Raw genomic sequence first — 129181 nt, forward strand, 5'->3', positions numbered from 1 at the left:
TCAATTTACATTCCCACCAACAGTGCAAGAGGGTCGGCTTTTCTCCACACCCTCTCCAGCATTTGTTGTTTGTAGATTTTCTGATGATGCCCATTCTAACTGGTATGAGGCGATACCTCAGTGTAGTTTAGATTTACCTTTCTCTAATAGTTAGTGATGTTGAGCAGCTTTCCATGTGCTCCTTGGCCATCTGTATGTCTTCTTGGGAGAAATGTCTATTTAGGTCTTCTGCCCATTTTTGGATTGGGTTGTATTGAGCTGTATGAGCTGTTTTTATATTTTGGAAATTAATCCTTTGTCTGTTGATTGGTTTGCAAATGTTTTTTCCCATTCTGAGGGTTGTCTTTTCATCTTGTTTGTAGTTTCCTTTGCTTTGCAAAAGCTTTTAAGTTTCATTAGGTCCCATTTGCTTATTTTTGTTTTTATTTCCATTACTCTAGAAGGTGGATCAAAAAAGATCTTGCTGTGATTTATGTCAAAGAGTGTTCTTCCTATGTTTTCCTCTAAGAGTTTTATAGTGTCCAGTCTTACATTTAGGTCTCGAATCCATTTTGAGTTTATTTTTGTGTATAGTGTTAGGGAGTGTTCTAAGTTCATTCTTTTACATGTAGGTGTCCAGTTTTCCCAGCATCACTTGTTGAAGAGACTGTCTTTTCTCCATTGTATATCCTTGCCTCCTTTGTCATAGATTAGTTGACCATAGGTGCGTGGGTTTATCTCTGGACTTTCTACCTTGTTCCACTGATCTATATTTCTGTTTTTGTGCCAGTACCATATTGTCTTGATTACTGTAGCTTTGTAGTATAGTCTGAAGTCAGGGAGTCTGATTCCTCCAGCTCCACTTTTTTCCCTCAAGACTGCTTTGGCTATTCGGGGTTTTTTTTGTCTCCATTACAAATTTTAAGATTATTTGTTCTAGTTCTGTAAAAAATGCCATTGGTAATTTGATAGGGATTGCACTGAACCTGTAGATTGCTTTGGGTAGTATAGTCATTTTCACAATATTGATTCTTCCAATCCAAGAACATGGTATATCTCTCCATCTGTTGATATCATCTTTAATTTCTTTCATCAGTGTCTTACAGTTTTCTGCATACAGGTCTTTTGTCTCCCTAGGTAGGTTTATTCCTAGGTATTTTATTGTTTTTGTTGCAATGGTAAATGGGAATGTTTCCTTAATTTCTCTTTCAGATTCTTCATCATTAGTGTATAGGAATGCAAGAGATTTCTGTGCATTAATTTTGTATCTTGCAACTTTACCAAATTCATTGATTAGCTCTAGTAGTTTTCTGGTGGCTTCTTTAGGATTTTCTGTGTATAGTATCATGTCATCTGCAAACAGTGAGAGTTTTACTTCTTCTTTTCCAGTTTGTATTCCTTTTATTTCTTTTTCTTCTCTGATTGCCATGGCTAGGACTTCCAAAACTATGTTGAATAATAGTGGTGAGAGTGGACATCCTTGTCTTGTCCCTGATTTTAGAGGAAATGCTTTCAGTTTTTCACCGCTGAGAATGATGTTCGCTGTGGGTTTGTCGTATATGACCTTTATTATGTTGAGGTAGGTTCCTTCTATGCCCACTTTCTGGAGAGTTTTTATCATGAATGGGTGTTGAATTTTGTCAAAAGCTTTTTCTGCATCTATTGAGATGATCATATGGTTTTTATTCTTCAATTTGATAATATGGTGTATCACATTGATTGATTTGCATATATTGAAGAAACCTTGCATCCCCGGGATAAATCCCACTTGATGATGGTGTACGATTGGATGTGTTGTTGGATTCTGATTGCTAGTAGTTTGTTGAGGATTTTTGCGTCTATATTCATCAGTGATATTGGTCTGTAATTTTCTTTTTTGTAGTATTTTTATCTGGTTTTGGAATCAGGGTGATGGTGGCCTCATAGAATGAGTTTGGGAGTGTTCCTTCCTCTGCAATGTTTTGGAAGAGTTTGAGAGGGATGAGTGTTAGCTCTTCTCTAAATGTTTCATAGAATTCACTGTGAAGCCATCTGGTCCTGGACTTCTGTTTGTTGGAAGAATTTTAATCACAGTTAATTTCATTACTTGTCATTTGTCTGTTCATATTTTCTATTCCTTCCTGGTTCAGTCTTGGAAGTTTATACCTTTCTAAGAATTTGTCCATTTCTTCCAGGTTGTCCATTTTATTGGCATAGAGTTGTTTGTAGTAGTCTCTTAGGATGCTTTGTATTTGTACAGTGTCTGTTGTAACTTCTCCTTTTTCATTTCTAATTTTATTGATTTGAGTCCTCTCCCTCTTTTTCTTGATGAGTCTGGCTAATGGCTTATCAATTTTGTTTATCTTCTCAAAGAACCAGCTTTTAGTTTTAGTGATCTTTGCCATTGTTTTCTTTGTTTCTATTTCATTAATTTCTGCTCTGATCTTTATGATTTCTTTCCTTCTGCTAACTTTGGGTTTTGTTTGTTCTTCTTTCTCTAGTTCTTTTAGGTGTAAGGTTAGATTGTTTATTTGAGATTTTTCTTGTTTCTTGAGGTAGGCTTGTATTACTCTAAACTTCCCTCTTAGAACTGCTTTTGCTGCATCCATAGGTTTTGGATCATCGTGTTTTATTTGTCATTTGTCTCTAGGTATTTTTTGATTTCCTCTTTGATTTCTTCAGTGATCTCTTGTTTATTTAGTAACATATTTTTTAACCTCCATGTGTTTTGTGCATTTTACGTTTTTTCCCCGTAATTCATTTCTAATCTCATAGTGTTGTGGTCAGAAAAGATGCTTGATATGATTTCAATTTTCTTAAATTTACTGAGGCTTGGTTTGTGACCCAAGATGTGATCTATCCTGGAGAAAGTTCTGTGCGCACTTGAGAAGCAAGTGTAATCTGCTGTTTTTGGATGGAATGTCCTATAAATATCAATTAAATCTCTCCGGTCTATCGTGTCATTGAAAGCTTCTGTTTCCTTATTAATTTTCTGTTTGAATGATCTGTCCATTCATGTAAGTGATGTGTTAAAGTCCCCCACTATTATTGTGTTCCTGTCGATTTCCTCTTTTATAGCTGTTAGCAGTCGCCTTATGTATTGAAGTGCTCGTATGTTGGGTGCATATATATTTATAATTGTTATATCTTCTTCTTGGATTGATCCCTTGATCATTATGTAGTGTCCCTCCTTGTCTCTTGTCACATTCTTTATTTTAAAGTCTATTTTATCTGATATGAGTATTGCTACTCCAGCTTTCTTTTGATTTCCATTTGCATGGAATATCTTTTTCCATCCCCTCACTTTCAGTCTGTATGTGTCCCTAAGGTTGAAGTGGATCTCTTGTAGACAGCATATATATGGGTCTTGTTTTTGTATCCATTCAGCGAGCCTGTGTCTTTTGGTTGGAGCATTTAATCCATTCATATTTAAGTTATTATCGATATGTATGTTCCTCTGATCATTTTCTTAATTGTTTTGGGTTTGTTTTTGTAGGTCTTTTTCTTCTCTTATGTTTCCCACTTAGAGAAGTTTGTTTAGCGTTTGTTGTAGAGCTGATTTGGTGGTGCTGAATCCTCTTAGCTTTTGCCTGTCTGTAAAGCTTTTGATTTCTCCACCGAATCTGAGTGAGATCCTTACTGGTTAGAGTAATCTTGGTTGTAGGTTCTTCCCTTTCATCACTTTAAATATGTCATGCCACTCCCTTCTGGTTTGTAGAGTTTCTGCTGAGAAAACAACTGTTAACCTTATGGGAGTTCCCTTGGGTGTTATTTGTCATTTTTCCCTTGCTGCTTTCAATAATTTTTCTTTGTCTTTATAATTTTTTCCAATTTGATTTCTATGTTTCTCGGTGTGTTTCTCCTTGGGTTTATCCTTTATGTGACTCTCTGTGCTTCCTGCACTTGGGTGACTATTTCCATTTCCATGTTAGGGAAGTTTTCCACTATAATCTCTTCAAATATTTTCTCGGGTCCTTTCTCTCTCTCTTCTCCTTCTGGGACCCCTATAATGCAAATGTTGTTGCGATTAATGTTGCCCCAGAGGTCTCTTATGTTCTCTTCATTTCTTTTCATTCTTTTTTCTTTATTCTGTTCCGCCACAGTGAATTCCACCATTCTTTCTTCCAGGTCACTTATCCGTTCTTCTGCCTCAGTTATTCTGCTATTGATTCCTTCTAGTGTAGTTTTCATTTCAGTTATTGTATTGTTCATCTCTGTTTGTTTGTTCTTTAATTCTTCTAGGTCTTTGTTAAACATTTCTTGCATCTTCTCGATCTTTGCCTTCATTCTTTTTCCGAGGTCCTGGATCATCTTCACTATCATTATTCTGAATTCTTTCTCTGGAAGTTTGCCTACCTCCACTTCATTTAGTTGTTTTTCTGGGGTGTTTTCTTTTTCCTTCAACTGGTACATAGCCCTCTGCCTTTTCATCTTGTCTATCATTCTGTGAATGTGGTTTTTGTTCCACAGGCTGCAGGATTGTAATTCTTCTTGCTTCTGCTGTCTGCCCTCTGGTGGATGAGGCTATCTAAGAGGCTTGTGCAAGTTTCCTGATGGGAGGGACTGGTGGTGGGTAGACCTGGCTGTTGCTCTGGTGGGCCGAGCTCAGTAAAACTTTAATCCGCTTTTCTGCTGATGGGTGGGGCTGGGTTCCCTCCCTGTTGGTTGTTTGGCCTGAGGCGACCCAACACTGAAGACTACCTGGCTCTTTGGTGGGGCTAATGGTAGACTCTGGGAGGGCTCATGCCAAGGTGTACTTCCCAGAACTTCTGCTGCCAGTGTCCTTGTCCTCACGGTGAGACACAGCCACCCCTACCCGCCTCTGCAGGAGACCCTCCAACACTAGCAGGTAGGTCTGGTTCAGTCTCCTATGGGGTCACTGCGCCTTCCCCTGGGTCCCGATGTGCACACTACTTTGTGTGTGCCCTCCAAGAGTGGAGTATCTGTTTCCCCCAGTCCTGTCGAAGTCCTGCAACCAAATCCCGCTAGGCTTCAAAGTCTGATTCTCTAGGAATTCTTCCTCCTGTTGCCGGACCCCCAGGTTGGGAAGCCTGACATGGTGCTCAGAACCTTCACTCCAGTGGGTGGACTTCTGTGGTAAAAGTGTTCTCCAGTTTGTGAGTCATCCACCCAGCAGTTACGGAATTTGATTTTATTGTAATTGTGCCCCTCCTACCGTCTCATTGTGGCTTCTCCTTTGTCTTTGGATGTGGGGTGTCTTTTTTGGTGAGTTCCAGTGTCTTCCTGTCGATGATTGTTCAGCAGTTAGTTGTGATTCCGGGGCTCTTGCAAGAGGGAGTGAGCACATCCTTCTACTCCACCATCTTTATCCAATCTCTAAAAGCATGCATTTTTATTACAAAAGCCACATGAAATTCAGGATGTTGAAAGGAATTTAGAACTCAAAGCTCTTTCGGTTTTTTGTTTTCCTGTAAATTTAACTTCCTAATTTTAAAACTAGAAAGTATTATCAATGCACTTTTCAGATGTTAAAATATCATTGGTTCCTGGAACATCACTTTGAAGCTACTCTGCTGATAGGAGATTGTTTTCCATAAGATTATTCTGTCATTAGCTACCTTATGGTCCATTGGGTCTTAACCTTCTGCGTGGAGGAGTCATGGATTGCTTTGACAAGTGTTGTCAGTGACAGAATCTGATGATAATGGTGCAGGCTACAGCATCCAGCACCTGGTTCTGGTAGCATGCTGCACACACTGCAGATTTATTTAGTGGCATGATTTAGAGACATTGTTCTTGCCTACATAGCCCTGGATCTTGCCCTGGTAATTCTGTGAGCTACCCCATAGCATTTTTTTTTTTTTTTTGCCGTATTTTGCTTGTTTCTATTGGCAAATTTTGCTGAATATTTATGTAATTGATGTGAAGGCGCTATGCTAAAGAGAATAAAACACAATTTAGAAAGAAGTGAATTGGTCATTTACTGGTTATTTTGGATTCAGTGCTTTTTAAAAAAAACTGCGCTGGAGTAAAATACATATAACATCATGGCATTAGGTACATGCATATTGTTAGGCAACCACCACGGCCATCCAATTCCCAAATTGTTTTCATCTTGCAAAACTGAAACTCTATACCCATTAAACAGGAACTTTCCCTTCACCTTCATAGTCTTTTTCCTCTTGTGGTAAAAAGCATAATATTTACCATCTTAATCATTCTTTAAGTGTATTGTTCAGATGCGTTAAGTATATTCACATGGTTCTGAAACAGATCTCCAGAACTTGTTCATCTTGTAAATCTGAAACTCTATACTCATCAAACAATTCACCTCCCCTTTCTCCCAGCCCCTGGTAACCACCATTCCATTTTCAGTTTTTATGAATTTGACTAGGTACCTCACATAATATTTTCCTGTGGTTACCATTGCAATTACATAAAACATCTTAGGGTGATAGCATTCTATTTTAAACTGATAATGACAGTTATCAATTTAAATAACTGAAGGACTCTTTAATAATTCTTGTAGAGCAGGTCTAGTGGTTAAACTTCCTCAGCTTTAGTTTATCTGGGAAAGTCTTAATTTCTCCTTAATTTTTGAGGGGCAGTTTTAATGAGTATGATATTCTTGGTTGCCAGATTTTTTTTTTCTTTCAGTACTTTGAGTATATGATGCCACTCTGTTCTGGCCTGCAAAGTGTCCACTGTGAAATCCACTAGTAATCTTAAGGAAGCGCTCTTGTATGTTATAAATCATCTTCTGTTGCTGCTTTCAAGATTCTGTCTTTATCTTTGACTTCAATTTGCTTGTAATGTATCTCAGTGTGGTTTTTTGGGATTTATCCTAGCTGAATTCTTTCAGCTCCTTGAATCTGTATGTCCATTTATGTCCTCAGATTTGGGAAGTTTTGCCATTATTTATTCAAGTAAGATTTCAGGCCATTTCTCTCTCTTATTCTGTGAATCCCTAGTATGTATATTAGTCCTCTAGATAGTGTCCAATAAGTACCTTACGTTCTCTTTGCTTTTCTTCATTCTTTTTCTTTTCTTTTTGTGCCTCTGACTCAGTGATTTCAAATGACTTATCTTCAAGCTCCCTGATTCTTTCTTTTTCCTTATCAAGTCTAATGTTGAACTTCTCTGATGAATTTTTCCATACGTTAGTTTTTTTGAGCTCCAGAATTTCTGTTTGGTTCTTTTTTATAGTTTCTATCTCTTTCTTGATATTCTCACATTGCTTATGCATCATTTTCCTGATTTCATTTAGTTTTCTATTTGTGTTCTCTTTTATCTCATTGAGCATATTTATGACAGTTAAATTCCTCACCACACAGCTCATAGTTCTGTGTTTCTTTAGAGTCAGTTTCTGGAGTTTTATTTTGGTCCCTTAATTGGCCCATGTTTCCAATGTTCTTTGTGTGCCTTATAATATTTAGCTAGGATTGGGGATTTGAAAAAATAATCACCTCTCCCAGTCTTTGTGGGCTCACCAATCAGCTCAACTGCAAGTTCTAGGACATCTCAAACTTTTTCTGATCTATTGCTCCCCCTGGTGTCTACCTGTGGTCTGCAGCTCTAACATGCTTCTTGCCTCCGTTTTCAGAGTTTCCAAACTCTGGTACAAGTCGGGCAAGATAGAAATCTTTCCCTCAGGCACCCCCCCAGACAAGCTAGAATGCTGGACACATGGTCCACTCTTTTGTTTCCATATTAAGAGGGAGCTCTGGTCTGAGAGATTTCCTCCCAGTTGCTCAGCACTATGCTGCACAGAGGAAGGGCAGGCATGGGTTTGCGAAATGCTGCAAATTTACCTACCCCTGTTTTTGGAAGGTCTTCTTGGTTTTACAATGACCTGGCTGCTGTGGCTTCTTGACTGGTCTCTAAAGTTCTCACAGAGGTAGTCTAGTCCATGTATTGTTAACTTGGTGTCTCCGTGGGGAAGGAGGGCCTGAAGATTCTTAGTCCACCATCATGCTGACATCACTCTCTCCCCCCATAGCCTTTTTTTTTTTTTGCGGTACGCGGCGTCTCACTGTTGTGGCCTCTCCCGTTGCGGAGCACAGGCTCCGGACGTGCAGGCTCAGCGGCCACGGCTCATGGGCCCAGCCGCTCCGCGGCATGTGGGATCTTACCGGACCGGGGCACGAACCCGTGTCCCCTGCATCGGCAGGCGGACTCTCAACCACTGCACCACCAGGGAAGCCCCCCCCCCCCATAGCCTTTTAATCAATATTTTTTCTACTCAAATCACTCAAATTTGAGTACCTGACTGGTACAATATTGTTGCCCTGGTTTTGTGATGTTGGAACTGGGAAACTATCAAGGTCTGATGAATGAATGGAACATTTCAAGCCAAGGAAGAGAGCTTTTCCTGAGCAGGTAACTGTTCTTATGCAACTCAAATCACACTATTTACCATCACAAATGTTTGGATTTTATGGGACTGTCTGTTGCCTTGTGACCACCACCTGTGAAGTGTGGGCTCGTAAGGAGCTGTTGAAGATGACCAAATTTTCTTTCCCTTCTCTTATACTCAAGATCTCTTCAGATCTGCAGAATTGCATCTAAACTCTTGCAGATTCTGCTGCTGTGGCAACAATCTGTCACCAGCCAAGCTTATCATTATTTATTTCCTTTCCTTACACTGTGCCTCAGCCCTCCCACTCACAGACTGCAAAGGCTTTGTCAGTAAATTCAGAGCTGAGGTGTAGGCCTGCGAGGGAGGTATTTGGTTGTAAAGGTTGGTAGGGCAGAGGAAAAGAATTAGGATGAACAATGAAGCTTCATTTATACTTCTGTTTCTTACATGTACCAGGTAATCTTATACTGGGGTTGTAAAATATCTGACCTATTAAGACCAGAAATCCAGGGCTCTCTGAACTTTCTCGATAAATCAAAGTTCAGGCTCACTGGTGGGATTTAAGGAGGCTGCTTATGGCTAATATTAAGAGAGAAACATGTGAAAGCATATATTACACCACATAGAGAAAGTTTATTAACAATTCCCCTTTTTTTCTTTACCTCTTTCCTTTTCCTCTCCTTCCAATTTTTCTTTACTTCTATTTTCCAGCAACCAAGTTGTACTGTAGCTGATAGATTTATTCTATATTCACCAAGTACTCTTTTGTGCTGAAAAGGTAAGGTACTATTGTTTTGAGTTGGCTATGTGGGAGAAGAGGCGAGGTCTAGTGAAGAATTAAGAATCAGAATGGATAGACCCGAATGTGGGGCTGGAAGAGCAGTACAAAGGTATTATGAGGGCTATCATGATATGAGTTGAGGACTATCGGACGGCTAGGGAGCAAGTTCAAAATAGCAAGCCAAGGGTTCATTTCCAAGTCTTGCACATTAGCTTGAAGACTTTGGGTAGCACAATGCTCAGGATTTTTTTGAAAAAAATCTTATAAAAGTATAGCTGCCTATGGTACCAATCCTCTTTCAGTTAAAAGAAAAAGCCAGAGAAAGATGAAGTGTTGTTTTATCTGGGCTCTGGAGTTCCTCCTGAGCCCTGAGAAGGTAGTCCTGCCAGCCTCGTGTTTCTGGAGCCAAAAGAAGAGCCAAGTAGAATATTTGCTTTGTGAAGCAGAGACTCCTGCTGGCAAAGGTGACTTCTGCTGTCTGGGGAGGCACTTGGCTCTCCCAAGCTGTGGAGTGGGAAGCCAAGAATCAGCCCTTTCCCTGTACCTTCAGGACTGAAAATTAAACCTCTTGGCCTCAGCTTGGTCTTGGGCCAACCTGTGACAGGCTCTACCTGCTTCTTCTTCCTTAGCTACTTATAGTGTTTAAGCTAGACAAAAACTTGTTAAACAAGATAAACTCAACACAACCATTCAAAACCCATAATTTTAATGATGTAACTTATGTGAAATAAAATGTGATAAGGCTCCATGGTACAGGAACAAATCACTGAATCATTGAATAGGTGGCAGCGGGGGTTAGGTAGTGGGAGAGGGACCTCAGAGGCTACCCTGACCGAACTGTAGTGATTACAGTGAGGACTCTGAAGCCAGCTTTTGTGTTCAAATCCTGGCTTTGTCGTTGATCACTTGGGTGCATTCAGCAAGTGACAACTTCTCTAGGCTTCAGAGTCCCCATCTTAAGATTGGAGACAATAGTACTTTATAAAACTGCTGAGAGGATTAAATGCCAAAATTCATGTCAAGTGTTTCATTGAGTTTCTAGGGCATAATAAATGCTTGATACATGTTAGTTATTTTTGTGGTAGTTATTGTCACCATCAAGACTGAGATAATAGATAGAAAATGGTAGCCAGCATAGCTAAAGAATGTGGGCTCCATGACCTTGGGAAACCTCTCTAAACCCCAGTATTCTCTCTATGGTCATTGTGGGGTTTACATGAAAAAAAACGTTGTCTGTAATTAGCTCAATATCTGAGCAACTGAGATATGAACTGAAATATAGAGAAGTTTGGTGCCAAACTAGAAAACCATCTCAGTGCTTTCTAAAAATGGGGGGATGTAGAGGAGTTTGGAGTTGAAACAAGCTCACTAAAGTTTGAATTCAAAGGTCTAATATGTTTTTTAAACAATAGAGGCCAACCTAACTTACATTCAGGCAAGGGATATCATCATTCTAGTTTAGGCTGGGCTCTTCCCTAGGAGAACACCTAAGTTTTTGCAATGATGAATTTGGATTAGAAGAGGGAGTTATGAGACTGACAGCTATAAAGGGTGTTTAGGCATTACCCTGTTCCAAACACTTAAAAAATCAATTGTTGTTTGTGTTGTTTCTAGAAAACCATGTGACTTCATTACCACCCTCTTTGAGTCACCTGTCTCAGATGTAGCCCAGGTAACTGCCTGGAATGAAAATGATCTAGAATAGTTTAACAGATAGGATCTGCTTCTTAACAAATACCAGGGTTTTTTTGTTTTTTGTTTTTCATGCTGGATCTTAGTTCCCTGACCAGGGATCAAACCTGCGCCCCCTGCAGTGGAAACACAGAGTCTTAACCACTGGATCACCAGGGAAGTCCCAAACACAAGGTTTTGAGAGGTCTTTATTCAACAAGTAAGGGCAGGAAGCCAGAATAGAATATTAAATCAACTCATGCTCATGATGGGACAATAAAAGTATCCATCATACCTGTTTCCTTTAATATTTTTGACACAGCCCCAGCATTCCACTATATACTCAATGGCTGCCAGAGCTCCTACGTTTACATATGGGATTTATGGATTTTACTTGGTTTTATCTGCCCAGTAGACATAGTCACTTGGATAATTCAGTGGCACGTGAAATACAATGAAAACAAAACCCACCTATTCTACTCCTTTCTCCAAACTGCTTTCCCTCCTTTCCTATTTCAGTAAATCATTCACCCAACTGCCAAGCTAGCTATCTTGAATTTTGCCTTGCCTCACCCTGGGTTCTTCATCAATTCCTATCAATTCCACCTCTTACACATCTATCATTTTAGTTCATTTCTTACTGTTACTTCTTTAGTGGAGGTCATCTTCTTTTCAGGCTTAGATTATAGTAACCAATTTCTAAGTTCAAGTCTGACCTTGTCACTCGGTTCCTTAGAACCTTTCTTTAGTATCCTACTGCTCTCAATTCCTCGATGTAGTTTACAGTGATCTTGCCCCTGAGTTCTGCTCTAGGTTTGTCTCTCCCAATCTTCATATATTCTATGCTCCAGTCATTCTGAACATTCACTTTCTTGTTCTCTCTTGCCTCTTGGCTTTGCTTCATGCTCTTCCTTCTGCCTTGTAATTTTTCTTTCTTTCATTTTCTTTTTCTGGCCGCACTGCGTGGCTTGTGGGATCTTAGCTCCCTGACCAGGGATTGATCCCCAGGCGCTCGGCAGTGAAAGCACAGAGTCCTAACCACTGGACTGCCAGGGAATTCCCTGCCTTGCATTTTCTTACCTCTCCTGTTCAGTTGGTGAACTCCTATTCTTCTTTCATGTGTCTGCTTAGACATGCCTTCTTCCAGGAAGTCTTCCCTATCTCCCTCCTGTGGTTTTTTTTTTTTTTGCGGTACACGGGCCTCTCACTGTTGTGGTCTCTACCGTTGCGGAGCACAGGCTCCGGATGCGCAGGCTCAGCGGCCATGGCTCACGGGCCCAGCCGCTCCACGGCATGTGGGATCTTCCCGGACCGGGGCACGAACCCGTGTCCCCTGCATTGGCAGACGGACTCTCAACCACTGCGCCACCAAGGAAGCCCCCTCCTGTGTTTTGTATCCTCTTTTTATGCTCTCAGATTGCTCTGCTTCCTCCATCATAGCTCCAATTATAATGTAGTTTAATTCTCAGATTTTTTTTGTCCATATCTCTCACTAGACTGAAATATTGAGACCATGTCTATCTTATTCACTGTTATTTCTCTGTCATCTAGCACAGTGGCTGGCACAGGAGTTTACATTCTGTTTTTTGAATGACTTTTGAATAATAACACAAAAATATTCTTTTTTTTAATTATTGCAGCTCTCTTAAGGTAAAATCAGCCATACTTAGAGATATCAACATGTAATCAGAAATTGAAAGATCCTGAAGTTCTCTCTTGATCCGCATCTCCTACAAGTCCATCACTGGGACTTGCCATCCCATCACATGCTCAGTCCAGTGCAGGTAGCCTGTAGAAAGAAAGAGTGAGCCAATTGCTTGATGCAGTACTGCTGAAATGCTGACTATGGTAATAGCTTGAGATGTCAAAAGTTTCCATCCCTTACAGATTCAAGAACCTATAAACTCATTGGCTTCTTATTGAAATATTTAGAAATGACATATGACACACTATGTTTGCATTGAACAACCAACAGATATTCATTGAGCATCTACTATGTGCTGGATCCTATTCTAAACATCAGACAAAAATCCTTTGAGAAGCTTTCATTCTTGTGGTTTACTTAATCCTCTGACAAACCAAACCTGCTAAACCCCTCATTACTAATCATAATGTAACATCTGTGAGAAAGACTTTGTTAGACGTGTGTGTGTGTGTGTGTGTGTGTGTGTGTGTGTGTGTATATAAATTTTTTTTTTGCTGTGTTGGGTCTTCGTTGCTGCATGCAGGCTTTCTCCAGTTGTGGCGAGCGGGGGCTACTCTTTGCTGCGGTGCACCAGCTTCTCATTGCGGTGGCTTCTCTTGTTGCAGAGCACAGGATCTAGGCACATGGGCTTCAGCAGTTGCAGCACGTGGGCTCAGTAGTTGTGGCTTGTGGGCTCTAGAGTGCAGGCTCAGTAGTTGTGGTGCATGGGCTTAGTTGCTCCGTGGCATGTGGGATCTTCCTGGACCAGGGCATGAACCCGTGTCCCCTGCACTGGCAGGCAGATTCTTAACCACTGTGCCACCATGGAAGTCCCCATTCTTTTTTTTTTTTAACTGAAGTATAGTTGCTGTACAATATTATATGTTACAGGTATATGATATAATGATTCACAATTTTTAAAGGTTATACTCCATTTATAGTTATTATGAAATATTGGCTATATTCCCCATGTTGTACAATATATCCTTATATCTTATTTTATACCGAATAATTTGTACCTCTTACTCTCCTACCCTTATATTGCCCCTTCCCCCTTCCCTCTCCCCACTGGTAACCACTAGTTTGTTCTCTATATCTGTGAGTCTGCTACTTTTTTGTTAGATTCACAGGTTGGTTGTATTTTTTGGATTCCACATGTAAGTGATGTCATACAGTATTTATCTTTCTGTCTGGCTTATTTCACTTAGCATAATGCCCTCCAACTCCATCCATGTTGCTGCAGCATTCTTAAATATATATGAAAAAACTGAACATATTTGTACAGTTTTTTATATTATCATGTGGCAATACGTCTTAAAGAAATAGCATATCATACCTGATACATTGCATGCCAGATAACACAACACACAGATGCATGGTATTAAAATGTACATTATTGGCAACATTTACTAAATATTCTTATGTTGATGGACATGGCTTCTGTGATAATGGCTGGTTCATCTATTTTGTCATAATATCCATATACATTTGTGATATTAGCTAATGTTAGTTGCATATTCATTACAACACTCTACAGATTCATCCCCTATGGTTCTGTCACTGAAGGGATGAATTCATCTGGGAGGTCACTTTCTGCAGTCAACTTTAGTTACAGCAACCACGAAGTCTCAACGAGCTTCTGTTGGTGCTCTTTAATACACCAGGTCAGACCCTTGTGAAATGCTGAGTGGGATGAACGCTATGACGCACCACCCAGACACCCCTTCAGGAGTAAAGAGCTTATGCTCAGCTGTTGGGACAACTCTGAAGTGCTATCCCAGTGCTAGAGCTTCTCTTGAGGCTGGCTAAACCCATTGTCAGGCTTGCATCAGAGCTCAACCTTTCCCTCGGCTGACTCCTGTTTCCCTCCCCTCTTTTCCACGGAAGTTGATTCCCAAGCCATGCTTGCTAAACACCTCAGAGTCTGTCTCCCTGAGAGCTTACTCTGTGACACTGAGTTAGACAGTTAAGTGCTCAAGGACCCTCTGGCCGTCTCAAGCAACCTAGTTTTTAGGGGATGGTTTCTGATCCCTATAAGGTGTGCTTCCCCCAAACGCTTTTCTCAGCCCCACTGCTCTCAGAGACCAGGTTCTGGGCAGCAAACCTAATTCCAGACTCTACCTATTGGTAGAGATGAGACCCAGAAGACATTGACTGGCTTGGGTAGGATTAACCCAGGAACTGTTCAGGCTAAGTGAGGATGCACTGTCATCACGGATGTTTGAACTGGGAATACAGAGATTTAAAATGAAATTCATTTTGTTGGTCCAAGGCAGCGTTTCTCAATTTTTTTTTTCCATTATTGAATCCTTAAGGAGCCTCTTTAGAGGCTTTCCTCTAATTGCCATCCTTCCCCATGACTTTTTAAGGAGGGAAGGTGTTTTTTTTAAAACAGTTTTATTGAGATAAGTTCACATACCATAAAATTCACAATTTAAAGTGTACAAATCAATGACTTTTAGTATATTCACAGAGCTCTACAGTCATCACCACAATAATTTAAGAACATTTTAATCAACCCCCAAATAAACCCTGTACCCATTAATTATCACCCCAGGCACCTACCTTCATTCCCCCCAGCCCCAGACAATCACTAATCCACTTTCTATTTCCATAGATCTGCCTTTCTGAACATTTCATATGAAAGGCATTATATAATATGTGGTCATAGGACAGATACACTATACATGTATTTATGTACTGCATATATATCTGTGCTTTATATATAAAGAGAGTGAAATTTTTTTACACACCCCCAAGAACCAGTTTTCATTGCCCCATTGAGAACGCATGACCCCATGCGACACTTAGTTTCTACACAGAATTTTCCTAACCAGTTGCAGATATCAAAACTGAGTCATTTGTTGATAATACATGATTATCAAAATGAGGTCTTTGTGTAATTGGTTTTAATTACTACCACCACCTTCAGAACTTGGCTACAAGTGAACTCTTCATGAGCTTAAATAGGAGTGGGTACACTTTTTCTGACTCAACCCAAATATGCCTTTATAAATGGAAGAACCTGATCCTTAGAAGTAGCAATCTGTCCTCCATCTTTTACCTGCATCTGCCTTTGAATGGATACCTGGAGATGTCACTAGGGTGAGCATATAAGTCAAAATTACTCAACAGGGTAGGTACTTCATATATTTTTTTACTCATTGGTGGATGAACCATGCATTAGAAACCCTGGATTGTACTTCCAATCCTGCTACTAACTAGTTGTGCAAGTCAATTCTCCTTCCTGTGCCCTAACTTACTTATTTGCAAAGTGAGGAAAATGGGCCTCATGACATCTAAGACTTTTTCTCATTCCAACGTTCTATGGTTAATACTAATTGCTTCTGTTTTAAAGCTACAAATAGCCCTTGAAACTTTTGTAGGATTTTTTATATCAGATAAATAAAATGGAATAATAGTGCCATTATTCTCCTTTGGCCAGTTAATTTTCACTGAACAATTCAAGAAAAAAAAATATTTATCAACTAATTACTAGGTGCTGGACATTGAACAAAACTAATATCATTTCTTCCCTCCTGGAACTTAGAATCTGTTGGAGAGAACACGGGGTGGGGGGAGGGGAGTGAACAAACAAACGAAGATATTTACAAGCAGTGATAGATGCCATAAAATAAAACAGACAAACCCAGTGAGAGCTCATATGAATTAAAGGGAGAGGGAGGCTGCCCTTACATGGGGCAAGCATGGAGGATACAGTCAAGCAGAGACCTGATAGGAAGTTTTAATTCACTCAACACTCAACAAATAACTATTGAGCTCTTCCTGTGGGCCAGGCACTACTCTTGGTGTTAGAAATAGAGCAGTGGAAAAAATCCAAAGTCCTGGCCTCAAGGAGCTTGCATTCTGGAAGTGAAAAGGGGGCAGAGGTGGTCTACAGTCTGTGAGTGTGTGGGAGTGGTGGGTGGGATGGAGTTACATCTCAGGCCAAGGAACTAGCTGGTGGGAAGATCCTGCAGAGGTCAGCTGGGTATTCCAGGAACCAAAATCAGGCCAATGTGGCGGGAGCATAGCAAGTGTAGTGAAACTTGGTTGGAGAGGTGAACTGGAGCTAGATCATAAGCAGTTTCATAGGCCATGAAAATGAGATAAAAAGGTTAAATGAATATGGCTTACAGAAAGAACCTAGCATGATTTTGAACTGAAGCCACCAACTCTAGGTTTAAAATTACTTTGCTGTGTAGTAATTTAGCTAATGATTGAGCCCCACATCCATACCACAATGAGCCATATTCTTAAATCTGGAAATGCAAGAACTTCTGCAGTGTATGTGTATTGTTTACCCACAGGGCTGCTATGATACCAGTTACTTGGCGGGGTCATGGCAGTGGTGAATATGTGCGCATCCCTGGGATGGGGAGATGGGGCTATAGCTTGTCTGGATCCTTAAAGGTCAGTGATCCACAACCCATAAAAGAAGAGGTCTAATCAAAGGATTTGGGCCAATAGATATCTACAGCAGCACCAAGAAACATATTTGGTCATTTATTCATTTACTAATGCCACGCTGGACACACTGAAAGCTTATGACCACAGGAGTTGCCCCAAAGAAGACAGAGACAATTTGACTATTACAATATAAATGTGATAAGTATTGTGACAGAGAAGTGCTGTGGAAGCTATGGGAACATTTAAGAGAGCTACCTAACTCACAGTGGTGATGGGGAGGGTCTGGGAAGAATTCCAACACAACTAACTCGAGTTGCCTCAACTAAGTTTTGAAGGACTTCTAGGAGTTGGCTGGGTAAAGAAAGGGAAGGTTATTCTAGGTAGAGAGAACTCCATGAGTAGAAGGATCAAGATGAGAGAGATTAGAGTGCATGGCTAGGGGCAAAAGGAGAGAGATGAGGTTGGAGAGGAGAACAGAGGTCAGGTCACAAAGGGCATTGTAATCCATGTCAAGGAGTTTGGACTTCATCCTGAGGACAATGGAAAACCAGTTTATAATTTTAAGCAGGGGAGGGACCTACTATAACTTCAATAATGAATAATAATAGTTAACACTCATTGGTTTCTTACAGTGTGCCAGGCGCTCTTTTGAGGATTGTCACGTAGGACTCACTCTCTTTTCTAGAATCCTTTGAATTAAGAACTGTTATTAGCACCATTTTGTAAACGAGGAAGCTGAGGCACAGTTAATGTAGGAACTTTTCCCAGGGTGGTTCAACTAGTAAGTGGCTGAACTAGAATCCCAAACCAGACTGTTGGCTCCACAGAGAAGCACTTAACTACTGTGCTACCTATGTAATTCCTTGTCACCCGAAGTGTGGTTCCTGGGCCTGCAGCAGAAGCGTTATCTGGAAGCAAATCTCAGACCTCACCCCAGACCTACCAAGTCAGAGACTGAATTTTAACAAGTTTCCCCAGGTGATTCGCAGGCGCATTAATGATTGAAAAGCACTGGCCTAACGCCCATGAGAGAACTGGGTCAGAGGTGATGAACTGGAAGATAAATATCCCATCGAAGGAGGAATACTGTTTTAGTTCCAGTTGATTGTCGAATGTCAAAATGCAAAGAGCACCGCCACCCCTTCTGCAAGTTCATTTTTCATGTTTGGATGGCAAGGAAAGGATGAAGATTTTTTAAAAAATATTGTGTGGGGCCTCACTGTGTTGGCTAACAAAAGATGCTTGTAAGTGGCGTGTGCTGTAGCAGCTGCCGGTGTAAAATCTCTGGCCCACATTTTAGTGATTTAGAGAGCAGGGAGAACCTTCTGTTCCCTTGGGTCATTTATTTAGTCGCTTTTTATTGTCACTAGGATGACAAATATTTGAGGGTAATGATCAGGGAATAGGTCTAGGGGCAAGGGGCCAAGGAATGCCCTCCACCTGTGTTTCACCTGGAGTTTTGAGAATTGCCTGTTCTAGGTGGCTCTTATGTTGTCCATTCAAGTTCTCCAGGATAATGCATTGGGGTTTGGAGCCAAAGTCGTAGGTTGGTAATGAAAAGCAATTATTTTCGTGGTATGTGTGAGATCTTATGGTTAAAGTTGAAGACAACTTGTGAAGAATATGGGGGCTCAGGATCTGGGCCATCTGACCTTGTCTTTTCGGAGGGTAATTAATATACATATGTTTGGGAACCACTTCTGCGAGATATGCTGGGGGATAACTGTAAAGTGTTAGAGCCTTACAACGTATGATGTAAAAATAAGTGTCTTTAGTAAGGCTGCTCTATTCTCTCACTGCCAAGAAAGCCAAAGTAAGAAGTATAGATTTTTCTTTTGCAGACTTGTAGGGAGCCATGAGAAGTTTTAAATGGTGGAATATATATAATTGTATTTTAGAAATATCACTCTGATGGGAATACGAAGAATGAACTGCCAAGGGTAGAGACTGAAGATCAATAAGAATATTTTAGTGGTCCAAAAGAGAGATGATGAGGTCATGAACAAAGTCATCGGCAGGGCTACAGAGGAAAGATGAATTCTCTTTGCTTCAGACATTGCCCAGGCACATAAGACTCTAGTCCACAGCTTTCCCTTGACCTCTAGCTCTTATTCCAATTGCCTTCTGGATCGCACAGTTTTATATGTTCTATAGTCATCTCAAGCTTAATATGTTCAAAACTCCCCTTCTCCTCTTTTATTCCCTGTCTCAGTGAATGATATCAAACCATTCACCCAAGCCAAATAACTAGGAATCACCCTGGACTTTTCTCACTCCCACATCTATTCAGTTACTAAGTTCTTTAAATTCTACTTTCTTGATGCCCATCGCATCCATTCCTTCCTCTTCATTCCATTGCTATTTTCCCTACTCACGCCCATATTCTTTTTCACTTACACCATAGGCAATAGTCTCTCCAGTCACTTATACCCTTCAAACTGTCTCATACAATTGCCAGATTGCGGTTTCTAAAATGAAAATCTTACCTTATTATTACCCTAAGTAAAAAAATTCTCCAATGGTGCCCGAATTGCCTACAGAATAAAGCCCGAATTACTTATCATGGACTACGAGCCCTCCAATTACTGGGCTTCACTTTGCCTCTTACTGTTTCTTATACTCACTCATCTCACTCATTATCCACCTTATCCAGACATAGGGAAATGTTTGCAATACTTTGAATATTCCAGGATGCTTCATGTCTAAATATTTCTGTTTCACTTCCTTTTTCCTCCGTACTCCTCTCTTTCCTCCCCTCCCTACCTCATCTGGAAAAAACCCTTCATCTTTCATGTCAGCTCAAATGTCATATAAAACCTTTGCTGAAAACTCCACCCCACTGCTCCCCTTATTTCCTGGGTAGAATTTCTTAATCCTTAGAATGTAGCAATGGTATAATAATAAATATTCATAATAATTATTTATTGAATAAGTGAAAGATGGGTGTGTGCTCTTTCCCTAGTTCGTTAATAGAAGAGTTTGGTTATTTGTTTTTAATATTACATCACTGTCTAGGAGAGCTTATTCATTCCCGTGGGCTTCAGTTACCAACTCTACATAACTGACTTCCGAAGAAGCTCTGGTTCTATGTCTTTTAAGGCTTATCAGATAGTCCAGTGGGAAAAATAAACCAGAGGCAGAGACAGTAATCCAAAATCTGTTATAATAACCTAAGTGAGAGGCAGTGAGAATGGAAATTAGGGGAAAAATTTAAGAGCCGTCGGAGAAATGAGTTTCCTCCAGGTCAGATGAGGAGATTCCTGCCACTGCTCTGAAATTACACAGCATGCGCTGATGTCTACTTCCCAAATGGTGAAGGCTGACACAATGAGTGTTCACTGGCCTGAGAAGGTCAAGTATTTTCAGAGCACCACTCCTTCTCTCTTCCCTTCTCTTCTCAAACTCCAATGTACAGATTGCTGAGAAATCAGCAAAGTTGGGAAGCAAGAGGGAAAATCCCAGTTTCTCCTTTCCCTACCCAAGCCCCGGGCCTAACCTTTGTACTTGGGCTTCTCAGATATAACATATAAAATCAAGACTGCCAACTACCCTTAGCAGTTGCATAACATTAGACCAAAAATTTTCCTTTATTCTCTCTATTCACAGTTTATGGCTTTTAGCAGATTGGCATATGCTGGACACGTGAACCCATTTCAACTTATTAACAGATCTGGATTCACATTGAGTAGCGTGGCTCCAGGACAAAATCCTCTGTGTGGTCAGGTTTGACCACAGGGAATTACAGGACTTTGGTAATTGCCTGGCAGGCCTCATGGGGGAAGCTGCTCTCCCCACATCGTACTTGTGCATTGTAGTTTTCTGGAGGGAGCTGCAGTCAGTGACTCAGGCCTTCTTGGGCAAGCCATGCTCATATGCATATCTTCATTTCCAGCCCGGGCACCTCCATTTGGAAGTCTTTTTACCCGGGGCTTTGGCTGAGACATTTTCCAAGCCCCTCCACCAGGACCTCATTATCAGGGAGGTGATGAGGCCGTTTTTCTCACTTTGACTCAGTACTTTTCACACCTAGCCCTTTCCCCTCTTCCTTCCTGTAGACACACAGGTCTGTAAAAGAGCAGGAGCTTTTTGTTCAGGGCTCCTTGCCAGGGAGATGATATCTCCCATCTGTGCTTCCATTGATCCTTGCCTGGGGCCATTCCATGGAGGAAAATGCAACACTAGGGAGCCAATGCCTTTCGCTTCTGCCTCTTGCTTGCACTGTCGCAGTAAATGAATAAAGAGGTTTGATTGTTGCTTTCATTTTGGCTTGTTATCCTAATTGAACACCTCAACATCTGGCAGCTTGGCACAGACCTGCCTGGTTTCTCTGTCCTTTAAATAGGTATAAGAATATCCTATCCTAACCCCATTCTGTTAAGGGTGCTGGGCTCTTGAAACAAGAGTTTTTTCTTATACATTCCATATATTCTATTTTTACTTTTCACTCTAGCAAGATTCAAATATTTCGAGAAAAGGAGAATGGATAATTCAGATGCACGTGAGACTACACTGGATAGGATACTGAAACCTCTTTAAAAAAAACAAATATTCTCGCTTGGCCTACAGAATAATGTAACCAATTTTGGCCAGATGGAGCATGATTATGAATTAGCTACATGTAGATGAGATTGGAGACATAAACAATGACCCGCTGCATAGCTTTAAATTATACAGACGAGGCTCTTTGCCCATGGTGGTTTAATTATACTTCTTCATTCAGGAAGCCTAATGAATTTTATAATTACCTTTTCCTCTGAAGTCTGCAAGTGATAATTCCCCATCTGGACTGGTAAAGAAGAACCCACATCAGGAAATATTATTGATGTGTGGAAAAACTCAGGACTGCACTTTTTTGCTGACCATTCCCATTTTTACGCATACTCAACAGCTGATTGAAGTGCTTGCATCTGGGAGGAGGAGAGCAAATTTCTTTTACCTCTCCAAGGTCTATATCTCCACTACTTTGGGAGTTCCTGCCTTAGATTGGTCCATCATCAGTTCTTGTCTGGGTTGTTAGGAGCTATTCCTTAGTAATCATCGAATTCAGCCTCCACACTGACATCTGAGTTTCCATGATCAAATAACAATCTCCATTGACTAGCCGATGCCTTTAGGATCAAGTCAAAACTCTTAGGCAAATAAGATCTGAAACAAATGGGGCACAAGGGTCTTATCTTTCAACATCATCTTCCAGCATCATCACATTGTTTGCTCAATGCACAATATACCTGCTCTCTTTTGAACAAAATCCCTTCCACATCTGAATTTGCATTAGCTATTCCCCCAGCCAAAGTGCCCATTGCCTTTTGTCTTCTAGGAAAAAAAAATCATACTCATCTTTTCATACAAGTTCAAATTTCGGTTTTTGTGTTCAATATGTAAAAAGCAGAACAGAAAAATGGGAAAGAGTAAGGGGACTGGAGACTTGGGCTCCACCACTGATCACTGTAACCTCAAGTGACTTGTTTAACTTCCCTCAGCTTCTGTTTCCTCATATGTAAGGTAGCAACTTTTCCCTTCCACCTTTACTGAAGTATGATTGACAAATAAAAATTGTATATATTTAGGTTGTACAATGTGGTGATACATATACACTGTGAAATGAATACCACAGTCAAGTTAAGTAACACATCCATCACCTCACATAGTTACCATTTTTGGGGGGGGGGTGTATGGTGAGAACACGAGATCTACTCTATTACCAAATTTCAAGTATACAGTACAGTATTAGTAACTATAATCACCATGAGAGTCCCAGAAGTTATTCATTTTTAACTGAAAGTTTATACCCTTTGACCAACATCTCCCCAGTTTTCCTCAGCTCCTGGCAACCACGATTCTACTGTCTGGTTCTATGAGTTGTAGATTTAATAGTAAGTAATACATGAGGTTGTTGGGATGATTAAGTGCAGCAATCTTTTAAAAGTGCTTAGCACTGTACCCGCCATATTGTAAGTACTTAATATGTAAATATTAACTATTATTCCTATGTTTGCTGACATTTTCTCCAACTTGATTGTATTTTAACTTTGTTATGTTTCAGCTTAACCAGCCTTTTATGCCTAGAATAATATTAATTTGGGTGAATTGAATGAGAAAGGTAATAGTCATTACCAACTCTAGTTCCTTTATTCCTTAGCATTTATCACAGCTGTATCTCATGGAATATGGTTGAACAAGTGATATTGAACTGCCATGTAACAGTGATACTTTTAAGTGTGATTCCACCAAGAACTTTTAAGCTAGGATCAAACTTTTCTATTTTGGGCATTCTTAGAGTCCAGTCAGGTATTTTTAATGCTTTGCATTCATAATAAACAACATTAACATAACCAAATAATTTCAACACTCTACCTTTGTAAAACTCTTTCTACCTATGTTTGCTATGTCTGAATGGAGAAAAATATTTTTACCGAATTTATACACACAAGTGTGATTTTTAAATACCACTTTGAACTGACTCTAATTTAAAATTTGACTTATTTCAATGTTAACTATGCATCAAAATTAAATTTATTTTCATTCTATATCAAAATGCCACAGATACATTGTGATTTTTAATCTAGCTTTTGAGATCCGACAAACTCTTTTATGTAAATATAAGTTTCTGGTAAGAAGGGTAATAAAATTTGCAGCACAAATTAATTATGAATTACTTATCTCATCTTTGAGTGTATACATGTGTACAACTATGTCTTATCATCTAAAAATACAAACTTAGGGGACTTCCCTGGTGGTCCAAGCGGCTAAGAAACCACGCTCCCAATGCAGGGGCCCCAGGTTAGATCCCTGGTCAGGGAACTGGATCCCACATGTCACAACTAAGAGCTCGCATGACACAACAAAAGATCCCGCATGTGTCAACTAAGACCTGGCACAGCCAAATAAATAAATAAATAAATATTTTTTAAAAATACAGACTTAAATGTCTTAAGCATAAAAGGATTTCCCCATTATTCCACAGCTCCCCATGAGCTCCCCATGAAATTTACAGTTGATTTGTCTTCTGTAAGCCTGTAATAGTAACATCTATTACATCACTTTTCAATTTGTATTACAATATTGGGTCACGGGGCCATTTTGTACTCACCCACCGCTGACAGCTCAATAGATAAATACAAATGATTAGATGAATGATCACTGAGAAGACAGATTGTTTCTCTGCGTGATTTGTCCACAAATCAGACAGATATTTCCATGTTTGTATATAGCATGTTAAAAAACAAAGCCCTGAATGCTAGCACATGTATAATTTGGTTTTACATTTTACATGGGTATATGGCATATCCAAATAGGATATGCATTGATACTTTTCTTGCATATAACTTGGGAATAACTTTTGGCATGGACTGGAGACACAAGAAAAGACACTAATTACAAAGTCTATCATCTCATACATTTTTTCTGTTTTTAAGTTTTATTTGGCTGTTAGTGAATTTTTTATCTTGTTTTAATCCAGTTCTGTGAAATGACATTGAATGTTACAGTTGAGCACTCACAGGAAGGTAAAGAATTGGCTCACATTATATGTCAGGTTCTCATAAAGCCATACTCACAAGGACAGATAGTCTGTGAAGCAAAGGGTCACTTTATCTGGCAGGAAATGGAACATGAACCCAGAAATTTTCCTTCTACCAATAAACATTTGGTAAATGTTCTATATAAATACACTTTATACATGACCCTAAGAAAATAAAATTATTTTCTTAGGTCCACATATATGAAATTTAGAAATAAACTGTAAGAAAACTCAGCAGGAGATAATTATTGGAGAATACGAAGAGCATAATTACTAGGAAAGCAAGCTTGGTATCAGAGTTACCAGGCAACCAATCCCAAGGGAAAGTAACGTGAAAGTGGATTAGGAGATGGAGTTATCTAAATACCTGGGCAATTAGGTGTCTGAGAAGGAGTGAAAATGGACGTGTTATCATTTCGTGGAATCTAAAGAAAATGTCCTAAGTCAGCAGAGAGAGGATAAAGAGAAGGGAACTATCTGCAAACACAGATTTTATTAACCATTTCCTGACTTTTCCCTGTACCTACTCCCCTCTAACGAAATCACATTCATCACTCATTGGCAGCATCTGCAAAATAATAAACTTAAAAAAAACCAGAATATAAACCTTTCCCCTCATTCTAATCTTGCTTACACATAGGCAGATTTTTCCAGGTAAATGTGTGTGTTCGTGTGTGTGTGCACGTGTACCCATGCACATTTGCTCTCCTGTATACTGAGCTGAGAGCGTGAGTGAAGGAAGGGAGAGAATAGCATTCGAAGTTTCCAGGTAGAACCACTTCCAAGGGTTCAAAGACATAAACACCCTCCGCAGTTCTGGAATCTTCGATAAGCTCAGTATTGTAGGAGGGATTCAGAGTGTGAGTGGTGGTTTGTGGTTTGGAGATAAAGCTGAAAAGCAAGTTGAGGCCCGCTTACATTTCATTCTGTCGGCAGAAAATAGGGAGTCAGTAGAGATTTTAGAACAAGAAAACACTTTTCAAAGAAAAGTTTCCCTAGCAACAGTGCTCAGGCAAGACAGAACGAGGGCTGAGATGAAAAGCGCAGCAATGGTGACGCAGAGGAGGAGCCTGATACAAGGGAGGTGCCTGAGGAGAATGGACGAGATTTGGTGAAGTCACGAAGAGGGGAGGCAAGGTTTCTCAGCTAAGATCAAGAATACAGGCAGGGGCTTCCCTGGTGGCGCAGTGGTTGAGAGTCCGCCTGCCGATGCAGGGGACACGGGTTCGTGCCCCGGTCCGGGAGGATCCCACATACCACAGAGCGGCTGGGCCCGTGAGCCATGGCCGCTGAGCCTGCGCGTCCAGAGCCTGTGCTCCGCAACGGGAGAGGCCACAGCAGTGAGAGGCCCGCGTACCGCCAAAAAAAAAAAAAAAAAAAAAAAAGAATACAGGCAGGAGTGAAAATCTTTCAGTGTGGGATGCAAAACAGCAAGTTGGAGCTGTCCAGAAGGCAGTTGCAAATATGTTCCTAGAACTTAGGAGAGAGATCTAGATTAGGCTACTTTGTAAACCGTGATAACATAGATGGAAATTGAAGCCACAGTGTGAACTGGATCATCTAGAGAGGAAAGTGAAAAGCAGGAAGATAGAAACAATGAGACATGGAACTAAGGATTAGAGAATTTGAGGGTAAAATAGAGGAAGAGAAGCCAATGTAAGAAGTAGAAAAGGAATGGTCTGAGAGGCAGCAGAAATGTTAGGAAGGTAATGCTATGGAGACCAGAAAAAGATAGTTTTGAGATGTTGGGGGTGTCTAATGCTTCCAGATTCTGTAACCAACACTCAAAGGATGCATTTCCTTCTTAAGCATACATGATCATATAAGGCATAAAGCAAACCTAAACAAATATCAAAGAATATTATTATAGAGAACATTATTATAGAGAACATTATTATAGAGAACATGTTCTCTGAAAACAATGCAATTAAGTTAGATGCTAGCAACAAAAAGATAAATTTTAAAATGCCATAGATTTGGAAGTTAAAAAAATACATATAAGTAACTCATGTGTCAAAGAATAAACTGAATTAAAACTTAAAGAACACTGAACAAATGATAATGAAAACACTATACTTCAAATCTTGAGGTATACAGTGAAAAGGTTTCTTCAAGGAAAATTTATAGCCTTACATGCTTATTGAAGAAATAAGTAGAGGCTGAAAAGTAATGAACTAAATGTTCATCCCAAGAAATTAGGAAATGAACAACAGAATAAAGCCAAAGAAAGTAGAAGGAAGGAAAGAAAAAAAAATAAAAGCAGAAATAAGTGAAATAGAAAAAGATACCGAGAGAGAGAGAGAGAGAGAGAGAGAGAGAGAGAGAGAAGGAAAAGATACCACAGAGTGAGTTAATAAAGCTAAATGTTGTTCTTTAAAAAATACAATCCAGGGCTTCCCTGGTGCCGCAGTGGTTAAGAATCCGCCTGCCAATGCAGGGGACACGGGTTCGAGCCCTGGTCTGGGAAGATCCCACATGCCGTGGAGCAACTAAGCCCATGTGCCATGACTACTGAGCCTGTGTTCTAGAGCCCGCGAGCCACAACTACTGAAGCCTGCATGCATAGAGCCTGTGTTCTGCAACAAGAGAAGCAGTGAGAAGTCCGTGCACCACAACGAAGAGTAGCCCTGCTCGCCACAACTAGAGAAAGCCTGAGCGCAGCAACGAAGACCCAATACAGCCAAAAGTAAATAAGTAAAAAAAAAAAAAAGAAATTTATAAAAAAAATACAATCCAATTGGGTAAATCATTAGTGACATTAATCAAAAAAAAGAAGAAAAGATATGATTAAAAATGGGGACATATGTACAGCTATAGCCTAGATTAAGAAGACAATATGAGAATACTATGAACAATTTTATCACTAATAAGGCCTAGGAATTACTTCTTTCTTTCCTGTAATCTTATTGAGGAAACTACCAAATCCTTTACTTGTAGGTCCCTAAGAGTAAAGCAAAATCTACCAGCAGAGTTGCAAGCTATTGCCTCAGCCACTCCTTTCCCAAGGTTTGCTGGCATAGTCACTTGAGATATAGCAATTTGACTTTCAGCATCACTTTCTGGGGCCCTAGTTGCTGTGGTTAGCTAACGATCTTCTTTGGGATACTCTCTTTGCTTCACTCCAGAATTAACAAAACAGCTCAGCAGCCTGCTCCGCCCAACAGGATGAGACTTATTAGCCATCTTTGAATGTCATAGTGAAGTCTAATCAATTTAGTCAGCTTTTGCAATTTTTTTAAAATAACATTTTTGGTATTTATTTTTATTTGGTTGCACCGGGTCTTAGTTGTGGCAGGCAAGCTCCTTAGTTGCGGCTCCCGGGCTCCTTAGTTGTGCATGCGAACTCTTAGTTGCGGCATGCATGTGGGATCTAGTTCCCTGACCAGGGATCGAACCTGGGCCCCCTGCATTGGGAGCTTGGAGTCTTAACCACTGGACCACCAGGGAAGTCCCAGTCAGCCTTTGCTATTTCTTTGTGATGCTGCATGGAGTCTTATTGGAGGTTTAGTACTGCCCAGTCTCATGGATACTTGACCACTGTCCTGCAATGGGAACAAAATCCAAGGAGAGGTTCTTGGAGGGAAGAAGATTCTGTTTCTTCTGGACTAAGCCTATCTGTACTCTATGTTTGGGATTCTAGGGTTGAACTCTTAGTGATCGGGTTTTTTGGTCTACAATTATAGCTAATTCCTAAGGTGAACAGCTGCCTTCAGAGGTACTGCCCAGGGTCAGGTTTTGGTATTTGCCATGCAGGGGTAGTGTAGATTTTCTCACAACCCTTAAAATACGAAATATTTGGTAACATATCTCTCCATGGACCATCAAGTCCATTCCCAGAGGTTCCAGGGTAACTTTTCAGAGATACCTCCTAAGTAATTCTGAGGTGATTTTCTGTCCTGTTCTGTATTTTGAAGTAGCTGGCTTTTTGCTCATTAAATAAGAAAGAAAAAACTCACACAACTTTAATATTTCCTAGAACATTTTTCTGGTAGGATATCACACAAAATACAATCTTGTGTTTTTCTTTTTATTCTGTGGATTTCCAGAACATTAGCATAAATGAAGTTGTTGTTGTTTGTTCTACATTGTTCTAAGATCAAGAGAGATTTTAAGCTTTCTTATAACTTCCCATAAATCCATTTCCATTTAACAATCCCATTACATTTATCCATTATTGAAATGCAGAAGTTTGTTATTGATCTGAGGGCCATTGTATCATCCATTCATTTATACATGATTTGTTAATTCAACAAATATTTGTCGAGCACCTAGTACATGGAAGACACCATGCCAGGGACTAGATCAATTATATCAGGCAAACACATACCTGACCGTGTCCTTGTGGAGTTTACAGTCTAGAGAACTTCTTTTTAGGAAAGAGTCTTAATTCAGGCCCTGGAATTATAGAGGTATCCCTATAAAGAAGGGCACACAGGTAAAGAAGTGGGAGGATATGATGTGTGTGAATTTAGACTATTGGAGAGAATGTTAAAGAAGGTAAAACATGGTAAAGAGGAGCAGTGTGTCAAGTATTTAAAAGGCACCTATGTGAGGAATCTAGATCGTAGCCATATGGAGGAAGGTGCGAGCAGGTAATTGTTTCTAATGTGCTATGAATTTCTTTTAACCAATCAGAAAATCATTCCTACCCTCTTACTGAAGAGCTTTTTGTTTTTCTCTTTCATTTGCACTCTAACACTTGCATGTCAAATGATGTAAGTCCCCAAACCACAAAGCCTCAAAGGGCCATATTGTATATAGGGGAGGCAGGTACAAATTTTTAGCATATCCTACAGAAGAGGGAGTAGATTACATCACCATTATTGACTTTATAGAAGAGAGAGTACAAAGCAAATTGTGTGTGTCTGTTGGGGGGTGGTTTAACACAATAAAACCTTATTTCTTATTTTTATCAAGGTCCGATGTAGGTCAGCAGGGAGGTTCAGCACCATGGTCAGCCATTCAGAGATCCTGGCTCTCCCCATGTTCAATCCATGACTTGAAGGTCTCTGTGATATCTACCAAGTGGAAGCAGAGAGAGAGAGTGGAAAAGGCACCCATGCTTTTGAGCAGCTTGGCCTGGGGATGACACTAATCACTTCCATCCATATTCCATTGATGAGAACTACCTAGGTAGCTACATCTAGATACAAGGGGAGTGGAAAACGTAGATCAACGATGTACTCACATAGATAATAATTTGTGAGCAGCTAATTCATCTGCCTCATTCAGTCTCCTCATCTGCAAAATGGGAGTAATAATAGCATCTGCCTCATAAAATTGTTAGGGGAAAACTAGGTAATTCATCAAAGGGCTTGGCACAGTGCCTGATCCATAGTAAGTGGCTCAATAAACAGCAACTATTTTTGACATCCAGTGCAAATTTCCAGTTAGAACTAATACCTTTGTGGCATTCTACCCCTTAAAGTCTTTAATAGCTTCTCATTTCCTTTGAATAAAAAAATAACTTATTGGGCTTCCCTGGTGGCGCAGTGGTTGAGAGCCCGCCTGCCGATGCAGGGGACACGGGTTCGTGCCCCAGTCCGGGAAGATCCCACATGCCGCGGAGCGGCTGGGCTCGTGAGCCATGGCCGCTGAGCCTGCGCATCCGGAGCCTGTGCTCCGCACAGGAGAGGCCACAACAGTGAGAGGCCCGCGTACTGCAAAAAAACAAAAAACAAAAAACTTATTTACAAGGCCATCTATCATCTGACTCCTACCTTCTTTCCTCGTCTCTTCCCACTATTCCTCCTTCACTTATGTGATTCAGTTTAAACTGGCCTTTTCCTGGTTCCCAGACCAAGCCACTTTCCACTGCAGGGTCTGTATGCTCTTCTCTCTGCTTGAAAAGCTTGAGCCCCAGCTCTTCATGTGGCTGATTCATTCTCATCCTCCAGGTATCAGCTCAGATATATCACCTCCTCAGAGAGGTCTGTCCTGACCATCGTATCCAAAGTGGCTTCCTCCAGTTAATCGCTGTCTCATCTCCCCCCATTTTTGTTATCACAGTCTGTAATGCTCTTCTTTATTTATGTACTTGTTTATCGTCTGTCTTTTCCATCAGACTTGTTGACTCCTTGAAGTCAGAGGCTTTGTTTACTGCTTTATCCTCTGCAACTAGAGCTGAGCAAAACACAGAGTAGGTATTAAATGATTGGTGGCTGACTGAATGAATGAATGAATTTGCTGAAGAGTAATTGAAGATCTTCTCTGGGTCTTTTACCTTAGCCTATCCACATATTCACATTTCAGTATTATTATGTCCATACAGCTTCCAGGTAGCACTCTAGGCTTCCCTCTCAGCCTTGAAAATACAGACTATACCCAATGCCACTTCCCTTCACTCCTGAACATACTCTCCTCTGACCCTCATCATTCCACAAAAACTATTCTTGTTAGGGGCTTCCTATTTACCGAATCCAATGCCTGCTTCGTAGCCCTTATCTCACATATCTGCTTCACACTGTGAGTACTCCTCTCTTCCTGAAACTTTTCTGCTTTGACTTCATACTACTATAGATACCTTTGTAAGCAGTGGTTATGAACTGGGGGCAGTTTTGCCCTCCAGGGATATTTGGTAATGTCTGGAGACATTTTTGGTCATCATAACTGGGACGGGGTTGCTGTTACTGGCATCTGGTGGGTAGAAGCCAGGATTGCTGTTAAACATTCTACAATGTACAGGACAGCTCCCCATACTTACAGCCAAGAATTATCTGGCCCCAAACGTCAATAATGCAAAGGCTAAGGAACTCTAGTATACAGAATGTCCTGCAGACACTTCATGTATAAGATGGACATGTTCAAAGATAAATCATGGGGCTTCCCTGGTGGCGCAGTGGTTGAGAGTCCGCCTGCCGATGCAGGGGGCGTGGGTTTGTGCCCTGGTCCCGGGAAGATCCCACATGCTGCGGAGCGGCTGGGCCCATGAGCCATGGCCGCTGAGCCTGCGTGTCTGGAGCCTGTGCTCCGCAACGGGAGAGGCCACAACAGTGAGAGGCCCACGTACCGCAAAAAAAAAAAAAAAAAAAAATCATTACTCCCCTTTTCACCTACTTACTTGTTACTTGTTATTCCTAATTTGATTAACAACACTTAGTCTTATAAAGCAGTATCCTGGGAATAATTTTTTGTTTCCTGCCTTTCCTTCCTCAAGCTCATCTACTAGTCACTAATTCCCTTTTGATTTTATCTCCTAAATATCTGTCATCCTTTTTCTTCCCTCAGCTACTGCTGCCTTTGTATGAGTGTAGACATCATTTAGTTTGCAAGAGTCTCCTAAACGGACTCCCTGTTTTTAGTCTTATAAATGCCTCAACTCATGCTCCTTGGACAATCTTTCTAAAATGGAAGCCCAATTACATTTCTCCCACTGTCTACAAGATAAAGGCTGAGCTCCCAGGTCTGGCCTACCATGCTTACCATATGTTTTATTACCTACAGATCTGTGTTCTGTTGTACCTCTTCCTAATCCTCTTCTAATAAAAACACAAGAAAACAGAACCAACAAAACAAAACAAAAAGCTTGATGTTTCACACTTTTGTTTATTGGACATGATAACCCCTGTTTTGGAATGCCTTCTCCACCAGGACCCTACCAGGCCTTTCTCCTTTGAAAACTCTGCTCTGTGCATGTGCATGCTTTTATTGGGACACATACTGTATACATACCATCTCAAGTATAAAATCCCAGTTCAAAAAGTGGAGTATAACAAAGCAATATATTTGTATGCCACTTAGAGTTAAAATTTTTGAATTCCCAGTCTATGAGGTAGAAAATTCCAATAAATTCATGGTCCCCCACCCCCTTACCTCTGTTTTGTGGTTAAATTCTGGGGGAACCTTCATAGTACCTAAGTTTTGGAACAGATACAGGCACTAACACTTCATCACCATGAAAAGGGCTTCTTCAGATTTGCAGGTTCTCTTCTTGGCATCTGGGTCTTGCTTGCAGATATCCTCATCATTTTGCTTTTATGGAGCCTGAAAATCTTTCTAAGGCTTCCTATGGCTTCTGCATTTCACAGAATTATTCCCTCTCTGGCATCTTGCTATCTAGCCCAGATTAGCCGGAATGCAGACATTAGGTCTTTACTTAGGGACCCAGGGGTATTCCCTTTCTTTTAATCTTTTTAATATTTTGCTTCAGAAGCATTTCCTGTCTTGTGAAAATTTTGTCTCTGAGGCATGTAATATTTTCTTCAATGGCTTTAGACTTTTAATGGGCTTAGTCACATAAAAGCTAATGACTGTCAAATTTTTCCTGCTTAGTCCTGCCCATCCCCACACTTGAGGTAGGGTGAAAAACAACGGCCAGTAGCTCCTAAACTGAACAGTTCATTGGATACACCTGAAAGAGCTTTTAAAATGAAAGATGTTACCACCCCCAACTCTGCACAATCAGAATTTGTTCTTATAAACGATCACAGGAGATCAAGGTCGAATTTTCTTTCTTTTTTTTTTTGCGGTACGCGAGTCTTTCACTGTTGTGGCCTCTCCCGTTGCGGAGCACAGGCTCCGGATGCGCAGGCTTAGCGGCCATGGCTCACGGGCCCAGCCGCTCCGCGGCATGTGGGATCTTCCCGGACCGGGGCACGAACCCGCGTCCCCTGCCTCGGCAGGCGGACTCTCAACCACTGCGCCACCAGGGAAGCCCAAGGTCGAATTTTCGAATCCCTCAGTGGTGGACGTTGGGCAGGGCTCTGCTCACTCTGTTTTTCCTCAAAGTCTCCAAATTTTTACCCCGGTAGTATGCCCTGCCTCTACCTCTCCCTCCTTTGGCGCTGCTCTCTCCTTCCTGCTAGCAGCTCCTAGCCTCTCCCTCCCCTTCTTACCCCTTCCCTACCCACCGCGCTCCACCTCCCAGCCCCGCCCCGCCCTTCTCTACCTCGTTCCACCCCTCTCCCCCCAACCCAACTCTACTTCCCGGCTCCATCCCTCCCCGCTCCTCCTTGCCCCGCTCCACCTCCTAGCCCCGCCCCACCCCTTCTCTCCGCTCCTCCCTTCTTCCCCGCCCCACCCTCTCTCAGCCCCGCCCCTCAGCCCCGCCCCGCTCCACCTCCTATTCTTTCCGCTTCTTCCTTTTCCCTGCCCTGTCTTCCTGGCCTTGCAGTCTCCTCCCCTCTTTTGGTTCCTCCTTAACATTCCTCTGCTCTGCAGCGAGCTCTTTCGTCTCAGACTTGTTACGTTTACTCTGCGCCGGAAGAAGAACCTGAGGACGCTTTTGGGACTATGGCGGCGGTGGATATCCGAGGTAACCTGTGCTGTCCCCTTTGTTTCCTGATTGTTTGGGAGCTGGTTTAGGGATTTATAGCTCTTGGGGGCAAGATTCCGGTTCCCTTGTGATGTCTCCCAAGCTCTTTGGAATGTTTTCTGTGAACGACCCAAAGCGCCAATCTGTCGAAAAATTGCCTAGATTTTCGCAGTTTTTCAGGAGTCTCTTAGAAGAGTCAAAACGAAGGGATTGGAATAAGCTCTGGGCTTTGAGCCCTGTGGTGTTGTCCTACGTACGTATCTCTACAGCAGTATTGGGGCTGTTCTGTCCAGGTGAAGGAACGACAGAGAAGGGGGTGGGGTCATGAGCCGACAGTGTTTGGTTCATTCTTGGCACTTGGCCTGGGGCCTACCTTATTGCTGACGTTTGAGGTTCCTTTTTCTATATTAACCAAATTGGAGTCTAGCACACATATTCCAAATATATTGTCATTTATATATTGTCAAAATGTCCAGTGATCTTCAGCAGTTCTGGATAATGTTTACTATATGTTTGTCTTTCGTTATAAGTGAGAATATCAAGTACCTAATTTCATTACTTGCTGACTGTTAGAGAGCTGTCTTAGAGCCATGTCAGTATGCTCTCCCTTGCTACTGAATACAAAAGAGGACCATTTAGTCCACGAGGCTGTTTAGCTTTCATAACTTTTTACTTTTTATTTAGACTTGTTAGGTCCATTGCAAAGGCTCTAAGGTGGGAACATGTCAGAAGAACAGCAAGGGGGCCAGTATGGCTGAAGCACAGTGAGCGAGGAGGCGGGAAGTAGATGAGGTCAGAGAGAGAATTGGTGTGGTGGCTTGTTCATACAGGAATAGTAGGCCGTGGTAAGGCCTTTGGCTTGTCCTCTGAGTAAAATAGAGAACCACTGGAGGGTTTTGACCAGAAGGGATGAACGTAACCTGACTTACTTTTTTTTAGGATCACCTTGACTGCTGAGAACACTGTAGGAGGGGAGACCGGTTAGGAAGGCATTTTTGTAATGCATGGGGAGTTGGGGGTGGCTCAGACTAGGGTGGTAACAGTGGAGATGGTAAGAAGTAGTTGGAGTCTGCTTGTTTTGGTAGTGTAGTCTATTGGGCTGTGGTCACAGGTAGCTTCTATGTAGGAGAACTAATATATCCTATTTCACAGCCACACACCACCCTCTTAACCCCAGTTAACTAGTTTGTAACTGAACATACTTGGATACTGGAGTGTGTGTAAATTTATGTCCTTAGCCCTTAATCATGAATTAATAAACATTTTCTAATTCTTACCAAACAGGTCCTGTGCTAGTTCTGATGAGTAACCCACAGCCCCAGTTCCTTAAAAAACTCAGCATTTAATGGGAAAACATTTGTACTTGTGGGTTATTAATAATCAATTATAAAACTATATAAAAACCGCTATGAGGACGTAGAGAAAGAAACCATTATTTCTGCCTTGCAAAGTAGAGAAAGGCTTTGCAGAGATTAGTGACATTTAAAATGAGTTTAATCTAGCTTGACCATTTGAATATCTAGTAAACCTATACCTTTTTAGAATGAAAGACGTTTCTATATTTTTTAGAAGTGCATAAACTAGAAAAAAAAAGAGGCACAAACTAGGACAGCCTTTGGTTAAGCCAGAAATAAGTTTGTTCATATTAATCTTAAAAGAAATTGACTACCAGCACTACCACCATCATCATAATGAACATTTATTGGGTTATTACAATGTACTAAGCATTTTACATATATAATCTAGCATGCAGATACTATTATAATCCCTATTTTATAGATGAGAAAACTAAGGCATGGGGAGGTTGAACTTTTCCATTCTTCCTTCTTCAACCAGTAATTATATAGGCAATTTGATGTTTCATGACTTACAGCTAGTGGGATTTAGTACTGTCAGTGGTATGAAACATTGCAGCCAGTACCCAATAAAAGCTCATTAATTAAAGCTATCTAGCCCTACTTATCATGTCTTTGTTTTCTTTTTCCATTTTGAAAAATTTAAAGTTTAATTCTTTAAAATGTGAAATTGTATGGCTGTAATTAAGGGCATTCTACTTTTCATTTGCCCCTTTTACATAATTATTATCTCATCTATAATAATAGATTCCTAACTTATTTCTGTCTCTTTAATTGGAAGATCTCCCATTAGTGGCGATGGATGTGTTTTCTTTGGCATACATATTGTTTGAAAATTTTTGAATTAGTTGCCAACATTATAAAAACTCAGGATTTCCGATATTTTGAAAGACCTCTCTAGATTTCAAATCCTATAACTTCTTCACCTAATTGAGTTATTCTTTAAACATATAATGTACTTTTATTTATTTATTGAATCTTTGAATTTTATTTATTTTTTATACAGCAGGCTCATTAGTTATCTATTTTATACATATTAGTGTATATATGTCAATCAGAATCTCCCAATTAAACATATAATATTCTTTATATTTCCCTACCTTTGTATATGCATTACCTCTGCTTGGAATTACTTTGCCTCTCTTTTCTCCATGGTGAGCCTCTATTTATTCTTTAACATATAGTGCTAAAACCCACCTCCTCCTCATCCCATGAAAAACCATTCCTGTTCCCTCAGGTAAGGTATTCTGCTTGCTCCACTGTGCTCTCATAACACATTTATTCATACCTTTATTATGGATCTTGTGTTGTCATTGCTTTCTTGCATACTTAGCTCTTCTGCGGGACTGTGAGGGTATGTAGGTTAGGATCCACGTCATCCTTATATTCATAGTGCCTCCTACATTATATGCATAATAAATGTTTGTTGGATTGGATTTTTTTCTCTTTTCTCATCCTTTATCATTTTGTTTCTTTTCTATAGATAATCTGCTGGGAATCTCTTGGGTTGACAGTTCCTGGATCCCTATTTTGAACAGTGGAAGTGTCCTGGATTACTTTTCAGAAAGAAGTAATCCTTTTTATGACAGAACATGTAATAATGAAGTGGTCAAAATGCAGAGGCTAACATTAGAACACTTAAAGTAAGTTATTATAAGAAGGTAGCATTTTTGCCAACTGCAGATTTTGTAATGAATAGTTCTTTCAAGCTGTGAATCATGAAGTACAGAGTAGAAGTGTTGGAAGAACCGGAGTTTTGTTTGGGTTTGTGCAGATTTGACATGCAAAGGAATTATTAGTAGTCACTTGTAACCTGGGAAGTCTTTTCTTTATAACTGCACATATTACTGTCTAGTTAAAATGTAACTATGAGGTTTAGATGTAAATCTCATTGATTTCCGCAATGCAACTGTTACCTTAACCAGGTAACTATATATGTTGTCTCCTCTACATGTAATTTGATGTCTTAAACCATAGTCGAGTTTATAGTAGATTTTTCTTTGTTTGACAAATAAAATTTTAGCCAAATTTAGCAAGATTCTTCAGACTTGGGATGCTAAATAATTCATTACTATTATAAAAGTTTCTGAAACAACTGTGTAATGAAGTTTTTCATCTGTCAGCTAAACATGGAGAGCAGGGGTTCTAAGAAATTAAATTTCTGGTATTTTAAATAGCTTTTGTTTTGAGGTAAATATTTACATTTACTGAGATACCTTGGTGTTGCTTTTAAACATAGTATGTCAGGAAAAAATATGTTGGGGGTGAGGATAAGGTTTTTGATGTTTTCTGGTTGGGTACAATATATAGTAGTGATCTATATTAAGACAGGTGTAGTGTTCATGTATATTTTAATATTTTATATATATTTATAGATCTCCTTGGTCAGGAAGCATCCTGGTATTTTGGTTGCCTGTTTTGAAATGTAGGTTCATTGTACTCTCATGACTGAAAATACTCCGATTTAAGTTCATCATGAATTTTTGTAGAGAAATTTTGTTGTTGTTTAAAAACGAAATCTTACTTTATTTGAGCCCCACCTACCTGGGAAAAATAGCCAGTTTTATTGAACAGCCAATTTTTCATATCAAACATAGGCAGTTTTATCCTGTTTACAATGTTGCTATACTTTTATGTGATAATTTGAATGTTCTAGAGAATTGTTTGTAGGGCATTCATAGATCTCTGAGTGTCTGTGTCCTGTTTTCAGTCAGATGGTTGGAGTGGAATACATCCTTTTACATGCCCAAGAGCCCATTCTTTTTATCATTCGAAAGCAACAGCGGCAGTCCCCTACTCAAGGTAAAATATGTAAACTTTAGGCATTATTTTCTTCTTAAAATACCATGATTTATTTACTCCTGAGCTATATATGTTCTTATTTTTGTGGATTGGGTTCTGTTTTAGGGATTTGTAGGAATCCATGTGTAGGCTTCCTATGCTTTCCCTTCTGTGAGGGGCCACACCAAGTGCACCTTCCCTCTAGTAGTGAAATGCAGTGTGTACTATGTCTGCTCAGAGCTCAGGGAAGACCGTTTGAGACTCTGAGTCCAGAATTTTTATTGAGGGCTGATCATGTAGACGTCCTCTGCCTGTCAAATTCTAGTCTCTCAGAAGGAAATCAGGTTTAATTCTTGGCAGATGCAGTTGCACCAAATTCATAAAAGATCAATGGAAAATCCTCATTGATACATTCAATCAAAATTACCAGACAAAAACTTGCTTTAGAAATCATACCGAAAAGTATAGAATTCAGACTTGATTTTCAATCAAAGAGCTAGTCACCTATTCCAGAGATGACCAGCTACATCTCTTAAATTAGATACTCTCATCAAGACCTTTGAGAATAACCTTCACCCTAGTATTGATTCCAGAGAATGACTTGCTACTGAAGTTGTGGTTCCAGAGTCAAGAATCCAAATTTACTTTCAAAGTCAAAGATCTAGGACTTCCCTGGTGGCGCAGTGGTTAAGAATCCGCCTGCCAGTGCAGGGGACATGGGTTCGAGCCCTGGTCCGGGAAGATCCCACATGCCGCAGAGCAACTAAGCCTGTGTGGCACAACTACAGAGCCTGCGCCCTAGAGCCCGTGAGGCACGACTACCGAAGCCCGAGCACCTAGAGCCCACGCTCCGCAACAAGAGAAGCCACCACAATGAGAAGCCCGCACACTGCAACAAAGACCAAACACAGCCAAAAATAAATAAATAAAGATAAATTAATTAAAAAAAAAAAAGTCAAAGATCTAGAGTCCCTGCCCAGAGAAACTTAGAACAAAGACAAGGCTGGGGACAAGAGTTCCATGATGGAAGGGTTCCAGGTACAGAAGCGACAGAAGATGGCACCAGCCTCACTAGCCGCTGTTTTATTCCGTAGGACCTCGGACTGGGGCACAGAGGCAAGTTCAGTGTGTCTGGTATCTTCATCCTGGGCCCTAAATCTCTCTTGCTCTAAGGTCTTATTCCCCAAAGTGTGGTTGACTGACAGCAGCATCGGATCACTTAGGAACTTGTTAGAAATGCATCGTCCCTACTGAGTAAGAATCTGATTTTAACAAGATACTCAGGTGATTCAAAAGCACGTTAAAGTTTAAGAAGCACTGCTCCTAGGGCAAACGTTTTTTTTAGCAAACTTTTTCTGTGAAGGTCCAGAGACTAAATATTTTAGGCTTTGGAGCCTCATGGTCTCTGAGACAACTATTCAACTAGTGCCATAGCGGCCTTAGATAATAACGCAAATGAATGAGTGTGGTTATTTTCCTATGTAACTTTATTTACAAAAACAGGAATTGCCAAACCCTACCTTAAGCTTTAGTGTGGGAAAATGTTAAACTTTAGTTGTTCTTTTTATGGAAATATATTTAGCAGTTTGTGTGCATAGCTATATTGATAAACATTTTTTTTCCTCGCTGCTTTAGTTATCCCACTGGCTGATTACTATATTATTGCCGGAGTGATCTATCAGGCACCAGACTTGGGATCAGTTATAAACTCTAGAGTGGTGAGTGTCTTTACATACTTTAAACATTAAAGAAAACTTCTAACCGAACTACCTTGCTACCGAGAATTAAACAGGAACTCCTCTCCCTTGTGTACGTTGGTATAAAGTGTTGACTATTAGAATATCTTAAGCATTGGTTCCTGTGGGCCAACTCCATGTTCAAAGTATATACCACCCCTAGATACATAGTGATTCAGGTTCTGAAAAGCAGAAGATTTACTGTCTTTGCATATGTAATATTTTGTGTTCACTTTGTAAATTTTGGATGATTGATGAGAAATTCAGAATTTGTTTTCTTTTTCTAAGCTTACTGTGGTACATGGCATTCAGTCAGCTTTTGATGAAGCTATGTCATACTGTCGATATCATCCTTCCAAAGGGTATTGGTGGCACTTCAAAGATCACGAAGAGCAAGGTAGGTGGGACACCGGGACCCTCCTAAAACACTTTTTGTTACTCAGAGAATGAAGCTGCTTTCTTTCGGAAGATGGCTATTGATGATTTCTAGCTGTGTTTTACTTCTCTGTGGGAAGGTTTCATAGGATGATGACATTGTCAGAGCTATGATTCATGTAACTAGATGTGGTAATAATAGCATTCCCATAGGAACAGGTACAAATTTTAATCTCTTTGGTACATGATAATCTTTGATAAGTTGATACAAGGTTTTAAAATATTTAGGACATGTAGGGGAAATCAGTGATGAGGAATGAGTAATGATGATATTTCCTGCTTACCAAACTGTTGAGTCATCTTGAAATCTGGAACCCAAGTCTTCCAAGTTTTTGAAATAGGGGAGATGCTCTTAAAGCCCTATCTCCAGATGAACAGTCTGTTTTCTGATCTTTCTATGTTACCGCCTGTCGTGATGCCAGGTCCTCTAGTTGCCATAGCTGCTAATCTGCTACTTGTTCTGTACCATATTTTACTAATAAAAGTACTTCTAGAAATGTATCTATAGCAGTATACCTATATTCTGCATTTCTTTCTAGAGAAATAGACACTTAGAATGAATTACTATGGAAAAGGTAGCCTTTAAATAAAATTCAGACCCGTGGAATGAATGGTCTTTGAGATACAGTTATATTTATTCGTAATAGTAGGTCCCGGCGACAACATTTGACTTAGGAAAGTTTGCATCAGTTGAATAAACTTCTCCCAAGAGCTCTTTGCCCCTACCCTAATGAAATGTTTGGAGTAAAACTTAACTGGAACCCTATCTTTATAGACAGTCCACCAGCACACTCCCCTCCCAGGGAAAATCCCACACGTGATTAGCTTCATAATTTTTCTTGCAAGTTCTTTTCTCTCTTGTCTTTATGATCTTCTGTTGTTTGGTTTGTCCTGTTTTTTTCAGTGGATTATAGTCTTCATAATTGAGTATGGTTACTTGAGTTTATGAAAGTTGCATTTTCCATTTGTACCTATTAGGTTTTGCGGGAAAAGTCTGTTTAATACACTTAAAATATACACAAGATAATTTCAAACCAATAATCTGAATGTGACTTAGGTAATTATGGAAAATTTAGCCTTAAAGTTTTCCATAATTAAGTAATTATGGAAACATAAGAACGATGTTTATCCATGTTTACATGCTAAAACCGAAATGTCTTTGAAAGATAGATCAGCTTTTTAAATGTTAGAATTTTAACCTCATTTCAGAGGGAGAGTTTGAATGCTTCTCTGTATATGTTATGTTTAACGTATTTGGGGGGATTATCTTTGGAATAGCAGCCATTAAAAATAATAAAATTTGAATATATTCATGGCAGACAAAGATTTGTGAAATAATAAGGCACCAAAGTAGTTTAGACAATGTTTTGATTTGGACCTTATATTTTAATAGATAAAGTCAAACCTAAAGTCAAAAGGAAAGAAGAACCGAGCTCTATTTTCCAGAGACAGCGTGTGGATGCTTTACTCCTAGACCTTAGACAAAAATTTCCACCCAGATTTGTGCAGGTAATGAGAATGCGTGTGGTTAATTTTGATTCAACACTTTTTCCTGGCATATTTATTTTTAATTGAGGACTGTTTCAGATGTGACCTAAAAATACTGATTTTCCTTGTTAGTTAAAAAAATGATCTCTGAATCAAAGAAAGGTTTCTCAAGGACTTAATGGAGGAGGTGGTAAAGGGAATGGAATTAGTACTGTTCCGTGCGCTTAAGTTTAATTCCTTATTGAATCTTCGTAAACTGTGAGGACTGAATATAATAATATTCTCATTCAGAAGGTTGCTGAAAGTGTCATAGATGGTAACAAAACTAGAATTTGAAACTCATGCTGTTTTTACTGTACGTGCTGCCTTCCACCCTGATGTAGAGGGTATTTAAGTCCTTAAATGATAGAATAATAAAAACTTTGTAATAAAAAGAATAGTACATTTGATGTGGAGGGTTTGGCATGATAAATGGAGGAGGCAGGAGTAATAATAAATAGACTTATAACATACATTGGAGCTATATGAATTCCATTATGTTGTCTTGGGCATTCCAACAGCAATAGCAGGTCCACGTACTGTGGTACTAAATGAGCTTTTGCAGAGAAGTAAGTGTGAGATGGAATATGTGAACATGTTATTCTTATGGTTTGCCTCAGCTCTTACTTATCTTTACAGGGCTGTGTACACACAAGGTCATGTTTTTCCTGTGGAGGGCCTATTTAAGAGATTTTCAAGGGTTGTTTTAGACTGAGATTTTTCACACCCTGAGATGACTTTAGAATAGGCCTTTCCTTCCCCCTTCCCTGACTCTACTGGATGAGGTGTACTGTTGGAATGGTGACGTGGTGGTGAAGGGAGCAGGGGCCACAGTTGGAACTCAGGACCAAAAAGCCAGTTTAGAGAAATCTCATGAATTGCGCGTGAAGATGAAACAATGTCTGTTGAATAAATAAATAAATGAATTATAGCTCTGTGTAAGATGATGAGTAGTGACTACAGAGTGTAAGAGGTTAGGTGTGGTTGGCCATTCGTGGCAGAACACCTAGAACTGCACAGTACAGTAGCCCCTAGGCACATGTGACTATTGTGCATTTGAAACACAGCTAGTCCAAACTGAGTTGTGTTATGTGTGAAATACATACTGGGTTCAAGCACTTAGTACAAAAAATTTATAAAATATTTCATTAATAGTTAAAAATATTGATTATATGTCAGTGATACTCTTTTAGATACATTTGGTTAAAAATAATAAAATTCATCTGTTTCTTTCTGAAAATGTGACTACTAGAAAAATTTAAATTACATATATAGCTTGTATTTGTGGCTCACATTATATTTTGGGCAGTGCTGATCTAGAAAATGGGAACAGAAAATGCAAAACCAAAAACATGAAAGATGATCAATGAACACATACTCAGAAACCAAGAAAATCCCTCAGTGTGTTCTTTGTCTAGTTTCTTGAGGTGTAAAGTTAGGTTGTTTGCGATCTTTCCTTTTTAATGTAGGATTTATTGCTATAAACTTCCCTCTTAGTACTTCTTTTTCTGCATCCCATAAGTTTTGGTATGATGTAGTTTCATTTTAATTTCTCTCCAGATAATTTCTGATTTCCCTTTTGATTCCTTCTTTGGCCTACTGGTTGTTCAGGAGTGTTTTGTTTAATTTCCACTTATAAGTTAGCAGAAGAAAAGAAATTACAAAGATTAAAAATTATGAAATAGAGACTAGAAAAACAATAGAAAAGAATCAGTGATACACCAGAAACTAACACAACATTTTAAATCAACTATACTTCAATAAAAACAACAACAAAAAAGCAAGGAAACTAAGGGTTGGTGTTTTGAAAAGATAAACGAAATTGACCAACTTTTAGCTAGACTAACAAAGAGAGGAGACTCAAATAAATAAAATTAGAAGTTGAAGAGACGTTACTACTGATGCCACAGAAGTAAAATGATCGTAAGAGACTACTATAAACAGTTTATATGCCAAGAAATTGGGTAACCTATAAGAAATTCCTAGAACATATGACCTACCAAGACTGAGTCATGAAGAAATAGAAAATCTGAACAGACCAATAATGAATAAGGAGACTGAATCAGTAATCACAAACCTCCCAAAGAAATGTCTAGGAACAGATGACTTCATGGATGAATTCTACCAAACATTTAAAGAGAATTAACACCAATCCTTCTCAAACTCTTCCAAAAAATTAAAGAGGAGGGAACACTTCCAAATTCATTTTATGAGGCCAGCATTACTCTGATACCAACGACCAAAAGACACTACAAGACAAGAAAACTACAGTCCAATAAAAATAGATGCAAAAATTCTCAATGAAATACTAGCAAATCAAATGCAGTAGCCCATTAAGAGGATCATATATCATGATCAAGTGGGATTTATCCCTGGGGTGCAGAGATGGTTCGACATACTAAAATCAATCAGTATGATACACTACATTATCAGGATGAAGGATAAAAATCACATGATCATCTCAATAGATGCAGAAAAAGCATTTGGGAAAATTCAACATCTTTTTATGGTAAAAACAACAAACTAGGTATAAAAGGAGTGTACCTCAACATCATAAAAGCCACGTATAACAAACCCTTTTTATGGTAAAAACAACAAACTAGGTATAAAAGGAATGTACCTCAACATCATAAAAGCCATGTATAACAAACAAACGGCTATCATATTCAGTGGTGAAGAACAAAGCTTTTTCTCTAAGATCAGGAACAAGACAAGGATATCCACCCTCCACACTTCTATTCAGCATAGTGCTGGGAGACCTAGCCAGAGAAATTAGGCAGTAAAAGGGATCCAAATGGGAAAAGAAGTAAAATTGTCTTGTTTGCAGATGATATGATCTTATACATAGAAAACCCTAAAGACTCCATTAAAAAACTGTTATAACTAATACATGAATTCAGTGAAATTGCAGGATACAAAATCAACACACAAAAATCAGTTGCACTTCTGTATACTAACAACTATCAGTAAAGGATATCAAGAAAATCCCACTTATAATAGCATCAAAAACATACTTAGGGATAAACTTTTTGTTATCAGCTTTATTGAGATATAATTGGTGTAATAACATTGTGTAAGTTTAAGGTGTACAACCTGTTGATTTGATACACTTATATACTGCAAAATGATTACCGCCATAGCATTAGCGAACATCTCTGTCATGTCACATAATTACTGTTCTTTTTTATGGTGAGTTCATTTAAGTTTTACTCTCTTAGCAACTTTCAAATATATAATACAGTGTTACTAACTATAATCACCATGTTGTGTATTAGATTTCCAGAACTTATTTCATCTTATACCTTTCACCAACATCTCCCCATTTCCCCCACCCCCTCAGCCGCTGGCAGGCACCGCTGTACCCTCTGTAGGAGTTTGAACATTTTAGATTCCATATATAAGTGATGTGATATATCATATTTGCCTGTCTGACTCCACTTAGTATAATGCTCTCCAGGTTCATGCTCTCACAAATGGCAGGATATCCTTCTTTCTCATGGCTAAACAATATTCCTGTATATGTGTGCGCACGTGCGCGCGCGCGTGTGTGTGTGTATCACATATGTCTCTCTCTCACACAAACATATATATATCTCACATCTTCTTTACCCATTCTGTTGACAGACATGTAGGTTGTTTCCATACCTTGGCTATTGTGGATAATGCCACAGTGAATGTGGGAATGCAGGTGTCCATTCGAGATCTTGTATTCATTCCCTTCAAATATATACCCAAAAGTGGGATTGCTGGATCATATGGTATTTCTGTTTTTAATTTTTGGGGGAACCTCTGTACTGTTTTCCATATTGGCTGCACCAATTTGTATTGCCACCAACAGTACACAAGTGTTCCCTTTTTTTTACACCCTCACCAACACGTGTTACTTCTTGTCTTTTCAATGGTAACCATTATAACAACTGTGAAGTGATATCTCATTGTGGTTTTGATATGCATTTCCCTGATGATTAGTGATGTTGAGCACCTTTTCATGTACCTGTTGGTCATCTGTATGTCTTCTTTGGAAAAATATCTATTCAGGTCCTCTGCCCATTTTTTAATTGAATTGTTTGTTTTTTCACTGTTGAGATATATGAGTTCTTTATATATTTTGGATATTAACTTCTTATCAGATATGCGATTTGCAAATATTTCCTTCCATTTTGTAGGTTGCCTTTTCATTTTGTTGATGATTTACTTTGCTGTGCAGAAGCTTTTTGGTTTGCTGTAGTCTCACTTGTTTATTTTTGCTTTTGGTGCATTTGCTTTTCATGTCAAACCCAAAAACTCATCACCAAGACTGATGTCAAGGAGCTTACTGCCTATGTTTTCTTCTGGGAGTTTTATGGTTTCAGATCTTACATTCCAGTCTTAAATCCATTTTTAGTTAATTTTTTTGTGTGGTATAAATTAATTGACCATATATGCATGGGTTTATTTCTGGACTCTCTATTTTGTTCCATTGATTTATGTCTGTTTCTATCCCAACACCATACTGTTTTGATTACTGTAGCTTTGTAATATAGTTTGAAACCTGAGCTATCTGTATTCCCACATTTATTAGTTTTGTGAATATTTAGCATTATCCACAATAGCCAAGGTATGGAAATAGCCCTAATGTCCATCAACAGATGAATGGATAAAGAAACTATGGGATATACATATAGTTTAATATTATTCAGCCTTAAAAAAGAAGGAAATTTTACCATTTGTGGTGTCATGGAAGAATCTGGAAGATATTGTGCTAATTGAGATAAGTCAGTCACAGAAGGATGAATATTATATGATTTCACTTACATGAGGTATCTAAAATAGTCAGATACAGAAAATATTATAGTGGTTGCCAGAGGATGGAAGAAGGGGAAAATAGGGAGTTCTAAAAAGGCTGTAAAATTACAGTTATATAAGATGAATAAGTTGTAGAGATCTGCTGTACAACATACTGCTTACAGTTAACAATATGGTGTTGTGCACTTAAAAACTTGGTAAGAGGGTTCATCTCATATGGAGTGTTCTTAACACACACACACACACACACACAAACCCCAAACTAAAGGAGCAGAAGAAATCTTTTGGAGGTGATGGATATGTTTATTACCTTGATTGTGGTGATGGTATCACAGGTGTATGTATATGTCCAAACTCATCAAATTGTGTATATCAGATATGTGCGGTATTTTTCATGTATCAGTTATACCTCAGTGTACCTGTAAAAAAAAAAAGAAAGGAACCAGAAAATACTCTGAAGTTTTATTACTCTTATGTGTTTGTGAAGGGAGGAGTACTGAAATATGAGACTTAAAGTTTCTATTAAGGTCATACTGAGAAGAATCGTATATGCTCGACAAAGGAGTTTTGGTTAGTTCTGTGGTCCAGTGTGTTTATTCACTATTTTAAACCCATAACCTGGTACCACTCCTGTAAACATACGTTTCCAGGTACATTAAATGTTATTTGAAATATTAAAACAATAACTATCATCACTAAAGACAAATGAAAGCAGTGGTAATTTTTGTACATTCTTTTTCAAATACACCCTCTCTTGAAGTAAACTTAGATATCCTCTACCTCATCTTCTTGACCCTCAGCACTGACTAGCTGTGAATTATTGATGATGGTAGTAGGGACCCATTAAGTGTTTAAAAACAGTTGCAACGAAATAATGTGGTTATTTGTTTGTTTTAGGAAGATAACCATTCATGGTATAGAAGATGCATAGGAAAATGTGTCATGTACCACAATATTCATTGCAGTTCTATTTACAATAGCCAGGACTTGGAAACAACCTAAGTGTCCATTGACAGATGAACAGATAAAGAATATGTGGCACATATATACAGTGGAATATTACTCAGCCATAAAAAGAAATGAAACTGAGTTATTTGTAGTGAGGTGGATGGACCTAGAGTCTGTCATACAGAATGAAGTAAGTCAGAAAGAGAAAAACAAATACCGTATGCTAACACATATATATGGAATCTAAAAAACAAAACAAAAAAATGGTCATGAAGAACCTAGGGTCAAGTCGGGAATAAAGACGCAGACCTACTAGAGAATGGACTTGAGGATACGGGGAGAGGGAAGGTGTAAGCTGGCACAAAGTGAGAGTGGCATGGACATATATACACTACCAAATGTAAAATAGATAGCTAGTGGGAAGCAGCTGCATGGCACAGGGAGATCAGCTCGGTGCTTTGTGACCACCTAGAGGGGCGGGATAGGGAGGGTGGGAGGGAGGGAGGGAGAGGCAAGAGGGAAGAGATATGGGCATATATGTATGTGTATAACTGATTCACTTTGTTATAAAGCAGAAACTAACACACCATTGTAAAGCAATTATACTCCAATAAAGATGTTTAAAAAAATGTGATGTTTGGAGTCAAGGAAGTTAGATTATGGAAAGCCTGAATTAATTCTGTGGCCATAGATAGAGAGGAAACAGATTCAAGGTATATTTCAGATTTAGCATTGCCTAACTTTGGTGGTTGGATATGGAGAGATTGGCATTATGGATGATTCTGAGGTTTCAGGCCTAGGATTAGAATCAACTTGGTGTTGAACCCAAATTCAGAATATAGGAAAAGAAACAGATTTGGGGTAAATATAGTTGTTAGGGGTTCTATTTTCATTAGCCAACCTCCAGAACATTCAGTAGCTTACTACTGTGTTTGGGTTCTGTGGTACTCCAGCTGACTGACAGTTCCTTTTTCTCTGGCTAGGGGTCCTGACTTGAATTCCATGTACTGTTCTATCCTGGTGAGCTAGGCTGGACACTGTAGAAAGCTCAAAGACTCTCTTGAATCTTAAAACAAAAAAACTTCACTTTGTAGAAAGTTATGGAAATTTAGAAACGCATATAAAAATAGAGGGAATAATAAAAAATGAAGCCCCCATGTACCTATTGATATTATCCTGCTTCAACAGTTATCAGGCGTGGCCAATCTTGTTTTCTCTCTTCTTCCCCTATTTCCTCCCAATTATTTTAAGCAGGTTGCAGACTACCTGCTTCCATGAGTTTTTACATTTTTCTTGTAAAGGTTTAGCCATAGTCACCCTTAAGTTGTCATTTTCCAGAACCTCACCTTCTTTTAACCATCCAGGGGCCAAAAGCCAACTCACAAAGAGAAAGAGTATGTCAACTCTATGTAGCAGACCTAGGAGAACTTTTAATAATCAAAGTTCTCTAGGACTTTTAATAATCCCTTTGTTTCTCCAACCCACAGCATTTCTCCTCAGATCTGGAGAAGAAAATAGATTCTTGGTCTCCTTGAAGCCTTCTGTGAGCCCCTATTTACCCATTTTGTCTCCCAGAACCATTTGTAGCTTAGGACTTCTGGATCCGAGGGATGTCGCCCCTTTATGGGGGTGCTCAAGAGAATATTGGAGAAGTCCTGCATTTTTCCTTGAAGCTCCTTTTTCCATATTTTAACTTTTGTTACTACTGAAAGTTACACCAAAACTGATGTGATAGGAGTTCAGGCCTTCAGTGCCTTTTATTATCAATGTCTTTTCAGTGCTGTTTTCAGAAGCTGCTAGGACACCATAGGATATTGCTTCAGTTAGGTTTATTCCAAAGTTACCTGATAAATTTTGTCAGAAAGGCCGCCTCTGTTCTATTTTCCCATCTTAAACCACATCCTACTAGTTTGTGTGACAGTGTTCACTAGAAAAGATTAGACAGTGTGCACTAATTAGGTAATGACATTATTTCAATGTCTGGATATGGTCCAGTGTCCAGTATAGTTCAAGTGGTTCAGTGCTAGCAGTATAAGAATATCCCCTCTCGATTTCTCATTCCTCAATGTTACACCATCTATATCCTCTCCTGTTTTAAAGTAAGGAAAAATTATTTGTTCCCTCAAATTACTTTAGACATGTTTAAGTCCTAATATGTTCATAAAACAGGTAATAATGTTGTTGTGTTGGGGATTCCCATGACCACCCCCATGTTTGGAGATTTGCTTGAAGCACTCACAGGATTTATTACAGTGACATAGTAGGGCTATACAGCCAGATATAAGGAAAAAAGGCATTAGTGGAGTCTGGAGGAATCCATCTGCAGGCTTCCTTACACTCTCTTCTTCCCATGAAGAGTCATACAGAGTACACTCTTGCCTCAACAGTGAAAATGCAGCAACATGTAAGTGATATTTCTGCCTAAGGAAGTCCATTAGAGACTTGGTGCCCACGTTTTTGGGGGAGGTTTTTCAGGTAGGTACTTTCAATCTAGCACATACCAAAATTCCACATTCTTTGAAGGAAGGCAGGTATTCAGCAAAAACAACTTTTTTTTATACAAACAGTCTAGGCATAATGAATTGCCATTATCAGTTACAAAATGGTGGGAACCCTCCTGAAATCCAAATTCCCAGATACCAGCCAAAGGCCAACCTCGCAGCCTGGCCCTTCTAAGGATAGTAGCTCAGACCTTCTATATTAACCTTTTGTGTACAATGGGTAATAATGGGAAGCTCAGTTTTGGTCTTATTAAATGTAATGGTTCCCAGAACTTGTAGTTGGAGTGGGCTAGTAGGCAGTTTGTAGCATGAATCTGGATCATGTGACATCAGAAAATTGTGTAGTCGCTAGTCATAGGAATAGATAAGAAGCTTAAAGGAGGGCATGTAAATTCAGAAAGAAATTCAGAAAACAAATGGAGGCATTAAACTTCATAAAAATAAAGAGAACACTTTTATTCTGAGATGACAGGGAAGTATAGAGAGGTATTTTTTATGTATATATGTCTGTATATAAAGGTGTAATAAGTTTGGAGGTAGATGGATGGGAGAGAACATTGACACCCTTATTGGCTGAGGGTGAGGGGTAGGTTGTGAGCCTTGAGGAGGAAGAAGGAGGGAGAGGAGGAGGAAAGTGTTTTAAAGCATTTAACTTGGGTAGCGAGAACAGGGAGATGACAGGGCCCACTGAAGTAAAAGAATTGCTGTGCAGAATGAAGGATCTGACCTTGTTCCTGACTCCTAGTGCCCCCATCATTTTTTCCTGCAGTTTGATTTCTAATAGTACACTCAACAGAAGCCTTATATTCATAGAAAAATACCTCTTTTTCTTTACGTTCCATACCTGCCAACTTTAAAAGTCAGACATCCAAATTTCATTCTACTTACTTATAGCTCATATCGCCTGTGCAAATAAGCCTCTGGAGTCTTGAAAGGCTCCATTATTCCCTCTCATTGGATTCTCCTTAGCAACTTTTTATAAAGCATTGTAGCCTCGGTGCAGAGGCAAAGGGCTTTGTTGATGTTCAAGGGTTTTTTTATGTTTGACTCTTTTGTTCTAGTTTTAGATTTGTGTCTTTTCTGGAACAGGAATAAGAAGTAGAAAATGATAAATTTACTTTTTTATGGTACATGGATAGTAGTTTCTCTTGATGAAGTCATTTATAATATAATTCGCATGCAGGTGTAATTTTAATGAAAATTATGACGTCAAGAAGCAAAAAGCTTTGCTAACCTGCCCTGTTTTCTTCTTCCTCTTCCTTCACCCCTCTTACCCACTTTTTTTTTTTTTTTTTTTTTTAATTACAGCAAAAGTCTGGAGAAAAGCCTGTCCCAGGTATGGTTCATCTGATAATTCTTATCAAACTTGAAATAAGACCAAACAGCCTGTTTAACTCAGTAACAATCATAACATGTGAGGTGAATTATGATCATTTTGTCCTTTTAGACTCTCTAATGCCAGTTTGTTACTCCTAACCTTTGATCTGCTGATTGCCAAAAGGTGGTGCTTTTGTGGTAGTGATATTAGTATTTGAAAGATGCATTAGAGTGGGATGAACAGGTATTGAGGGTGTGTGGAGAAGCTGAGGTGATTCTAGGTTGTCAAAAGTTTGAAAAAAGGCCTTCTGTTTCATCATTGAGAATAGGTATTGGACTGTCCATTGACCTGGCATAGAATAATTATGTATCTTTTTTATGCATAATGTCTTATTTAAATGTCATGTGTTTTTGTCTAGTATCATAATTTGCTTGTATTATCAGGTTTTTTGTTTGTAAATTGGTTCTTATACATCTGCCTGATGAAACAGCTAAATTTAGAACTTGAGATAAGTAGTTCTAAATTAATTTGAGAGTCTGAACCATTCACATTAACTGTTGTCTAAACTGGTCTTATCCCTCCACCCTCCTCCCCCTCCAAAAAATATCTGCTTTTGATGTCTAGTGGATCAGACAAAGAAAGAGGCAGAACCTATACCAGAAACTGTAAAATCTGAGGAGAAGGAGACCACAAAGAACGTTCAACAGACTGTGGGTACTAAAGGCCCCCCTGAAAAACGAATGAGACTTCAGTGAGTATTGGACGAGAGAGACGCTTGGCAAGACTCCTCTTGTCCACATTTTACCTCATTACTGTGACAGGCTCTTGAACTTTAAAATTCTTTGTCACAATCATTTGTATAGAATGTGCTTGTTCTTTGAGAAAGGATGTAAGGATGCTCATGCTTTCAGTCTGAATATTTTTAATGTATCTTTTGTAACCTTTTCCCTACTGGACTTGAGCAGCTTCCTCCCTCACATATTTACTGTGATACATGTTTAAAGATAAGATAAAGGTATTTGTATAAATTAGTTTATCATGACGTTTTCCCCCTTATTTTCCCTCTGAAATATTTCCAGATGCATTTTGTAAACACAAAGGATTAATGTTAAAATAGTAGCTAAGCTTATTCTCTATTATTAGTTGCATATTCCTCAGTATTAAAATAGTAAGGTTACTAACAGTTTGAAAGGTAAAGAAAAGGAAAACAACCTCATTAAGCAATATCACCACCCTACAGATACTATAACAATGTTGTGGCATGGAAGCATGGAGTCTTAACCACTGGACCACCAGGGAAGTCCCTGTGTGTAGATATTTTTAAAACCATAGTTTGTAATTATTCTGTTCATACAATTTTACTTTATCATATTATGTCTGTTGTATGTGCTATTCCATGTTTACTTAGTTTTTATAGACTATACTTTGTTAACTGAATAATTCCTATGAGTGATTATATCTGTTTTCTTAAACTCTCCCTGTGTTGTACTTAAGTTTTTACCAATTTACAATTTGCATTAAGGCTGTAGTGATTACATTATTTAAATAAGGCTGTAGTGTATCATGAGTTTTCAGTACTTAGTATTTATCTCCTTAGTATGGAGTCCCAGCCATAGAATCATTAGAATCTGTACGTTTTTTTTTTTTTTTTGGCCTGTTATTACTCTAACAGCAAAATATGAAAGTACCAAGTTCTGTAGAATCTCGCTGAAACTGAGTATTGTCACCTACATTTTTAGTGCCAATTACGTAGCAAAAAAGTGGTGTTTCATTATTTTAAGTGGTTGAATAATTTCTCATCTTTGATTCTTACTTTTATGAAGTATCTGATTTTCTGTATTGTGTAAGATTTTTTAGTTTTTTTATTTTGACATAATTTCAGGCTTACAGAAGAGTTGTCAGAGTAGTACAGAGAATTTCTCTATATACACCTTTTGCCCTAATTCCCCATATATTAATGTTTTCCATATTTGTCTTATTCTTTAGTCTCTGTCTCTCTTTCCCTGTCTCTAACTCGTGTTGTCATTTGCTGTTTCTCTCTCCTTCTCTCTATGTATGTGTGTGTGTGTGTGTGTGTGTGTGTGTGTGTGTGTGTACATACACATATAATACACACATATATACACCTTTTATTTTGGATTGAGAGTCGGTTGCAATCGTGATGCCCATTTTCCCTAAGAACTTTAGTGTGCATTTCCTAAAATCAAGGACATTCTTTTACATAGCCTTGGTAAAATTATCAGAATTAAACCAGTATGATACCATTATCTAATCTGTAGGTCTTATTCAGATCTTGCTAGTGATGCCAAGAATGTCATTTACAGCAAAAGAATATCCTGAATTGTGCATTAGATTTAGTTGTCGTAGCTCTTTAGTCTCCTTTAATCTGAAACAGTTCTTTAATCTTCCATGTTTTTCATGACTTGATATTTAAAGAGTTTAGGCCAGTTATTTTGTTGAATGTCTCTTAATTTGGGTTTGTTTGATATATTTTCATAATTAAATTCACCTCATGCACTTAAAAACATTTTTTTTCACATTCCAAGCATTGTTTATTCCAGGATTACGAGAATGATTCAACAATTGGATCTATTTCTCTGAATTAACATATTAATTGCAAAAATACACTTTTGTTAGGAATACCATGGAAAAGATGCTCGTGGAGGCGCGTGCTGTCAACTTGTCCCATTCCTGGTGATGTTAACTTTGATCACTTGGTTAAGGTAGTGTTTGTCAGGTTACTCCACTGTAAAGTTAGAATTTTTCTTTTTCTAATTTATAGGTATTTTGGCGGGGGGGAAGTAGTTCGAGGTCTGTAAATACCCTGTTATTGCTCAGAACTTTTACCCTCCAGTAGCATTCACTGATAATTCTTGCCTAAATCATTTATTACTATTATGGTTGCCGAATGGTGATTTTCGTTCTAATTCCTTCATTCCTTCTGTGTTTATTAGTTGGCTTTCTGCTATAAAGAAGAGCTTTCCTTCCCCCCCCTGCTTATTTATTTATATCATTGTAGACTCTTGGATTCTTATTTATTCAACGAGTTATATTTCTTTACTCTCATTAATTTATATTGATGCTCAAATTGTCCCAGATTGGGCCAATGGGAACAGTTTCAAGCTGATTCTTAGGTCCTTTTGACATGACCTTGTCATTCATTGAGGATTTTCTTTATGTTTTGGCACAATAAGATATCCCAGGCTCATTCCAACCCTGGAGTCAGCCATTTCTCTAAGGACCCCTAGTTCCTTTTGGTGGAGAATATATTTGGAAATCAAGATCTTTGTGCAAGGTGTGTTCATTTGTTACTGGGGTGTCATGGCTTCTGGGCTTTGTCAGCTGATAGAGTTAAGAAATAGATATATACTGGGACTTCTCTGGTGGCCCAGTGGTTAAGACTCTGTGCTTCCACTGCAGGGGGCATGGATTCTGTCCCTGGTTGGGGAACTAAGATCTTGCATGCTGCGTGGCCAAAAAAAAAAAAAGAAAAAGAAATAGATATGTACATATGTGTGTGACATGAGTGAATACACATATGTCCACACACACACACACATATCTGTCTTCTCTCTCTCTCTCTCTCTCTCTCTCTCTCTATATATATATATATATATATATATATTTTTTTTTTTTTTTTTTTTTTGCGGTAAGCGGGCCTCTCACTGTTGTGGCTTCTCCCGTCGCGGAGCACAGGCTCCGGATGCGCAGGCTCAGCGGCCATGGCTCACGGGCCCAGCCGCTCTGCGGCATGTGGGATCTTCCCGGGGCACAAACCCGTGTCCCCTGCATCGGCAGGCGGACTCTCAACCACTGCGCCACCAGGGAAGCCCTATTCTATATATGTTAAAAGGAACCAATTCACACTGATAACACCAATTCCAGTTTATTCATCACAGGGTTTACGCTGTTCTCTTTCACATTTGTAACTTTCTTCCACATTGATTAGAACTGTTTCTTGTTATACACAATGTTTGTACTTATTTGCTTAATCCTAGAATAACAGAAAGTTGTTTTAGAATTGCTAACCTATACCTCTGCAAAAAAAGAAACCTCTTAATTAGAATTCAGTATTTGCTTAGACTTCTTTTTGTCTTTAGTTTGTAGATATATAGTTCAGATACTGTGTTTAAAAATCACTTGGGTTAATTTTTTTTTTCCCCCAATGTGGTTACACTACTCATTTATCAGATGTTCCAGTTCATTTGGTTCTGCTTTGAATTCCATTTTAGTTTTTCCCCTCATTGTTATTGATTATTTTGTTTTGTTGTTGTACTGTGGGATGTGTGAGTTATTAGCATAGTTCTTAAAGTCAGACCTGTCCAAAAGAGATTCTAAGTATCATACCCCTTCCTCATTTCTTCTATCTTTTCCACCTTATTCCTACCTGCCCCTCTCACAGAAATGAACCTAATTAGTCTCTAGTTTACCTTTACTGTATTTCTGCTGCACAAATGAATAGATGTTTTCTTATTTCCCCGTCTAACACAAAAGGCAACATATTATATGAACTTTTGCACTTTGCTTACTTTCCACTTATTTAAGCATGAACTTTGATTTGACATAAAGATATTAACTCTAGTATTTTTTCAACTTTTTATTTCCAGCAAAGCTCCTTTTTCTTTCACTTACATTATTTTAAAATATCAGTTAACAGAAAGGACACAAAATAATAGTACAGTTCATTGTACCTGTGTAACTTACCATGCAGGTAAAGAAATTGAACATTGCCAATGCCCCAGAAGCTCCTTTATGTCCCCTCCTAATCACAATGTTTGTCCCGATTAGAGGTCACACTTATCCTGTTTTATGGTAATCACTTATTTTCTTTACATTTTTACCACATCACCTTGCATCCCTAAATAAATTTTTAGTTTTTATTGCCTACTTTTTATTTTTAGTATGAATAGATTTAGTATGTGTATTTCATGTATGACTTACTTTGTTCAATACTATGTGACATTTATCATAGTTGTTTCATGTTATTGTAGTTCTTTTTTTTTCATTTCTGTACAGTATTCCTTTATATACATGTATTACAATTTTAAAAAATCCATTCTAATGGTGATGGACATTTGGATTGTTTGTAGTTTGGGGCTATTGTGAAAAATTGCTTTTATGAATATTCTTTTTGGTGTATATTATAGGCTGAATTGTGTCATCTCACCCCCAAAATGTTGAAGTCCTAACTCCCAGTACCTCAGAATGTGACGTTATTTGGAAATAGGGTCATTTCAGATGTTATTAGTTAAGATGAGGTCTTGCTAGAGTAGGCTGAGACCCTAGTCTGATGTGACTGGTGACCTTATAAAAAGAATGCCACATGAAGAGACAAAGGGAGACACCATGTGAAGATAGAAGATTGGAGTGTTGCATCTACAAGCTTAAAAACACCAAAGATTGACACCAAATTACCAAAAGCAAGGAGGAGGCAAGGAAGGATTCCCCTGTAGGTTTCAGGGGGAACATGGCCCTGCACATACCTTGATTTTGGACTTCTAGCCTTCAGAACTTTGAGATAATAAATTTCTGTTGTTTTATTTTCCAGTTTATACTCCCACCAGCAGTGTGTGAGAGTTCCTATTGTCCACACCTTTGTTGACCCTTGATACTGTCAACTAAAGAAAATTTTAGTCATTCTGATGGGTATACAGTGGTATCTTGTTGAGGCTGAAATTTGTATTTCCTGGTGATCTGATGATGTTAAGCTTTTTTTCCTGTGATTGTTGGCTACTTGAATATCCGTTTTTGTGAAGTGTGTCTTTTGCACATTTTTCTACTGTTTTGTCTGTGTTTGTCTTATAGAGTAAGAAGAGTCCTTTGTATGTTTGGATAAGAATCCTTTGTTGGTTACATGTATTGTGTTTAAATGTATCTTCTCGCCACTCTGGCTTGCCTTTTTACCCTTTAATGGTGACCTAAAAATGATCAGAAGTTCTTAATTTTAATGTAGCTCAGTTTGTCAATCTTCTCCTTTATCGTTAATGCTTTTTTGTGTCTTGTCTGAGGTTTTTCCCTACATTGAGGTTATGAAGATATACTTCTCTGTGATTATCTACAAGCTTTATTATTTTACACTTCACATTCAGGAGTATAGTCCATTTGGTTGGGATTGATCTATAAATCAATTTGGGGAGAATTGACAATTTAGCAGTTTAGCAATATCGAGTATTCAGAACCACCGACTTGTTATATTCCTCCTTTTATTTAGGTTTTCTTTAATTTCTCAGAGTAAAGTTATGAGCTTTCAGAGTACAGGTCTTATACATGTTTTGTTAAAGTTACTCCTAAGCATAACGTATTTTTTTGATGCTGTTGTAAAAGATGTTTAAAAAATTTTAATTTCCATTTGTTTGTCTCTAGTATATAGACCTTGTATCCTGTTACTTTACTAACTTCAATAATTAGTTCTGGTAGCTTTTTTGTGCATTGCTTAGGAATTTCTACATCCATGATCAGTGTCATCTGGGAATAAAAAAGAGTTTTATCTTCAATCTGTATACCTTTCAAAAAATTGTGGTAAAATATAAAAAACATAAAATTTACCATTTTAAGCACTTTAAGTATACAATTCAGTGACATTAACTACATTCACATTGTTGCACAGCTATCATCACCATCCATCTCCAGAACTTCTTCATCGTTCCAAACTGAAACTCTGTTCATTAAACACTCCCTTTTTTCCCCTTCCTCCAGCCCCTGGCAACCACCATTCTACTGATGTCCTGATGAATTTGACTGCTGTAGGTATCTCATATAACTGGAATCATACAGTATTTGGTTTTTTGGCTTATTTCGCTTAGCATAAGGTCTTCAAGGTTCATCCATATTCTAGCATGTGTCAGAATTTCCTTTTTGAGGTTAAATAATATTTTGTTGTATGTATATATGTATGCACACACACATTCTGTTTATTCATTCCTCAGTCCATGGACATTTGAGTTGCTTCCACCTTTTCACTATTGTAAATAATGCTACTACAGGGACTTCCCTGGTGGTCCAATGGTTAAGACTATGCGCTCCCAACGCAGGGGGCCCGTGTTCGATCCCTGGTCAGGGAACTAGGTCCCGCATGCCACAACTAAAGGAGCCTGCATGCCGCAACTAAAGAACCCTTGTGCTGCAACTAAAGATCTCACACGCAGCAATGAAGATCCCACCTCCCACAACTAAGACGCAGCACAGCCAAACGAATAAATAAATATTTTTTAAAAAATAATGCTGCTACATACAGTGATGTACAAATATCTGGCAATACATGTGGGAAGGGGTGCAGAGCCTCCGTGCCCTTTCTGGGTGCACCACTCTCCGAATCTCCACATGTTCACCGACCGGAAAGCTTTCAGAACCTTGTCCTTTTAAGGTTTTTATGGAGGCTTCATTACATGGATATGATTGATTAAATTATTGGCTATTGGTGATCAAACCCAACTTCAACCCCCTTTCCATCCCCAGAGGTGGGGGTGGGGTGGGATCGAAACCCTCTAATCACAAGGTTGGTTCCTCTGGTGACCAGCTCCCATTTTTAGGTGACATAGGGGCTTTCCAAAAGTCACCTCATTAACATCACAAAAGACACCTTTATGGTTCTCCCCTCAGGAAATTCCAAGGGTTTTAGGAGTTCTGTGCCAGGAAGAAGACCAAATATATATTTCTTATTATAAATCACAAAATCACACCTAATAATTAGTGAGGTTGACCATCTTTTTATGTGCTTATTGGTCATTTGTGTATTTGTTTTTACATAAAATATTTTAATAAAATTAATTATAAAATTAAAGCAGAATATTTGCATATCTTTGGAGAAATGTCTATTCAAGGCTTTGGCACATTTAAAAATATTTTTTAATTAAGGTATAGTTGATTTACAATATTATGTAAGTTTCAGATGTACAACATAGTGGTTCACAATTTTTAAAGATTATACTCCACTTATAGTTATTATAAAATATTGGCTATATTTCCTGTGCTATACAATATATCCTTGTAGCTTATTGTTTTTATACATAGTAGCTTGTACCTCTTAATACCCTTCTATCTTGCCCCTCCCCACTTTCTCCCCACTAACCCCTTATTGGTCATATCATTTGCAAATATTTTCTCCCATTCAGTAGGATGTCTTTTTGTTTTGTCAATGGTTTCCTTTGCTGTGCAGAAGCTTATAAGTTTGATTAGGTCCCATTTGTTTATTTTTGCTTTTATTTGTTTTTCTTAGAAGACAGATCCAAAGATCTATGATTTATGTCAAAGAGTGTTCTGCCTATGTTTTTTTCTAAGAATTTTATGGTTTCTGGTCTTACATTTAGATCTTTAATGCATTTTAAGTTTATTTTTGTATATGGTTTGAGAAAATGTTTTAATTTCATTCTTTCACGTGTAACTGTTCAGTTTTCCCAGCACCACTTATTGAAGAGACTGTCTTTTCTTCATTGTATATTCTTGCCTCCTTTGTTGTAAATTAATTGACCATAAGTGCATGGGTTTATTTCTAGACTTTCTCTGTATTCTGTTCCCTTGATCTGTGTGTCTCTTTCTGTGCTAGTACCATACTGTTTTGGTTACTGTATCTTTGTGATGTGGTCTAAAGTCAGGGAGTGTGATACCTCCACCTCATTTCTTTCTCAAGATTGTTTTGGCTTTTCAGGGTCATTTGTGTTTCCATGCAAAATTTAAAATTATATGTTTTAGTTCTGTGAAAAAATGCCATTGGTATTTCAGTAGGTACATTGAATCTGTAGATAACCTTGGGTAGTATGGTCATTTTACCAATATAAATTTTTCTGGCCTATGAACACAGTATGTCTTTCCATCTGTGTCATCTTCAGTTTCTTTCATCAGTGTCAGTGTTCCGAGTTCAGATCTTTTACCTCCTTAGGTAAGTATATTCCTAGGTATTTTATTCTTTTTGATGTGGTTGAAAATGGAGTTGTTTCCTTATTTTCTCTTTCTGATAGTTTGTTGTTAGTATATAGAAATGCAACAGATTTCTGTATATTACTTTTGTATCCCTCAACTTTACTGAACTCATTGATGAACTCCAGTAGTTTTTGGTAGCTTCTTTTGGATTTTCTAAGTATAGTATCATGCCATCTGCAAACAGTGACAGTTTTACTTCTTCATTTCCAATTTGGATTCCTTTTATTTCTTTGTCTTGTCTGATTGCTGTGGCTAGGACTTCCAATACTATGTTGAATAAAAAGTGGCAAGTGTGTGTGCATCCTTTTCTTGTTCCTGATTTAGATGAAATGCTTTCAGCTTTTGACCATTGAGTATGGTGTTAGCTGTGGGCTTATCATATATGGCCTTTATGATGTTGAGGTTTGTTCCCTCTATACCACCCACTTTCTGGAGAGTTTTTATCATAAATGGATGTTGAATTTTGTCAAAGTCTTTTACTGCATCTATTGAAATGATTATATGATTTTTATTTTTCAATTTGTTAATATGTATCACATTTATAGATTTATGGGTATTGAGCCATCCTTGCATTCCTGGGATAAATCCCACTTGATCATGGTGTATGATCTTTGTAATGTACTGTTGAGTTTGGTTTACTAATGTTTTGTCAAAGATTTTTACATCTGTGTTCATCAGTGATATTGGCCTCTGATTTTATTTTTTTCTGATAATCTTTGTCTTGTTTGGATATCAAGGTGATGTTGGTTTCGAACAATGAGTTTGGAAGTGTTCCTTCCTCTGCAGTTTTTTGGAATAGTTTGAGAAGGATAGGTGTTAACTCTTCTCTAAATGTTTGGTAGCATTCACCTGTGTAGCTGTCTGGTTCTTTGTTTTTCGGGAGTTTTAAAAAATTGCTGATCACTTTTTTCACCAGTAATCACTTTCATTACTGGTAATTTGTCTGTTCATATTTTCTATTTCTTCCTGGTTTAGTCTTGGGAGATTGTACATTTCTAAGAATTTGTTCATTTCATGTAGGTTCTTCATTATTGGCATATAGTTGTTCACAGTAATCTTTTATGATCCTTTGTATTTCTGTGGTTATAACTTCTTTTCCATTTCTGATTTGTTCTTGATGAGTCTGGCTAAAAGTTTATCATTTTTGTTTCTCTTTACAAAGAACCAGCTCTTAGTTTCATTGATCTTTTCTTTCTTTTTTTAGTCTCTATTTCATGCATTTCTGCTCTGATCTTTATGATTTCTTTCCTTCTAACTTTGAGTTTTGTTTGTTCTTCTTTTTCTAGTTCCTTTAGGTGTAAGTTGGGTTGTTTGAGATTTTTTCTTATTTCCTGAGGTAAGGTTGTATTGCTATAAACTTCTCTTTAGTGCAGCAATTCATTGGTTATTTAGTAACATATTTTTAGCCTCCATGAGTTTGTGTCTTTTGCAGTTTTTTTCTTGTAGTTGATTTCTAGTCTCATAGTGTTGTGGTCAGAAAAGATGCTTGATATGATTTCAACTTTCTTAAATTTACCGAGACTTGTTTTGTGGCCTAGCATGTGATCTATCCTGGAGAACGTTCCATGTGCACTTCAAAAGAATATGTGTTCTACTGGTCTAAGTGTGCCCTTGTTTCCCTACTGATTTTCAGTCTGGATGATCTGTCCATTGATGTAAGTGGAGTGTTAAAGTTCCCTACTATTATTGTGTTACTCTCAATTTCTCCCTTTTAGTCTGTTAATATTTTTTTTCTATATTTAGGTGGTCCTACATTGGGTGTGTATATTTTACAATTGCTATATTTTATTGGATTGATCCTTTGATCATTATGTAATGTACTTCTTTGTCTCTTGTAACAGTCTTTGTTTTAAAGTGTATTTTCGCTGATATAAGTATTGCTACTTTGGCTTTCTTTTGATTTCCATTTGTATGAAATATCTTTTTCCATCCCTTCACTTTTAGTTTATGTGTGTCTTTAGATCTGAAGTGAGTCTTTTTTAGGCAGCATATTTATGAGTCTTGTTTTTGTATACATTCAGCCACTCTATGTCTGTTTTTTTTTTTTTTTTTTTTGTGGTACGTGGGCCTCTCACTGTTGCAGCCTCTCCCGTTGCGGAGCACAGGCTCCGGACGCGCAGGCCCAGCGGCCATGGCTCACGGGCCCAGCCGCTCCGCGGCACGTGGGATCCTCCCGGACCAGGGCACGAACCCGTGTCCCCTGCATCAGCAGGTGGACTCTCAACCACTGCGCCACCAGGGAAGCCCCACTCTATGTCTTTTGATTGGAGCATTTAGACTATTTACATTTAAAGTAATTATTGGTATGTATGCTCTTATTGCCATTTTTATTGTTTTTGCAGTTCTTTTTTGTTTCTTCTTCTTTTGTTCTTTTGTGGTCTGGTGAAGTGTTATGTTTGGATTCCTTTCTCTGTGTGTATGTATCCCTTACAGATTTTTGGTTTGAGTTTACCATGAGCTTTATATGTAGCTATCTGTCTATCTATCTATGCTGTTTTAAGTTGCTAATCTCTTGATTTCAAACATTTTAATAGCCCTGCATTTGTACTTTCCTCCTGTCATGATTACTGTTTTTGACATATTTTGTATCTAGTTGTTTTGATATCCCTTAACTGTTTACTGTAGATATAGATGATTTTACTGCTTTTGTCTTTTAACCTTCCTACACACTTTGCATGTGGTTGATTTTGTTACCTTTACTGTACTTTTGCCTTTGCCGATGACCTTTTTCCTTTTGCAATTTTCGTGTTTCTAGTTGTGGCCTTTTTTTTTCTTGCTTAGAGAAGTCCCTTTTACTTTTCTTGTAAAGCTGGTTTGGTGGTGCTGAGCTCTTTCAGCTTTTGCTTGTCTGTAAAACTTATGATCTCTCCATCAAATCTGAGTTAGAGCCTTGCTGGGTACAGCATTCTTGGTTGTAGGTTTTTCCTTTTTCATCACTGTAACTATATTGTGCCTCTCCCTGTCTGCAAAGTTTTCTGCTGTAAAGTCAGCTTTATGGCCTTATGGGAATTCCCTTGTATGTAACTTGTTGCTTTTCCCTTGTTGCTTTTAATATTCTCTCTTTACCTTTAATTTTTGCCATTTTACTTATAATGTGTCTTGGTGTGTTTCTCTTTGGGTTGATCCTGTTTGGGACTCTGTGCTTCCTGTACTTGTATTACTTGTATGTCTGTTTCCTTTCCCATCTTAGGGAAGTTTTTAGCTGTTATGTTTTCAAGTATGTTCTCTGCCACTTTCTCTCTTCTCCTTCTGGAATCCCTAGATTGTGAATGTTAGTATGTTTGATGTTGTCCCAGAGACTCTTAAACTGTTCTCATTTCTTTTCATTCTTTTTTCTTTTCTCTGCTCAGCTTCAGTGATTTCCACTATTCTGTCTTCCAGCTTGCTGACCTGTCCCTCTGTATCATTTACTATACTGTTGATTCCTTTTAGTGTATTTTTCATTTCAGTTATTGTGTTCTTCATCTCTGTTTGGTTGCTCTTTATATTTTCCTAGTCTTTGTTAAAGACTTCTGACTTCTTGCTCTGCATCCATTCTTCTTCCGAGTTCTTTGATCATCTTTATAATCATTACCCTGAACTCTTTCTTAGGTAGAGTGCCTGTCTCCACTTCACTTATTTCTTCTTCTGGGGTTTTACCTTGTTCCTTCATTTGGAATATGTTCCTCTGTTGCCTCATTTTTGCCTAGCTTGCTTTTTCATTTCTGTTACTGGTAGATTGGTTATGTTTCCCAACCTTAGAGAAGGGACCTTTTGTAGGAGACATCCTGTGTGTCCCAGCAGTGCAGTCCCCTCTCGTCATCAGAGCTGTATGCTCTAGGGGTCCCCCCTATGTGGGCTGAGTGGGTCGTTCTGTTGTGGTGGGCTGACTACTGTGGGTGGTCTGGTAGGCTTGGTTGGCCTCCAGTATCTTTGGTTGCCAGGCCCTGCCTGTGCAGAGGCTGCTGGCTGCTGGTGGGTGGGGCCAGTTCCTGACACAGCTGGCTGCAGTGTCTGAGGTGTCTTAAAGCTTGTGTTGGCCTGCTTGTGGGTGGGCTGGGTCTGCAGGCTGCAATTGTCCTGCAGCTGGTGCCTGCCCACTGGTGGGAAGAGCTTGGCCCCAGTTCCTCTGGCCACAGGACCTTGGAGGTATCAGGTCTAGTGCCTGTGCATTGGTGTGTGGGGCTGGGTCCTGGGCTCTGTGTTGGGCAGGGCCGTGTCCAGAGGCAGCTGTGGGCTCAGGGGTTCTTAAGGCAACCCGCCTGCTGGTGGGTGGGGCTGTGTCCCTGCCTAGTTAGTTGCTTGACCTGTGGCATCCCAGTACTGGTGCCTACAGGCTGTTGGGTGGGGGCAAGGCTGGGTCCTGAGGCTGATAAGCTAGAGGGAGGATTCCAAAATGACGCTTGCCAGCACCAGTGTCCATGTGGTAGACAACCTCCCTAAAATGGCTGCCACCAGTGTCTGTGTCCCCAGGGTGAGCTCCAGTTGCCTCCTGCCTCTCCAGAGACTCTCCAAGATCATCAGATAGGTCTGACCCAGGCTCCTTTCAAATAACTGCTTCTGTTCTGCATCCAGGAGTATGTGAGATTTTGTGTGCTCCCTTTACTTTGTCTCCATTTCTCCTTCCTTCCATCCACTCAGGTCAAGGAAGTAACAAGGATTAAAAAGATCCTGAGGTGGGGTCATGCTTTGGTGTGTTAGTGGATCAGCAAGGAGAACAGCTGAAAAGGAGTGAACAAAGTACAGAATAGGTAGGAGATGAATCAGAGCGATAAGGTGGAAGGGATGGGTAGTGGTGTCAGGAGTTGTATTGGGTAGGACTTTATAGAATATTCTGTAGACCGTTATTGTGAATGAGATGGGAAATCTTTGGAGGATTCTGAGCAAAGTAATGATGATATGACGCATCATTACTTGTAGAAGAATTCACTCTGTCTCCTGTGTGGGAATTGAGTGTTGCAGATCAGAATGGAAGCAGAAGACAAATTAGGAGGCTATGGCAGTAATCAAGGTGAAAGATGATGGTAGCTTTGACCATGTGGTAATAGTGGAGGTGGTGAAAAGTAATCAGATTCTGTGTATATTCTGAAGGTTGCAACAATAGGATTTGCTCACAGATTAGATATGAAGTAACAAAAAGAAGAATCAAGGATGACTGTAAGACTTTTGTTCTGAGCATCTCAAAAGATAGATTTGTCATTAACTGGGATGGGGAAGACTGAGACAAGCAGATTTAGGGATGCGGATGGGAGGGGGGAGATAAATAATTCAGTTTGGACATACTTATTTTGAGGTGTTAATTAGACATTCAAGTGGTGATGACAAGTAGGCAGCTGGAAGCATGTATCTGGATATTAAAGAAGTCTCAGGCTGGAGGTCACATTTTGGAGTCATCTGCATGTATATGGTCTTTAATACCATGAGGTGGAATGAGATCACCAGTAGGATGAGTGCAGAGAGAGGGGAAAATACCCGAGGACTAAGCACTAAAACACTCCATCATTCAGGGTTGTGGAGATATGAAAGAATAGCAGTGAATATGAGTAGCAGCAGCCAGAAGTGAGCCCCTGAAAACCAAATGAAGAAAGCAGTTCAAGGAGGAGGGAGTGGTTAACTTTGTCAAATGCCAATGATAAGTTTTTGAAGATGTTGTTCCTTTTTCGTGAAATTTTTACATTTTACCTCCCAGCTTGCTTATTTTTACTTCATTTTCACGTCTCAGATCAAGTGTCTCTTCCTCAGGGAAGCCTTTTCTGACTCACACTAGTTTATACATTTTCACAGGCCCTAACATTCTCTTTTGGGAGTTCTCAACACAATTGTCCTTATTTGTTTAATGTCTGCCTCCTGTATTAGACTTTAACTTCCATAAGCAATATCAGAGTTGATTGTTGCTACATCCCCAGCATTTCTCACCGTGCCCAACAGCAGTAAATGTTTGCTGAATGAAAGGATGAATGAATGAACACCCAGGTCCATGTATGCTATGACTAGCACATTTTAGGATGACTTAGAAAACTCCACCCTAACACTCTTGGCCTGATTCATACTTTGGAACTTGAGTAACAGCAAAGCAAAATGCTGAGTTCTTGCCCTTGAATTTTTTTTTTAACATCTTTATTGGAGTGTAATTGCTTTACAATGGTGTGTTAGTTTCTGCTTTATAACAAAGTATATCAGTTATACATATACATATATCCCCATATCTCCTCCCTCTTGCATCTCCCTCCCACCCTTCCTATCCCACCCCTCTAGGTGGACACAAATCACCGAGCTGATCTCCCTGTGCCATGCTTGCCCTTGACTTTTGCCTATGAGGAACAGCAGAGAGTGTGGAAGGCAACACCACCATCGTTACTATGCGACAGATGTTTTACGTGCGTTATCTTTAATGCTCACATCAATCCTGTAGGCAACTGATAGTGGTGTTACAATCAAGGAACTAAAAATTTGCAGAGATTGAAATGTGGAAGTACTATTGCTAATAAGTGGCAGAACTCGGATTCTCCAACTTTAAAGTCTGTGCACTGTCTTCTCTGCTATGCATAATTTTAACTCTTAGTTTAATGATGAAGAATACAGCCTAGGTTCAAATACTACTTCATTTTTTGCCATCCGTGTCCTTGAGTATGTTATCCAATCCTTCTGTGCCCAGTTTCTCCAACTATAAAATGGGGATAACAGCAATACCTACATGCGAGGATTGTTTTTTGAAAGTTAAATTAATTAATATTATTTTACATTAGAACCTGATACTTGATAAGCATTCAGTAAGGGTTGGCTACTTTCATTATCACTTTTCCTTCTGAGGTGACTCAGTTTAGCTGTCACCTCTTTTAGGAAACCTTTCTGATTGCCTCTTCTCCCCTCCAGTAACTTATGCTTCCAAGAACCCTGTGTACACCATCTTAGAGCACTTATCCTCCTCTACTGTAATTCTGTAAATTCTCACATCTGTTCATCCCAGCTAGACATGGATCAACTCTAGAGGGCAGGAGAGTCTCCACAGCTCTGTACAGTGTACTTGGCACTACACACACACACACTCTCTTGCCAGATTCCTTTCCGAAACTAATGCACTGGAGATCTTTTCAGACCATTACCTGCTTTTAGGAAAACCATAGAAACAGAAAGCATATTTTCCTGTGCTTTCCTTTGACTCCATGAGTTTTGCCTTTTAATATCTTTTTGTAATTCTCATCTCATTTCTGGCTCTTTGTTTATTAGCCTTATTCTTTCCTCTACCATTTCTACTTCAGATATTACAAAGGAGCCTATACCTTTTAATGCTTTGTCTTAGTTATTATGCCACACACTTATTCCCTTATACCTGGTTAAAGGGTGTAGCCACAGAGCTAGTATAATGAAAACACTGGAACATATTTCCAGGGTTTCCTGCTGAGAGCAACCCTGCCTTAAATAGAAAGAACTAAATACTAAGGAAAAGTAAAAGACATTTAATTTTGGAAGTTAGGCGCCTGCTTATCTTTTGATTAAATACAGAGAACCAAGAATATCTGCCTTTAATCAGACTTTCTAAATTAATGAACTGTGGGTCATTGGACAATGATCATGCAATGTCTTCTCTTTCCAAAGACATTTTCTTTAAATCAGTGAATATTTTGCAATACTCTATTTCCTGTTTTAAGTTCTTTTACTCTTCTTGAGTAGGGACTCTTAAAAACAGAGTAGTACTCTGATAAAAACATAATGATACTGAGGCAAGGAAAATGAGTTGGACTAGAATTACTGTGTAAAGAATTGTTAATAGTGAGGGAAGGACATTGCCCCTTGGAGCGGGACCACTGTCTGAGCTTTCTCCATAGGCTGTAAAGTCACAGTAGGGAGGAGCACACTTGTATCTACAGTGGCAATGTTTTTCATCTTTGTATACTCCTCTCTTATGACATTTCTATAATTTGCAGAGTTGAGGGTTGAATAATTGACAACAGCTCCTTCTCGTACATATCTTGCCTAGAGCATGCAAGGTGCCATCTTTTACTTCTCCAATATCAACTGTATCCCTCCCAAAGTGGTAGCTGGTTTCCCAACACTTGGTACCATTAACAGTGTTATCTGAATTATGGCGTTGTGTTATTTTAGATTGGGAATTGTTTCTATATATTCACACTGCACTCCTTCACACAAAATATTTGAAGGAAGACATCTTTTGTATGTTGAATTTCCACGCCATATTGGCCACAACAATCTCCTTGCACATTAATTGTTTTGTAGCAGCTTGGGGGACACTCCTTGCTTTTTGGTCAAAAATATATTGACATTGTTTATTGTGGCTGTTGTACATTTTGTGATAACAGTAGGTGCTGTCACCACAAGGCATCCCATCCTGCACATAGAAATTGTCTGGGCATCACCTTGAACTTCCATTGTACCACTCAGGAAGGTCACATTCACTGACATGTGCTCTACAGAGCATTCCAAGAGAAGCAAACTTACATTTTACATAGCAAGGTCCAAAAGCACAGTCTGCCCAAGGTTTCAGATCCCTTCTGCACTGACATTCTGAGCCCACAGCAATCTTCTTCACCTTCCACTACCTTGTTGCCACATTGTTCCAATGGGATAATGTTTTGAGAAGCTGGTGTATTCATCAGACAGACTCCTTTGTGGTTAATGAGGTTAAAATAACTTCCATAACTGCAGTTGCTAAAAGCACTGGTATTTGTATTATAGGCATTCATGATGCAATGTTTTTTCCTACATGAACAGAATTCCTCTGTATGAGACATACCAAGATTATGACCCAGTTGGTGAGTAATGACCACTGCAAAATGAAAGCAATCGATTTATCTTTGAGGAATTTATAAACTGCTAGCCCAAAATGACAGTAGCACATTCCTGAGATTCAGGCCAACTTAAATATATTAGGAAAATCCTTGCACACAAACAGATCCCCCAAATCAGGTGGCAGACGGGGATAAAGATGAATACTTTTCCATTCACTGAAGCTGTCAAGAAGTTGACTCATGTGTTGTTCAACATTCATAAGATTCCCCTGGTTCCAAATCTCAATCCCAATTAAAGAAACATGAAGGCCTAGCCATAGGTAGATGGAATCTGTTACATTGATCACATTTAATATAACTTCTGTTGCCTTTGAGACATTGTTATTTGAATAATTGAAACTGTAATTGTCCACCACCACAAGCACACTCCACAAAGGGCCAGTGGGTCCACCAGCCATGGGAGTAGCTATTTTGTGGCATTGTGGCAGTTTTGAATTCTCTGCCTTGAACTCCAGCTTCTGACATATTTATTTCCTCTTCTAAGCTGCATTTCATGGGAATTGAACCTTGTTACTGTCTTATACAACTGGTGTTCAAATGTGGTAGAGTCCTTAAGGGCTCTGTTTCATAAGTGAGATCATTTATCAGTGGCATCCCTCGAAAGGCCCCCAAATGCTGGACAACCAGGGAATTGGGAGCCCTTCCACATAACCATGAGAGTAGCAGTTATTCTGGATGAAGGGCTGATTCTCATGGAAGCCGCCCTGCTCCATGTAGGTAGGTGTCTGGAAACCAAGAGCTTCTTAGGCTGTAGACGAATGACGTGGGTGCCAGCTGTCGGCCAGCCCGCGGGACACATCGAAGGCTCCACGTGCTCTGGGGGCGTTGGAAGCCTTCCGGGGAAGCACTGCGTGGGAGACCAAGTGCCCGTTGGGCTGAGTTTGCGAGGAGCCCGTGCGGGGGCCAGGAGCACCTGGAGCCTGAGCCGCAGGAGGGCGCCCAGCGGCAGGCACCCGGCCCACACCGCTTTCGCTTTCCAGGATGCGGCCTTTCGGAGAGCTTGGGGGCAGCTGTCAGCTGTGCTAGGAAGGTGGGTGTTGGAGACTTGAGTCTGAAACTCTTGCTTCCGAGGCAAATCCTCTTCCAAGGCGGTAACCCAGCCTCCTGGGTTCGGCGGCCGCCGCCCCGCCCCGCCCCAAAGAAAAAGGGCGGTTCCTCAGTGTTTGTCTGTTATAAGGAACTGGGGCCAAGGTTCCAGGGTCTGGAAGGTGGCCACAGAGAGACTTAAGGGGAAAAGCAGAGTGAGAACAAGAGGGAACTGAGCAGGCAATCACTCGGTTTGGAGGGGAGGAGTGAGAGGGTGTACATTAGAGGAAAGACAGCAGCAAAAGGGCGCACTGGGGTGATGGGAATTCAATTCAGAAGAGAGAAATTTAGGGAATCTTAGCACTCTGGAACCAGAGGCTATGGAAGTTGAGAGCCCAAGCCTGGTTCACTTCTTGGTGTCGGTCCTGAACAAAAAGGCAAAACTAAATTTTCATTAACTTGTTTCCACTGTGGGCTGATAAAAGTTTGCTAAAGCCAGCAGCTGGTTGTTTGTAAGAGCGATATAACGTAGGTGAGCTTCCGTGAGGAAGACTAAGAGGGTGTTGCTGCATTTTTGCTAAACACCTGAAGTAGATAGTGAAGTGTGTGTGTGTGTGTGTGTGTGTGTGTGTGTGTGTGTGCTTGTGAGAGAGAGAGAGAGAGAGAGAGAGAGGGACTGCCAATACTTTAATATAGTATCATTTTTTCACCCCTTAAAATTTTTATTTTAATAAAACAGCTTTATTGCAGTTTATTTAATCTATAATAAACTGCACATATTTAAATTGTGTAACAAGCTAAATTTTGACATATGTGTACACCCCTGAAACCTTCACCATTATTTGCTTATCTGTTTTCCTGTTGATGAACATTTGGCTTGTTTCTAGTTTGAGACTATTACAAATGAAGCTGCTATGAGCCTTCATGTATAAATCTTTGTATGAACCTGATCTTTCTTTTCTCTTGGGTAAAAACTTGGGAGTGGATAAAGTATATGTTCACATCTTTTGCCTGTTTCTTGAGGAGTTGTTTCTTTTCTTACTGAGCTTTTTATATATTTTGAATAGTCCTTTAGCAAATATATGTTTTGAAAATATTTTATCCCAATCTGTGGCTTGTCTCTTCATTCTCTTAATAAAATATTTTAAAGAGAAGTTTGTAGTTTTGATGAAGTTCAACTTATCAATTTGTTCTTTTATGGATTTTACATTCTCTGCCATATCTAAGAAATCTTTGCTTAACCCTAGGCCCTAGGTTTAAAAGATTTCTCCTAAAAAGAAAAAAACATTTCTCCTCTGTTTACTTTTAGAAGTTTTATAGTTTTCAGTTTTACATGTTGGACTGTGGTCTATTTTGGACTGATTTTTGTATGTGGTTCAAGGTATGAAAGTAAGTTCTTTTGTTTTCCATTCAGTTGTTCCAGCACTGTATGTAAAAAGACTATCCTTTCTCCAGTGATTTACCTTTGTACACTTGTCAAAAATCTGTTGCCAAATTTGTGTGGGTGTATTTCTAGTCTTTCTATTCTGTTCTATTGATCTATTGTTACACAAATAACCCACTGTTTTGAGACTAACTTCATATGTCTTGAAATCAGAAAATGGTAGTCCTCCAACTTTTTCTTCTTTTTCAAAGTGGATAGGCTATTCTAGATCTTTCGCATTTCTGTTTGAATTTTAGAATCAGTTTGTCAAATTCTACAAGTAAAACCTTCTGATTGGTCATTCTGGGGAAAATTGACATCTTAATGATGTTAATTATTCAGATCAGTGAATAAGATCTCACCACTTATTTAGGTTGGTGTTAATTTCTCTCACTGATGTTTATAGTTTTAAGTTACAGGTTTTTCACAGCTTTTGTCAGAATTATTGCTAAGTACTTAATTTTTTTTTTTTGGCTGTGTAATAGTATTCTTTAAAAATTTTAATTTCCAGTTCATTGCTAGTATATAAAAATAGAATTGACTGCTGCATATTCATCTTGCGTCCTTTGAGCTTGTTAAACTCACTAGTTCTAGTACCTTTTTTTATAGATTCCCTCGGATTTCTACATAGACATCTATAAATGTCATCTATAAATAAAGACAATTTTAAATCTTCCTTTCTAATCTTGAATCCTTTTATTTCTCTTTCTTGCCTGATTGCACTGGCCAGAACCTCTTGTCTTGTTTCTGATTTTAGGGGGAAGGTATTCAATGTCTTACCATTAAAATCTACCATTAGCTGTAGATTCTTCCATAGATGCCCTTTATCATGTTGAAAAGTTCCCTTCTATTGACAGTTTTCTGGGAGTTATTATTAGGAATGGATGTTGGATTTTGTCAAATGATTTTTCTGATCTATTGATGTGATCAGATTGTTACTGGGCTTTCTCCGGATTCTTGGACAGCAGTAGTACAGAAATGAATATCACTCCCAAAAGATTCTTAGGCAAGCAATACTTTTTATTGAAAGGATAGCTTGTGCACAAGGGAGATGGTGAAAGAGTGCCAACTCCCCAAGGATGTTCAGGGAAAGGGTTTTAAAGGCAGTGTGAGGGCCACAGGGTGCCTGATAAGCTTGTGCTCAGTTCTCAGTTTGGTTGGCATCAAAGTGAAGTTTTGAATGTCATCAGCGTTCTGGTTTCTGTTGGTCTGGGGTCCATGTGCTTGCAGTCAGCAGTTTTCATTGGGTGGGGGTCTGTTTCCTGAAACAACAGCTTAGGAGTGTGTGTCAGGCCTGTATCTCTAGCTTTTACGGAGCTGGGAGTTCAGTGATTCTGCTCTCTGGTGGATTTATAGTTCCGCTTTTGTCCTTTGGAAATTGTACATACATCAGTGGGACAGAGATAATCTTTTGCTTCTGTGGGTCTCTAGTTGTTGTCTCAAAGACCCAAGCCTTCAGGTGCTTTGTTTTACTGGGCTTGTTAGGCCTGTTTGCTCCAGGCCGTTCCCTTGCTCCTTTTCCAAAATGGCTGTGTACTCTTTGTCTTCCTTTCTCAATGTGATTATTCATTTTAACTTTGTTAATATGGTAACATACATTGATTGATTTTCAGACCAACCCTATATCCATAGGATAAATTTTATTTGATCATGGTGTATTATCCTTTTTATATATTGTTTTTTTAAATAAATTTATTTATTTATTGGCTGCGTTGGGTCTTCATTGCGTGCGGGCTTTCTCTAGTTGCGGCAAGCGGGGGCTACTCTTCGTCGCGGTGCGCGGGCATCTCATTGTCGTGGCTTCTCTTGTTGCAGAGCACGGGCTGTAGGCATGTGGGCTTCAGTAGTAGTGGCACGTGGGCTCAGTAGTTGTGGCTCGCGGGCTCTGGAGTGCAGGCTCAGTAGCTGTGGCGCACGGGCTTAGTTGCTCCGTGGCATGTGGGATCTTCCTGGACCAGGGCTTGAACCTGTGTCCCCTGCCTTGGCAGAAGGATTCTCAACCACTGTGCCACCAGGGAAGCCCTGTATATTGTTGAATTCAGTTGCTAACATTTTGTTTAGGATTTCGCCATCTATGTTCATGAGGAACATTGATCCGAATTTTTGTATTAATGTACGTTTTAATCTGATTTCCACATCAGGGTAATGGTGGCTGCAAAGGACTATAGTTGGGACATATTTCCTCCTCTTCAGTTTTCTTGGAGAGTTTGTATAGAATTGTTCTCTCTTCTTCCTTATATATATTTTTTTTTCCATGATTTTTTTTTTTTTTTTTTTTGCGGTACGCGGGCCTCTCACTGTTGTGGCCTCTCCCGTTGCGGAGAACAGGCTCCGGACGCGCAGGCTCAGCGGCCATGGCTCACGGGCCCAGCTGCTCTGCGGCATGTGGGATCTTCCCGGACTGGGGCATGAACCCGTGTCCCCTGCATCGGCAGGCGGACTCTCAACCACTGCACCACCAAGGAAGCCCGTGATGAGAACTTTTGAGATCTACTCTCTTAGCAACTTCCAAATATACAATACAGTGTTGTTAACTATAGTATCCATGCTGTATGTTATATCCCCAGGACTGTTTTATCTTATAATTGGAAGTTTGTATCTTTTGACCCATTTTACCCAATGCCCCCACCCTTGCCTCTGGCAAATACCAATCTGATCTCTGTATCAGTGGGTTTGGTTTTAGATTCTACATATACACGAGGTCCTGCAATATTTGTCTCTCTCTGTCTGACTTATCCTGGAATAAATCCCACTTGATCATGGTGTATGACATTTTTAATATATTGTTGAATTTGGTTTGCTAATATTTTATTGAGTATTTTTGCATCTATGTTCATTAGAGATAATGGCTTGTAGTTTTCTTTTCTTATAGTGTCCTTGTCTGTTTTTGGTATTGGTAATGAGGACCTTATAAAATGAGTTTGGAAGTGTTCCTTCCTCTTCTATTTTTGGAAGACTTTGAGAACAATTGGTATTAATTCTTCTTTATACGTTTGGTAAATTCACAGTTGAAAATATCTGGTCATTGACTTTTCTTTGTTGAGAGGTTCTTTTTTTTTAACATCTTTATTGGCATATAATTGTTTTACAATGTTGTGTTAGTTTCTGCTGTATAACGTACTGAATCAGCTATATGCATACATATGTCCCCATATCCCCTCCCTCTTGCATCTCCCTCCCACTCTCCCTATCCCACCCTTCTAGGTGGTCACAAACCACTGAGCTGATCTCCCTGTGCTATGCAGCTGCTTCCCACTAGCTATCTATTTTACATTTGGTAGTGTGTATATGTCAATGCTACTCTCTCACTTCATCCCAGCTTACCCTTCCCCCTCCCCATGTCCTCAAGTCCATTCTTTACATCTGTGTCTTTATTCCTGTCCTGCCCCTAGGTTCATCAGAAACATTGTTTTTTTAAGATTCCCTATATATGTGTTAGCAAATGGTATTTGTTTTTCTCTTTCTGACTTATTTCATCCTGTATGACAGACTCTAGGTCCATCCACCTCACTATAAATAACTCAATTTCATTTCTTTTTATGGCTGAATAATATTCCATTGTATATATGTGCCACATCTTCTTTATCCATTCATCTGTCAGTGGACACTTAGGTTGCTTCCATGTCCTGGCTATTGTAAATAGTGCTGCAGTGAACATTGTGGTAAATGACTGTTTTTGAATTATGGTTTTCTCAGAATATATGCCCAGTAGTGGGATAGCTGGGTCATATGGTAGTTCTACTTTTAGCTTTTTAAGGAACCTCCATACTGTTCTCCATAGTGGCTGTGTCAATTTACATTCCCACCAACAGTGCAAGAGGGTTTCCTTTTCTCCACACCCTCTCCAGCATTTATTGTTTGTAGATTTTTTGATGTTGGCATCCTGACCGGTGTGAGGTGATACCTCATTGTAGTTTTGATTTGCATTTCTCTAATTAGCGATGTTGAGCATCCTTTCATGTGTTTGTTGGCAATCTGTATATCTTCTTTGGAGAAATGTCTGTTTAGTCTTCTGCCCATTTTTGGATTGCATTGTTTGTTTTTTGATATTGAGCTGCATGAGCTGCTTGTATATTTTGGAGATTAATCCCTTGTTAGTTGTTTCGTTTGCAAATATTTTCTCCCATTCTGAGGGTTGTCTTTTTTTTTTTTTTTTTTTTGCTGTACGCGGGCCTCTCACTGTTGTGGCCTCTCCTGTTGCGGAGCACAGGCTCCGGACGCGCAGGCTCAGCAGCCATGGCTCACGGGCCCAGCTGCTCTGTGGCATGTGGGATCTTCCCAGACTGGGGCACAAACCTGTGTCCCCTGCATTGGCAGGCGGACTCTCAAGCACTGCGCCACCAGGGAAGCCCCTGAGGGTTGTCTTTTCATCTTGTTTATGTTTTCCTTTGCTGTGCAAAAGCTTTTAACTTTCATTAGGTCCCATTTATTTATTTATTTTTTTATTTCATTTCTCTAAGAGGTGGGTCAAAAAGGATCTTGCTGTGACTTATGTCATACAGTGTTCTGCCTATGTTTTCCTCTAAGAGTTTTATAGTTTCTGGCCTTATATTTAGGTCTTTAATCCATTTTGAGTTTATTTTTGTGTATGGTGTTAGGAAGTGTTCTAATTTCATTCTTTTACATGTAGCTGTCCAGTTTCCCCAGCACCACTTTTCTCCATGGTATATTCTTTCCTCCTTTGTCAAAGGTAAGGTGACCATATGTGTGTTGGTTATCTCTGGGCTTTCTATCCTGTTCCTTTGATCTATATTTCTGTTTTTATGCCAGTACCATACTGTCTTGATTACTGTAGCTTTGTAGTATAGTCTGAAGTCAGGAAACCTGTAACATTTTTCTTTCTCAAGGTTGCTTTGGCTATTCGGAGTCTTTTGTGTTTCCATACAAGTTGTGAAATATTTTGTTCTAATTCTGTGAAAAATGCCATTGGTAGTTTGATAGGGATTGCACTGAATCTGTAGACTGCTTTGGGTAGTAGAGTCATTTTCACAATGTTGATTCTTCCAATCCAAGAACATGGTATATCTCTCCATCTATTTGTATTATCTTTAATTTATTTCATCAGTGTCTTATAGTTTTCTGCATACAGGTCTTTTGTCTCCTTATGTAGGTTTATTCCTAGGTACTTTATTCTTTTTGTTGCAATGGTAAATGGGAGTGTTTCTGTAATTTCTCTTTCAGATTTTTGATCATTAGTGTATAGGAATGCAAGAGATTTCTCTGCATTTATTTTGTATCCTGCTACTCTACAAAATTCATTGATTAGCTCTAGTAGTTTTCTGGTAGCATCTTTAGGATTCTCTATGTATAGTATCATGTCATCTGCAAACAGTGACAGTTTTACTTCTTCTTTTCCAATTTGGATTCCTTTTAGTTCTTTTTCTTCTCTGATTCCTGTGGGCAAAACTTCCAGAACTATGTTGAATTATAGTGGTGAGAGTGGGCAACCTTGTCTTCTTCCTGATCTTAGAGGAAATGGTTTCAGGTTGTAAACACTGAGAATGATGTTGGCTGTGGGTTTGTCATATATGATCTTTATTATGTTGAGGTAGGTTCCCTCTATCCCTACTTTCTGGAGAGTTTTTATCATTAATGGGTGTTGAATTTTGTCAAAAGCTTTTTCTGCATTTGTTGAGATGATCATATGGTTTTTCTCCTTCAATTTGTTAATATGGTTTATCACATTGATTTGCATATATTGAAGAATCCTTGCATTCCTGGGATAAACCCCACTTGATCATGGGGTATGATCCTTTTAATGTGCTGTTGGATTCTGTTTGCTAGTATTTTGTTGAAGATTTTTGCATCTATGTTCATCAGTGATATTGGCCTGTAGTGTTCTTTTTTTGTGACATCTTTGACTGGTTTTGGTATCAGGGTGATGATGGCCTCATAGAATGAGTTTGGGAGTGTTCCTCCCTCTGCTATATTTTGGAAGAGTTTGAAAAGGAATAGGTGTTAGTTCTTCTCTAAATATTTGATAGAATTCACCTGTGAAGCCCTCTGGTTCTGGGCTTTTGTTTGTTGTAAGGTTTTTTTTGTGTGGGTGTGGTACACGGGCCTCTCACTGTTGTGGCCTCTCCCGTTGCGGAGCACCGGCTCTGGACTTGCAGGCTCAGCAGCCATGGCTCACGGGCCTAGCCGCTCCGCACATGTGGGATCTTCCTGGACCAGTGCATGAACCCGTGTCCCCTGCATCAGCAGGCGGACTCTCAACCACTGCGCCACCAGGGAAGCCCTGTTGGAAGATTTTTAATCACAGTTTCAATTTCAGTGCTTGTGATTGGTCTGTTCATATTTTGTATTTCTTCCTGGTTCAGTCTTGGAAGTTTATACCTTTCTAAGAATTTGTCCATTTCTTCCAGGTTGTTCATTTTATTGGCATAGAGTTGCTTGTAGTAGTCTCTTAGGATGCTTTGTATTTCTGCAGAGTCTGTTGTAACTTCTCCTTTTTCATTTCTAATTTTATTGATTTGAGTCCTCTCCCTCTTTTTCTTGATGAGTTTATTAGGGAAGTTTTTGACTATAATCTCTTTGAATATTTTCTAAGACCATTTCTTTTTCTCTTCTTCTTCTGGGACCCGTATAATTCAAACGTTGATGTGTTTAATGTTGTCCCAGAGGTCTCTGAGACTGTCCTCAGTTCTTTTCCTTCTTTTTTCTTTATTCTGCTTCCTGGAAGTTATTTCCACCATTTTATCTACCAGCTCACTTACCCATTCTTCTGCCTCAGTTATTCTCCTATTGATTCCTTCTAGAGTATTTTAAATTTCAGTTATTGTGGTTTTCATCACTGTTTGTTTGCTCTTTAGTTCTTCTAGATCCTTCTTAAATGTTTCTTGTATTTTCTCCATTCTGTTTCCAAGATTTTGGATCATCTTTACTATCATTACTCTGAATTCTTTTTCAGGTAGATTGCCTATTTCATCTTCATTTATTTGGTCTTGTAGGTTTTTACCTTGCTCCTTCATCTGTAATATATTTTTTTGTTGTTTCTTTTTTTCTTTTTTTTTTTGATGGGTTGGGCTGTATTCCTGTCTTACTGGTTGTTTGGCCTGAGGCATCCAGCACGAGTTTTCAGGCCATTGGGTAGAGCTGGATCTTGCTGCTGAGATTAGGACCTCTGGGAGGCCTCACTCCGATTAATATTCCCTGGGTTTTGGGGTTCTCTGTTAGTTCAGCAGTTTGGACTCAGAGCTCCCATCACAGGAGCTTGGGCCCAACCTCCAGCCTGGGAACCAATATCCCGCAAGCTGCATGGTGCGGGAAAAAAAAAGAGAGAGAGAAGGAAAAAAAGGAGCAGTACAATATCAAAGAATAAAAAACAACATAAAATTCAAAAGATAAAAAATATATTAGGAAAAATAAAAATATAATTGAAACAACTGCAACAAGGTAAAATAAAACCACAACAGATAAACGAAAAAGAAAAAGGGGGGGTGGGGTGGGGTGGGTGGGGGGAACAAGCCAAAAGCAGAGAACAGTAACAAAGTATAAAGAATAAAATAAAATTAGAAAAATAAAATATTTATCAGAAAAAATAAAAATATAAATGAATCAACAACAGTGAATCAACAAGGTAAAACAGAACCCCAATCTAAAAGAGGAAAAAAGAAGAAAAAAAAAAAAGCCTTGACTATGGGGGGCAGAGTTTAGACAGGGGTGGAACTTAAGCAGGGGTGGGGTTTAGGGTGGGGTGGGGCCAAGGCTCAGGACCCATGCAGTCAGAAAAGGCCTTGGGGGCGGGGCCTAGGCAGGGCGATGTTCAAGCTTGGGACAGGGCCTCTGCTTAGGACCTGTGCAGAAGGGGAGGCAGTGCTTTCAAAGGAGGGCCTCTGGAGTGCGGAGTTTCGGAGTTTGGAGATAAAGCCCTGGGTCAGTGTATGTGGGTGGGGTTTAGGCCCAGCTCATTAGAGGGGGTGTCAGAGGGGGTCTCTGAGTGTAGAGGTGGGGCCCTGGGTGGGGGTGTAGGGGCGGGGCTTGGGCTCTGCACAGCAGGAGGGACGCTCCAAGGGCAGAGGATTAGGCCCAGCAGCCCAACAGGCTCCCCGGTGCCTAAGTGGATGGGGAAAGCGCTGGCCACATTCCCTTCTGTTCCTCCACGTCCCACCCCACCATCTCCCCCAGAGTATCCCTCATCCCCACTGGACTCCTAACCTTGGGTGGGACCTCTGGGTGTAAGAACTCCTCCCCTCCCCCAGCCACCCCTCAGGGGTGCCAGTCCCAGAGGTCTGGCCTTCACTTTTGCTCCCCCTTCCCTCCCTCCCACTCCCTCAGGACCCACGTGGCTGGAGGGGCCCTTGGTGGGCAGAGGATAAGGTCCAGGGTCTCAGCAGTCTCCCAGGGACCCATGTGGGCAGGGGAAACCTGACCATGCTGCCTTTTGATCTGTCCTCCCAACCGTCCCTCAGTTTCCCCCTTCGACCGTGGGATCCCTTCCCCTCCCTCAGCCGCCCCTCAGGGGCGTCAGTCCCGTCCCATCTCCACTTCTCCTCCCGCTTCACTCCCCCCATGCCCTACGTCCTACCCGGTCACTGGGGATTCCTCCCATCCCCTTAGGTGTCCATGGTCCCCCACTGGTGCCTGGTAGGTGCCCTAGTTGTGTGGAGACATGAATTTCGCATCCTCCTAGTCCTCCATCTTGACTCCGCCCTCTGTTGAGAGGTTCCTGATTACTGATTCAATCTCCTTCCTAGTAATTGATCTGTCTACTTTTTCTGTTTCTTCATGATTCAGTCTTAGTAGGTGGTAGATTGTATGTTTCTAGGAAGTTATCCATTTTTTTCTAGGTTGTCCAGTTTGTTGGCATATAATTGTTCATACTGTTGTATTATGATCCTTTGTATTTCTGTAGTATCAGTTGTAACATCTCCTCTTTCACTTCTAGTTTTATTTGGGTGCTGTTTCTCTTCTTTATGAATCTAGCTAAAGGTTTCTTCTATTTTGTTTATCTTTTCAAAAAATAAACTCTTAGTTTTATTCATCTTTTCTATTATCTGTTAGTCTCTATTTCATTTATTTCTACTCTGATCTTTGTCGTTTCCTTCCTTCTATGAACTTCGGGCTTAGTTTGTTCTTCTTTTCCTATTTCTTTGAGGTGTAAAGGGTGGTTGTTATTTGAGATTTTTCTTGTTTCTTAATGTAGGCATTTATTGCCATGAACTTTCCTCTTAGAACTGCTTTTGCTGCATCCCATAAAGTTTGGTATGTTGTATTTCCATTTTCATTTCTCAAGATATTTTTTGATTTCTCTTTTGATTTCTGCTTTGACCCATTGGTTGTTATAGCATGTTGTTTAATCTCCACATATTTGTGAATTTTCCAGTTTTCTTTTTGTAATTGATTTCTAGTTTCATACCATGGTGGTTGGAAAAGATGCTTGATATGATTTCAGTTTTCTTAAATTTATTAAGACTTGTTTTTGGCTCAACATGTGATCTATACTGGAGAATGTTCCCTGTGCTCTCGACAAGAATGTGTATTCTGCTGTTTTTGGAGAAATGTTCTGTATATGTATTATATCTGATGTTAAGTCCATCAGATATCACGTGTAGTTTAAGTCTAATGTTTCCCTGTTGATCTTGTGTCTGGATGATCTCGCCATTGATAAAAATGGGGTATTGAAGTCCCCTTCTATTATTGTATTGCTGTCTATTTCTCCCTATTATTTCTTAATATAGGCATTTAATACTATAAATTTCCTTCTAAATACTGCTCTAGTGGCATTCTGTATATTGTGATTTTTGTTTTTATTTTAATTTAAAATAGTATTTAATTTCCCTTGTTTAGTCATTGAAATTTTCAATAGATTGTATATATTTTTTTAACAGCAGTTTTAGGTTCACAGCAAAATTGAGTGGAAAGTACAGAGTTCTCACATACCCCACTCCCTTGGCTCCACACAAGTGCAACCTCCCTACCATCGACATCCCACACTTGAGTGTACATTTGTTATAATCGATGAACCTACATTGCTATGTCATTATTATCCAAAGTCTGTAGTTTACACTAGGGATCACTCTTGGTGATATACATTCTTTGAGTTTGGACAAATGTATAATGACATATATTCACCATTTTATCATGCAGAGTAGTTTCACTGCTGTAATAATCCTCTGTGCTCTGTCTGTTCACCCTCCCTCTCCCTAACTCTGTGCAGCCACTGATGTTCTTTACTGTCTCCAAAGTTTTGCCTTTTCTAGAATGTCATATTGTTGAAGTCTTACAATATACAGCCTTTCAGATTGGCTCCTTCACTTAGTAATATGCATTTAAGTTCCCTTGTGTCTTTTCATATCTTGATAGTTTTTTTATTTAAGCACTGAATAGTGTTTTGTTGTTTCGATGTACCACAGTTTATTTATCCACTCACCTACTGAAGGACACCTTGGTCACCTCCAACTTTTGGCAGTTATGACTAAAGTTGCTATAAACATCTGTGTGAAGGCTTTGGTATGGACATAAGTTTTCACCTCATTTGGGCAAACACTAAGGAGCACAATTGCTGGATTGTGTGGTAAGAGTATGTTCAGTTTTGTACATAACTACCAAACTGTCTTCCAAAGTGGCTGTACCATTTTGCATTCCCACTAGCAGTGGACTAGAGTACCTTTTGCTCTACTTCCCTGCCAGCATTTTGTGTTGTCAGTGTTTTGGATCTTGGCCATTCTATTAAGTGTGTAGTGGCATCTTGTTGTTTTAATTCACTGTTTCGTGGTGACATATGACGTGGAGCGTCTTTTTATATGCTTACTTGTCAACTGTATATCTTCTTTGATGAGATGTCTGTTCAAGTCTTTTGCCTATTGTTAAATTGGGTTGTTTATTTTCTTATTTTTGAATTTTAGAAGTTCTTTGTGTAATTTGCATAATATCCATTATCAGATATGTGTTTTGCAAATATTCTCACCCAGTCTGTGTCTCTTCTCCTTTCTTAACAAGGTCTTTACAGATCAGAAGTTTTTTTTTTCTTTCTTTTTTAAACATTTTTATTTATTTATTTTTATACAGCAGGTTCTTATTAATTATCTATTTTATACATATTAGTGTATATATGTCAATCCCAATCTCCCAAGTCACACCCTCCCCCGGCTTTCCCCGCTTGGTGTCCATGCATTTGTTTTCTACATCTGTGTTTCTATTTCTGCCTTGCGAACTAGTTCATCTGTACAGTTTTTCTAGATTCCACATATATGCGTTAATATACGATATTTGTTTTTCTCTTTGTGACTTACTTCACTCTGTATGACAGTCTAGGTCCATTCACGTCTCTACAAATGACCCAATTTTGTTCCTTTTTATGGCTGAGTAATGTTGCATTGTATATATGTACTACATCTTCTTTATCCATTTGTCTGTCTATGGGCATTTAGGTTGCTTCCATGTCCTGGCTATTGTAACTCGTGCTGCAATGAACATTGGGGTGCATGTGTCTTTTTGAATTATGGTCTTCTATGGGTATATGCCCAGTAGTGGAATTGCTGGGTCATATGGTAATTCTATTTTTAGTATTTTTGTTTTGTATTTTTGTTTTTTGCGTTACACAGGCCTCTCACTGTTGTGGCCTCTCCCGTTGCGGAGCACAGGCTCCGGACGCACAGGCTCAGTGGCCATGGCTCACGGGCCCAGCCGCTCTGTGGCATGTGGAATCCTCCCGGACCGGGGCACAAACCTGTGTCCCCTGCATCGGCAGGCAGACTCTCAACCACTGCGCCACCAGGGAAGCCCTATTTTTAGTTTTTTAAGGAACCTCCATACTGTTCTCCATAGTGGCTGTATCAAATTACATTCCCACCAACAGTGTAGGAGGGTTCCCTTTTCTCTACACCCTCTCCAGCATTTGTTGTTTTTAGATTTTCTGATGATGCCCATTCTAACCATGTGAGGTGATACCTCATTGTAGTTTTGATTTGCATTTCTCTAATAATTAGTGATGTTGAGCAGCTTTTCATGTGCCTCTTGGCCATCTGTATGTCTTCTTTGGAGAAATGCCTATTTAGGTCCTCTGCCCATTTTTTGATTGGGTTGTTTGTTTTTTTAATATTGAGCTGCACGAGCCGTTTATATATTTTGGAGGTTAATCCTTTGTTGATTGGTTTGCAAATATTCTCTCCCATTCTGAGGGTTGTCTTTTTGTCTTGTTTATAGTATCCTTTGCTGTGCAAAAGCTTTTAAGTTTCATTAGGTCCCATTTGTTTATTTTGTTTTTATTTCCATTACTCTAGGAGGTGGGTCAAAAAAGATCTTACTGTGATTTATGTCAAAGAGTGTTTTCCTCTAAGAGTTTTTATAGTGTCCGGCCTTACATTTAGGTCTTTAATCCATTTTGAATTTATTTTTGTGCATGGTGTTAGGGAGTGTTCTAATTTCATTCTTTTACATGTAGCTGTCCAGTTTTCCCAGCACCACTTATTGAAGAGACTTTCTTTTCTCCATTGTATATCCTTGCCTCCTTTGTCATAGATTAGTTGATATAGGTGTGTGGGTTTAACACTGGGCTTTCTATCCTGTTCCATTGATCTATATTTCTGTTTTTGTGCCAGTACTATATTGTCTTGATTACTGTAGCTTTGTAGTATAGTCTGAAGTCAGGGAGTCTGATTCCTCCAGCTCCGTTTTTTTTCCTCCAGATTGCTTTGGCTATTTGGGGTCTTTTGTGTCTCCATACAAATTTTAAAATTTTTTGTTCTAGTTCTGTATAAAATGCCTTTGGTAATTTGATAGGGATTGCATTGAATCTGTAGTTTGCTTTGGGTAGTATAGTCATTTTCACAGTATTGATTCTTCCAATCCAAGAACATGGTATATCTCTCCATCTGTTTGTGTCATCGTTGATTTCTTTCATCAGTGTCCTATAGTTTTCTGAGTAAAGTTTTTTGCCTCCCTAGGTAGATTTATTCCTAGGTATTTTATTCCTTTTGTTGCTGTAGTGAATGGGATTGTTTCCTTAATTTCTCTTTCTGATCTTTCATTGTTCATGTATAGGAATGCAAGAGATTTCTGTGCATTAATTTTCTATCCTGCAACCTAACCAAATTCACTGATTAGCTCTAGTAGTCTTCTGGTGGCATCTTTAGGATTTTCTATGTATAGTATCATGTCATCTGCAAACAGCGACAGTTTTACTTCTTTTCCAATTTTGATTCCTGTTTTTTCTTTTTCTCCTCTGATTACCATGGCTAGGATTTCCAAAACTATGTTGAATAAGAGTGGTGAGAGTGGACATCCTTGTCTTGTTCCTGACCTTAGAGGAGATGCTTTCAGTTTTTCACCATTGAGAATAATGTTTGCTGTTGGTTTGTCGTATATGGCCTATTATGTTGAGGTAGGTTCCCTCTATGCCCGTTTTTTGGAGAGTTTTTGTCATAAATCGGTGTTGAATTTTGTCAAAAGCTTTTTCTGCTTCAATTGAGATGATCATATGGTTTTTATTCCTTAATTTGTTAATATGGTGTATCACATGGATTGATTTGCATATATTGAAGAATCCTTGCATTCCTGGGATAAACCCCACTTGATCATGGTGTATGATTCTTTTAATGTGTTGTTGGATTCTGTTTGCTGGCATTTTGTTGAGGATTTTTGCATCTATGTTCATCAGTAATATTGGTTTGTAATTTTCTCTTTTTTGTGATATCTTTTTCTGGTTTTGGTATCAGGGCGATGGTGGCCTCGTAGAACGAATTTTGGAGTGTTCCTCCCTCTGCAATTTTTTGGAAGAGTTTGAGAAAGATAGGTGTTAGCTCTTCTCTAAATGTTTGATAGAATTCGCCTGTGAAGCGATCTGGTCCTGGATTTTTGTTTGTTGGAAAACTTTTAATTACAGTTTCCATTTCATTATTTGTGATAGGTCTATTTATATTTTCTAATTCTTCCTAGTTCAGTCTTGGGAAATTGTACCTTTCCAAGAATTTGTCCATTTCTTTGAGGCCGTCCATTTTATTGGCATATAGTTACTTGTAGTAGTCTCTTTTAATCCTTTGTACTTCTGTGGTGTCATTGTAATTTCTCCTTTTTCATTTCTAATTTTATTGATTTGTGTCCTCTCCGTTTTTTTTCTTGGTGAGTCTGGCTAAAGGTTTATCCATTTTGTTTATCTTCTCAAAGAACCAACTTTTAGTTTTATTGATCTTTGCTATTGTTTTCTTCATTTCTATTTCAATTCTTTCTGCTCTGACCTTCATGATTTCTTTCCTTCTACTGACTTTGGGTTTCGCTTGTTCTTCTTTCTCTAGTTCCTTTAGGTATAAAGTTAAATTATTTTTTTGAGCTGTTTCTTGAGGTGAGATTGAATTGCTATAAACTTCCCTCTTAGAACTGCTTTTGCTGCATCCCATATGTTTGGGTCATTGTGTTTTCACTGTCATTTGTTTCTATGTATTTTTTACTTTGATTTCTTCAGTGATCTCTTATTTAGTAGCACACTGTTTAGCCTCCATGTGTTTGTGCTTTTTACAGTTTTTTTGTTTCTGTAATTGATTTCTAATCCCATAGTGTTGTGGTTGGAAAATATGCTTGATATGATTTCAATTTTCTTAAATTTTCCAAGACTTGATTTGTGACCCAAGATGTGATCTATCCTGGAGAATGTTCCATGTGCACTTGAGAAGAAAGTGTATTCTGCCACTTTGGGGTGGAATGTCCTGTAAATATCAATTAATCTATCTGGTCTATTGTGTCATTTAAAGCTTGTGTTTCCTTATTAATTTTCTGTTTGGATGATCTGTCCATTGGTGTAAGTGGGGTGTTAAGTCCCCCACTATTACTGTGTTACTGTTGATTTCCCTTTTTATTTTTGTTAGCATTTGCTTTATGTATTGAGGTGCGCCTATGTTGGGTGCATAAATATTTATAATTGTTATATCTTCTTGGATTGATCCCTTGATCATTATGTAGTGTCCTTCCGTATCTCTTGTAACAGTCTTTATTTTAAAGTCTATTTTATCTGATATGAGTATTGCTACTCCAGCTTTCTTTTGATTTCCATTTGAATGGAATATCTTTTTCCATCCCCTCATTTTCAGTCTGTATGTGTTCCTAGGTCTGAAATGGGTCTCTTGTAGACAGCATTTATACGGGTCTTGTTTTTGTCTCCATTCAGCCAGTCTGTGTCTTTTGTTTGGAGCATTGAATCCATTTACATTTAAGGTAATTATCGATATGTATGTTCCTATTTCCATTTTCTAAATTGTTTTGGGTTCGTTATTGTAGGTCTTTTCCTTCTCTTGTGCTTCTTGCCTAGAGAAGTTCCTTTAGCATTTGTTGTAAAGCTGGTTTGGTGGTGCTGAACTCTCTCAACTTTTGCTTGTCTGTAAAGGTTTTAATTTCTCCATCAAATCTGAATGAGATCCTTGCTGGGTAGTAATCTTGGTTGTAGGTTTTTCTCTTTCATCACTTTAAATATATCCTGCCACTCCCTTCTGGCCTGCAGAGTTTCTGCTGAAAAATCAGCTGATAACCTTATGGGGATTCCCTTTTATGTTATTTTTTTGCTTTTCCCTTGCTGCATTTAATATTTTTTCTTTGAATTTAATTTTTATTATTTTGATTAATATTTGTCTTGGTGTGTTTCGCCTAGGGTTTATCCTGTATGGGACTCTCTGCACTACCTGGACTTGGGTAGCTATTTCCTTTCCCATGTTATGGAAGTTTTTCACTATAATCTCTTTGAATATTTTCTAAGACCCTTTCTTTTTCTCTTCTTCTTCTGGGATCCCTATAATTCAAATATTGGTGCCTTTAATGTTGTCCCAGAGGGCTCTGAGACGGTCTTCAATTCTTTTCATTCTTTTTTCTTTATTCTGCTCCTTGGCAGTTATTTCTACCATTCTATTTTCCAGCTCACTATTTGTTCTTCTACTTTAGTTATTCCGCTATTGATTCCTTCTGGTGTATTTTTCATGTCAGTTATTGTGTTATTTACCTCTGTTTGTTTGTTCTTTAGTTCCTCTAGATCTTTGTTAAACTTTTCTTATATTTTCTCAATCCACGCCTCCATTCTATTTCTGAGATTTTGGATCATCTTTACTATCATTACTCTGAATTCTTTTTCAGGTAGGTTGCCTATTTCCTCTTCATTTATTTGGTCTTGTAGGTTCTTACCTTGCTCCTTCATCTTTAACATATTTCTTTGTCATCTCACTTTTTTTGATGGGTGTTTTATATGTATCAGTTAGGTTAACTTGATTAACTTGATTATCTTTGCTTAAATCTTCTACTTCCTTATTCATTTTTTGGGGGGGGTGGTTGTTCTATCCATTGCTGACAGTGTGCTAATACGTACAAGTAGATTTTGAATTTTTCTCTTTCTCCTTTTTTTTTTTTTTTTTTTTTTGCGGTAAGTGGGCCTCTCACTGTTGTGGCCTCTCCCATTGTGGAGCATAGGCTCTGGACGTGCAGGCTCAGCAGCCCTGGCTCACGGGCCCAGCCACTCCGCAGCATGTGGGATCTTCCCGGACCGGGGCACGAACCCGTGTCCCCTGCATCGGCAGGCAGACTCTCAACCACTGCGCCACCAGGGAAACCCTCTCCTTTTTGTTTTGTCAGTGTTCGCTTTATGTATTTCAAAGCTATTTGTTAAGTAGATACAAATTCTTCTTGAATTTTATCCTATTAGATATATCTTTATCTCTGTAACCACTTCGTCTTTTCTGCTACTAATATGGTTTATTTCCTTTCTTTTGCCAATATAAATTAGTAAACTATTGTTATTATTTTAGAGTACCTTTTCTTTCCTCTCAATTCAGACGTTGAACCTTTTTCTCTGGAGCATGTTGAATTAGATTCTGATTTGCATTTAGAGCCAATAAGGGGCAGTAGGAGTATGTCTTGAGGATACTAGGCATCCCCTAGCAGGAAAATTTTCCCAGCTGAGATAATTACAGCATCTCCAGCTAGAGGTGGTTAGACGTCTCAGACAGGAAAGGTGTAGTCTCCGTCCCTGGTAAAGGAGAATCAGGGGTACTTGGGAGCATCTAGATACTCAGAACCAATCCAGTCCACCTGGAATTCCTCTTTTCAAGTGTCAAGGTTTTTTCCCATCTCAATCAGATTTCCCACTACAGTCTTGGCAAATCTCTGTATTCAGCTTACTCTGTGATTCTGTAACTCCACAGTTAAATTTTGATTTTCTTTGAAGTTGGCCATGTGGCTAAAAGAGAGATTTGGGGGAGGGGGGGCGGGGGCGTTGTCCACCATTATCAGAAATCTGAGCTGAGAATTTAGAGCCTTGAACCTCATTTTGCAAAATCTCCATTAGAATTTAGTATAGCTATTCCACACCTCAGTCCTTGAGATACTTATAGGCATCATCACAGCCCTCCCTTGGTCCCCCACACACTTGCTTCAGTAGGGCACTTCATCACAATCAACGTGAGTAGTAATTTAATTAATTGTGGTGTTACTATGTGCCCATTCCCCATTCAAAAGGAGTTCAGGGCTTCCCTGGTGGCGCAGTGGTTGAGAGTCTGCCTGCCGATGCAGGGGACATGGGTTCATGCCCCGGTCCGGGAAGATCCCACATGCCGCAGAGCGGCTGGGCCTGTGAGCCATGGCCGCTGAGCCTGCGTGTCCAGAGCCTGTGCTCCACAATGGGAGAGGCCACAACAGTGAGAGGCCCGCGTACCGCCCAAAAAAAAAAAAAAAAAGCAGTTCAGTGTTGTGTTAAGGCCATGAACATACCCAAGCCAATCCCAGAGTCCCATCTTGTCTGTCTCTCTTGGCAGCACTCTTGGTACCAAGTCCTGTATCCGTCAAGATCTAGTTCAGAGAAGAGAAACCCACCAAGAGCAATTACTATAGGGAATTCTTGAAAAGGTAATAGAGGACTGAAAAGGGAAAAAAGGGGACACTGAGGTACACAGAAGTATGAGTTGCCAGAAGGAGTTCTACCCGTAAGATTGGGGGAACAAAGGGAAGAGGTTGGGGTTATCATAACCTAGAAGCTGTCAAAATGGGCCTCATATGTCTGGACCTGGAGTGTAGAAGATAGGGCATTACAAGCCCAGGTGATGCTGGTAATTTTGGAACTCAGAAAAGGGGTTTTGTGGAGTTGATAGCTGTACCTACTATAAGGTAATGCTGAGCTGGTGCTGGTTCCTTAAGGACTTGGAAAAAGGTCCTCTAAAACTCTGACTCAGATATCAGAGCAGGGGTGTGTGCTCTTTTATGGGGCTTGTATCAAGGAGATTTGTGGTATAGCCAGGGAACATCTGAGAAAGAGACACTGGCTGGCTGGTGTGGGTTGCCCAGGGTACTGGAAGATGGCTCTGTACATCTGGTTTTCAGACTTCTGAGGAGGGGGCACTGTCCCCTGGGAACCTTTGATAGGGCTTGATGGAGCTGGTTCTGGGAATGTGGTAACTGACTCTTGCCACCAGAGCAAGATCCCATTGCAGGTGGTGGTCACTGAAAGTAACAGCAGGCAAACAGGTAGAGCCCCATGTCCTTTCGTTTTGCCTTTTATTCTCCCTCTCATGCCCTTCTTGACAAAACTCTTCAGGAAGCCAGCTAGAAATGGGGTAATATAATGTGCAGATTCCCATCTTCAGCTACATAGACAAAGTATAAATTTTAGTTTTGGGGGCTTCCCTGGAGGCGCAGTGGTTGAGAGTCCGCCTGCCGATGCAGGGGACACGGGTTCGTGCCCCAGTCCAGGAAGATCCCACATGCCACGGAGTAGCTAGGCCCGTGAGTCATGGCCGCTGAGCCTTCGCGTCTGGAGCCTGTGCTCCGCAATGGGAGAGGCCACAACAGTGAGAGGCCCGCCTACCGCAAAAAAAAAAAAAAAAAAAAAAAAATTTAGTTTTGGGGTTCAGAAAATAATTGATAATCAGCGTAAGATGTGTCAGCAGAATGCTGCTGTAGCTTCTGTGGTGACAGGTAATAGCAGGTGATACTGATCTGTGTGAAGCTCTCTGATGTTTTCTGTTGTTTTATTTAGTTGTGGCTCACTAAATTGATTTCATGACCCTGAATGGTTTGTGACCTAAGTTTTTGAAACACTGAAATAGCTGTGACTAAGAGTGTGTGGAGACAAGGTAAAATAGGGGTTTTGGGGAGTTTGAAATAGCTGCTGGAAATAGAAGAGTTAATTACTGATACAGAAGAAGATTCTTACACTGCTTGAAGTACAGGTAATGCTAGAGAGGAAGGGCTTTTGTGTGACACCAGTTCACGTAATTAATGGTAATGTGATGGTCCTTCAGGACTTGTCTTTGGAATAGTGCAATAGTGACAAAGACTGGTATGACTCAAAGATTCTTGGCAATGAAATTTTCTATTATTACCACATATTTCTGATGAAGCTTAATATAGGTTATTTTCCTCTTTATAATGCTTTAATAATCCTCTTCCAACTCACACATTTCCATCTTAATACTCCCAAATCTGTAGCCAGGGATATCATGAAGAGAGACATGGAAAGGAAATCTGGTCACTAGGATTTCACCTATATCAGAGGTGCTTTCCCTAAGAGGTTTCATCTAGTATTCTTGGCTTCCAGTATTCATACATTAGTTCTGGAAAAGTATCCAGGAGTGTACAGGTGTTTTTGACATCATAATGCTGAGGATATTTCTTACGCTCTCTACTACTGAACCCATTTGTGTCCTTATTTAGAATATTCGGCCACCAGTATGTGTTCAAATGTGTCTCCAATTTTTTTTAACTTTTGTTTTTAAATATTAAGCAAATTATTGATACTTTTAAATTTTATTTATTTATTTATCTGTCTGTGTTGGGTCTTTGTTGCTGCTCATGGGCTTTGTCTAGTTGCAGTGAGCAGGGGCTACTTTGTTGCGAGTTTGCGGGCTTCTCGTTGCAGTGGCTTCTCTTGTTGCGAAGCACAGGCTCTAGGCACATGGGCTTCAGTAGTTGTGGTTCACGGGCTCAGTAGTTGTGGCTTGTGGACTCTAGAGCACAGGCTCAGTAGTTGTGGCACACGGGCTTAGTTGCTCCATGGCATGTGGGATCTTCCCAGACCAGGGATCGAACCTGTGTCCCCTGCACTGGCAGGTGGACTCTTAACCACTGCATCACCAGGGAAGCACAAATTATTGATACTTTTAACTGAAAATCAGAAAATGAGTGAAATTAGCTTTTACCTGAGGTAAAATTTATGTTTTTAACAGGTATGAAGAAAGTCCATTCAAATTGTAGTCTTTGAACATTTTAGTGAACTGATTCTAGTTTTAAATTCTTCAGTCCAGCTTTCTCTAGAGAATTCAGCTAACTCACCAGCCATGTAAAATATAGAATGGAATCTGTATTTACACAGCCAGGATGAGTCTCTAATGATTCAGAACATGATGCAGCTGGGCTGGGTGGAGAGAAGGCTGCTGCTTCCATGCTGTGATTGGAGGCAATGGGGCTGTGCCCAAATAGCAGCCCCTTTCCCTATTACACCGTCAGTATGGATGCCTTCCTTTGAATGTACAGGGTTTTCTGCAGGTAAGAATGCGTTATAAAATAAAAATTTGTCTTGATTGGAGGAGTCTCACAAAACTAATGAGTCCATTAAGTGAGGCTTAGTTTGACTGCTAACCTCAAACAGAAATGGGGGCTAGATAAGATGTCTGTAGAAGAGAAGGAAAGATGGATCAAACTGTCTGAATAAAGGGATAAAAAAAATGGTGAGCTTTGGATGGGCTGTCTACATGCTTACTGAAGCTAGCAGAGTATCAGTAGATTTTTGGGTAGAGGAGAAATTGGGAGTCAGATGTCAATCTTTTTAGTAGGGAAAATGCCATGCCAGTGTACATGTTTAGAGAACAGTATATAATGAATCTTTATCAGGTTCAATAATTACCAACCTATGATGCATTTCCTTCATCTCTTTCCCAGGTAACCTGCTCTTCCCCCACCCCTTGCCCTTACTTATATATGAAACAATCTCAGGAATTTTATTGATTCAAGCCTTGTCCCAATTGAAATCACCTTCTTCTCTCTCTCCAGCCCCCCACCCTCCCTGCCCCAACCACCCCATCCTAGCTCTTCTTTCTGTTTTCACTTTCAGCACTGAAGCTCTGATGGTTCACCTCTTCCAGGACATAGATCCATAAAGGTCAGCCCTGCACCCTGAACAGCTCAGAGGGAGGAGCCAGACCAGTAGCGCCTGATGCCCTGCCCTCTTCAGCCCTAAACAGATGCCTCCATAATGGCAGTGGGTGAGGCCCTGGTGCACATCAGAGCCACTCTTCTGCTGCTCTCATTTGGGGTGTCTTTGTTCATTTCTGACCACTCTCAGGCCAGGGCCTCCCAGCACTTCTCCTCTCCAGAACTGGTGATCCCCTTGAAGGTGACTGGCAGGGGCAGAAATGCAAAGGCTCCGGGCTGGCTCTCCTACAGCCTGCGGTTTGGGGGCCAGAGACACATTGCCCACATGAGGGTCAAGAAGTTCTTGGTTTCCAGATACCTCCCAGTGTTCACCTACACAGACCAGCGTGCCCTCCGCCAGGATCAGCCTTTTGTTCCTGATGACTGCTACTATCATGGTTATGTGGAGGGGGTTCCCAAGTCCCTGGTTGCCCTCAGTACTTGTTCTGGAGGTTTTCGAGGAATACTACAGATAAATGATCTTGCTTATGAAATTGAACCAGTTAGGTTTTCTGCCACATTTGAACACTGGGTGTATAAGATAGACAGTGATGATACACAGTTCCCACCTATGAGATGTGGGTTAACAGAAGAGGATATAGCACGCCAACTGGAGTTGCAAGAGTTGCATAATTTCACTCTGATGCAAAGTTCTTACACAGGCTGGTGGACCCACTTGCGTTTTCTTGAGTTGGTAGTGGTTGTGGACAATCTTCGATTCGTTCACTCGGAAAGTAATGTGTCAGTAGTGCAGCGTGAAATACTTGATGTTGTCAATATAATAGGTAGCTTGTATCACTCTTTGGAACTTGTTGTAATTTTAACTGGGCTTGAAGTCTGGACTAAAGGAAACCCAGTTCCCATCGATAACATAGATAAGCTTTTGGAGGATTTTTCTGTTTGGAAGTATTTTAGCCTTGATCACCGACTGTCACATGATGCGGCCCATCTTTTCATAAAGAAATCGTTTGGCATAACGCTTGGACTTGCCTATGTTGGTGGAATATGCCAGCGTCCTTTAAATAGTGGAGTTAATGTTTTTGAAGACGAGAGTCTGTATGCTTTTGCAATTGTTGTGACCCATGAACTCGGTCATAATTTAGGTATGCGGCATGATACTGAATGGTGTGTGTGTGAACTTCAGTGGTGCATAATGTTTCCTGCCAGAGAGGTGACAAATAAATTCAGCAACTGCAGTTATGCCGAGTATTGGGACAATCTTATCAGTAATGGATTATGTCTTTACTCTCCTCCACATCCAGGGAATATCTTTAGGCTGAAGTATTGTGGGAACCTAGTGGTTGAAGAAGGAGAGGAGTGTGACTGTGGAACCATAGAGCAGTGCAAAAATGATCCCTGCTGTCTGTTGAATTGCACTCTGAAGCCTGGAGCTGCTTGTGCTTTCGGGCTTTGTTGTAAAGACTGCAAGGTCATGTCATCAGGGACTTTGTGCAGAAAACAGGTCAGTGAATGTGACCTTCCAGAGTGGTGCAATGGGACATCCCATCAGTGCCCAGAAGATGTATATGTGCAGGATGGGATTCCCTGTAGTGATGGTGCCTACTGCTATCAAAAGAGCTGTAATAACCATGATGAACAGTGCAGGGAGATATTTGGCAAAGATGCAAGGAGTGCACCTCAGAGTTGCTACAAAGAAATCAACACCCAAGGAAATCGATTTGGTCACTGTGGTATCAAAGACACACAGTACGTAAAATGTGCATCCCCTGATATCCTGTGTGGGAGAGTTCAGTGTGAAAATGTGGGAGTAATTCCTAATCTGATAGAACATTCCACAGTGCATCAGCTTCACTTCAATGACACCACTTGTTGGGGCACTGATTATCATATGGGGATGTCCATATCTGATATCGGTCAAGTGAAAGACGGCACAATGTGTGGTCCAGGAAAGATATGTGTCCGCAACAAGTGTGTCAGTATGGTTCGTGTACCACAAGCCTGTCAGCCTGAGACCTGCCATATGAAGGGGATCTGCAATAATAAACAGCAATGCCACTGCAATCCTGGATGGGCACCTCCCTACTGTGAACAGCAAGGCAATGGAGGTAGTAATAGTAGTGGCCCACCTTTTAATCCCCAAGCAGAAGAGACAGGACTGAAGGAGAAGGGAAAACAGCCATTATTGTGGCTTATTCCTTTGACTTGTTTATTTTTACGTTGCATCTTTGTGCTTTATGAGAAACATAAAAAGGAGGAGGCAGAAACGATGGAAGAAAAAGAGACTGAGGAGGAAGAAGGTGACTAAGGCTCCTGCTTCATTTTTTTTTTAAATCTCTGGTTTTTCCTTTAATAGTAGAGAAGTATTAGGGCATGTCTGACTGTTTCAAGAAAATTTAAGGATCCCTCATGTCAGAATCATAAGCATTAATATTTCACTGAAGGATTCCTAGCATGTTCTTACTTACTCTTCAGTGTGTTAAGCAATATTAAAAGTTCATTTTTTTTCCTGGAAGTCATCTCTTTATGTTTCCTGAGCAAAGGCATGGCAAAGTCACATTTTTAAGCTAATGTCTCATCAGTTGTAAACCTCCTCCCACCTTTGTATTCTTAAAATGTAATGTCCGGGATGTGCCGCTACATACCCCGTTGCTGCTTTGCCAGCTCTTTTCCAGGTAGCTGTGCCAAAAGAGGGCAGTAGAAGTAGCCTGGAATGGTGGATGAAGGGAGCAGGGAGTTTACTTTCTTGTGTGCTAAAAGTTACTCTGTCATTTTGGTAGCCACATTTGGCTTTGGATTGCAGTTTTGTTGACCCTGTTAGAACCACCCTCATTCTTCATTAGAAGTACCAGCACCAGATGACCACTGATACTTTCAGAGATCAGAGTTGCAGCTCTGGGGTTAGCAGTGTGGTCCTCCTCTGAGTTGCTGAAGCACCAGCATCAGCTAGTCACTTGCTCTCCTTAGAGGTCTTGGTGCCTGCTCTGCAGGGGGCCTCCTTAAATCACCAGTACTTGAATGAACCCAACCTCTTTCCTTTGTTCCCTTGGCCCTAGGACATCTAGGTGCTTTCAGTAGTTACTTCATTATGATAGTTTGAGTTCTCCAGTAGCAGACACTGAATTAAAGGTTAGAGAGAAAGGTTGATGAAGTCAGTTGTGCAGATGAGAAATAGCCTTGGCCATTTCACATTTCAGCCTTGGCCAACCTGGCAGCAAGCTCTAGGATGAATATTGCCTGACAGACTAGTCTTGAATTGGTCCAAAATGGCCTGGTCTTCATTCCCTCCTCTTGCTTATTCACTGGATGTGAGTGCCCTGGGAAGGGTAAGAGCTTGGCCGTGCACCTCCCAGCAACTGAGACTGACCCCAAAGAGCTAACATCTGGAGGCTCTATGCTGATCATAATCCCAGCAGCTGGTCAGCAAGACTTTCCTGGGAGGAGGATGAAGATGGCTCATTGGGAAATTCCACAGTCTGGTCTTTGCATTGCTCTGATCAACTTTTCTTTATATGTTCTGGAAACAGCTCCTCCAGGATTCTGGCAGGCATCTCTGCCTGTGGGGAACCATAGAAGAGGGAGGTTAGTGGGATGAAGCAGAGACCCTAGTACTGTGTTTGGTTCTGGGGCTAAAGTTGATACTGTCTCTCCACTATCTGTTCTAGTTTCCCTCATCTCTAGATAGCATTCTGATGACTTGGGTTGGATGTTAACCCTGTGTTATTACCCAGGCCCTTATCTTTAAAGCACCCGAGTGCCTGGTCACCATGTCTTTCTCAGGCTCGGATTGCTGAATCTATCCATTTATAGTAGCAATAGAGCTAGAAAATACAAAGAGGCACCTAAGGAGATCACCTGGGTTCCACACATACGCCCTACCTCCTCTCAATGATTAGGCTCCAGTATGCCTGTCAAGACTGTGACACCTCTTCTTGCTACTGCAGGGACACAGGGAGCCCCAAATGCCCAGGTGGGACTCCAGCTTTGTCCCACTGTGAAAGTATGACCCATTTGGTGACCCTGCAGAGCCTAGAGTTGCAGGGGACAGGAGGCACGAACCACCTCAGTGAGTCATAGGTAGTGATGGTAAGTGGTGCCACTTCTCCTTCCAGCCCCTGGTTCCCACCCATGTAGAGGCCTCTGGTTTAGTGTGTACAACCCATCATGGAATGGTACTTGTATTAGGGTTCAGCAGAGAAACAGAACCAACAGGATATGGTGATTTATATATTTATCCTTTCCCCAGAAGAGGAAGTAAAGCCCTCAGGGATGTTTGTTCTTCCTGATATCCGGTAACTTAAATACTATGATGTGAAATTAATAATGAGATACTATGATATAAATTCAATATGTCTTATGCTACATGTTAAGGGAATAAGAGGAAATAACAAGGAAAAAGAAAGGAAAGAAAACAAACAGGAAATATGAATGCAAATGTATTCATATAAAAATAAGAACATACTCGCAACGTATTACAGTCCTTGTTTCTATAACTGGTCACATGGTTGTAGCTGGTATTTATGACCATCTTCTTTTACCACCCACTCTGTTCCCTTTGCCTTCAGCAAGTACTTCATCTAATCATTGTTCTTTACCTGGTGGGGTGATCCAAACCTTTATTCCTGAAGGGTCTGGGCCAATGCTGGATTGGGTTGTTATAGTTTTCCACTGACCTTAATAACAGGGCATGGTAATACTGAGACACCCTAAGCTATTTCCTGTGTTCCAGACCTACTCTTCCTTACCTTTACTGTGGAGAAGTAGTCCAATTTCCCCTGGGTAATCAGGATCAATCACCCCAGCCATCACCATAGTTCCATTCGTTGCCTATTGATTCAGAGGCATGAGGAGCCCAAACTGGCCAGGTGGCAGTCTTTTTTTCTTTTCTTTTCTTTTTAAACATCTTTATTAGAGTATAATTGCTTTACAATGGTGTGTTAGTTTCTGATTTATAACAAAGTGAATCAGTTATACATATACATATATATCCATATCTCCTCCCTCTTGCATCTCCCTCCCACCCTCACTATCCCACCCCTCTAGGTAGACACAAAGCATCGAGCTGATCTCCCTGTGCTATGTGGCTGCTTCCCACTAGCTATCTATTTTACATTTGGTAGTGTATATATGTCCACGCCACTCTCTCACTGCGTTCCAGCTTACCCTTCCCCCTCCCCATGTCCTCAAGTCCATTCTCTATGTCTGCGTCTTTATTCCTATCCTGCCCCTAGGTTCTTCAGAGACTTCTTTTTTTTTTTTTAGATTCCATATATATGTGTTAGCATACGGTATGTGTTTTTCTCTTTCTGACTTACTTCACTCTGTATGACAGGCTCTAGGTCCATCCACCTCACTACAAGTAACTCAATTTCGTTTCTTTTTATGGCTGAGTAATATTCCATTGTATATATGTGCCACATCTTCTTTATCCATTCATCCGATGATGGACACTTAGGTTGCTTCCATGTCCTGGCTATTGTAAATAGAGCTGCAATGAACATTGTGGTACATGACTCTTTTCTAATTATGGTTTTCTCAGGGTATATGCCCAGTAGTGGGATTGCTGGGTTGTATGGTAGTTCTATTTGTAGTTTTTTAAGGAACCTCCATACTGTTCTCCATAGTGGCTGTATCAATTTACATTCCCACCAGCAGTGCAAGAGTGTTCCCTTTTCCCACACCCTCTCCAGCATTTATTGTTTGTAGATGTTTTGATGATGGCAGATGGCAGTCTTAACTTCCAGTTAATAGAATCATTGTTGTGTCTCCTGGTGGAAGCATTCCTCCCTCTAGGACTAAGACCTCTAGGCCAGCAAAGAGTAAAGTCATGGAAACAGGAAGCAAAAACTTTGCTAGTGGGTCACTAAGGTTAATAATGAGTGGTGTTGGGCTTTCCTGGTGGCGCAGTGGTGGAGAATCTGCCTGCTAATGCAGGGGACACGGGTTCGAGCCCTGGTCTGGGAAGATCCCACATGCTGCGGAGCAACTAGGCCCATGAGCCACAACTACTGAGCCTGGGCATCTGGAGCCTGTGCTCCTCAACAAGAGAGGCCACGATAGTGAGAGGCCCGCGCACCGCGATGAAGAGTGGCCTCCACTCAACGCAACTAGAGAAAGCCCTCACACAGAAACGAAGACCCAACACAGCCAAAAATAAATAAATAAATAAAATTTAAAAAATAAAAAATAATGAGTGGTGTCAATTCCATTTCCACCTTGATTCCTGGACTCATGAATCCTGGGTTTGGGAGAAACAGCACCATATATTGGATGTTGATTCAGGGCATATACAGCATTCTGGAGACCCTTGCTCCAGCCCTGTAAGGTATGGCCACCTAGCTGGCACTATAACTGAGTCTTCAAAAGGCCATTCCACCATTCTGTCAAGACAACTGCTTCAGGATGGTGGGGAACATGGTAAGACCAGTGAATTCTATAAGCATGGACCAATTGCCACTTTTTTTTTTCCTATGAAGTGAGTTCCTTGATCAGAAGCAATGCTGTGTGGAATACCATGGTGGTGGATAAGGCATTCTGTAAGTCCATGGTTGGTATCTTTGGCAGAAGCATTGGGTGCAGGGAGGGAAAATTACATCCAGAGTGTCTACTCCAGTAAGAATAAAATGCTTCCCCTTCTGTACACGAAGCAGTCCAGTGTAATGAACCCTCTTCTGGCATGCACCCACCAGGTAGCTGTCTGATCACTGCAGGAAATGTTGCCATATTTGGGGCTCAGTGTTGGTCTCTGCCACTGAAGATTGGGCAGTTATTGGTGGCCGTAGCTTGGTCATCCTTGGTGAGTGGATGTCCATGTTGCAAAGCCCATGTATAACTGCCAACCCTGCCCTGCCACCATGGCCAGTTTGTTAATGAGCCCATTGGGTGATGACGGGTGGCTGGGGAAAGAGGCTGACTGGTATCAACAGAATGGGTCATCCTGTCCACTCGGTTATTACAATCCTCTGCTGATGTAAGCTTTTGGTGAGCATTCACATGGGACACAAATATCTTCATGTTTTTTGACCATTCAGAGAGGTCTATCCACATACCTCTTTCCCATATTTCTTTGTCACCAATTTTCAAATCATATTTCTTCCATGTCCCTAACCATGCAGACAAACCTTTGGTCACAGCCCATGAATTGGTATATAATCACAGATCTGGCCTTTTCTCCTTGTAAGCAATGTGCACAACTAAGTGAACTCCCCAAAGTTCTGTGCACTGAGAGAATTTCTCTTCACCACTATCCTTCAGGGATGTCCCAGAGAAAGGCCGTAGTGTTGCAGCTGTCCACATTCAGGTGGTGCATGTATAGCACGCAGAACCGTCTCTAAACCAGGCCCAGATCTTCTCTTCCCCTGTCAGCTGATCACAGGGAACCCCCCATGAGGCTCCCCTGCTTGGGCCTGACTTTGTATATATCAGTTGCATTTGATGATGGAGTGTACTGTGCAGGCCCACTTTATGGCGTGGTGGGTCAGATAATAGCCATTTCGTGATGGGCAACTTGGTGGCCCATCATCAAGCATTCAGTAGCTACCATGGCCCACTAATACGCCAAGAGCTGTTTCTCAGAAGGAGAGCAGTCATCCGAAGGCGATGGCACGGCATTGCTCCAAAATCTTAAAGGCCTGCAGTGTGATTTACCTATAGGAGCCTGACAAAGGCTCCAAACGGTGTCCGTACCTGCCAGAGAGACTTCAAGCACCATTGGATGTGCTGGATCATATGGACCAAGTGGCAGAGCAGTTTGCACAGCAGCCTGGACCTGGGGCAGAGCCTTCTCTTCTTCTGGGCCCCACTCAAAACTAACAGTTTTTCAGGTCACTTAGTAAATGGACTGGAGTAACACACCAAATGAGGAAGGAATATGTTGCCTCCGAAATCCAAAGAGGACCACTAGGTATTGAGCCTCTTTCTTGGTTGTAGGAAAGCCAGATTCCACTTCCTCTTTATCTTAGAAGTGATATATTGACATGCTCCATACCACAGGACCCCTATAAATTTCACTGAGGTAGAAGTGAATTTTAGTCAGATTTATTTCCCACCCTCTGACACGCAAATGTCTTACCAATTAGCCTAGGGTTGTTACTACTACTCACTCACTAGGTGTAATCAACATAATATCATCAATATAATGGGCCAGTATGATATCCCGTGGAAGGGAAAGGTGATTGAGATCCCTGCAAACTAAATTATGAATAGGGCTGGAGGGTTGATATGCCTCTGAGGGAGAACAGTGTATGTGCATTGCTAACCTTGCCAGTTGAAAGCAAACTGCTGCTGGCGGACCTTATGGACAAGTATGGAGAAAAAGACATTTGCCACATCAATAGCTGCATACCAGGTACCCCGGGATGTGTTAATTTGCTCAAGCGATGAAACCATATCTGGTACAGCACCTGCAATTGGAGGCACCACCTGGTTAAGCTTACAATAAAGTAATCCACTGTCATTCTCCAAGATCCACCTGCCTTTTGCACAGGCCAAATAGAGATGAATGAGGATGTGGTGTGAATTACCAGCCCTGCATCCTTCCAAGTCCTCGATAGTGGCAGTAGTATCTGTGATCCTTTGAGGGATGTGGTATTACTTTTGGTTTATTATTTTCCTAGGTAGAGACAGTACCAATAGCTTCCACTTAGCCTTTTCTACCATAATAGCCCTCACTGCATAAGTAGGGAACCAATGTGAGGATTTTTCCAGCTGCTAATATGTCTTTTCCAATTATGTATTCTGCAACTGGGTAAATAACCACAGGGTGGGTTCAGAGAGCCACTGGACCTACTGTGAGATGGGCCTGAGCTAAAGCTCCATTGACCACCTGACCTCCATGAGCACCTAATCTGACTGGAGGGCCACAGTGATGTTTTGGGTCTTCGGGAATCAGTGTCAGTTCAGATCCACTGTCTGGTAGTCTCTGAAAGGTATGATTATTTCCTTTCCCCCAATGTACAGTTACCCTGGTAAAGGGCCACAGGTCCCTCTAGGGAAGGCTGGGAGAAAAGTTAACTGTACAAATTTTCATTAGTGTATCAGGGTCCTTCCTCAAGGGGAACTGGTCTCCCATTCATTCAAGGGGTTTGGGGTCTGTAAACTGGCTTAACTCTGGGAATTGATTGAATGGCTGTGACTCTCTGTTTTTCTGAGTTAAGTGACTTTTGTTCACTTGACTTAGAGCTTTTCTGCTTATTTAGATCAAGAGAGAATTTCCATTTCTCTTCTAGGAGCATCGTGATTAACTCACCAAGACCAAAAGTTTGCATGAGTCTGACTTTTCTGATTGCTGCTTTGTCTCTACTGTTCATTATGGTAATCTTGCCTTCCTTGTCTTTGGTGCTTGAGTGCCACCACTTGGCCCCTGCCACCCTAGGATACGTATATTCCTATTGCATTTAGGCTTCCCAATTGAGTGGCCGTGGTTCCCACTCTAAGATCTGTCCTCCAGGGAAGAGCCATCATGGAGCCCTTCAAGGATGTTAGGCTCCCCTCATAAATTTATTTCTCAAAATATTAGTGAAAGGTATGTCCTCTGAACCCCTTCAGTGTGGGTGAGTAAGTCTTAAATGACAAGTTCACTCTAACATTTCAGTCTCCCTAAGCCTCTGAATCCCTTCCTTTACATTAAACCAAGAGAGGCTGGGTATTTCCAGTTAGAGCCCTTTCTAACTCCCCAAGCTGCAACATGAAATGCAGAATCTCAGCTTAGTGAGCCCATACCAATAAATTCAGCCTGATCCAACTTTACGTTCCCTTCAGCATTATCCTACACCCTCAGAGTCCATTCCCACACATGTTCCCTGGACATCTGCTTGTATAGATTAGAAAACTCAAATAGTCTCATGAAGTGTAGTACACACCCTTATGGGTCACACTTTGTACCTCACCTCTAGAGGTCTGCTAAGTCTTGACTCTAGTTGTAGGTCCAGAAGCAGAGCGTGTAGTGGGGTGGGTCCTGAGGAGAATCAGCATTGTTTTCCGTGGCAGCTATCTCAGGGGAGGCCATTACTGTTTCCTCAGGCAATGCAGGGTTAATCCCCTCAGACAGAGATGGAGAAGCTGCTACCACTGTGGGTGGGGAGGCTGCTGCTACTGGGTGTGTGTGTGGGGGGGAGAACTCTTCCCCTGGTTAGGAAGACTCACTAGAGAAGGCTCAGTTTCCGCAGTTTCATCAGGGTCTTCTCACACATCCCATCCCAACTTACAGGATCTCGTTCTTTCCTAATCAGTCCCTTCACTTGAACAGTGAGGCTGGGAGTTCAATTTGTGTTGTAATTCAGCCTATCTCAAAATGAGTTTCTGTATTTCATTTTCACCAGTTTCAGCCCTGTGACTCCTAGAGATAAGGCTCTACTTCAGGGCGTGTGTAGGAGCTCTTAGATCACTTACGGAGTGCCTGAGCTGGGAATTGGAATCCCCGGGTTCATGCTTTTCTTTCACCACTTTGTCCAGCAACATTAGGCAACCAACCAATGTCATTTATCCCTTAGTTTTAAAAAAATATCCAAAAGTATCCACTTCTCTCTTTGCTTCATAGAGTGGTTGATTAGGAGTTTCCGATGCAGATATATTACCTATCTTTAATCAACAGTTCACCACAGACTATCAGTACTCTCTTTACTACTGGAAAGAGTTATTAGAGTCTTTAATCAGATTAGAGAGCCAATTTCAGCAACGCCAGAACCAATTCAGAAAACTCATCTTTAAAATTCTGTTCCTCTAAAGCCACTCCTGGTATCAAAATCCATATTAGTCCAGGTTTTTTAGAGAAATAAAACTGGTAGTATATGTGCTCACGTGATTATAGACCCCAAGAAGTCCCACAGTCTGCCATCTGCAAGCTGGAGAACGAGGAAAGCTGGTGGTGTAATTCATTCTGAGTCTAAGGCCTAAGAATCAGAGGAGCTGATAGTGTAAGACCCAGTCCAAATCTGAAGGCCTGAGAACCAGAACTGATGTCCGAGGGTGGCATAAAGGGGTGTCTCAGCTCAAGCAGAGAAAGCAAATTCACCCTTCCTCTCTGCCTTTTTGTTTTATTCAGGCCCTCAATGATTGGATGATGCCCAGCTGCACTGGTGAGGGTGACCTTTTTTTTTTTTTACTAAGTCTACTGATTCAAATGCTAATCTCTTCCAGAAATACAGACACACCCAGAAATCATGTTTTAGCAGCTATCTGGGCATCCCTTAGCCCAGTCAAGATGGTACATAGAATTAACTGTTACAGGGATATAAATAAACCCCACATATCAAGGGGAGTAGGGTCAAAGAAGTTGCAGCCCTCTCTAAGCTACCAAATGTATCACACTCTCTTGGTGAGATTATGGGGAACAAAATTCACATACAGTGCAGGTGGTAAAGACAACTGGTAGAACCTCTATGGAGTGGAATTTGTTGATATTCAGCAAAAATACATGTGCACTTAACCTTGCACTCAGCAATCCTTCTGGAATTTTATCCTAAAGATATACTTCAAAACTTTGAAATTACTTTGGTATAAGGTTATTTGTGGCATATAATGGCAAAAGATTGGGAGCCTACCCACACCAATGCCTACCCACAGAGGACTAGTTGAATAAAATATGATACTTCCACACAATGGATACGTGGCAACATTTAAAATGGATAAGCACAATTTCCATACACTGATATGACATGATCTCCAGGACCTGTTCTTAAGGGATACAACGCTATATTCATCACGTTACATGTAATATACAGCTGCTCTTTCTGTAAGAAAGAGGATTGGTTCAGATAGGCACATTTATTTTCTTTTATTTGCAAAAAAAAAGAAAGATTGGAAAAATAAACCAAAAGTTAATAAAATGGTTACTTAGAGGGGAATAGGGAAAATAAGATGAGGGAGAGTTCAGAATAGAAATAAGACTTATTTGAACAGCACTGGTTATATGGTTCAGTTTGGGATCATGTAAATGACTGATATAAAGAAAAATTGACCCCTAAAATACCAATTACTCAAAATTGGAAACAAATAAATAAACCTAAACACATATCATGTTGATGACATAACCACACAGACAAAAGAATTGTTTCAAGTGACTTTCAAACAGTCTTATTGTTAGTAATAATATTGGTATAATTACTTTGACTGTATTTGATATACAGCATAGGATAAAGCAAAAGGTAGCAAAGTTAATGTAACAGAAAAAAGTTACAAGTAAGCAATCAAAGAAGTCAAATTAAAATTTTATTATCTTTCATTTTGAAAGAAAGTATTAATATGAATTCATGATTTTTTGGTCGACTTATTCATGTATAATTTATATACAATATCATGAATGCACCTACTCTAAGTGTAACAGTATGATGAGTTTTGACACATAATACATATGTATCAACATATGGATCAATACCATTACCTCCCAAATTTCCTTGTGCCCCTGAGCAGTCAGTGCCCCTATTCTCTACCTTATGCAGCCACTGATATGATTTCTGTCACTATAGAATGTAGCCTATTCTAGAATTTCATATAAATTCAATCAAATAGTATTATCTGAGTCTTGCTTTGTTCACTTGGCTTTTTTTTTCTTTCTGAGATTCATCCATGTTGTTGCTTGTATCAGCAGTATTCCATTATATGATTCTAACAAAACTTGTTTTTTCAATCATCTGTTAATGAATCTTTGGGTTGTTTCCAGTATTTTACCTGTTTGTAAGTAAAGCTGCAATGGACATGCATATACAAGTCTTTTGGAGAACATGTGTTTAATTTTTGCCGGGTAAACATCCAAGAGTAGAGTTATTGGGCATAGAATAAGTGTATATTTCATCTTATGAGAAACTGCCGAAAATGTGTTCCAAAGTCTTTATAACAGTTGAAACTCCCACCAACAATGGTTGAGTACTCCAGTTACTCTACCCTCCAGACTCCTGGTGCCATCAGACTTTTAATTGTACCATTTTGGTAGATTTGTAGTGGTATATACTTGTGGTTTAACTTGCATTTCCCTTATGACTAATGACCTTGAGCATTTTTTTCATGTATTTACTAACCATTTTTATGTCTTCTTTTGGAAGTGTTTTCATGTATATGTACATTGAATATTTTCTCCCAGTCATTTTCTCACCAGTGTCCTGGGAGAACAGAGAATTTTAATTTTGATTAAATCTAATTTACCAATTATTTTATGGTTAGTGCTTTTTGTATGCTGTATAAAATTATTGCTTACCCTAATATTACATAGATTTCCCCCTATTTTGGGGAGAGTTCTTTTGTTTTAACTTTTATAGTTGCATCTGTGATGCATCTTGAGTTTATTTCTGTTTACTATGGAAGGTGGTGGCGGGTTTTCTTCTTTATTTTTAAATAAAAATATTCAGTTGTGGCAGAGATCAAGATGGTAGAGTAGGAGGATGCTGGGCTCACCTTCCCTCATCAACACATCAAAACTACAAGTGCATATAGAGAGACTCTCACTGAAATAGACCTGGGGACTAGCAAGAAAGCTCTTCCACAACCAAGAATGTAAATAAAGATCCACCCAGAGTCTGTTAGGAAGAGAGGAGAAGTGATTTGGTTGGGACCCACATCCCTAGCAGGGGACACACAAGAGGAGGGGGATATCACAGGCTCGGGGATCTTCCTGGGGGGTGAGAGCTTTGAGCCACATCTTAGGAACCACAGCCCTGGGGTCCAACACCAAGAAGATGAGCCCCCTTAGCTGGTTTGAAAACCAGTGAGACTTAACCAGACGACTATAAGAAACCGAGACTCTGCTCTTAAAGAACACATGCACAGACTTGCTCACTCACAGTCACAGTGTGGAGGCAGCAGATTGAAAACTGCCTGGGGTTCTGGCTGGCCTGCCAGAACTGCCCCGGCACCTGTTCCCAGCTCCCCTCCCCAGCCTGCACTGAGCTCCTGCCCCAGCCACTCTTTCTCTCCACTAAGGTAGAGGCTGCCATTGCCAACAAGAGTGTACACACTTAGAGGGAATGGAGCTGGCTCAGACGCTGGCCCTGCCTCTGACCAGGACAGAGGCAGCCACTGCCAGCACATGCATCAGTGCACACACTTGGGAGGGAGCAAAACTAACTCCATGATGGAAAACACCATCACTGGAGCGTGTGTCCCTGTGCATACTCAGAGAGTGGGGGGTGAAATAAACTCAGTAATGTGATGCCAACCCCTCCAGCTCTGACCTAGCCTCTAACCAGGGTGTGCACACCTGGGAAAAAGTGAAATGAGCACAGAAGAACAGTCCCAAGCCCTCAGGACCCAGCCACACCCCAAACCAAGGTGGGGACTGCCATCACAACCTGGAGAAACCCAACTCCCTCAGGGCTCCTGCTCCAGCCCTTTGGACACTGCCTCCACTCCTGACAGGGAGTGCTGAACATTAAGCATGGGAGAGGCTCAGGCTTACACCTGGAATTGACTCTAGCCCCTGAAACTCCAGCCATACCTCCCACCAAGGCAGTGGTGGCCAGCACACCCCAGAGGATGACACAGCCAGTGCTCACTTCAGATCCCGGTTTCCCAGCAAAGCCACTGGGCACATGTAGACTGCATAGGGATGCCCCCACACAGGACATGTCTTTAAGACCAAGACAGTTAACTGTTTCACCTAATTTCATAGAAATAGAGAAAATTAAACAAAATGAGAAGACAGAGGAATATGTTTCAAATAAAAGAATAAGAAAAAACAAACCTGAAAAAAACCAACTAATGAAAAAGAGATAAATAATTTACCAGATAAAAGTTCAAAACTTTAGTAATAAGCATGCTAATTGAACTTGGGAAAAGAATAGATGAACATGGAATTTTAATAAGGAACTAGAAAAAAAAAGAACCAGAGTTGAAGAATAAAATAACTGAAATGCAAAATACACTAGAAGGAATTAACAGCAGAGACAGTGATACAGAAGAACACATAAGCGATCTGGAAGGTAGAATAATGGAAATCACCTAATCAGAATAGAAAAAAACCCCAAATTTTAAGGGAATTCTGAGACAATGTCAAATGTATTAATATACACATTACAGAGATCCCAAAAGGAGAAGAGAAAAAGAAAATGGCCAAAAATATATTTGATGAAATTATGGCTGAAAATGTCCTGAAGCTGAAGAAAGAAACAGGCGCAAGAAGCACAGAGTCCCAACAAAGACGAACGCAAAGAGACCCACAACAAGGCATATAATAATTAAATGACAAAAGTTAAAGATAGAGAATTTTAAAGGCTGCAGAGAAAAACAAAGAGTAACATGCAAGAAAGCCCCCATAAGGCTATCAGCTGAATTTTCAGCAGAAATTTCATAGGCCAGAAGGGAGTGGCATGATATATTTAAAGTGCTGAAAGAGGAAAATCTACAACCTAGGATTCTCTATCCAGCAAGGTTAACATTCAGAATTGAAGGAGATAAAGAACTTCTCAGACAAGCAAAACTAAAAGAGTACACCAGCACTAAACCAACCCTACAAGAGGTGTTAACGGGTCTTATTTAGGTGGAAAAGGAAAGGCTACAACAAGAAGTAAGAATTTTTAGAAAAGAAAAATTCCATTAGTAAAGGCAAACATATACTGAAGGCTGTGAATCAACCACTTAAATAAGCTAGTGCAAAGTTTAAAATACAAAAATTTTTAAATCAACTGTAACACAGTAAACAATTAAGGGGTAGGTATAAAGATGTAAAACACAAGACAGTTAACTGTTTCATCTAATTTCAAAACCTTGGGGAGGGGGGTAAAAACTGTAGATCCTTTAGAATGTGTTTGAACTTAAATGACTATCAGTTTAAAACAAGTAGATGTAATAATATATTGAACCCCATGGTAACCACAAATCAAAAACCTACAAATAAACAAATGGCACCTGATCAAACTTATAAGCTCTTGCACAGTGAAGGAAACCATAAACAAAATGAAAAGACAACTTATGGAATGGGAGAAAATATTTGCAAACAACATGAACGACAAGGGCTTATTTTCAAAAAATATACAAATAGCTTATACAGCTCAATAACAAAAAAACAAACAACCCAATAAAAATAAAATGGACAGAAGACCTAAATAGACATTTCTCCAAAGAAGACATACAGATGGCCAATGGGCACATGAAAAGATGCTCAACATCACTAATTATTAGAGAAATGTGAATCAAAACTACACTGAGATATCACCTCACACCAGTCAGAATGGCCATCATCAAAAAGTCTACAAAGTTTCCAAATTGGTACAGCCACTTTAGAAAACAATATGGAGGTCCCTTAAAAAACTAAAAGTAGAGTTACCATATGATCCAGCAATCCCACTCCTGGGCATATATCCAGAAAAGACAAAACCTCTAATTTGAAAAGATACATGCACCCCAATTTTCATAGTAGCACTATTTCCAGTAGCCAAGACATGTAAGCAACCTAAGTGTCCATCAACAGATGAATGGATAAAGAAGAATGAATGGATATATGCATATATAAAAAATATTCCATTATATATATAATTGAATATTGCTCAGCCATAAAAAAGAATGAAATAATGGCATTGGCAGCAACATGGGTGGACCTTGAGATTATCATTCTAAATGAAGTAAGTCAGATAGGGAAACACAAGTATCATATGATATCACTTAAATGCGCATCTAAAATAATGATACAGGGGACTTCCCAGGTGGTGCAGTGGTTAAGAATCCACTTGCTAATGCAGGGGACACAGGTTCGAGCCCTGGCCCGGGAAGATCCCAAACACTGAAGACCAACTAAGCAGGTGCGCCACAACTACTGAGCCTGCACTCTAGAACCCATGAACCACAACTACTGAGCCAACGTGCCACAATTACTGAAGCCCGTGCACCTAGAGCCCATGTTCCACAACAAGAGAAGCCACCTCAATGAGAAGCCCATGCACTGCAGTGAAGAGTAGCTCCCCCTCACCGTAACCCCTCACTGCAACTAGAGAAAGCCTGCACACAGCAATGAAGACCCAACGCAGCCAAAATAAATAAATAAATAAATTTTAGGGCTTCCCTGGTGGTGCAGTGATTGAGAGTCCGCCTGCTAATGCAGGGGACACGGGTTCGTGCCCCGGTCCGGGAAGATCCCACATGCCGTGGAGCGGCTGGGCCTGTGAGCCATGGCCGCTGAGCCTGTGCATCCGGAGCCTGTGCTCCGCAATGGGAGAGGCCACAGCAGTGAGAGGCCCGCGTACTGCAAAAAAAAAAAAAAAAAAAGTAAGAGACTTTTAACACCCTGCTTAAATCAAGGGACAGATCATGCAGACAGAAAATCAATAAGGAAACAGTGCTCTTAAATGACAAATTAGACCAGCTGCACTTAATACATATCTAAAGGAAATTCCATCCAAAATCAGCAGATGGAGAAAAAACAGCCTCTTCAATAAGTGGTGCTGGGAAAACTGGACAGCTACATGTAAAAGAATGAAATTAGAACACTCCCTAACGCCATACACAAAAATAAACTCAAAGTGGACTAAAGACATAAATGTAAGGCCAGACACCATCAAACTCTTAGAGGAAAATATAGGCAGAACACTATGACATAAATCACAGCAAGATCCTTTTTGACCCACCTCCTAGAGAAATGGAAAGAAAAACAAAAATAAAAAAATGGGACCTAATGAAACTTAAAAGCTTTTGCACAGCAAAGGAAACCATAAACAAGACGAAAAGACAATCCTCGGAATGGGAGAAAATATTTGCAAATGAAGCAACTGACAAAGGATTAATCTCCAAAATTTACAAGCAGCTTACACAGCTCAACATTAAAACAACAAACAACCCAATCCCAAAATGGGCAGAAGACCTAAACAGACATTTCTCCAAAGAAGATATACAGATTGCCAACAGACACATCAAAGAATGCTCAACATCATTAATCATTAGAGAAATGCAAATCAAAACTACAATGAGATATCATCTCACACCAGTCAGAATGGCCATCATCAAAAAATCTACAAGCAATAAATGCTGGAGAGGGTGTGGAGAAAGGGAACCCTCTTGCACTGTTGGTGGGAATGTAAATTGATACAGCTACTATGGAGAACAGTATGGAGGTTCCTTAAAAAACTAAAAATAGAACTACCGTATGACCCAGCAATCCCACTACTGGGCATATACTCTGAGAAGACCATAATTCAAAAAGAGTCATGTACCACAATGTTCATTGCAGCTCTATTTACAATAGCAAGGACATGGAAGCAACCAAAGTGTCTATCAACAGATGAATGGATAAAGAAGATGTGGCACATATATACAATGGAATATCACTCAGCCATAAAAAGGAATGAAACTGAGTTATTTGTAGTGAGGTGGATGGACCTAGAGCCTGTCATACAGAGTGAAGTAAGTCAGAAAGAGAAAAACACATACCATATGCTAACACATGTATATGGAACCAAAAAAAAAAAAAAAAAGGTCATGAAGAACCTAGGGGCAAGATGGGAATAAAGGTGCTGACCTACTAGACAATGGACTTGAGGATACGGGGAGGAGCAAGGGTAGGCTGGGACAAAGTGAGAGAGTGGCATGGACATATATACACTACCAAACGTAAAATAGATAGCTAGTGGGAAGCAGCTGCATAGCACAGGGAGATCAGCTCAGTGCTTTGTGACCACCTAGTGGGGTTGGATAGGGATGGTGGGAGGGAGGGAGATGCAAGAGGGAAGAGATATGGGGACATAGGTATATGTATAACTGATTCACTTTGTTATAAATCAGAAACTAACACACCATTGTAAAGCAATTATACTCCAATAAAGATGTTTTAAAAAATCAGCAGAATACACATTCTTTTCAAGTGCATATAGAAAGTTCTCTGGGATAGATCACACGCTAGGCCACCAGTCTCAACAAATTTAAGAGGATAGAAATTATATCAGGCATTTTTCCAACTACAATGGTATGAAACAAGAAATCAATTACAGGAAGAAAAATGGGAAAAACACAAACACATGAAAACTAAAAAAAAAAGCACGCCACTAAAAATGCAATGTGTCAATGAAGAAATTAAATAGAAGTTCAGAAAATACCTCAAGTCAAATGAAAATGAAATCATAACTTTCAAAAGTCTATGGGATGCAGTAAAAGCAATTCGAAGAGGGAAGTTTATAGTGATACAGGCCTACCACAAGAAACAAGAAAAATCTCAGATAACCATCCTAGTCTACCATCTAAAGGAATTAGAAAAGAACAAGGCCCAAATTCAGCAAAAGGAAGGAACCAATAAAGATCAGAGAGGAAATAAATAAAATAGAGACCAAAAGAAAGACAGAAACAACAATAAAAAGATCAATGAAACTAAAAGCAATTATACTCCAATAAAGATATTAAAAAAGAAGAGAGAGGACCCAAATAAACAAAATAAGAAATAAAAGTGGAGAAATTACAACCAATATCACAGAAACTCAATCATAAGAGAATACTATGAACAGTTATATGCCAACAAATTGGACAATCTAGAAGACATGAATACATTTCTAGAAACATACAATGTTTCAATCAGGAAGAAAAAGATAATCTGAACAGACTAATCACTAGCAGTGAAATTGACTTAGTAATCCAGAAACTCCCAGCAAACAAAAGTCCAGCACTTGAAGCCATCACAGGGGAATTCTACCAAACGAATAAAGAATTAATACCTATCCTTCTCAAATTATTCCCCAAAATTAAAGAGGACTAAACACTACCAGATTTATTCTATGAGGCCACCATTACCCTGACACCAAAACCAAAGATACTCCAAAAACAGGCGATATTACAGGCCAATATCTCTGATGAACATAGATGCAAAACTCCTCAACAAAATATTAGCAAACTGAATTTAACAATATGTAAAAAGGATTAAATACCATGATCAAGTGGGATTTATTTCAGAGATGCAAGGATGATTCAACATTTGAAAAAAATCATTGTCATATGCCACATTAACAAAAAGAAGGATAAAATATCACATGATCATCTCGATAGACACAGAAAAAACATTTGACAAAATTCAACACCCATTCAAGACAAATCTTTCATCAAGTTGGGTATAGAGGGAACATATCTCAACATAATAAAGGCCATTTATGACAAACCGACACTAACATCATACTCAATGGTGAAGCTTTTCCTTTAAAATCAGGAACAAGACAGGGATACCCACTCTCACCATTTCTATTGTATTTAACATATTATTGCAAGTCCTAGCCACAGCAATCAGACAATAAAAAGAAATAGAATTTATCCAAATTGGAAAGAAAATAGTAAACTGTCACTATTTGCAGGTGACCTGGTAATATATGGAGAAAATCCTAAAGTCTCCACCAAAAAATGATTAGAACTAATCAATAAATTCAGTAAAGTTATAGGATACAAGATTAATACACAGAAATCTGTTGCTTTTCTACACACTAATAATGAACTATCATAAAGACAGAGCAAGAAAACAATCTTGTTTAAAATTACACCATAAAGAATAAAATACCTATTAAACTTAACCAAGGTGCTGTAAGACCTGTGCTCTGAAAACCATAAAACACTGATGAAGGAAATTGAAGATGATACAAAGAAATGGAAAGATAGCCTGTGTCCCTGGATTGGGAGAATTAATATTAAAATGGCCATATTACCCAAAGCAATCTACATATTTAATGCAATTCCTTTCAAAATACTCATGACATTTTCCACAGAACTAGAACAAATACTCCTAAAATTCATATGGGACCACAAAAGAGCCTGAATAGACAACACAATCTTGAGAAAAAAAATAACATAGCTGGAGGAATCACCATCCCAGACTTCAGAGAGTACTACAAAGCTACAGTAATCAAAACAGTATGGTACTGGCACAAAAACAGAAATATAGATCAATGGAACAGAATAGAGGGCCCAGAAGCAAACTGTCACAGTCTACAACAAAGAAGACACAAAAGTACATTGAGGAAAAGACAGTCTGTTCAAAAGGGGTGCTGGGAAAGCTAGACAGCTACATGTAAAATATTGAAATGAGAACATTTCCTCACAACATATACAAAAATAAACTCAAAATGGATTAAAGACCTAAATGTAAGACTGGAAACCATTAAACTCCTTGAAGAAAACATAGGCAGTACACATTTTTATATAAGTCTTAAAAATAAATTTTATTTTGGATCTGTCTCCTCAGGCAAAAGAAACAAAAGAAATCTGTTGTTTTCTTTTAAAGCAACTAACTTTTACTAAAAGTAAAAACACACAAATGGGATCTAATTAAACTTAAAAGCTTTTGCACAGTAAAGAAACCATCAACAAAGTGAACAAACAATCTACTGAATGGGAGAAGATATTTACAAATGATATATTTAATAAGGGGTTAATATCCAAAATATGTAAACAGCTCATACCACTCAATATAAAAAACAAACAAATAAACAACCCAATTAAAGAATGGGCAGAAGACCTGAAGAGACATTTTTCCAAAGAAGACATACAGATGGCCAGCAGGCACATGAAAAGATGCCCAGCATCACTAATGATCAGGGAACTACAAATCAAAATCACCATGCAATAAGACCTCACACCTCTCAGAGTAGCTTTCATCAAAAAGACCACAAATAACAAATGTTGGCAAGGATGTGGAGAAATGGGAACCCTGGTACTCTGTTGGTGGTACTGTAAAGTGGTACAGCGACTATGGAAAGCTGTATGGAGGTTCCTCAAAAAAGTAAAAATAGAACTACCATATGATCAGAAATTTCACTCCTGGGTATATATCCAAAGAAAATTAAAACACTAACTTGAAAAGATATATGTACCCCAATGTTCATAGCAGAAGTATTTACAATGGCAAAGATATGGAAGCAACCTAACAAATACTGTATATTTTCACTTAAATGTGAAATCAAAAAAATAAAACGAGTGAATATAACAAAACAGAAACTGACTCATCGATACAGAGAACAAAGTAGTGGTTACCAGTGAGGGGAGGGGTGAGAAGAGGGGGAAAACAGAGGAAGGGGATTAAGAGGTACAAACTACTAGGTATAAAATTAATAAGATACAAGGATGTGCAACATACAAGGATGTAATGTAAAGCACAAAGAATATATCCACTATTTTATAATAACTCTAAATGGAGTGTAATCTATAAAAATATTGTCACTATGTTCTACAGCTGAAACTAATAACATTGTAAATCAACTATATTTTAATTTAAAGTAGTAATAATAAAGTCCAAAAAAGGATATTCAGTTGTGCCAGAGTCAATAACTTTCATTTCCTTGTTGAATTACTTTGGTAAATTTGCCATAAAATCAATAGAGTATGTATGCATGGATCTCTTTCTGGACTCCCTATCCTGTCCCATTGATCTATATGTCTTTTCTTATGACAAAACTACAGAGACTTCATGAATAGGTAGAATGGATGAACCTCCAAAAATATGCTGAGTGGAAGAAGCAATTCTCAAAAGAATGCATACTCTTTAAATTATATGAAATCCTAGAATAGGCAATATTCTATATACTACATATTCTATATTTTATTTGAATATTTAAATATATAAATCTAGATATGTAGTAAGTTTATTTTCATTCAGTTCAAGTATTGTCTAATTTCCCTCATGATTTGCCCTGTCACCCACAAGTTATTTAAAGGTGTGTTGATTAATGTCGGAATATTTGGGTGAGTTTCCTAAATTTTTTGTTATTGTTTTCTAAGTTATTTACATTTTGTTCAGAGAACATTCCGTGAATAATTTTAAACCTCTTAAATTTCCAGAGACTTATTTCATAGACCAGCATAGTGAATGTTCCATGTGCACTTGAAAAGAACGTGTATTCTCCTATTGTTGGGTAGAATGTTTCCTAATATCACATAAGTCAAATTGGTTGATACTTCTGTTCAAGTCTTCTATATCTTTATTGATATTCTACTTGTTCTATCAATTAGTGAGAAAGGAGTGTTGAAATCATCATATCACTTATAATGGCCTTGTTTATTTCTCCTTTTAATTTGCCAGTTTTAAGCTTTATGTTTATTATGTTTTTATTATTATGCACCTATACAGTTAGGACTGTTATGTTTTCTTGATGAAGTGACCTTTTTATCATTGCAAAATGTCCCTCTCAATCTCTGGTAGTAATTTTTTGTCCTGAAGTCAACTTTTTCTGGTGTCAATTTATCAACTGTACTTTCTTATGATTAGTGTTTGTGTAGCTAACATTTATTATTATTTTTTATTGGAGTAAAATTGCTTTACAATGTTGTGTTAGTTTCTGCTGTACAATGAAGTGAGTCAGCTATATGTATACCTATATTCCCTCCCTCTTGGACCTCCCTCCTACCCCCCATCCCACACATTTAAGTCATCACAGAGCACCAAGCTGAGCTCCCTGTGCTATACAGCAGGTTCCCACTAGCTATTTTACATATGGTAGTGTATTTATGGCAACCTAATCTCCCAATTAGTCCCACCTTCCCCTTCCCCCAATGTGTGCACATGTCCATTCTCTATATCTATGTCTCTATTCCTGCCCTAAAAGTAGGTTCATCTCTACCATTTTTCTAGATTCCACATATAGGTGTTAATATATGATATTTGTTTTTCTCTTTCTGGCTTACTTCACTCTGTATAACAGACTCTAGGTCCATCCACATCTCTACAAATGACCCAATTTTGTTCCTTTATATGGCTGAGTAATATTCCATTATATATATGTACCACGTCTTCTTTATCCATTCATCTGTTGTTGAACATTAGAGTTGTTTCCATGTCGTGGCTATTGTAAATAGTGCTGTGATGAACATTGGGATACATGTGTCCTTTTGAGTTATGGTTTTCTTTGAGTATATACCCAGTAGTGGAATTGCTGGGTCCTATGGTAGTTCTATTTTTAGTTTATTAAGGAACCTCCATACTGTTCTCCATAGTGGCTGTATCAATTTACATTCCCAACAACAGTGCAAAGGTGTCCTCTTTTATCCAAACCCTCTCTAGCATTTATTGCTGTAGGTTTTTTGGTGGTGGCCATTCTGACCAGTGTGAGGTGATACATCATTGTAGTTTTGATTTGCATTTCTCTAACAATTAGTGATGTTGAGCATCTTTTCATGTGCCTCTTGGTCATCTGTACGTCTTCTTTGGTGAAATGTCTATTTAGGTCTTCCACCCATTTTTTTTTTTTTTTTTTTTTTGCGGTACGTGGGCCTCTCACTGTTGTGGCTTCTCCCGTTGCGGAGCGCAGGCTCCGGACGTGCAGGCTCAGTGGCCATGGCTCACAGGCCCAGCCTCTCCACGGCATGTGGGATCCTCCCCGACCGGGGCATGAACCCGTGTCCCCTGCATCAGCAGGCGGACTCTCAACCACTGTGCCACCAGGGAAGCCCCCCACCCATTTTTTAATTGGGTTGTTTGTTGTTTTTGACATTGAGCTGCATGAGCTCTTGGTATATTTTGGAGATTAATCCTTTGTCCATTGCTTCATTTGCAAATATTTTCTCCCATTCAGAGAGCTGTCTTTTTGTCTTGTTTGTGGGTTCCTTTGCTGTGCAAAGCCTTTTAAGTTTCATTAGGTCCCATTTGTTTTTTGTTTTTATTTTCATTACTCTAGGAGGTGAGTCAAAAAAGATCTTGCTATGATTTATGTCAAAGAGTGTTCTTCCTATGTTTTCCTCTAAGAGTTTTATAGTGTCCAGCCTTACATTTCTGTCTTTAATCCATTTTGAGTTTATTTTTGTGCATGGTGTTAGGGAGTGTTCTAATTTCATTCTTTTACATGCAGCTGTCCAGTTTTCCCAGCACCACTTATTGAAGAGACTGTCTTTTCTCCATTGTATATCCTTGCCTCCTTTGTCATAAATTAGGTGACCATATGTGTGTGGGTTTATCTCTGGGCTTTCTATTCTGTACCATTGATCTATATTTCTGTTTTTGTATCAGCACCATACTGTCTTCATTACTGTAGCTTTGTAGTATAGTTTGAAGTCAGGGAGCCTGATTCCTCCAGTTCCATTTTTCTTTCTCAAGATTGCTTTGGCTATTCAAGGTCTTTTGTTTTTCCATACAGATTGTAACATTTTTTGTTCTAATTCTGTGAAGAATACCATTGGTAGTTTGATAGGGATTGCATTGAATCTGTAGATTGCTTTGGGTAGTATAGTCATTTTCACAATATTGATTCTTCCAATCCAAGAACATGGTATACTTCTCCATCTGTTTATATCATCTTTGATTTCTTTCATCAGTGTTTTATAGTTCTCTGAGTACAAGTATTTTGCCTCCTTAGGTAGGTTTATTCCCAGGTATTTATTCTTTTTGTTGAGATGGTAAATGGGATTATTTCCTTAATTTCTCTTTCTGATTTTTTGTCATTAGTGTATAGGAATGCCAGAGATTTCTGTGCATTGATTTTGTATCCTGCAACCTTACCAAATTCATTGATTAGTTCTAGAAGTTTTCTAGTTGCATCTTTAGGATTTTCTATGTATAGTATCATGTCATTTGCAAACAGTGACAGTTTTACTTCTTCTTTTCTAATTTGGATTCCTTTTATTTCCTTTCTTCTCTGATTGCCATGGCTAGGACTTCCAAAACTATGTTGAATAAGAATGGCGAGAGTGGGCATCCTTGTCTTGTTCCTGATCTTAGTGGAAATACTTTCAGTTTTTCACCATTGAGCATGATGTTTGCTGTGGGTTTCTCATATATACACTTTATTATGTTGAGGTAGGTTCCCCCTATGCCCATTTTCTGGAGACATTTTATCATAAATTGGTGTTGAATTTTGTGAAAAGCTTTTTTGCATCTATTGAGATGATCATATGGCTTTTATTCCTTAATTTGTTAATATGGTGTTTTACATTGTTTGATTTGCATATATTGAAGAATCCTTGCATTCCTGGGATAAATCCCACTTGATCATGGTGTATGATCCTTATAATGTGCTGTTGGATTCTGTTTGCTAGTATTTTGTTGAGGATTTTTGCATCTACCTTCATCAGTGATACTGGTCTGTACTTTTCTTTTTTTGTTATATCTTTGTCTGGTTTTGGTATCAGGGTGATGGTGGCTTCATAGAATGAATTTTGGAGTGTTCTTCCCTCTGCAATATTTTGGAAGAGTTTGAGAAGGATAGGTGCTATCTCTTCTCTAAATATTTGATAGAATTCGCCTGCGAAGCCATCTGGTCCTGGACTCTGTTTGTTGGAAGATTTTTAATTACAGTTTAAATTTCATTTTGCGATATGTCTTTTTGTATTTTCTAATTCTTCCTGGTTCAGTCTTGGAAAATTGTACCTTTCCAAGAATTTGTCCGTTTCTTCATGGTTGTCCATTTTACTGGCATATAGTTGTTTGTAGTAGTCTATTATAATCCTTTGTATTTCTGCAGTGTCAGTTGTGATTTCTCCTTTTTCATTTCTAATTTTATTGATTTGCATTCTCTCTCTTTTTTTCTTAATGAGTCTGGCTATAGGCTTATCAATTTTGTTTATCTTCTCAAAGAACCAACGTTTAGTTTTTTTGATCTTTGCTATTGTTTTCTTCATTTCTATTTCATTTATTTCTGCTCTGATCTTTATGATTTCTTTCCTTCTACTGTCTTTGGGCTTTCTTTGCTCTTCTTTCTCTAGTTGCTTTACGTGTAAGGTTAGAGATTTTTCTTGTTTCTTGAGGTAAGATTGAATTGCTATAAACTTCCCTCTTAGAACTGCTTTTGCTGCATCCCATAGGTTTTGGGTTGTTGTGTTTTTGTTGTCACTTGTTTCTATGTAATTTTTGATTTCCTCTTTGATTTCTTCAGTGATCTCTTGGTTATTTAGTACTGCACTGTTTAGCCTCCATGTATTTGTGTTTTTTACAGGGTTTTTTTCCTGTAATTGATTTCCAATCTCATAGCATTTTGGTCAGAAAAGATGCTTGATATAATTTCAATTTCTTAAATTTTCTGAGGCTTGATTTGTGACCCAAGATGTGATCTATCCTGGAGAATGTTCCATGAGCACTTGAAAAGAAAATGTAATCTGCTGTTTCTGGATGGAATGTCCTATAAATATCAATTAAATCTATCTGGTCTATTGTGTCATTTAAAGCTGTGTTTCCTTATTTATTTTCTTTTTGGATGATCTGTCCATTGGTGTAAGTGGGGTGTTAGAAAGTCCCCCACTATTACTGTGTTACTGTCAATTTCCCCTTTTATGGTTGTTAGCATTTGCCTTATGTATTGAGATGCTCCTATGTTGGGTGCATATATATTTATAACTGTCATATCTTCTTCTTGGATTGATCCCTTGACCATTATGTATTGTTCTTCCTTATTCCTTGTAACAGTATTTATTTTAAAGTCTATTTTATCTGATATGAGTATTGCTACTCCAGCATTCTTTTGATTTCCATTTGCATGGAATATCTTTTTCCACCCCCTTGCTTTCAGTCTGTATGTGTCCCTAGGTCTGAAGTGGGTCTCTTGTAGACAGCATATATATGGGTCTTGTTTCTGTACCTATTCAGCCAGCCTGTGTCTTTTGTTCAGAACATTTACTCCATTTACACTCAAGGTTATTATCGATATGTATGTTCCTATTACCATTTTCTTAATTGTTCTGGGTTTGTTTCTGTGGGCCTTTTCTTCTCTTGTGTTTTGCACCTAGAGAAGTTCCTTTAGCATTGTTGTAAAGCTGGTTTGGTGGTGCTGAATTCTCTTAGCTCTTGCTTGTATGAAAAGCTTTTGATTTCTCCATCGAATCTGAATGAGATCCTTGCTGGGTACAGTCATCTTGGTTGCAGCTTTTTCTTTTTCATCACTTTAAGGATATCATGCCACTCCCTTGTGGCCTGAAGAGTTTCTGCTGAAAATTCAGCTGATAACCTTATGGGGATTCCCTTGATTAACCTGATACCATAATATAGTGGACAAGTGTGATGTTCTGAGGAGTGTCAAGATGATCAAATTATTTTTAAGCTATATTGTGGCAGAGAAGAGAAGGGTTAACATAGCCTTGAAGTGAGATTTTGAATGTATACTGCTTTCTATCCCAAGAGAATGCTAACTGCTTTTGATCTTCCTTCCTGATAGAGACTGAAAATAATGTATCTGTCAGATCAATGGGTATATATCATGTGCCAGATACTGTGCTGATTTCTTCCAGTAAAGTTAATATACCCAGCATGCTATGCATGTTTGAGGCCTCTACTTGGGTAAGTTTATGGTAATTCACCAAGACTTATTTGATCTTTGCAGCAGAAAAGCAGTAAATTAAATGAGAATGTGATGTGGATCACCACTTTTCAACCTTTAAGTCATTAGTGATCTTCTCTTTCACTCATGATGTATTAGTCCTTCTGTTTTACTATTTTGGCTGGAGGTGCATGGATGTGGGGAAAATTTTTAGGTCCTCTTACTCGGTATTTCCTTCCACTATAACTTTTACTCCATAGACCAAAGAACCACTTTGAGGATACTGTCAACTTCTGAGTTTAGGCACTCAGGACCCAGGGAAATTACCACAGAATGGGTTCATGTGCCCATTGGACCCATTGTGAGATGCCGTTGGATCAGGATTTTATTTCTTATATGGTCTCCTTCATGAGGCATTTTGGTTTCTGTGGTATCTGTGTCAGGTCAGACCTTGCATCTGATAGTCTGAGTATTCCCTCTTTCCCCATTGAGTGGTTACTCTGGTACATGTGTATCCACTTGACGAACATGCCCCTTTGGGAAACAAGGTCCTGTTGGGGGAACAAGTCAGGGGAATATTTATTTTATATATTTGTGATGACATTTCAGGGTCCTTCCTAAAAAATACCTGGTCTCTCCTTTAATTGTCAATAAAAGATCGGTGATATTCTGACTTCGGTCTGAAAACTGGACAAGAGATGCCCATTGCAGAAGTTTCATTAGTCTATTGATCACCAGCTTTTGATCTTTTATTGGCTGTGTAAAGTAATAAATGCCCTCATTACCTGCCCAGCTATCTCATCCCTAGGAGAACCAAAATCTATTAGAGATAGCATCAAATACACTTATGTCAGGGCCCAATGTTTGCAATTACAGTCTTACTGGCCATCACAGTAATTATGTCCACCGTTGTTTTTAGTTAAGGGCTGTCTCCTTTTTTCTACTATTATTGTAGGCCATCATATCTGGCCTACAAAGACAGCTACCACTGAGGTCCCAATGATGCCTGCTTTCCTCTGACAAGTGAATTTCTTACAGCTTGAGTGAAGATGGTGTCCTCTAGGACCTCCAGATAAACAAGGTCAGCAGTGATTTCTCTGGTCATTTGTAGTAAATCCATTTCCTAACAAGCCTTCTTCCCTGAATATTCTGACCCCCAAATTCACTTAACTGCCAAAGTAGTTCTAGCATTTCCACCTCAATTATTATAGTCCACCAACATTTCCAAGTCATGAAGATGCAATAATTCCAGCAGCACATGAGGATAAGCTCTGGGCATCCTTGCAAGAATGTTAAGTCCTAAGAACTTCCTTATTTAAAAGCTTTTCCCTATATAAGGACAACCCTCAGACTGGGAGAAAATATTTGCAAATAAAGCAGCTGACAAGGGATTAATCTCCAAAGTATACAAACAGCTCATGCAGCTCAATATCAAAAAAGCAAATAACCCAATCAAAAAAATGGGGGGAAGATCTAAATAAGCATTTCTCCAAAGAAGACATACAGATGGCCAACAAGCACGTGAAAAGATGCTCAACGTCACTAATTATTAGAAAATGCAAATCGAAACTACAGTGAGGTATCACCTCCTACACCGCTGGGGGGAATATAAATTGGTACAGACGCCATGGAGAACAGTATGGAGGTTTCTTAAAAAACTAAAATTACCATATGACCCAGGAATCCCACTCCTGGGCATATACCCTGAGAAAACCATAATTCGAAAACATACATGCACCCCAATTTTCACTGAAGCACTATTTACAATAACCAGGACATGGAAGCATCCTAAATGGCCATCAACAGAGGAATGGATAAAGAAGATGTGGTACATATACACAATGGAATATTACTCAGCAATAAAAAAAGAATGAAATAATGCCATTTTCAGCAACATGGATGGACCTACAGATTGTCATACTGAGTGAAGTAAGTCAGACACAGAAAGACAAATATCATATGATATCACTTATATGTGGAATATAAAAAAGAGGGGGTACAAATGAACTTATTTACAAAATAGAAGTAGAGTCACAGATGTAGAAAACAAACTTATGGTTACCAGGGGATAAGTGTGGGGAGGGATAAATTGGGAGATTGAGATAGACATATACACAGTATTACATATAAAATAGATAACTAATAAGAACCTACTGTATAGCACAGGGAACTCTACTCAATACTCTGTGATGGCCTATATGGGAAAAGAATCTAAAAAAAGAGTGGTTATATGTATAACTGATTCACTTTGCTGTACATCCGAAACTAATACAACATTATAAATCAACTATACTCCGATAAAAAAATTTTTTAATGAAACATGAATAGAAATAAGAGCATGGACAATTAGAAGTACTGGAAAAAGATATTTCATTAGGCTAAAATCTATAGCATTCATGGAAGAATGAATGACACATTAATGAAATATAAAAAATTAAAAAATTTAACAAGTAAAAGCTTTCCCCTATATAATCTTATATTCTATTTCTCCTGATCCAGTATCCTCAGGATATATTCCTATATATATCCTTCTGGCTTCTAATGGTATATGTTAGCCAGTTCCCTACATTCTCTTGAGAAAGGATCCAGTTCCTCTCATACTAAGAACTGTACAGCCCCACTTGGGCCACTTTGAGGACTGACCCTAGTTATAGGTCTAGATGCTATGAGGGGAAATTAAGGACAGATCTTCAGGAGGGTAAGCGTAGTCTTTGGTGAAGCATGGTCTCCAGGCAATGAGAGACTGCTCTCTTCTAGCAAGTGTTAAGGAATGAGTTCTCCTGGCCCAGAGTGTTCAAGAAAACCTCACAATTCAAGTTTTCAAATGCATCCCCTCAGATGTCCTCATCCAAAATCTTAGGATAACAATTCTCCTCTAATAGGACCTTTGATTTTTTAGGAGAACATACCAGACATCTAAACCCAGTGATCTTTATAATTCTGCACATTTATGACAAATATTGGGTATTATTTTCAGTACAGTCTGTAGGATGAGATTCTCTGTAAACATTGTCATAGAGGTCTTGGGACAGTCACACCACACTCACATTTTTTAACCTGAACCTGCAATTTTCTTTCTTCATGGCTTCTTCACTAGTTAACTAACCTCATAATTCTTGCATTTCTAATTCAGATACCAGGAGTAATGTATAATCCAGGGCACTACTTCTGTCTGTACCTCATCCCAGCACACCACAAGTGAGAGTCTTAGTTTACAATGTTACTGCACACTAGTTTCTACTGGCTGGACTATGTGTTCTAGTTGCAATCTAAGTAACTGATCCAATTCTAAAATCTCACATCTTATGGATCCTTCTTTGAAGGAACACTTCTTGTATCAACTGTTAGAAATGGATCCTGAGACAAGAATTTGAGTATGAGCAGTTTATTTGGGATGAAATTCCAAGATTTGAGTGCATGGTAAAGGAGTGGGAAACTGAGACAGGAAAGGGATAAAAGCAAATCAAGCATACATTAATGGGTGAGTGACCACATGAGCAACTAGGACACAATTCTACTGTGGACTCTCTGAGAGACACTGTCAGATACCTCAGAATTGTCCCATGAGGACTGGGGAAACTGTGAGATTTATTCGCAAAACATTTCTCGTTGGTTAAGAGTTGCTTCCAGATGTATTCACTCCTTTTTGCTCCTAGCCTGCTCCATGGATGGGCCAAATACACTCCTGTAAAGTAGGAAGCCACTAGTCTGTATAAGAATTGTCACCATACTACAGAAGATACATATGCATTTAATCCTTGCCTCAGCATCTATTTTCTAGAGACTCTGGGTACAGTATATGATGGTCCACTCTACATCCCCCTGTTCCACCTTAGTTCACTGGCAGCTGCAGGAGACAGTTTCCATTCTCTGACAGTTTCCTATTTCAAATGCTGTATCTCACTTCTTTTCCTGACAGCTTTCTCCTACACCATGGAGGAATATTCCAAGGTGTGTTTCACATGACTTAGAGAGTCCACAGGGAATGGCTCCAGTAGCCCACAGTGGAAACTTGCTCATAATATACTTTTTTTTGTGCTTCCCAAATAAACTAACTCCACCTAAACCCTGGTCTCAGCACATGCTTTTTGGGGAACCCAAATTTAGAGAGTAGGTAAGACTCTATGTTTGTTATAAGGAGGTTAATTTTATCCACTAATCTTGATATAATTGACATACTCAGCCCTAATTAACTCAGCCAACATAAAATAACAATGCAGCTTTTCCTCAAATTAGAAATATTGCAAAAGTTACAGCTTCTTGTAAAAATTTGCAAGGAAAATAATATGACTCTAACAAATTAACTTTAAAATATAATACAGAATCTTAATTCACCACTAAAGCAGTGAACAATGACTTATTCAGTAAAGTGTATTGGGCTAACTGGCTAGCCATTTGAAAAAACATATGGTTGGATTTCTATTTAATTTTTTATAGCAAAATAAATTCCAAATTTAAGCATGAAAACTGAAGTCAACATAATCCCAGAAAATAAAAAGGATTATCTCAAAGTTATCTCAAGCGAAAATATAAAACCCAGTAAATATAAAAGAACATTAGATTGACACATTTGACTGTAACAAAATTAAAAATTTTTTATACAAAAAACAATTTCAAAAGAGAATCAGTAAATTGGAGCAGCTGCCTTTTGTCTCCATATGAACATGTATAGGAATTACTTTATTTACTGCTAAAATTCCACTGACATCTCTAATTTAAGTGATTTCAGCAATCAACAGCTCTTAGAGAGTAAAGATTTGTTTTTGTTTTTCTTTTTTAGTTATAAACCTTTTTTTTTCTGACTAGTAGATAAATTGTTCATGTTCTTTGTTTTCTTTTTGGTAGAATGGGAATAAAGATATCAATACTCAAATACTGTTTATGATTTAATTTGAAAAAAATATGGGGGTCTTTTAGCACAGGGACTATCATCACAATAGTTTTACTGGAATATTCAATATGTCTCACTACAACATCCTTTCATGTTTAAGATGACACAGTGCCAGACTGTTAACTCTTTATATTATTCAACAAAATACCTTCTACTCTCTGATAAGACAGTAAGTTCTCTTTTCTTCTGCCTTGATTACCTTGGAAGTGGAAAAGAAAATACTAGAAAAAAAAAGAAAAAAGCAGGTGGCTTCCCACAACCGTAGTGGGTGAGATGACTCAGGCACCACTGTGATCATGGTCTGCTGCAAGTCTGGGAATCTGATGGGGATGCAGCACATGATGACCTTGTTCCCCTTTTCCAGCAGCACGCTTACTGCAGTGTTTCAACAAGCGCATCCTCAACACACTGCACTGCACTTGGGTGTCCATCCTTCACATCACGTTGCCATTTGTAGTGTTTTATCATGTGTAACATGGGGAATCCAGGAGGTTAAGAAATACAAGAGGAGGATCCCCGCTGTTTATGAAAATGACAAATGAGCAACTCATATGGATAATGGGTCCCTGTCTCTGAAAGACCCTTCTCTGGGAGAAGAGTCTACATTGTAGGGTCTTGAAGACACAATAAACTTCTTATGGGACACACACACACACACACACACACACACACACACACACACACAAGTCTCTTTAAGCCATGAGAAGATACAAGGAGAATTCAGCAGCCTGGAACCCTAAAGACAGCTCTCACCAGAACCCAACCATGATGGCACTCTGATCTCAGACGTCTAAGCCTCCAGAAATTTAATCACTCTAGAAATAAATGAGATGCTACACTGGACATTGGGAGATCATGACCTGAGGAAACAGGAAGAAAAGATGATTGAAAGGTGACATCAGTCACATAATGGCCCAGATAAGTTCAAACCACCTTCAGTGAAAGCCTCAATCTCTTTTTTTTCCCACTACTGTTTTTATTTTATTTTTAATTTTTTTCACATCTTTATTGGAGTATAATTGCTTTACAATGTTGTGTTACTTTGTGCTGTATAACGAATTGAATCAGCTATATCTATACATATATCCCCATATCCCCTCCCTTTTGCATCTCCCTCCCACCCTCCATATCCCACCACACTAGGTGGTCACACAGCACCGAGCTGATCACCCTGTGCAATGTAGCTGCTTCCCACTAGCTATCTATTTTACATTTGATAGTGTATATATGCCCATGCCACTCTCTCACTTCATCCCAGCTTACACTTCCCACTCCCTATGTCCTCAGGTCCATTCTCTATGTCATCATCTTTATTCCTGTCCTGCCCCTAGGTTCATCAGAATCATTTTTTTTTAGATTCCATATAAATGTGTTAGCATATGGTATTTTTTTCTCTTTCTGATTTACTTCACTCTGTATGACAGAATCTAGGTCCACCCACCTCACTACAAATAACTCAATTTTGTTTCTTTTTATGGCTGAGTACTATTCCATTGTATATATGTGCCACATCTTCTTTATCCATTCATCTGTTCAGGGACATTTAGGTTGGTTCCATGTACTGGCTATTGTAAATAGTGCTGCAAATGAACATTGTGGTACATGACTCTTTTTGAATTATAGTGTTCTCAGGTTATATGCCCAGTAGTGGGATTGCTATGTCATATGGTAGTTCTATTTTTAGTTTTTTAAGGAACCTCCATACTGTTCTCCATAGTGGCTGTATCAATGTACATTCCCACCAACAGTGCAAAAGGGTTTGCTTTTCTCCACACCCTCTCCAGCATTTGTTGTTTGTAGATTTTTTGATGGTGACCATTCGGACTGGTGTGAGGTGATACCTCATTGTAGTTTTGATTTGCATTTCTCTAATGATTAGTGATGTTGAGCATCTTTTCATGTGTTTGTTGGCAATCTGTATATCTTCTTTGGAGAAATGTCTATTTAGGTATTCCATCCATTTTTTGATTGGGTTGTTTGTTTTTTTGATATAGAGCTGCATGAGCTGCTTGTATATTTTGGAGATTAATCCTTTGTCAGTTGCTTCATTAGCAAATATTTTCTCCCATTCGGGTTGTCTTTTCATCTTGTTTATGGTTTCCTTTGCTGTGCATAAGCTTTTAAGTTTCATTAGGTCCCATTTTTTTATTTTTGTTTTTATTTCCATTTCTCTAGGAGGTGGGTCAAAAAGTATCTTGTGATTTATGTCATAGGGTGTTCTGCCTATGTTTTCCTCTAAGAAATTTATAGTGTCTGGCCTTACATTTAGGTCTTTAATCCATTTTGAGTTTATCTTTGTGTATGGTGTTAGGGAGTGTTGTAATTTCATTCTTTTACATATAGCTATCCAGTTTACTCAGCACCACTTATTGAAGAGGCTGTCTTTTCTCCATTGTATATTCTTGCCTCCTCTATCAAAGATAAAGTGACCAGGGCTTCCCTGGTGGTGCAGTGGTTGAGAGTCCCCCTGCCGATACAGGGGACACGGGTTCGTGCCCCAGTCCGGGAAGATCCCACATGCCACAGAGTGGCTAGACCCATGAGCCATGGCCGCTGAGCCTGCGCATCCAGAGCCTGTGCTCCACAATGGGAGAGGCCACAACAGTGAGAGGCCCGTGTACCACAAAAAAAAAAAAAAAAAAAAAGATCAAGTGACCATATGTGCATGGGTTTAGCTCTGGGCTTTCTGTCCTGTTCCATTGATCTACATTTCTGTTTTTGTGCCAGTACCATATGGTCTTGATTACTGTAGCTTTGTAGTACAGTCTGAAGCCAGGGAGCCTGATTCCTCCAGCTCCGTTTTTCTTTCTCAAGATTGCTTTGGCTATTCGGGGTCTTTTGTGTTTCCATACAAATTGTGAAATGTTTTGTTCTATTTTGGTGAAAAATGCCATTGGTAGTTTGATAGGGATTGCATTGAATCTGTAGATTGCTTTGGGTAGTATAGTCATTTTCACAGTGTTGATTCTCCCAATCCAAGAACATGGTATATTTCTCCATCTGTTTGTATCATCTTTGATTTCTTTCATCAGTGTCCTATAGTTTTCTGAGTAAAGGCTTTTTACCTCCCTAGGCAGATTTATTCCTAAGTATTTTATTCTTTTTGTTGTAGTGGTGAATGGGATTGTTTCCTTAATTTCTCTTTCTGATCTTTCATTGTTAGTGTATAGGAATGGAAGAGATTTCTGTGCATTAATTTTGTGTCCTGCTACTTTACCAAATTCATTGATTAGCCCTAGTAGTTTTCTGGTAACACCTTTAGGATTCTCTATGTAAAATATCATGTCATCTGCAAGTGACAGTTTTACTTCTTCTTTTCTGATTTGGATTCATTTTATTTCTTTTTCTTTTTTGATTGCTGTCACTAAAACTTCCAAAACTATGTTGTATAATAGTGGTGAGAGTGGGCAACCTTGTCTTGTTCATGATCTTTGTGGAAATGATTTCAGTTTTTCATCATTGAGAATGATGTTGGCTGTGGGTTTGTCATATATGGCCTTTATTATGTTGAGGTAAGTTCCCTTTATGCCTACTTTCTGGAGGGTTTTTACCATAAATGGATGTTGAATTTTGTCGAAAGATTTTTCTGCACCTATTGAGATGATCATATGGTTTTTCTCCTTCAATTTGTTAATATGGTGTATCACATTGATTGATTTGCATATATCGAAGAATTCTAGCATTCCTGGGATAAACCCCACTTGATCGTGGTGTATGATCCTTTTAATGTGCTGTTGGATTCTGTTTGCTAGTATTTTGTTGAGGATTTTTGCATCTATGTTCATCAGTGATATTGGCCTGTAGTTTTCTTTCTTTGTGACATCTGTGTCTGGTTTTGGTATCAGGGTGATGGTGGCCTCATAGAATGAGTTGGTGAGTGTTCCTCCCTCTGCTATATTTTGGAAGATTTTGAGAAGGATAGGTGTTAGCTCTTCTCTAAATGTTTGATAGAATTCGCCTGTGAAGCCATCTGGTCTTGGGCTTTTGTTTGGTG

At 39.4% G+C, this 129181-nt stretch overlaps 1 protein-coding gene and 1 non-coding gene across 2 annotated transcripts; one reads left to right on the top strand and one right to left on the bottom strand.

Annotated features, from left to right (window-relative positions):
- Positions 1-27717: 27717 nt before the first annotated feature.
- Positions 27718-27790, bottom strand: TRNAW-CCA (transfer RNA tryptophan (anticodon CCA)). Its single transcript has one exon. It is a non-coding gene; the product is annotated as a tRNA-Trp (tRNA).
- Positions 27791-33438: 5648 nt separating this feature from the next.
- On the top strand, positions 33439-98637 carry LOC101316839 (disintegrin and metalloproteinase domain-containing protein 20). Its single transcript, XM_019922000.3, is given in 11 exon segments — positions 33439-33596; positions 36435-36594; positions 37662-37753; positions 39368-39450; positions 39757-39865; positions 41297-41412; positions 50973-51000; positions 51607-51733; positions 92147-92188; positions 92190-92288; positions 92290-98637. Coding segments are annotated over 11 exon segments (3081 nt in total). The 5' UTR covers positions 33439-33574; the 3' UTR covers positions 94493-98637.
- The last annotated feature ends 30544 nt before the right edge of the window (positions 98638-129181 follow it).

This window comes from Tursiops truncatus, chromosome 2, assembly GCF_011762595.2.
Source record: "Tursiops truncatus isolate mTurTru1 chromosome 2, mTurTru1.mat.Y, whole genome shotgun sequence".
In the NCBI taxonomy this organism is placed as follows: Eukaryota; Metazoa; Chordata; class Mammalia; order Artiodactyla; family Delphinidae; genus Tursiops; species Tursiops truncatus.